The sequence below is a fragment of the Perissodus microlepis genome, chromosome 19 (assembly GCF_051167445.1).
Source record: "Perissodus microlepis isolate ML-2025 ecotype Zambia chromosome 19, ASM5116744v1, whole genome shotgun sequence".
In the NCBI taxonomy this organism is placed as follows: Eukaryota; Metazoa; Chordata; class Actinopteri; order Cichliformes; family Cichlidae; genus Perissodus; species Perissodus microlepis.
Window position 1 is genome coordinate 19,683,270 of NC_140479.1, and position 141,069 is coordinate 19,824,338.

Consider the following 141,069-nt stretch of genomic DNA (forward strand, 5'->3'; position numbering starts at 1 on the left):
CCAACTATTCTTTAAATGACAGTAACCAAGTGATTATACAGAGGTTATTAAGAACCTTTTCTGCACAATGCTGTATTGACAAATTGTGCAGATCACCCATGCAATACAAGCTGGAGGATATTGCTAAGTGTCAGTATTACTAACTGCCATCACCGAAGAGGCTTTAACAAATCATCAGACTGATTTTTGAATAAAAGTAGTAACTCAGATCAACTGTTAAACAAGTCAAACATGGCTCTTTTACTTCTAGCTTTAAACTTGCCCATTAGCTGACTCACACCTCACATGCTCACTACATTCACCCCCCAATATTAAAAGTAAAATTCTTTGAGATGGGATAAAACAGACTCATTCCATTTGATGTATGCTCACCGATGATTAGTGTTTCTACACTGAACAACAGTGTGCTGTCACATCTACACTACTGTGCAAGAGTTTTGAGACATCCTCCATTTCTTCATAATTTGTTTCTAAGGTGCTAGACTTTGTTTTTTAAGTGTTGTTGAGCACTAGTTTTCTGAAAGTCTGTCACAGTTTTGGGGGGTTTTTTGGACCTTGACTGTCTTTTCACTCATTTTCAGTCTAGTCCTTGTCCTTGAGCATTTTCAGAAGATTAAAGAAGATTTTGCTTGTTGTTGTAGTTTTTTAAAGTTACTTAACATTGACCTATGAATCATTTAAGCATAAAAAACAAGGGATGTTGTGCCTACACATAACAAACAACTTAACAAAGAATCCACGTTAAAGTGTATCTTTAGGTCCTTTGTTACTAGCAGCCTGTAACAACAAAGCCCTAGGCTGAATAAACGTACTGAGAATTGTACAAACTCTTGTTTTTGCCTCATGTCCTGCACTTTCATTTGCATTTCCATGCTTCAATGACCTGTTTCTCAATTTCCTAGAAAATATAATGACATGAGGGATAGTCCAATGACCCAAAAAACCCTGATAAGCCACTTCCAGAATCTCCCCTGTTGTATTTTTTTTCTCCTACGATACCATACAAGATACCCAAACTATTTATCATTTTAATGCCTTGTTAGGACTCCAGAGATTGTTTTGTGGTATTTAGAAGAGTTCGATCATGGACTTGCTAAGGGTATGCAGACTGGTTCTTTTTATCATGGCACACATTCTATTTCTTGAACTAGGCTGAGGTACATTGACCTCTTTCTGTGTTCAAAAGACTCAGAAAACAAAGGAGAGCATTATAAAAACTGGAAAGTCATTTAACAGGCGTCATCACACTTGCTAGAGAATTCTTTTCTTTCTTACTTGTGTCCAAACATATTGTTGTCCTTACACTTCTGTGAAACAATGCTCCTTTCTTCTTGGGACAGCTCTGTCGTCACACATACAGTTGTGGACAGCGGTTTACACACTCATCATGGGCACGAAGGTCAGCTTTGGGCTTTGAATGATTTCTTTGAACTGTTCTTTTTCCAGGGTGGACTAAGTGCATACCACAACAAGTTGCACCTCAACCAAAAACATTTGGGAACTATCAACAAGTTTCAAGATCGTCTAAAACAGCCCAGACAAAATTATTGTCAACCCTTACATGGGGTGACATGTGGACATTTCATTTCAAGCAGACAAGCACGAAAAAGACAAAAAAAAATAACCCCAAGCATGGTTAAAGTAAAGGCTTAAATAACCTCTGTCCCTGTGCTGACAGTTAAATTATCAGGAAGTATAAAGTCAACGAGTCCACAGCCACCTCAGCTAGAAATAAAAACAAAAAACTGTCCACAGGCTGAACAGAGGGAAACCTTCAAAACAAGATTCTCTAAGATTACAGTAATCCTGAGGAATTATAGAGAATGGACACATAAAGGAGCTCGACACCTCAAAAAGCATGCAGGGTTTTTTTCTGTTTTTTGTACAGATGTAACAAATGACATCCTTTTTTGATATGACATATCTTAGGATAACATAAAGACCCAGGGATTTATTTAAACTCAAAGCCTGCATCTAATAGCGCCAAAGAATAAAGAAAACAGCGGACCATTCTAACATGGGCCCTGATTTTAATCCATCTGAACGAACTGCAGGAAATGTTGTGGATTTCCTCTGCAGCTCACTCTCCTGAGTGTGTGTGTGTGTGTGTGTGTGTTTGTTTCGGGTTGTTGGATAAAAGATATGTTGTTGTTATTCTCGCTGAAGCGTGTTTCATCTGCGTAACTATTATCTAATTCCTGAAGCCGCTGTCCTGCCCCAGTCAAAGTTCAGTTTCACTTTGAGGAATGCGGCGTCCGACTAGTTGCCGTGTATGTCTGAACATGCGTAGTTATTGCCCCGCACAATATTTGCGGAGTGGAAAGTTGCAGTGTCATGTTGGTGTATATTCCTCCTCCCCCAACACCAGCACCACCACCAACACTACAGCCTTGGACGTCGGCCCTCAGCGACTCAGAGCACCGACGAAGTTCACAAGTGCACATTTGTCCCTTTGACGTGGAGGACGAGATATCAGCGGGTTTCCTGGTAGGACGGAGAGATCCGTGCAGAGAAACACCGGCGAACACTTATCGTGCTGATTAGGCAAGTCTTGCGTAACTTGTTTGAGTTGGCTTCTGTGTGAATGAGCCCCGTTCTCTTGCGACGAGGAGTTTTAGCGGCTGCCGACCAGGTGTTTTTGTAGGTAAGTGAATCTGCAGCTGTTAGAGAATAAAACCAGCGCGGACGCGCCCTTCGGTTGGGGGGAGAGGAAAGGGGGGTCGCTGTGACGTGTTTAAAGTCGGTTCTCGTGAGTTTGTGATCCTCCAGCAGCACTCGTGACATCACTATTCCGACATTAGCAACGTTCACGGACAGGCTGATCCCTCGGCTCGGGTAGTTTGTACGGTTCTTGTTGAGCAGTGGAGTTTATTTCCTCTCCTGGTGCGCAGACTCTTAAAGGGGAATTGAAACGTTTGCTCTTTGTCGCCTTTGCATGCGGAGCGCTGAATGCTGCTGCTGCTGTGCTTTTTATTTGTTTTTGGTTTTGCAGATAAAATCAAATATATTTTGACTAAATTTCAAAATTCAAATGGAATCCGGTGGAATTTTGTTTAGGCGGTTTGATTTAAAAAAGTTGTTTATTGTTCAGGATCAGTCAAACGTAGGGACATTTACTTGATATTAGTTCATTAGTTCTCTAAATCATTCTTTTGACGCAAGAAAATGTTAAAGCGGTCTCTATTGCTGTGCTTCTGCATTTTAAACGCAGATCCGGTGTACGTTTTCTTGATTAGTTTATTCAGAAAAAGCTAACAGTCCCCAGACCAGTTTTAAATCGTATAAAAAAATAAAAATGTTGTCGACCTTTAAAAAGGAAATTCCATAAAATGAATAAAAGTGGATACAACCTTTAAAGAAATAACTGTAGTTCAATTTCCCGTTGAGTAATTAATTGAATAAGGGAATGATAAATGCAAGTTTGTTGATTAATTTGCGAATCAGCGTAATTTTATAATATTAAGAAGAAGAAGAAGAAGAAGAAGGGGGGGAAAGGATACACAAGTCCCAAAAGAGCATGCTTTTTAGGATAACAAGCTATTTTCCTACACTTTCCACAACAGGCTTGATGTGTATTTATTGTTTCTGTCTCTGGTTGAATGGCACACACAAATAAACTGTAGCTCTTTTTCAAATATTTTAGGCTGTGTAGCACTTGGCCAGGGTTTCTGTTTATTGAACGTCCTTACAAGAAGCTTGGGAACTACTTATTTCCTAAATTTCACCAACTCCAGGGTGTCAACTGTTTTTCCTCTAAAGGGAGGGAATGTGATCAGTGCTTTCTGTTCGCCAGCAAGATTACACAAAATATCTTAGGCTGAATGTCATGACACTCGCTAAAGCGTGGGAGTGCGAGCAAAGGGAGAACCTGTTCAGTTTAGCTGGAGATCTGCATCCCTCTCAAATGTGAGAAATGAGGCACTGGTGTTGTCTGATTTTCTAAATTATGTCCATTAGACTCTTTAATAGGTCAAATACACATTAACACAGATATCTAATCCACCAATCAAATGCCAGAAGCTTGGTGCGTTCAGGCATCTAGACATGGTCAAAATGAAGTTTAAAGCGAGCATCAGATTGGGGGCGAAAAAGGTGATTTAAGTGACGTTGAACGTGGTGTGGTTATTGGTGGAGATAGGTTGGTCTGAGTATTTCAAAAACTCCTGATCTGCTGAGATTTTCCACTCAACCATCTTTAGGTTTTTCACAGAATGGTCAGAAAAAATGATGATGTCCAGTGAGCGTGAGTTTTCTCGGTGAAAATGCCTTGTTGATTCAAGAGGACAGAGGAGAATGGCCAGACTACTTCGAACTGATAGGAAAGCAACAGTAACTCAAATAAAAATAACATAGCAACTGTGTAGAGGTGTTATCTTATCCAGAGAGAGAGAGAGTACACATTAAATGAATGATCACATCTGGAAATAGGCCTACTTCCTTTGGTTTAGGTGAGGGTGCTCTGTGCAGAAAGCAGGATACATGGCATTCACTTCCTTGGACAGTTACCTGCGCTGTTCACACATAGGTGCAATTGGACATCGCACGGACATTGGTTAGACTTTGTATTATCACATGCACTGGTCTACAAAATTCAAGCTTGCACAGCGGAACATGCTTACGAGTGTTTGTTTTTTTTTTTTCTTCCTTGTTGGGCTGCTATGGCTGAGTTAACAGATGTTGCAATTCTTTAAAACACTACAATCATCCCGTGGCATTCAACTCCAGTCTTCCTCTTTTTTTCCTTTAATTTTTTTTCAGAAAATGTGCTTTTGTCATCACCAACATTTGACTCGAGAAAAGTCAATGGTGACACGAAAGATGACACAGCAGAGGCGCTTTTGTCACTACTGTTACAAAACATTTCAAAGGATGTGCACTCATTACAGCTCAGCAGTTTAGGACGATATTTATTTCAGTTTTAATCTGTTTAAAAAGGTAGTTTTGAAATAAGTAATTCAATAACATTTCTCAACAGGAAATTTGCCATAAGTGCTGACTGCACCAGTTACTCTACTGTTCTGGATGTACGGAAGCAATCTGTAAATGGTTAACTGTCTGCCCCATTTGTTTCTTCTCAGAAATTTTCCACTAAGAATGGCGTGTGATTTATGAAAAGCAAACTCATCAGTGGCTTCAATGCTTCTCTTTGTTTTTAGTGTCAAAAGTATGATATCATCTGACAAATTCCACAGAACTGCTTTTAAAGAAAAAGGAAGAAAGAAACTCCTTAAATCAAATTGAGGTATTTGATGACTAAATGCAACTAAACCAAACTGCACTCCAACCTGCGGTGCTACCGGTGAGGACCTTGGTCAAACAGAACCTTCATATCTAGCTAGAATCAATAAACTGGTCAGACCAAGTGTCATATCAGCGTTACTGTTTTACTCCCTCCTCGAGTGGACTTCTCCCTCTTATCCTTTTTTTCCATCATTTTACTGTCGTCAGTGTTTCTCTCTTACCCAAGGTGTGCTTCCCTGAAAATCTCATTTTTTTCTGCCCTACCCCCCTTTGTCTGACGCATTGGGTCATATGACCAGCAAGCAGGCTGACTAACTGTAGGCTGAGATGTGAGGTAGCTGGTGGCTGAGTAGATTTAATTGTGCAGCTCTGCAAATCCCCTTATCTCTAAACCACCTTTTGCTTTGACTTAAAAAAAAAATCTTCCAAAATGTGTGTGGCAATACTATTTTAATCATGCATGCGTGTTGCCAAAAAGCTGCAAATGGTGACATTTTGCATTTAATAGTCAAAAGGATCTTGCATGGTTTAGCCTTCAGCTGGGCCTTGATTTGTCCGCTTTAATGCTTACATGTTTAATGATTCCAAGGGTTCTCACACAGACAAATGCACTATATCTACCAGGCAAGATAACAAAAGTCCTTTCTTCATCTCCACCTCATGAGCTGATTTGTTTTGCTTCAAGCTGGAGCAGCAGCAACTGACGCTGGCATGCAGGAGATTTTACTGTTTGCTTGACAAGTAGCTGATCAAGGTGTGCTGTTCTGCATAAAGACGCGTGCTACAAAATAATTGTTTTTGTCTTTTATTTACTTGCATTTTTTTCATAATTTGACAGCTTAATGCATTAATTCTTCTAATTATCTTTAAACCTGTTACAGAAAACCTTTTGCATATCTCTTACATAAGAGGTAAATAAGTGTGTAAGTTGAGAGGACACCCCTGTAGCAAAAACAAAACTTTGGGCAAACAAATTGGCCTCCAGACAAATGGCAGTCACTCACACTTCCACCATTGCTTGGTCTTTAGTGTCAGTGATTTCAGTGAGGCAAATGCCTGATGTTGGAGCTTACTGACCAGACCTCGTCCAAGTTTCTGATTTTAGATTAATTCTGATAGGGTATGGCCACACCTAAGGCTTTTTCGCTATCTATTTGATAGGTTTATTTTGGTTTGTCAGGCTAATCAAAAAGATAGCGAACTTAAACATTACAACTTAAACATTTAAATCGCATATTGAGAGTTCCAGTGAAAGATGCGAAATACAAGTTCGATTTTTTGAGCCTCTCAAACAGGGAGCTATGTGTAAAAATGAACTATTCCTGAATAGTTAATGCAAAATCTTTGGTGAACGTCTTGAATTAAAGTCATATATCTGCACTTCAATCGAAGCTTAATGGTTTGATTTTAAGTTCACTTAAATAGTGGATAAAAAATACAAAACAAAATAAAATAAGCGTCATTCTCCGAACATGTATAAACCAATCTGGCAGGTCAGTATTATGCTAAAATAGCAAGATATACCACATACATCAAAATATGCAAGTTAAAAATTAGCATGTGCCCGATGACTCATTTGGATAGATCAAAGTTGCTTTTTTTCTTTTAATAGCTATATTTAATTATTATCTTCAGGTAGCATGATAAAAATCTATATATACTATAGGGGAAGCTGCATGTTTACTGGTGGTTCTAAACTGGTCATGGGTGTACCCCACCTCCTGCCCTGTGACAACAGTTTTAAAAAAAAAAAAGTTTAAGGACAATGATAACAATAGCTTGAAAGTCATTATCAGGTTGTGTAATTTCACTTCTCTTAAATATCAGTCCTAACAAATATTGTCCTAACAAATCTGTATTTAGCCAGATGTCACTCTGAGGATAAAATATTACATATAGTCATATGGAAGCCAAAAATTAAATAAAGCAATAGAAATTAAATAACACAAAAACAAAAAAGTACAAGGATAACTGGTTTATATGCAGACTGTTAACCTGCAGTTATGAAAATCTTAGAAGAAATCACAAACACAGTGATTATTTCCTCGGCTGAAAGCTGTGTCATAAAGCAGTTCGTCACAACACGTTTTTTTCGGATTCATTTGTAAGGAAGTGAAACCCACAGTGTGTCACAGTAACACACCCACATACGCATATGAAAAAAAATGCCATATCCGGAGATCTTGATTATATTTGCTTCTTTTTAAATCACTGAAAAACTCTCAGCTTTCCTAACACCCTCTCTCTCTGTTTTACCCTCTTCTCTCCAGGATAAGCTTCACATGAGTTGAAGAAGAATCCCTGCTATGATGCAACTGATTGCAGTTGCACACATGTGCCAACCACTTCCTTTTTTCATGTAAAAACGCTAAATGGCAGAAGACGTTGGAAAACGTCAGAATGGACTACTTTGAAAAACCTGAATTCTTTCAAATCCGGACCAAAAGTAATTTCATGATCGTTACTTTTGCTTTGGGAACTGTGTGACACAAATATTGTCAGTCATGTCAGATAGGGCAGGATACGTGGCTGAGCGAGCCGTATGTGGTTCACCGTCAGTTTACAAATATGGTTCCTTGCTGTATTTCTGCAGAGAAACGCATGACTTGAGCTTAATTTTTGCAGCATCTGGACATCTTACTTCGCCTGCTGGCTGTAGCAGTGATCACCGATGTAATCTACTATTACGCAGGGGGTTGTCGACATGCTAAAAGACTATTTTTGTGTTGAATGTTTTTTGGCAAAATGGAGGAACTGAGGATACTTGCACACTGTAGCCTTTACCTACTGATGAGTTGAAGACCAAAGGAACTTTCTCTGTTGAAAGTTTGAATCCAATGGGATAAGAACTAAAAACGTTTGACTGTAAAAGACTGTATCGCTGAAAAACTAGATCTGAAGTCCTTTCTCCCCATAATGCACTGCCCTAAAAAGAAGAAACGTCCAACATGCGACTCAGATTTCTCAGCTATTGTGGTTCCCTCTATCCGTGGGTCTGGGTATCTTGACTACACCGTCGAGAACCATGCTTCAAGGGCCCTGAAGGCCATGGATGAGTTCCGGCAGAACGAACTGCTGTGTGATCTGGTGCTGCATGTCACACACAAGGAGAGGACAGTCGACTTCAAGGTAATGGGTCGTGTTTGAAGTTTTAGAATCATAGTGTAGTTTGTGTTGTTGGGCTATTTTTTATGACAATTTAAATTTAATACAAAGGTCAGCATTTAAAAAGTGCTGCTGAAAAACAACACGCAATGACAGCAAGTTTTTCCATTTACATTTTAGAAACTTGCAAAGTGCACGCCAAATATAATAAAAGGCCCTCGGACAAGTTAAATATATAAGTGAATAATTATTCAAAATGATTCATATTAATGATGCTATTAATGTGAACCCATTTTTTTAAAGCGTAAATAAATTAAAAAAACAATTTGCAAATCTTATAAACCGCATTTTACTCACAATAGAACGCAGAAAACATCAAATGCTCAAACTGAGTAATTGGACCATTTGTAAGACGGTATTTTGAATTCGATGGCAGCAACATGTCTCAGGCATGGGCCGGTTTACCACAGTGTAGCATCACCTCTTCTTTTAACAACACTTATTAAGCCTCTGTGAGCTGAGGAGATCAGCTGCTGAACCTTTGGGAGATACGTTGTCCCATTCTTGTCTGATATAGATTCTACCTGCTCGTCAGTCTTGGGTCGTCTTTGTCATATTATCTCATTTCATGATGCTCCAAATGTTTTCAGCTGGTAAAAGGTTTTCAGTGCAGGCAGACCAGTGTAGCACCCAGACTCTTCTACTATGAAGCCATGCAGTTGGAATAGATTCGATATGCAATTTCGCGTTGTCTCGCTGAAATATGCAAGCCCTTCCTAAAAAAGACGTCATCAGAATGGGAGCATATGTAACCTCTATACATCTTCCAGCATTGATGGTCCCTTGCCAGATGTTTGATCTGGCTATTTCACAGGCACTAATGCACCCTGATATCATCAGAGATCCATTAAAATGAGCTTTGGTCAAACTGGATGTGTGTGGATCATGTTCACATATGGCGCCTTTGCACCATTTGTGGATGGGACAGTGAACACAATTCACATCCAACCCCCACCCCCAATACAAGAAGGTGTGGTACCGCCTCTCTGTTTAAAAATTGTGAGTCTCTGTTCCTATGAGTATTACCCAGTAGGCAGGGGAGGAGACATGCCCAGCTCTACCTGCTTCTCAGTCCTCCAAATGTCGTTCTTACTTCCTTTGAAAGCATCCTTGCCAGGGTGGCCCTCTGGTCAAGCCCTCTACCTTCAGCCATACCTGTTATCAGCAGCTCTCCTCTAAATCCATGCACTTCTTAGCCCAGTTAGTTAACATTTAGTGGTCTGGAAAAGTAGGCCCCAAGGATCTGTTAATTTTTAAGGCTAGAGTAACTTGTAAGAACCCCTTAAGCGATCTTATAATAATACACAGGTTTTAACCTTTACTTTTTCACAAGGGATTAAAAAGGAAATGTCCACAATTTAGACTTTTTTAATGCAGGATATTTAATTTACGCAATTTAGCAGTAGCAAAGCAAAAGCCAAATTAAATAAATTATACTTAATAATAATTACTTAAGTGATTTAATTAACAACGTTAATTGCATGTTTGACTTTATAATATAACACGGAAAAAATGAGAAGAGGAAAAGCCAAGAAATATAAAACCAATTCATGAGTCCAGAGTGTTCGGGCAGTGGTTGCTCCTCTGGCATTTCTTGCTGTAATTTCTAACTGTGGACTCCCAGGTCCAGATGTTTACTGCCTATCACAAAGAAACTAGAGCAAGAACAGCTTTGAATGTTCCTAGGAGCCCTCTTTTATCCTCTTTTGCTCTTTTTGGTGTCCACAATCTCCTTATTTTAAGTCACACCCTATTGTTTCTCACTCTCTCTGGGACATTTCACATACAAGATTTAAGGCCAAATTCAAACATCAAAACCACTCCATCACAATGGTTTCTTCTTTTCTATGTTGTACTTCAACGTGACCTATCATTAACTCCATCACGAATGAATATTCAGTCACATATGAATATACTTTCCTTCAAGTCTCATGCAGTTTATGCTATTTTACTTCAGTGGGATTTATCATTAGCTCAGTCACTGGAGACACTAATCTGCCAAGGTCGAAGCTGAATCACACTCACACACACAAAATCCACACATTAGAACAATTGTCATTACTCTAACTACGTTTCATTTTCAGCCTTTTGTTCTCCCAGCTCCAACTTTTTTTTTGTTGCTGCCGTCTAATTCAAAATGAGCTCATAATTTTTCTTGGATCGCTTGTCATTCAGTTGTTGAGCACATTTCCAGTGTTTCATTATCATCACAACCTTTTTCTTTCAGGTTCACAAAGTTGTGCTGGCCTCCTGTAGCTCCTACTTCAGAGCCATGTTTACCAGCAGCTTCAAGGAGTGTCACGCTTCGGAGGTCACCCTGCGTGATGTCTGCCCTGAGGTGGTCGGGAGACTTATTGACTTTGCCTACACCTCTCACATAACAGTGGGAGAAAAGTGTGTATTGCATGTGCTTTTGGCTGCTATGAGGTAAACATATTTTAGACCCAGACCACTGTGTTAAGTCATATTTTGAGGTGAAGACTATAATGCTCCTCTGCTTCTTTTACATCCTGCAAGGTGTCAGATTGAGGATGTGGCAAAGGCATGCTGCGATTATCTGATTAAACACCTAGAGCCAGCTAACGTCATTGGCATCTCCCGCTTCGCTGAGGAGATCGGTTGCACAGAACTGCATCAACAGAGTCGGGAGTACATCAATACACACTTCAGTGAGGTAACAGCACATGCAACAGCTTGGACGTGCAGTTATTATTATGAGAACGGTGTCTTTTATGTCAAATTATTCTCACGTAGCTAAAAAGAAGTTGAGCATTAAAAATGCTGAAGTGCAGTACTCATGGTTGTCTCAGGTTACTCTTATACACAACTGCACCCATGTGGCGGTTTATATGGTATCAGTGGAAGTGAACTTTGAAGATTAGAACCTGATTGTTGCCACCGTTGTTGGGGGCGGAACCTTTGTTTTTAAAAATTAGACTAGGGGAACGTCGCCTGATCTAGCAACATCACCAAAATGCGTGTCTGGGAATGGATAGGAGCAGAGGGCCTATTTGCACTTAGGCAAATAGATCCACTTCTGTACTTATCAGCTGAGCCTATATCTGAGCTGGGTGCAACAGCCATACTTGGGTGCATTAAAATGCCCCTCTTAACATCTATTTTCTCTCAGAGAGACATCTGAACAAAACCTTGTGAAACGGCACCTTTCCTATCTGTGAGCACTGGCATAGCAGGCCAAACTCCACCCAAGGGTGGAGAGCATGCGAACAAGTCCAATCTGGCAGCTAGCTAACTAGCTTTAGCTAGTTCAGCCAACTCAGTGGGGATGATTTTGTTAAGGCAAAGCACAAGAACTGAGAGATAACTATGGTGACAGGTGGATATATGTGGACATGTCTTAAGTATCTTCAGGCAGGCATGGGGCAGTCTTATCCCACAGAATCATCACTGTGTTTTACTTGTCCCCACATAATTATGCACAGTTTAGAGACCCACCTCACTGGCTCGTGTTCTGTTTTGTTTCTGAGCGCTTTACATAACCGAAGAACTTTGACTCAGTGTCAGAGTTTAATGCTTACCCAAAACCGAGCTGAATCGAGAACAAATCGAGCCACCCTGTCACTACCAAGCCTTTTATGTTCTTTTTGGCAATACTTATTCTGACTTCTCCTGTTGCCTTTTGGAATGGAATCTAACTTTTTAGTTTCTCCCGCTGCCGCATACCTGTCGACTCACATCAATGGAAGTAATTCTTAAAGTTGAAAAGTAAACTGAATAAAATCCAAATGCTGCATCTGTCTTGAAGGTGACCAAAGAAGAGGAATTCTTCAGTCTTACTCACTGCCAGCTGCTGGAGCTCATCAGTCAGGACAGTCTCAAGGTGCTCTGTGAGTCTGAGGTGTGTGACCTTAAAATAAAAATCTGAAATCTGATTGAGAGCCATACAACAGGCATTTCATTCACAAATGGTATTCATTCAAAAATATACTTAAATGATTCTCCTGTTAGATTCTCTATTAGACATAAATAACAATTTGTGCATTAATATATTTGAATAAAATCCACATCAGGTGTATAAAGCCTGCACAGACTGGGTACGCTGGGATATGGAGAGCAGAGCCCCCTATTTGCATGCCCTCTTGAATGCCGTTCACATCTATGCGTTGCCACCTAAGTTCCTGAAGAATCAGCTGCTGTCCTGTCCCATCCTCAGCAAGGTAAACCACAGCTGCACTTATAAAAACTAGTATGCTATTTTGGTATCAAAGTGTAAAAAAAAAAAAAAAGCCATATGACCCATTTTTTTCCCATATATTTTTTTATTTTGTGTCCTATCTTAATTTTAGGCTAATTCCTGTAAGGACTTCCTGTCCAAAATCTTCCAGGATATGACCCTGAGGAAGCTTCCTCCTGCTCCTAATCGGGGAACTCAGTTTATCTACGTGGCCGGCGGGTAGTTATCAAACACTGTGTATGCTCAGCAAACGTGTGACTGGCTGCAGCAAATATTTTGAGGTTCTGATTGTCATATATTAATCATTATTATCAGACAATACACTATCGTGGTAATGAGCTCAGGCTGTGTTTTATCAAGAATTCAGAAAGTGGCTCAGTCTGCCATCTGGTGACTGCAGAGCAGGTTACAGAGTCTGTCTTCCTTGCAGAGTAGCCCTGCTTTCTGGGCTCCTATCCATCATAGAAAAATCTGTTTTTCGACTTGGTGTTATCATAAGAGAAATCATCCTGTCTGCGTAAACTTCTAACTGATGATTGAGCTGTATTGACTTTTTTAATGAGCATGTTGTTCTGTTTTCATAGACCTGTTTTATGGGATGATGCTGTTGTGGAAACACAGACACAATCATAGCAATCAGTGCGTATTGACATAAGGAAGAGCAGATAATGACTGGAGTATTATTTTCACATTTCCTACTGATTAAGACTAAATTTTGAGACCAGCTTTGCATGCATACATGAATCACCATATTATGTCTTTGGTATTTGTGCCTCTATATAACAAGATCCTTTATATCCTTTTTAACCTTTATACAAATAACAAACAAAGGATTCAAAGTTATGTCACAAGCTCTCATGAAAAGCTGTTTATTTACTCTGGACATTCATCTTAGTAACTAGCCAGTCACTACTTTCTTTTGTCTGTTCAGATACCGGCAGCATTCTCTGGCATCCATGGAGGCCTACGATCCAAGGAGGAATATGTGGATAAAACTGGCTGACATGGGGACGCCATGCAGTGGTCTGGGAGCCTGCGCACTGTTTGGACTGCTCTACACTGTATGTTGCATCAGTTATCATACGGTCAATGAAATGAGCTTTAATTTGTGAACAACACACAGAGATCAGATACAATGCAGTAAACTCAGAGTTACTCTTGCTGGACTCTTTATTCAGTACACCTGCTCAAGTCCACATAAATTAAAATATGTAATGAGCCAATCACATGTCAGCAGCTCAATGCAGTTATGGAGATAAACATGGTCAAAACCACCTAATGAAATTCATATCAAGCATCAAAAAAAGTGTACTTAATGAAGTGGCCAGTGAGTGCGATTTCTGGGTTGTTTTTCTTTTCACTTTTCTCAACATAAACTTTTAAAGTGTTCTTAAACGCAGGTTGGAGGCAGAAACCTGTCACTTCAAACCAACACAGAGTCCAACGCCCTGAGCTGCTACAACCCCATGACCAACCAGTGGAGCCAGCGAGCCTCCCTCAACATCCCCAGGAACCGGGTCGGGGTGGGCGTGGTGGATGGCTGCATCTATGCTGTCGGAGGCTCCCAGGGCTCGATACACCACAACACGGTGGAAAAGTGAGACATCTCTGTGCTGTTATTTGAGGATTTATGTCTTTAACTCGACACTCGAAGTAATTTGACTTCATTAAAGTTGTGTTTAATAAGCTGAATGTGGAAGCACAGATTTTCTTTTTAAGATGCAGATTTTTAGAAGCGCAGTTACCTCGGCGCACGTATGGGGACTGCCACCAGAGAGATTAAATGAATGGCTGCTATTCAAGCTAAAGAGCAGTCAAGAATTTGCTGGTATTCCTCTTAGCCTAATTAGACATCATAACATCAAAAACATGAGGTCTTTCAAAACATGTACAGACAAACTTCTTAGGAATGTAGATCTGGTTGCGTATACTTTACCTCTCGTTGCTGCGAGAAGGCAATATAATGCTTTCATGTAGGTTAGATTACTAACAGAAAGTCTCGAGAATGGCACTTTCTATTGATATTATTAGCTTTCTACTTCAAATGTGACCTTAAACACTTTTTTTTTAATAGATTGAAACGTAAAAATGTCTTAAAGATGCTAGTCAGCAGAGAATTATTAGAGCTCATCAGAAACCAGTTGGAAATCTTCTGAGAAGCTGCTAAATATAATGAAAGCTGATAAAAGTATTGAGATGAAAACTGAAAGTGTAACACATCAAAGGAGACGAGAGCATTTATAGTAATCAGTGTTGGCAGTAACGGCTCTTCTCCCGAGGATGCTTCCCAAACGAATGCAAGCAACATGCCGGAGACTCGGCGGGGAGTCGTACCTCCTTGCTCCTAATTTGCCGCTGTTGCGCACCTCGCTGTAGATGCAGAAATTTTAGTGATCATAGTGCAGGGCCAATGTCACAATGTCAGAGCGAAGAGCGACTTGAATTTAGTGCTGCTTTTTTCAAAGGCGTGTTCTGAACATTAAAGGACAGGTGATGCAATATAAGCCACACTCCTATCAGCAGTTTTCAGCTGGAATACGACCAGTGCCAGCAACTGTGCCAACACGCTTTTAATCATTAACCAGTCAGAGTACAAGAAGTCCCGTCTGCTCATGTTGATTGTTTCTTGTTGTCATGCCTTCCATTATTTGCCTATGCAAAGAGTCCTGTGGGTTGTTATGCAAGAAATGTATAGAAATACATATATTATTTCTGCTGAGAGCTAGACATGAAGATTGATATAGCTCTTGCATCTTGTTGGTAAATTACTTTAGAGGTGCTGGTAGGCAGGGTTTTTGCTTTTTTTTTCCCCATCCTTGGATTGAGCAGCTGTTTCCTCCTGCTGCCACTCTTTATCCCAAACTGTTTTTATATTAATTCAGCCGGTTTTCTCCAAGGACACGACTGGACTTTCTTGTCTCTCTGTACGCTCACTGGTGTTGTGATAGCTTTGGCTTCAAGTACAGCTTCTTCATAGTTGCCAAACATGGTTGCCAGCTTAACCTAATCCACTTAAAGTTGACTGCTCGTGTAGACCGAGAGGGTTGCCGTGCGCAGCCGCTTCGCACCGAATCGGTTTAAAGTTTGCGGCGCTGATACATTCATTTAATTATGTCAATTCACTAATATGTAATATCATTAGGAGTTGTCAACAGATTATCATTGCACTAAGTGCTCTGCACAAATGCTGTTTGGTTTGCAGGTGGGATCCCGAGTCTAATCGCTGGACCTTTGTTTGTCCAATGTCGGTTGCTCGCCTGGGAGCCGGCGTGGCGGTGTGCGGGGGGGCCCTGTATGTAGTGGGGGGCTATGATGGACAGAACCGCTGGAACACAGCTGAGAAATATCAGCCTGACACTAACACCTGGCAACAGCTGGCTCCCATGAATACTATACGCAGCGGACTAGGTGAGTTTGTGGGCATTTCTGGCTCTTATGAGAAGCAGTGTTCACCATTTTCACGCTTATCTTTAGTACTCTCACATAGTCTTTACTTTTTCTGACCTTTGCCAAAATAAGGTTTCAGGCAGCTTAGTATAAAACAGGAAACAGAGGGGCAGCACTAACTTTGTGCTCTCCCAAGATAATAAAATCTGACCTACCAGCACCTCAAAAAGTCACTAAGTAACATGTTATTTTTCCACTGCACTTGCCTAACAAACAGCCCAATGTAAAACTGCAACCTGCTCTTTCTTCTTTCTTTTTTTACACGTCTGCCTTTGTACAGATTAAAATAATTCAGATTTCTGTTAAGATGACTGTAATCATGAGAGTTGTTTCAGTCTTCTCGTCTGATGTTCTCCAAGAAACTCTGTGCGGCATGTTTATGTTGCAAATTTCATTTTTTGTGTTGTTTGTGCTTGCAGGTTTGGTGTGTGTGAACTCTTACCTGTATGCTATAGGAGGCTATGATGGGCAGAGCCAGCTGGCCACTATGGAACGCTACAACATAGCCAGGAATACGTGGGAGCCGAGGGCCTCGATGCAGTACTCTCGCAGCGCACATGGAGTCACTGTCCACCAGGGACGCATCTTCGTCTTCGGTCAGTCGGGTTTCTAATGCTTGGTGTTAAGCACATTATACAACTTCATGAATCTGAAGTGCTGAGTGAAAAATGTTGCTCTTATCAGTGTCATTAATGTTTACAGGATAATATATCTGTAATAAACGCTTCCAAGATTTCTACTGAGTGTTGCAACACACACTTCTAAATACTGACTACTTAAGTAATTAAATCCCTCTCATTGACCGGTAGGCAGATCAGTAGATGCTGCTCTGTTACCCTAGAGTGAGCTGCACTCTGTTTTCTTCCTAATCTGGCTCATTGACTTAGTGTTATTTAATAAGATGAAGTTAAGCGTGGTTCCGATGCTTATAGTAAACTGATATGCAGCTGGCAAATTAAATATCACATTGGGAGGAACTCATAACTGCAATCTGTTTTTTTTTTTTTTTTTTTTAAGTTTTAAAAAAGAAAAGTTTTCTTTAAAAATTTGTTTTGTAAATTAGTTCTGAAATCGCAAATAAACCCCCTAAAGACAGAATAATTAATAATTATTTATTGATGCAAATGTTTGCTAATCATAATGTGTGTGTGTGTCCCACTTAGGAGGTTTTAACCAACACGGCTTTCTGTCCAGCGCTGAATGCTACTGTCCCGATAGAAATGAATGGACATGTGTCACAGACATGCCCGTTGGACGCAGCGGCATGGGCGTCGCTGTTACCATGGAGCCCTGTCCCGGGAGCCTGCCTGAGGAAGATGAAGAAGAGGGAGACGCGATGGGATGAGGATGGAATCTGTTGAAGTCTCAAGTGCTGAATACACTTCCAAGTGGTGCTGCTTTTCAACAGGGGGCTGTGCATTAAATGACAATATTTCCAAATAAAAACAGCTATCCCCCACCCGAACTGGTCTCGGTTGCACTGTGGAACACTGCAGATATTGACTATATGGGGACTTTAAAGAGGAAGGAATATATTTCTACCTCTGCTGGGGATCAAGTGATGCAGTCAGTATATGATAGCGGCCTTGCAATCAACAAGGTGCTACTGAATTAATTACTATTTAATTAAATATTGTTCTTCTTAACTTCTTTTTAACTCCTCAGTGTTTTGTTTAGAAGGCGAACTTATTTCTAGTTCCTCTCTACATTTGACTTCTTCATTTTGTGCCAATGTAGTTTCACCCAAAACTGCCTTTTTGTTTTTTAAAAATTTTTTTTTGCAATTAGTGCACTCTGTTTCTGAAAATAAATAAATCAAATGTGTAAATGACAAAAATAATCATTTGCATTTCCTCATTTGCCAATTTGTTTCACTTCTTGTGTTCTCATCGGGGAATCGTGCAGCTGCGGTAGGTAACAGCAGATGCACCACCACTAGATGGTGGAATAGGTCCAATAAAAACTGTGCACCGCAACAAAAATGTCTTCTCTGGATGGCCGTGCAAACGAACTCCTGTGACACTGACAGTTTAGATATGACAAAGGCTTTTTGGCTCTAAATCGACATACAGCCACCCACCCAGGACTAAGGTGTGCGAGCACAACCAGGAGTAATATCCCACTTTGATAAAGAGTATGTGTCCATGTTTTATGGCTCACAATAGTTAGAGCTAACCTGCAGAACCCTCACAAAGCCTTTATCCCAGCATTTCACAAGACAAGGCGCTGGAGTCTATACAGCATTAGTCATCGACCACAGACGTCACTTGCGTGTTTACCTATCTCTGCACTACTGTGCTCTATCTCCTCCATGGCTCACCTGCAATTATCCCAGCAGGTTACCAAAAAAAAAAAGACTATCCCAGACAGAGCTGTTATTCAAAAACAATAATCATGTTTTCTCATGAGATTTATGAAAAACCAACAAAGGGAAGAAATAAAATGTTCACATGTGTATTCTGTTGATTTCCTGAAATAACAAATGGACAGGTGATTATTGTTCTCATGTTTGTCTCCCTTTGAATGGACCTCAGATGTCAAACTCGCACGCGTTCATTATTGACAGAGCAACCTGTTGGGTAATGAACAGAGATGGAGTAGGGGCGGAGGGAAAGTGTTGCGCGTCCGGGCCTCAGATAGTGCGAGCGGAGACATATGAGGGGAGAAGAATGGCTCTTACTCACTACTTAAACCCTTGCACCACACCAAGTGAGTCACATGGCGAACGCATGACGTAGGAGCCTCATACACATTGGATACACACGTGTGTGTCCACACCACAAGCGCAATTCTTTTGCTTTATCTGTCACACACTCACATATGCGTGTGTGTGGACACTCATGCAAAACAAAGCTGGCTGTCTCTCATTCACAGGCTGTGGAAACAGATTTGCCTCAATGTGTTCATTGTCTCATGAGGGGAGGGGGAATAAAGAAAGAGATGTAGCACTGTACAGCAGGGAGATTTGTCTCCCATAGAGAGTCAGTGGAGGAAAATTAGTACGCACACAGATACAAGTCCGTCTTTTGCGCGCTCGCTGCACTAACGCCAAACAGTTGCACAACCCCAAGAGGAACTGCTAGGGGAGAGAATCTCGGTCTGATAAAACATGGGTGATGTGCTCACTGAAAAAGGCAGCTGCAAAGTGATAAGAACTGTAAAAACTGTTTTGCTCAATTATTATTTTGTCCTTCCCCACCACTAGCACCCATACCCAGAAAGAGCTGGTGAGCGGTGTCTTTATTATGCCAACAAAATCTACTTTGGCCATAAAAACATAGGTCCCAAGCCCTTTAAAAAAAAAAGGTCCAGAGTTAAGGAATTTAGCGTTGTGTTGAGAATGCAGATTCATTGTGAAGAACACCTGAACTGATCATCAGTCACTGCATAACATAGCTGGCAACTGCGCAGCATGCTGAAGGTCCGTGTTAGATTAAAGAGTCTACAGGAGCTTAGAAATGCTTCAAGTAATGTAACACAGAGCTGTTTTTTTTTTTTAAGTCTGTTCAGGGTGAAGGAAGCCTGAAGGGGCCGAAGCAGCCTGTTCCATCACTGAGTATTACAATAAGGCTTATCCTGTTGGATATGGCTTATTCGGCCTTATTCAGATCTGCACGCAGGCAGGAGGTAGAATCAAGGCTCTATAGGATCTGAAGAGGTGGGGGGCTTTAACGGCAGCGGGCCTGCTGCTAGATGTGTGTAGGTGTGACCTTGGGAAGTGATGACCTAATCAACATCCCTGCCTGCAAAGCTAATCTGTTACATTCTGAAGGATGCTCCTACGATGGAGCCATCCATGAAGGTGACATTGGTGAGCGGGCTGGTTGCGTGGAAGCGCACCTCTTAATGAGGCACGCGCAAACACATTCAAATGAGGACTACAAGTGCATGTGAGTGCTGTCCTCGTGCATGCAAACACTGCACGCATATTAGTCGTGCGAGAAAGATTCACGTAGACACACTCATAATGAAAGTTGTGATGTTAAAAACCATTCGGTTTACATCAGCTGATGGCCCAGATGCGTGCAGCAGGTGTTTTCAGCATGGTGGTGGTTAAAAGGTCACGCTGCTTTCTCTAATCTGACCCCAAATGCTGCAGATTTTCAGCTCTGAAACATGAAATCATCTAGTTCACTGCATTTTTTTTTTTACCTTTTTTGTCTTCATGAGAGGACTTTTTTATGGATGTGTTGCAGTTTTCCTTATTTTTTTTGGGGGGGGGCACCGCACCCAACCCCACCTCCAGCAGGTGTTTTGTTGTTGTTGCTGTTGGGCTTTTTTTTTCCAACCTGAGCTGCTGCAGACCTGGATTAAGTGTAAATTTAACAATGAGACCACCAGACATCCTCTGCATTGTCTGCATGAACAGCCTTGCCCTCTTCTCCGCGAAGCAGATGCCCTTAAGCAAGGCACGTCCTGCTGATGCAGTGGGGCTGATCAGTGAAGAACAACAACAGACTGACTGGCAAAGATGTTCGGACCGCTTGTGAACAAAATGAGTGGAAAGCTGAGCATATATACATATGTGCTGAGCCAATAACCCACTGCTTTTTGAGCAGTTGCACACTCTTGTTTTAAGACCACAAAGCAAACAGGTCTTTGAGTAGCACCAGCTGAGATTATTCTTCCACATTTACCATGCTGCGTGTTATTTTGCATTGTTTTTGTGCGCTGGCTTGATATGGGTGCACATGACCCCACAGCTACTATAGCTTCACCACCTGGATATTGAGCATCACCTGATGAAGATTAAAGAATCCACTGCATTCATGACATCTGCAGGTAAAATACCACATGATCAAACCATTAAAAGTGGGAAAACACCATTGTGTATGAGTATTTTCTGATAATCACATGAATTTATTTTTAAGAATTATTTTAACAGGATTAATTAGGTGGTTTCCAAACCAAAGTTGAGCTCATATGCTTTTCAAAAGCATTCTAGAATAACTTTAAAAAAATCTCATCAACGGGTGGTATATAGTTTTTCGGGATATATATGCATAGTGTTCAGTAAAGTGTTATAATAATTATATGCAGGTGGACTGCTGCTGTTGTTTTTCGTTAGTGATGGGAGCCTGCCTGTTGTGAGCATGTAGTGCGGCCGACTGGTCTGTGTGTTCCCTTCAACTGTGTTTCTCTCAGACTCGGAGGAAAGCATGATTGGACGGTTTCAAGCTCCCCTCTCGCTGAATTGATTCTACTATGGGTCCTCTAGAAACTCAGCGCCGAAACACAGGGGAGCTTGGCTCCGAGCAAGTCTTTGCGTTTACCTTTTATGACACTTTAAACAGTTCATTTTGAAAGGTTTAGACTTTATAATGTAGAGGTAATCATTTTTACCCAGGTCAAAACGTACGAACGTGCTCGCGACATCTGCTATCCTGAAAACGGACCTTTCCAGCTCCCCCCTGTACCCAAAGATGGTATATTCCACAATTTATTCCAGGGAAAGACTGACAGTTTTTTGGGTCATGAAGCAGCTGTTCAAGTCAGTGGCTCAGCCTCCCTCCGCAAGAATAAGGAATTAGTACATTTCAAATTAGATAACGACAAACGTTGGTGCAAGAAGAGAAAAAAGTATGACAATGTGTCGGCTGCACAGAAGAAACCATTTAAACCCGAGCAAAAACATGAATATTTTTTTATTTCTAAAGAAATTATTGCTATTATTATTATTATTATTTTAAAAACAGTTGGTTTTCACCACATTAATATGAACAGTGTTGTATGTATGTGTGTGCCTGTGTACATGTTGTTTATTTTACATTTGTGTTAGTGTAGAAGAACAAAAGAAAGCAAATACCATTAAAAATTCTTGTAATATTAAAGGTTGAGAAGTCTCTAACACACACAAACACACACACACTGTAACAGAGCTACACTAGAAAGTGGAGTTGAACGGTGCTGGAATGACTGTTGACCCCTCTTCAATAAATCCACTCAAGTTGAGCCTTCTATATAGACTGTAGGTTTAAATTAGAGTTTTCCTTCTGGCCCCTCTTACAGAGGCAGAGTATTCAGAGATTTGACCCAACTTGGCTGTAGTTTTTGTGAATTTCTTGATTAAAACATCTCAGCAGGACCCTTGAATCTGAGTATAGGTTAACGTGTAGACTGCGTGTTTCCATTTGTGAAATCACCTCAGTGCCTAACACTATACATGCATGCGTGTGTTTATGAGGAGTGGCTGCATTCTTGTGCTGCTGATTGTTTTTGTGCATGTGTGCGTGCGCATTCATCGTGGGTCAAGCCCCTTGGAAACAGCAGCAGAGGTCCTCTGCTTTTAAGTGGATTAAAAGTCCAGCACAATCCCCAGGGCCAGCAGGCATTGGACAGAACGGGTGTAGTTTAGATGAGGACTTAAGACTGATTATTTATGGTGCAGCTTTTGTTTGTGCAGCTACTATTGCGTATATGGGCAACACTGTACAGTACATGAGAATCTGTGTGCTTGTACATACTAGTGGTGAAACAGGTATTAGCTATAGCAGTGTGCACATCGTTGTGGTTGTATTCTCTCCATCTGTGTTGAATCTTTTGCTGAAAATCAGTCCAGCTGAACATGAGCTGTTACCAAGTTTGCTGTGCTGCCGCAGTGGAAAGATTCCTCAGTTCTGAAAGTATACCTGCAGATTGTTTATGTTTAGTCTGCCGCCATGCAGCCTGTCTTATCTATGCTTTAATATGAGAGCTGCTGTTATGGTTTCCTCTGGATCCAGTGTGTCAGTCCCATGCTTCTTGCAGTGTGTCAGCACCAATTAACCAGGTCAATATTTCTGTGCTCCAGTTGTTGCAACACTGATTCCGATCCTGAGTCCAGTTAAGAGTGAAATGTTTGTGAACCAGCATGTTTCTCTGGAGCTGAGTGTATTCTATAAATAACAAGTTTCATGCACTCCCTTTCCCTCTCCCTAAGGTTGAAATATGTTTGCGAGCCTGCTTACTGCAGTAGTAACCCTATGTTATTTAATTTTGATTGTTAGAGGTCCCTTTTTCTAAATGTTTTGTACAACATAAAGAACACTTCCATTAAGGCATGAATTAAGCAAAGCATTCTTAAGAATTCACTGGCTGCTTTCCTTATAATGACCAGTGTTGGGACTAACGCGTTATTAAGTAACGCGTTACAGTAACTACGTTATTATTGTGGTAACGAGCACGGTAACTAGTTATTATGCCAAAACCAGGAACGCGTTACTCGTTACTGGGATTCAAATAGGCTCGTTACTCGTTACTTCGTGTGGTGGCTATCGCGGAGCTTCCACAGATTCAATAACATTAGCAAGTGATGGAAGCCAGCAGGTGGATGAAGGAAAAGGGAGGCAAGAGGAGAGACCCGAAGCGGCCGCCGGTCCGAGAGCTCAGGTGAACTGAACTTCAGGTAAGAAGTTATGACCTGCAGTCCATCTGGGTCAGATATGAACCAAGTTTAGGTGGAGTTTATTTTCGTTATGCTGACTTTTTCGTACTGCGTGCTAGCTAGCATGAGGGGGTTTCTATACAGCTGGGTGGGTGCTATGTTACTGATGTTGAACTTTATTTTGTTCATAAGGTTAATTATTAGAGTTGCCAACCGTCCCGTAAAAAACGGAATCGTCTCGTATTCAGAGAAAATATTACGCGTTTCGTATTGAGGTGAAAAGGAACAGTTTGTCCCGGACTTCAGCTACAATGAAAAAGACACAAAGCTGGAGTTATTCTGTGTTTACGCTGCACAGCTGCCTCTTCTTCTCTCATCCTCTCACCCTCCCTCTGCTGTTTCTACTTCAGTCATGAAACTGATCAATGATCAGCTGATCGGCTTTTCTCTCTTGTTTATTTATTGCCCACTTTGCGCCAGAAAGAGGAAACCACCGGATGTCGCTGTAAACAACAGCAGCACTTTTAAGCTTGATCAGCTGTTGTTAGAATTTATTTAATATTACTTTCTACTATCAGCTGATGTTTGCTGAAGCCACAGCTGTAAAGCTGCTGGTCATGATGTCGGTTTGGATATGTGATGAGAGGGAAACATGAAGATGAAACCAGGAGATGTCCTTACTGAATCATCAGAGCTGAACAGGTGATGGAGAAACAGGTTTACCTTTTAGGTGACATGAATGAGTTGAAGGGAAGTTATGAACTGTTTCTGAGAGACAAATAACACCAGGATCCTTTTCTAAGTAGCTGACAGCTGATAACTGTGCAGGGGCGGGTCTAGCAAAGTGTTGCCAGGGGTCCATGTAGGGCATTAAAAGGGAAAGGGGGGCACAAGGAAATACTTTCTTATTCTCATTTAAAATGTCTCACTTTTAAAAAAATAATTATCTGAGTCTTGCAACAAACAATTGATAGATTGATACATATATACCATCAGAACAGTGTACATCACTGTCACAACAGTGTTTATTTTCATTCAAAGGCTTTATGATTTTTCCCATAATGGTGGGCCGGTCTCTAGTCAAAATGCCTGGGACGATTTTTTTGTCCCAGTCCAGCTGTGTATGCAGCTCATCTGCAGTCTGGTGTTACCTACATCTTCCTATTCAGAAGGCAGAATTTCCGAGTTCTGAGTACAATCAAAGCACCACGACTGCAGTTTTTGTGTTGGATGTAAAAAGCAGGCTAGGATAGAATCAGGCGTGGGATTTCTCTCGTGGAAATGTGCACATTATTTTTTCCTTTCTATTGGTAGGTGGCACAGTGCACTTGTGGCAAGTAAGCAAGCTAGAAGACTGGCAGTCTTGCTGGGTATCCAGTTACGGAAGCAACACATTGGGGCGACCGTGGCTCAGGGGGTTGGGAAGCGTATCTGTAACTGGAAGATCACCGGTTCGATCCCCGGGCTCTCTGTCCTGGTCGTTGTGTCCTTGGGCAATACACTTTACCCTACCGCCTACTGGTGTTGGCCAGAGGGGCCGATGGCGCGATATGGCAGCCTCGCTTCTGTCAGTCTGCCCCAGTAGCTTGCCTCCACCAGTGTGTGAATGCGAGAGTGAATGAATGAAAAGCGCTTTGGGTGCCTTGAAAAGCACTATATAAATCCAATCTATTATTATTAACAAGAGAATTCTGAGTAAAACCAAAGTTACTTTCCCTAGTAACTAGTTACTCTGAAAGTAACGAGTAACTTGAAGTAACTGAGTTACTTTTGATAGAAGTAACTAGTAATGTAACTAAGTTACTAATTTAAAGTAACTTACCCAACACTGATAATGACCTAACATGAGCTTCATAAGCTTTATAATCCTCTTAGATTGTATTAGTGCTTGAAACTATTGAAAAATACAAAATCATCCAGGTTTTATTTTATTCAGTGGGTGAAAATTAATGACACCGAAAGTGTAAAAAGGAAGTTACTACAAATCTGGTTTGTGGATCTGGCTTGTAAAATCACAAATGTCCTCCCTCCTCCCCTTTTGATGTCCACATATATGCAGTCAAGCAGAGATGGTATAAAACTAATGTTTATGAAGTAATGACACAGTAATGACTCTTAAACAGTGGTTTTCGCAGCCAAAAAGATAACACGCAGTAGGTGTTGTGCTACAGTTACCTGCCAACTCTGTGAACTTTATTCTCCCTTTGTAGCAGCCTAAATAGCCCTGAAGCTGCACCCATTGTCTGTACCGTGTGGGATAAAGTTTAAGCCGTGTACTTTTATGAGAGTGTTACAACTGAGTTCAAGGTTTTTTTTCTCACAATAAAATTACAAAATATACACTCACCGAACACTTTGTTGGGTACACCCGTTCATCTGCTCTTATTTACAGTTTACAGAGAATGGTCTGATCAAGATGAAGTACCCAGAGCAGCAGTTCTCTGGGAGAAAATGTCTTGTTTATGACATAGGGCAGCGGAGAACAGCCTTAAACTGATGGGTAGACAACAGTAACTCAAATAACTTGCTATAACCGAGGTATGCAGAAGAGAATCCTCAAACATACAACATCACAATCCCCAAAGCAGCAGAAGACCATGCCAAATGCCACTCCTGTCACGTATGAACAGGAAATTAGGCTAGTGCAGTTTGCGCAGGGTCAACAAAATTGGAAACACATTTCCTGGTCTGAAGAGTCGATTTCTGCTTTATCATAAAGAACATGTAAGCATGGATCCATCTTGCTTTCTATCGATGGTTCGGGCTGCTGCTGGTGGGGTAATGGTGTGAGTTTCATCATCCTGGCACACGTAGTACCAACTAAACATTGCTTTAATGCCACACCCTACCTAAGTATTGTTACTGACCCTTTATAACCGCTGTGCACCCATCTTCTGATGGCTGTTTCCAGGATAATGCACCATGCCACAAAGCTCAAATAATCTCCAACTGGTTTCTTGAACATGACAGTGGGATCATTATACTCAAATGGCCTCCACAGTCACCAGATATCAATCTAGTAGAGTACATTTGGGATGTGGTAGAACGGGAGATTTTCAGCTAGATGTGCAGCTGACAAATGCGTGGACCAAAACCTCTGAGGAATGTTTCCAACACCTTGTCGTTGCTGAATCACTGCCACAGAGTTCCAACAGTACCAGGATATACTAGCAAGGTATATCCAATAAAGTCTTCAGCGAGTGTATAATACTGTATAGTACTGACAGCTGTAAGTCTGGATAGTTTTGTATTTGATTTAAGCTTTTATTTATCCGCCTAGTTACACACAGACCAGAAAAGTAGAAAATGGATGGATGAATGGATTTGTAGTTGTCTGATACCAGTGTTTACTGGCAGCACAAAGTTCAGTATCCTATAGCAAACAGAAATACAACATAAGCTGTTAAGAATGAAAAGATGGTGTTTACAATCACTGTAAAAGTCAGTGACTAATACATTGGATTTCCTGTTTCTATATTTCACTAAATGAACATTTTTAATGCAAAGCGGTAGCAGTACGAAATGTCAAGTGCTCACTATCTTATTGCAGCACTGATAAGGTATTACAAGAAAGAGTAAATAATGAGGCTGATATCAAAGCAATAAAATTGGAAACAGTAAGTGTGTAGCATGCTGTATCAGCTGCTGTAAATCCGGTATAAGTGTGGAGAAGAATTTCAGTCCTGAGCAGGGGTTTTAAACTGCGCCACCAATGGTCGCAGTTACTGTGATACCAAAGCCAACATCCAAATCTCTTCTTTGGATCTTGGCTTCCTCTTATTGTGCTTCAGTAATGTTACCGAAGGTGTCTAGGGAGGCCAATCCATGACTGATGGTGTTCCATTGTGTGTATTTCTATCCAGGTGTGTTTTCACGGCATGGGCAGTGTGTTTTGGAATCACCGTTGTCCTGAAAAATAAAGCTATTGTCAATCAGATGCTTTCCAGATGGTATTGCAGAGTCAAAATCTACTTTTCAGCATTCGTAATTCTATCAGTCACGAATTCCAACACCACTGGCTGAAATGCAGCATCAAACATGACAGAGCCTCCACTGTATTTTTGCAGAGGGCTGTAGACACTCACTGTTGTACCTCTATCCTGACCTTCTCAGTATGTATTGACAATCATTTGAACCAGAAATTTCACATTTGGATTCCTCACTAAGACCTGTTGCCACTGATTTTCGGTCCACTTCTTGTGTAATTTGGCATACCTCAGCCTTTTCTTCCTGTTTCCTTTCTCTAAGAATGACTTTTTGACGACCACATGAGAATACCACAGCTGGATATTTTGTCCAAAAGATTTCTGAGTCCAAACAGAAAGGCCTACAGTGCATTGTGGTGCAGTGTATTGTAATTTGACACGAAGTCAAGAAATAAAATTTTAAAAAACTATCTTACTTAGATCCAAGCAGAAATAAAACCTGCAACACTGATGTAAGGATATGATACAGCATGGCACAAATGTGAAATACCAAAATCTAGACCTGTATTCCTTACAAAGGGTAGATCTGCTTGTATTTCCTGATGACTGCTAAGTCATTGAGAGGAATTTTGGATGCAAACTTAAATAAATATAAAATATATACAACTTCCCCTGCTAAAATATCATGGAGCATATGCAAAATGTAATGGAGTAATAAAATATTAGCAGCATTCTGCTGAAACATGGTGCAAACCTTCACCATACCTGTGATATCACATTATTGACACATCCTATATACTTTGGAGTCACCTTGTTTTTTTTAATCTACAGTATTAATATAGATTTATAATATAATATAATAATATAAAATGTAAGATTTCCTTAAATAATTCCATATATCCTAGAAAACAAACCCAATATTGAATAGTTCAACATTGGATACATAATTACAGATTTTAAGTACATTCAGAGGCAACTGCTATTGCCTATAGGGGGTTTAAGGGGGTTTAAAGCCGACACAAGCTTGCAACAAGTTATTGTTGGCTTTGACCAGAGTAATTCATGGCCACAAGTGCATGCTGTTATTAAGACAGTGATTCTTCTTGCACCGGTAGCACTTCTCAGTTATGAAAACTTAAACCAGTCTCTTACAGTTAGTTCCGTAATTTGTTGGACAAAGACTCAGTTTTTTAGTTTTGCCTCTGTATACCCTCACAGTGGATTTTATATCAAATATTCAAGATGTGACTGAAGTGCAAAATTCCTGCTTTAATTCAAGGGGTTTAAGAAAAGTAGTAGAAGTGATGGACATCACCAAATGCTGTGTTTCCTCCCTTGATGTGCTCATGTCAAATGGTGGAAGTAATTTTAGCTTGTTGTAAGTGATACTTCCTACTCACAATTCCAATTAAGGCAATGAGGCAAAACTGCCCTGAAACTCCTTTAAAAAATAGAGACAAGAGGCCAGCACGAGGGTTCAGCATAGCAGGATAGGCATAGAAAAGCAAGGGGAAAGCAACAAAATGGAGTTCACAAACAGACATTAAGGAAACCTGGGACTGGGAGGCCATGGAAGGCAGATCATGGAGTTGTTTCTTGGAACCAACATCAGACATGAAGGAGATACCACATCCAGCAGCAGGAGACTTGCAGTGAGTTACAGCTGACAAAAGATACACGAAAGAATCTACACCTACAATATGGCTGCAATAATTTTTTTAAGTATTTGTTTTAAAACTCTTGTAGCCATGGATGCCATATACTGTTGGACTGCTAGTTTGATTTCTGCAAATTTTACTGTTAATGCCCTGGTTTGTTTTCATAGTCTTTTATTGTTGGTTTTAGAGTACAGGAATTTTAGAGATTGGAAAGAAATTTAATTTTCTTAACCACTACCCTGATCCTGTTTACTCCTAGGTTACCATCCCCTTTTTTCAGCTGCTCTCCAGTTCACCTTCAGGTGCATGTTTGTAGGTGTCTTTGCATTTAGTTTTGTCTTCAATAACTGAAAAGCATGTTCCATCAGGTTTAAATCAAGTGACTTGGTCACTGATGAATATCCTATTTCTCTGCTTTGAGACACTCTTGGGTTGCGTTTGTAATATGCTTTAGATCATTATCCATATGCACTGTGAAAACCATACATATAGTCTTGTAGAATTTGGCTGAATCTGAGCAGAGAGTATACCCCTATAGTCTTCTGACTTTATCCTGCTGCTTCTTTCACATTGTGAATAAAACTAATCTGGCTCCACTGGCAGCCATACATGCCCATCTCATAACACTGCCTCCACCATGTTTGGCATACAGTGTGGAATGATTTGGACCATGAGCTTTTTCTCTCTTACTCCATAAATTTCTCTTCCCATCATTCTTGTACTAGTTAGTCTTGGTTTCATCTATCCAAAGAATTTTCACAAACAGTGCAGGTATTTTTATTAATATTTGCAAAGTCTGGCCTTCTTGTACTTGAGAGTAGCCAGGAGATACTCCCTGTATTTTCATTCATGAAGGCGTCTCCTGATTGTTGACTTTGACAAGATACACCTATCGCGTCAAGAGTATTCTTGACTTGGCTTGATGTTATGAAGTTGTTTTTCCCATAGACATAATTCTGTCATTACACACTTCAGTCGTCTTATGTGGTCTTTCAGGCCTTGTGTCTTTCATTTTACGAATGTCCGACATTGTTGATTTGGCCACTAAAGTTTTTTCTCTCTCTGAGAGGTTTATTTACTCTTTTTCTTTTTCAGCCCAATGATGGCCTTTCCTCACTTGCTCTGACATCTGTTTGGGCTTCATATTTAAAACTACAGAAAAAAAACTATAAAATACAAATGCAACACTTTAAATCAACTTCAGGTATTGTCTACTTTTTTTGTCATGAAGCAACAAGAGAGCAGGCCTCACTTAGCCATTAAATTGCTTGCCAGTCAATTGTCCAATAAATTTTCAGCCTCTGAAAAAGGGAGCTGTGTATAAAAATTGCTGCAATTCCTAAACAGCTAATAAAAATGTTTTGTAAACCCTTTTGATTTAAAGTTAAATCATCACTGTGTTGGTGTAGAGAGGGAAATCTACAAAAACTGTCTTTATCCAACAAATGTCTGAAGCTCTGAATTTGTCTTTCGGGCATTTCTCAGAGACCCATGTAAGAATGCAAATTCAATTCAATTCAATTTTATTTATATAGCGCCAAATCACAACAAAAGTCGCCTCAAGGCGCTTCAAATGTCCAGTGCAGTTAGATTGGACATTAGGTAGTCTTTAGTCCATGTGATATTGCATTGCAGCCCATGTGCAAATAGCACAGGGAATAAATACCCTGCTGCATTCAAAAGTAGTGAGTGAGCATCATGTGGACTGCCTCCTTCAGCTCTCTTTAAACCACCCGTAATACATTTCCTGTTGTGAGTACAAGTCTGAACCTGATTATCTCCTGTTGCAAGATACATGTGAAAAAGAGTGACTTTGGACATTTCCTAGACCTGATTTTACAAATAACCAAAGTTTGTCTGTGTCAACTGCTGCACATTCAGTCACCAGTCCCTGACATAATATCACCATTATTAATTATCATTTGCCACATGTTTTCTGATAATAATTAGATTAGAAGGTTTTCTTATCTTTTAACAACAAGATGAAGACAGCGTAGTGGCAGTAAAAGGTGGCGCGGAGTCAAATCAGAATACTTTCTTTGATATATAAAGACAGGATTTATTCCAGTTCATGGTGGGATTCTTGTTGAAGCAATTTCATTTGTAAGTAGAACCATATTGTGTTCACATAAATACCAATGCCTAGTGTGTCAACTTGTGTGTGTTTTATTATATGTGAGTAATAAATCTTGTAGAGCCAACTTGTACCAGAGGAAAATGCTTTCAATATCAATTATGTCAAGTTGAACATGTTATGTAGCATACGTGTTCTCTTCAGGATGCAACGTTAGTTTCATCTGTTGACTCTTGGTGCGTCTCCAATCATTGTTGTTATTTGAGATAGATAAATCTCCCTGGAGCAAGCTTAGTGTTGCAATCGTTTTAAAACACAGGCTAATCTAATCATAACTGCAGCAGCAAAAGGAATTTTCCCACTCTGAACTTGATAAAGTGCAAATAACCTGACCCTAACCCAACTCCAAATTTCTTTAGGAGCTATTGTAACACATCAACCAAGAAAACACAGTGCACAGTTGTGTTGAAATTTTTGGCAACAGTACGTAAGAATGAGCTCAGGTAGTCAATAGAAAGATTGTTTCAAATGGTTCAGTTCCACTGTCATTTTATCTGCTTGTCTGTCTCACCACAGAAACTAGTGAATAAATACTCATTCCACTGTTATATCTGCGGTCACCTGTTGATTTCTATGTGGCCCCTTGTGATGTATTCTATTGTATTTCTATTGTTCTGGAGAGTCTGGGTTTGTTCTTCGTCATTTTGTGGCTTTTTTGTAAACTTTGTTATGTTGCCACTGAAGCATCAGCCTCGTTAGCAAGCTGGTGAATGGCACTTTTACTATTCATTCTACCATATTTACTAAACCCAAGCCTCAAAACTCTCCTTTATGCGCACAACACATCTGGTTTCCTAGGACACTTGTGGTTGCCTAGGAATGATGTTAGGTTTTACATAGAAATGACATCACCCCCGGAACAAGGACAGTTTTCATGTTTGAGAACCTGCTTTTATTGCAATGAAAATGCTCACAAAAAATTCAGGAACCGATTCCAACATTGGCCCCTTGTTGGTGGAAAAGCCTCAGGGGTGAAATGGGATCGGGCCCCATAGAACCCCACAGTGCGTGTGTGCGTTCGGATGCACATGTACCTGTATGTGCACGCGAGCATGTGTGTATGTGTGTTTGAATGAAATTGTGTGTGCAGTGCAGATGAAAGTGCGTGTGTGGAGTGTATATGTGTGTATTTGTGTCTATTCCCGCCAGCCTTTAATGGGGATCATGTGTGGAGTCAGCAGCACAGACGTACAAAAACATGCTAACCCCCACCCCCCATGCACGGTCCGCATTAACACCCGTGCACACACGCAGACACACAGACACGTGCACACAAAAATGCACACAGAGCGTGCCTCAGTCAGCGAGTTAAGAACAACTCCTAGGGGAGGTAAAGCACCAGTTTTTGTGTGTGTGCGTCTGTGGGTGTGTGTGAGAGTGGCAGAACACACACTCTGTTTCAGAAGGATGGGGGATGGTGGGGGGGGTGGAAGGCTAAGGGGGAGGGGAGAGAATGGGGGGGGGGGGAGTCGTGCAGAGAGAAAGGAGAAAGATATGGGCAGCAAGCAAAGGCAAAAGGATGGAATGGGTGTGTGTTTATGTGGGTGCTTGTGTGTCTGCGCGCATGTGTGTGTGTGTGTCTGTGTGAGCAAGCAGCAAAAAAGAAGGAAAGGGTGTAGAGAGGGAAAGAAAGCTGAAGATGGACAGGGAGGATAGAGCGAATGGCTGAGAATATTTGAAAAAGAGAAAAGGCGAGAGGTTGAGGGGCCCGTTGCAGGGGGGAGAGGAGGGCCTGTAGTTTTGGCCAAGGGGCAAGACAGTCAACAACATATGCATCCAAACCTCCAGACAAACCTCTTCATCGAGGACAATAGCACAGAACAAGAGCTATGAATCTCATAAACCCGCTCTGCATGTGTGGAACAACTACAGCTTCCTCCAATGCTTATTTGTGTTCATTTGTGAGAGCGCTAATGCTGACTGTTGACCCTTAGCAGCTTTGGTGCTGTAGATGCAACCAATGGGAACATGAATACACCTTGAATGACAAGATTTATTTTTTAATGTCTTGCACGCCTGCAATGTCGATCAAAAATGTAAGAAAAATTATTTTTTAAAGTCATGATCAAGCTTACTTCGATTTTGACTGCAAGCGCAGGTTTGGGCAATAAAAAGAAAAAAAAAAAACCCTTTCACTTGTTTGCTTTTAATATTTTTACACCTTTTTCTGAGTATTATTTTATATATTTTAGTATTGAGTTTTTAAAGATCTCTTATTCAAAAAAGCTCAAAATGCACAATTAAGAACCCACCCATACATCCATCCACCCTCACGGTTTGTGGTTTTTTTCTTTTTTGTTTGTTTGTTTAAAGCCCCAAAACAGTCAGATGAAGTTTCAGACACACTACTTTACAACTGCTGTTGTAGTGTTCAGGACTTCAGTAGACATAAAGATTGGGCAACACATACAGTGGGGCAAAAAAGTATTTAGTCAGCCACCGATTGTGCACGTTCCCCCACCTAAAATGATGACAGAGGTCAGTAATTTGCACCAGAGGTACACTCCAACTGTGAGAGACAGAATGTGAAAAAAAAAAAAAATCCATGAATCCACATGGTAGGATTTGTAAAGAATTTATTCGTAAATCAGGGTGGAAAATAAGTATTTGGTCAATAACAAAAATACAACTCAATACTTTGTAACATAACCTTTGTTGGCAATAACAGAGGTCAAACGTTTACTATAGGTCTTTACCAGGTTTGCACACACAGTAGCTGGTATTTTGGCCCATTCCTCCATGCAGATCTTCTCGAGAGCAGTGATGTTTTGGGGCTGTCGCCGAGCAACACGGACTTTCAACTCCCGCCACAGATTTTCTATGGGGTTGAGGTCTGGAGACTGGCTAGGCCACTCCAGGACTTTCAAATGCTTCTTACGGAGCCACTCCTTTGTTGCCCGGGCGGTGTGTTTTGGATCATTGTCATGTTGGAAGACCCAGCCTCGTTTCATCTTCAAAGTTCTCACTGATGGAAGGAGGTTTTGGCTCAAAATCTCACGATACATGGCCCCATTCATTCTGTCCTTAACACGGATCAGTCGTCCTGTCCCCTTGGCAGAAAAACAGCCCCATAGCATGATGTTTCCACCCCCATGCTTCACAGTAGGTATGGTGTTCTTGGGATGCAACTCAGTATTCTTCTTCCTCCAAACACGACGAGTTGAGTTTATACCAAAAAGTTCTACTTTGGTTTCATCTGACCACATGACATTCTCCCAATCCTCTGCTGTATCATCCATGTGCTCTCTGGCAAACTTCAGACGGGCCTGGACATGCACTGGCTTCAGCAGCGGAACACGTCTGGCACTGCGGGATTTGATTCCCTGCCGTTGTAGTGTGTTACTGATGGTGGCCTTTGTTACTGTGGTCCCAGCTCTCTGCAGGTCATTCACCAGGTCCCCCGTGTGGTTCTGGGATCTTTGCTCACCGTTCTCATGATCATTTTGACCCCACGGGATGAGATCTTGCGTGGAGCCCCAGATCGAGGGAGATTATCAGTGGTCTTGTATGTCTTCCATTTTCTGATGATTGCTCCCACAGTTGATTTTTTCACACCAAGCTGCTTGCCTATTGTAGATTCACTCTTCCCAGTCTGGTGCAGGTCTACAATACTTTTCCTGGTGTCCTTCGAAAGCTCTTTGGTCTTGGCCATGGCAGAGTTTGGAGTCTGACTGTTTGAGGCTGTGGACAGGTGTCTTTTATACAGATGATGAGTTCACACAGGTGCCATTCATACAGGTAACGAATGGGGGACAGAAAAGCTTCTTACAGAAGACGTTACAGGTCTGTGAGAGCCAGAGATTTTCCTTGTTTGAGGTGACCAAATACTTATTTTCCACCCTGATTTACGAATAAATTCTTTACAAATCCTACCATGTGGATTCATGGATTTTTTTTTCACATTCTGTCTCTCACAGTTGGAGTGTACCTCTGGTGCAAATTACTGACCTCTGTCATCATTTTAAGTGGGGGAACTTGCACAATCGGTGGCTGACTAAATACTTTTTTGCCCCACTGTATCTCTTGTAGTCTCTATCCTATTTACTGACACTGAGTTCTGAGTTAAAGGTGAGCATATCAGACATATGATGAGAGAATATTCTTTGTTGTGATGCAACTAATGTTCATTGTTCAGTGCTAACTCATTTTATGGCAGTGTTGTCCAATTCAGAAATAAAACTTACTCTAGCTGGTAAATGCTCAACTGTGTTACAAGGTAATTGCTCTCATTTTGTCTCCAGTGCTGAACACAAAGTGTATATTTTGTTTATTAGAGCTCTTTTGCCGAAAACCTCAATCTTCCACCACTAAGATGTGAACTACACCCATACAAACCTCCCCCCCACCCCCCCCTCAAAAAAAATCATAAATGTAAATGTAACTGCAAACACTGACTATATATTAAACACATAATAGCTGTGATTAGACATTTACCTTAAACCTTTTAATACGTGCTGCTGAAGGTTCTACGGTGTCTTTTAGCAAGATCAAGACCTGTTAACTTCTCGTTAGTGATCACCATTAACTACAACTGATAGTTTCTGTTTTCATAAAAACGATCAGTTTGACAGCACTCATTGGATTGAATAATATGCATAACAATAGGAAAGCCCAAGTAATTGAAGGTCTAAGCAGGAGAATTGTAGATTTACACGTTCTAAAATACTGCAGATTCCAGTATCATCAGTTCAAACAACTGTACATAAGTACAAGTTATTCAAATGCATCATCACTTTGCCAGGGTCTAAAAGAAGACCCAAACTGTCACCGTCCGAGGAGAGAAAATTGGTTAGGATGTGCAGGAACCACCCAGAAACCATCACTGCTCAAGCATAGCCGTAATATATTGCTGTGTTCACCACTTAGAACAAATAGAGTGAAAAAATGTTGTTGGTGGAAAGCTGGTAAAATATTTAGATGTTCAGATTTGTTCATGTTTTAACTCTGTGTCCACTTTAAATAAATTCTGCAAATATGTCCTGTGTCAGTCAACAAAAATCTATACGTAATTTTATGACTTGGCTTTGCTTCATCACTAGTGTAACAGCAGTTGTGGTTCATGGTCATCAGTCTTTAGAGCACCAATCCGGTGGAATAAACATGACTTTTAATTTAAAATTCTCCTCTGTTTGTATTGCAGAAAGAAGATGAAAGAAGACAAAATAGCAGCAGTAGACCCGCCTAGCTTATGACTCAATTTGTTTATAAAATGAACAAATATTTGTAGTCATTGACCATAGACTGTATACACAAGATACAACAATGACAGCACCTATTGACTTGTGGGATAGCATTTTTTAAAAAAGGCCTGAATCAGAGAGCATCTCAATCAATGGATATTCTGACTGTAAGCCAGCAGATGAGGACACTGTACTGTACTTGAAGTGTCACAAGGATGCTTAATAAAGTCAGTAAACGGGATATCCTATCTTATGGCAAAAAAAGAAAAGCTGGACATCAATGAAACAACAAATTGTAAAGACAGTCGATTGATCCAGAGACCTGTTGTGATCCAGGGCCTTCTGCGTGGTCAAACTGCAAGGACTACAGCACCGACAGGTTGTTCAGTCAGTGAGAGATGTCCAAACTGTTACAGTATAAAACATGTGAACACCAATCTTACTACATTCAAAAGTGTTAAAATACGACTATATCATAAAATCGAGACCGTTCATATGCCATAACTTGTTTTGATCAGCCACTTATCCCACACAATTTTCTCCTGTGAAATATAATGAACTATTCACTGTATCAGTGTTTATCTTACTCTAAATTATCAGTATCTATGTCCGTATTTTGATTTGGGGTCATTGTTCATAAAAGTAATGTATTACATATTACTTGTTGCTGTTCCTACAAGTAATGCAGTATGTTAATTTCTCGCTGGAGAAAGTAATTTGTTATACTACTTGCTGAGTTACACTTGTGTTACTTCACAAAATGAACTGAATTGCACTGTCACATTATTACAAGTTAACGCCATAAAAACTGGGCTACAGTTCCACATGCAAGCAGAAATCCACAAATCACAAAATTATTTTAGTGTTTACACAAACACAACGACACAAACCAAAGTTGAAAACCAGCTCAGAGAGACATCAAAGCGATTGTCACAGTGATTCTACTAAAAAAAAGGTAAAGGTATAAATGGAGAGTACAATGACGCTTACCACTGACTTTGTTACCTGCTGATGTTGTGTGGGTTGGGATCGGCATACACTCAGCTTCAACAACACTCTGGATTTTTCGCTATATTTTGCTATAGTTTCATCTAATCTAATCTAATCTAATATTTGTGTTAGCATGCTAACACTAAGCTAACGCAAAGCTAGCCAAAGTATTGTTAACGCATAGCTGGTCAAAAGCTAGTAATGCAAACGTAACTCAGCAAGTAGTATAACATTGTAATGTAGCTGTTTCTGTCCTGAATGCAGTTTGCACTTCACTTCACTTCAAAAATAAAAGTAATGTCCATATTCCCATTCCTCAAATGCATTTACTTCCTCAAGCAAACTAGCATGAGTGCGCAAAAAGAAAAGGGTATGTTTGTTTGATTTTTATCAATCTGCCCAGAATGCAGGTAACACGAGTTGTGAATGTAAAGTTTTAACATCGGGATCTGTGGAGTTCTTTTAGTGTCGATTTGATGACATGCTTTTGACTTTTCGTCTTTGTCTTCGTTTTTAGCTGTGGAGGTTGCAGCTTGGCTGTGAAAACACAAGCAATTCATAAAAAGTGCTAAGCATCATCGTCGTCATCATGAAAACAACATCATACTTTTACAGTTACAGTTGTTAATATGTTAACAGCTTTTAAAGTCTAGTGACATCACAATGGTCAATTTTGAAATGAATGGAGAACACACATCCTCAATCTTAGAAGGTGACAGAGAAACAGTCTTTAGTTACTCTACTAGCTGAAGGAAAATAACATCTGTAGACTGTCTGTGCAGCCAATTATACCACCGCACACTCATGTTTGTCTCTGATAAAAAAAAAGAAGAAGAAAAAAGGTCTTGTAACTGTTCAAACGTTTTTGAGAGGACACACAATCTGGATCCAATTTGACATCCAGGGCAACATATGTTTCTGTCGCAAGCTTTCAGGTCAAATGTAAATAGAAGACTGTGAGCACTTCATGTTGTGAATTCTTCACACAACGGCAAAAGCAAAACGAAAATAGCCAAATCCATACCAAATGCATGACTTGTGCTTTTGTGGAATACTGAATGAAGCGATGTCCTCAACCGTAGGTGAAAAAGTTAAATGTTCTATGTTAAGGGAACTTAACATATAGCTCCAAGTGCTTTACCAAATTTACAATATGCTCATGTACTATCAGAGAAAAAATACATTTACAGCTGAAATCTTCACAAGTTATGTAAAGGTAATTAAAATGTTCCGCTGACATCATCCACAATACCAGCTGGTTCGTCACCACAATATCTGATTATCAGAAAAAACTCACCAACTCTCTGAGGACAATAGGCGCTGTATTTTGGAACATTTGACTCTAGAATAACTGCTGACAGCACAGGAAGGAACAGTTTTTCACACCACTTAAAATAAATCGGGAAAGAAACATACAAAACAATATGCATTTGACATATGTAAATATTTGTTGTTGTTTAAACTGCTCTGATCTTCCTGTTACATGGTGGCTTTCCTTCAATCAGTGTTGGGGGATTTCTGTGCTTAAGTACAGAGCAGATGGATAAAACCTAGACGTTTTGTTTTTTTTTTCTTTTTAGGTCCCCTGACCTTTTGGGCCGCTGTGTCAGTTTAGTAAGCCAGCTTTGACTATCTGCTGTCAACAAATAGGTTCGACGTATCTTTGAATTTCTTTATAGATACCACAGAATCTTTAACCAGCTCTATCCTTTCAGTTTTACTACACTGGATATTATGAAACACTCAAAAAATGACCAAATACTTTCCTTTCCAAAAGGTTATAAGAACTGATTTTAATAGCTGTAAGCATAACTGAACCTAGCATTTTTTTTCTTTTAGAGGAGCAGTAACAGTGGACTCCATTGTGGTAATTACAAAACACTGATCATGCTGCAAGCTGTGCTTGAACTTCAGAAAATGGTTTTATTGTTGGACCAAAGGTTGTGCCGGCATTTGTGATACTTGTCGTACTTGACCAGTTATAGAAATCTGTAAACCCACTCAAAACTGTTGTGAGTGGATTTGCTTATTTCAATGTAGTTTTAATTGTTTGTCAAGCCAAGCATTAGAATGGCGAAGAAAGGTGATTTAAGTGACTTTGAATGTGGTATGGTTATTGGTGCCAGATGGGCTGGTCTGAGCATTTCAGAAACTGCTGATCTGCTGAATTTTTTCCCACACAGCCATCTCAATGGTTTACAGAAAACAGCCCCCCCCCCCCCCCCAAATAAATAAATAAAATCCAGTGAGCGTCAGTTCTCCAGTTGAAAATATCTTTTTGATGCCATAAGTAAGAAGCAAGTGGCCAAAGTGCTTTGAGCTGATAGGAAGGCGAAAGTTACTTGGAAACCCACTTATTATGGCCAAATATTCAAAAGAGAATCTCTGAATGCCCATCAAACCCTGAAGAAGATGGGCTACACCAGCGGACGACTACACTCGGTACTACTACTGTAAGCTAAGAACTGAAAACAGGGTGGCGTTTGCACAGACTCAGCAACATTGGAAGCTAAATGGAAAAATGTTGCCTGTTGTGATTCAACGTGCTGGCAGGGTCAAAATTTAGCATAAACAACTAGAAATCATGGATCCAACCTGCCTTCTGTTTAAGGTTCAGGCTACCAGTGGTGGTGTAATGGTGTGGGGGATATTTTCTTGGCACACTTAGCCCCTTATTACAAAGGAATATTATTTAAACACTGCACCCTACTCTACCATGTCCATCTCTTTATGACCACATTGTGCCCGTCTTCTGATGGTTCCTTACAGCAGAAAAATGCACAAAACTCAAAATCGCCTCAAACTGGTTTCTTGAACATGACAATGAGTTCACTGTACTTACAATCACCAGATCTCAACCCAAAAGAGCACCTTTGGGATGTGTGATGCCATCATGTCAATATGGATCAAAATCTGAGATGAAAGTTACCTTTTTGAATATATACCAAGAAAAATTTAATCGGTTTTTAAGGACAAAGGGGCTCCAACCAGTGCTTGCAACATGTACATAATAATGTGGTAAAAGTAAATGTTTACAGGCACGTTGATCTAAGTTTTGCTGCTTATCTGAGTCTCATGTAGTTTAAGGTGCACTCAGTGAAAAGAAACCTCAAATTCTCACATTCAAGCCTGGTTGCATAAATGATTCACAAACAGTGCAAAATAATTTGAGGGTAATGGGTCGATTGTTGAACTTTGGGCAGAGCCTAGACTTGGTATTTCCTTCTGCTTTCCCATACTAAGCTAAGCTAAATACTTCCAGACATTAGCTCTACATCTAGACCCAAGAAATAAGGGACTATAAAATGGCACTGGTCTTCTAGTGCAACATACTTCCCAAAATGTTGCCCTTAAACCTTTGCTGTCGCATAGCAGGCGTTGTGCAGTCTCAGAGATAAAAGCTAACACCGTTTTTCTGAGAACGCATCTGCATCTGAATAAAGTGTAAGGTTATCAGCTTGCATGTTACTGGTTCCAGTGTGGCTTTTTCTCTGTGTGCATATTTTCACATGTCACTCCCTGAAGGCATGTTGCTGTCAACCATGGGAACTTGTGTGTCTAACTGTAAGTCCACAGTCCTGCTCTGTCAGAAATAGGCCGGGTTGGGTTAGAAAATGTTTCATAAGCTTAGACTGACCTCCTTCTTCTCTGTTTCTCACTCTCTGCCACCCCTCCCAGCCCTCCCAGTTTCTCTATCTTCTTCTCACCTAAACATTAAAACAGTCAATGCAAAAATAGTATCGTATACTTTCACCATATGCACCCCAACATCTAAAAAGCCTACTTTTCATAGCGATTTCATTTCACTGCTGCATATTCAAAGTTCTTCCTCTCTTTCTTCATTTTTAATCTCTCACAAAAGTCTCCGTTCTCATTAATATTTCCTGCATTCTGTTTTCTGATAGCTTTGTGCTCCACGAATAATAGTCTTCCTACTAAACTGACTGAGGGAGGTGACTGAAATACTTGAATTTATATGACACTACAGTATGTTCTTGTAAAAGTCTGCACGTTGGTGTGCGAAGGTGCGTGTGCGTCTGTGTGTCTTTACACAGATGTCTGCGAGAGTCTCTATCCATGCGTGCAGTTGCCAGTCTGGATATCCATTTGCGTGTGTGTGTGTGTGTATGACTGTGTGAGCATGTAATTGCATGCATGTGTCTCCGTGTTTGTCTCCATCTACCATTTGACTGCCATCTGAATCTGTGGCACGTATAGCAGGAGAGCTATGAAACAGCAGAGAGACAGACAGGCGGAAAAGAGAAAGGGAAAAGTGTACTTATGTGTGTGTGTGTGTTTTTCTTTTTTTCGGGGGGGTTGAAGGAGACAAGAAGTAGGGAACAAGTGAGGAGGAGAAGGATGAGAGATGAGGACAAGGAGCAGAGGAGAAAGAGAGACGGAGGAAAGATGTGAGCATGAGAGAGTAAGACAAATAGAGATACAGAGAGAGAGAGAAAGAGAGAGAGACAGGATCGGAGCAGGACGGGTGGGGGTGGGGAGGGGGGGGGGGGGGCATCAGCATACAGAGGCAGTCTGTGGTCTTCCAAGCAGCAGCAGCAGCAGAAGCAGTAAAAATAGGGGAGAGGAAAAACAACGATGGTTTGAAAGATTAAATTCCTGTTGGAATAGGAAGTGCAGAGAGAGGGAAGGGCAGATACCGAGGCAGGCAGTGGGGCTGCTGGGTAAAGGTACTGGTTTTGGCTTTAGTGCAGATATTTTTAAAGGAAAATTCCACTATAAAATACTCGCACAGCCCCATCTAGCATGCTGGATGCATGTTACAAAATGTAATTGCACTTAGTCCTTTGCGAGCACGGTTTAAAAACCCTTATTTGGACTGAAATTCCAGTGATTTTTTTTCCATGCAATTTTTACACAATTTAAAGTCTTTTAGTGTTTACTTTCCCCAAACAGCTAGCTAATGAACAGAGCTTATATATGTCTACCCTGAGCGTATAGAGGAGAGGCTGGGTGGATTTGTGTGGCCTTTCAGCCTCAGCTTGAACTCTTTTATTTATTGTGAAGTGATACGACTCTGGGTGGGGTAAAACATTATTACGCAACTTAAAACGCTCAAATTAGAGAGTGAATGAATTTGCATTTATTCATGCCCGCTCATGTTGCGGCAGTGCCAGTTAATTTTGGAGCTTGTCGCATAAAAATTCAATTCATACGTCACCGAAGAAAACAAGACCACAAACTTTTCCATTTTTTTGTTAACTAAGCATACCACATTTAAACCTGTGTCATGTTTATTTGTTTATTTGTATATTCTAATTCAATAATTCAAGTGGTCTAAGAAGCAACTAGCCTTGCCTGTCTCCTCTAGGATTTCAAGTTTTCTTTCTTTCTTTGTTTTTAAACCTGCAGCAGGTGAGCAGTACAAAAAATTATTAAAAGCAAAACCTCAGCAGTGACTTGTTTTTAGCGCAGAGGAAGCATGTGCATGTTTGTCTGTGAAGGGTCTCCGAGAGGAGAGGGGGGAGCTGCAGGAGGAGGGCTGTCTGTCACGTTCTCCATTACTTATTCATTCATTTATTTACTGCCTTTTCCTATATTTATGTGACAGTATCTAAATGAGAGACACATTTTAAAAAAGGACAACATCTTTGTATGTCTGTGAAGGGAGAAGTCAATTGTAGATGAAAAGCTGCGATAGCATAATTCAGTAACACAACTTTCTCTCTCTTTTTTGGTCTTATTTGATTACTGGCGCTCTTTTTTAGCTTGTCACGGGTCATTTATGTTGACATGTTGCGAAAATCGAGTAGAAAGTGTTTTTTTTCTGGAATCCTTTGACCAATTTCAGAGGCCTGCAAGTCTTATCTAGTTATTTACTAAACTAAAAAGAAAGGAGATAAAAACACACTTTCTGTTCTGTAAATCATCTCAAACCTCAGTCTTGTGCTACGTACATCTATTTCATTCATAAATAACACACTGATGACAGAAATCTGTTGAAAGGTTCAACAAACTGCTTAAATAAGCATCACGCATCCCTACATGGGTAACGTAAGGTTTAACTTACCTTCATCTAGTTTAATAGTTAATAGAGTCCCTGAAATGTCGACGGTGTTCTTACGTCTTCTCGTTATTTGCAACAATGGGTTGGATTCGTGACTTAAATTGATATCTCACAAGAAAATCTTTTTTTTTTTTCTGCATTAACTCACAAAGAAAAAGCCTGTTCTGACAAAAGAAAACAGTGGGGAGGGGGGAGGAAGGAAGTGATTGCTAAGTGTTGGAAGGAGTCCCATATCTCTCTTAGAAGCCAATGAGCTCTGATAGACAAATTCCAACAAACCGACTGATTGGCACCGCAAAGGATGCCATTCAATTAGAAATGAACATGTGAATGGAATGCTTCTGAGAGGGATCTGGAGTGATGAAAAATACAGGTTTGGCATGATTGAGCTCAAACCTGTTTGGGGATTGCACGTGTGTGTATGTGTGTGTGTGCAATCTCCCTGATAGGATAGGGGCTTCGTTAGGGTAATTACAGCTTTGCTATGTAAATAAGCCTGTCATAGAGGAGAAAGACACACCCACCTCTTTTTCAGACCCAATTAACCTAACTCCCCTGGAGTTTACATACCTAGCGCTCTCCAGAACACACACGCGTATACACACAGATAAAATCCATTCCAACACTACTGCGTGCACACTTGTCTACACTTATGTTAAGGGCGAATATAGTTATCGGCGAAGTCTTCCGTGCTCCAAACTTTTCCATTTCACACAGAGCCAGTCCTAGACACCAGGCAACGCAGTATGTGCGTGCGTAAACTTGAGAGCATTTGTGTGTATTCGATCCTGGGCGAAGCAGTAGACTACAGCTAGCCAGGTGATATCTGTATGCATAAGGCATCACCCCAGGCTAACTGGCTGCTGGAGCTGTGGTGAGCAGCATCTATCATCTCAGGCCGCTGATGAATGTCTGTCCTGAATGGCTCTGTGGCGTAGTGAGGGGAGCAGAAAGAGAGAGCACAATATGACTCATGGTGGAAGGAGAAAGGAGGGAGGTGAGGGCTGGTGGTGGTGGGGAAGGGGGGGGGACAAGGTGGAAAGATGAGGGAGAAGGGCAGAGGGGGAGGAAAAAGGGGAGGAAGACAAAGACGAGGAAAGAGTGGGAGCGATGAAGAACAAGAAGGCAAAAAACACAAAGACAGAGAGGGAAAAGAAAGTGAAAATGCTCAGTGAGACTGCACAAGAATGTAGGGATGCAGATGCATCGGAGGAGGGGGGGGGGGAAAGTAGAGGAAGTGGCAGAAGAAGGTGAGGGGCGAGGAAGACGCGGAAGGAAGAAGAAGCAGAAGAAGGAACAGAAATAGGAGATGGAATGGAAGGAGGGTGGAGAAGCATGAACAGGAAGAAGTGAAATGGAGGAAGAACAGGAAGGGGGGAGGAGAACGCGAGAGAGACAGAGATAGAGATGAAGGATATGGGTGCATGGGGAAGAACAGAGGGAGATAGTGGCAAGAAGGCATTAAAGTGGGTCAGAGGAGAGCAGGATGATGTGGAAGAGAAGGAAAGACAGAGAGGAAGATAAAGAGAGAGAGAGAGCATGTTGGGAGAAGCAAGAAAGTGATGGAGAAAGGATGGAGTGGAAAGAAAGGGAGGATAATGGTAGTTCAGATGACAGCAAACCCAATAATGCACCAAATAAAGATTGACATATGTTGTATGGTGCGTGGACTAAATGCAAAAACACATAAATGAACCCATCTCTGCCAAACAGAAGAAAACTAGTCAAACCAGAAAAAAAAGTTGTTAAATACAGCTGATCCGTAACAGTAACTGTTTTTATTAAATTTCAGCTGCGATGTGATCGGACAATTTATATTTACCATTTTCTGTAAAACATTGCACACCATTGTTGATGCAAGATGTAACATCAGCTTGGTTCCAAATCACCCTGATTTCATTTCATCCAATATTATTGGATAAATTATCATATATAGAGGGAAAGCACGACGACAAAAGCCCAACAGCCTTATCTGCATTTGAAACGGAGAGACAGACACACAATACGCAGTGACGCTGCTTGTGTTTATTCTCTGCAAAAGAGGAAGAGCCAGTGTTCCCGGGGATCATTGGGTTCTTGGATCAATATTGGTGCTATGATGAGACAGTGATAGAGTTTGTGGTCTAGAGCTTAAAAGATACCTACACCATCACTTTCTCACTTTCCCCTTCTCTCTCAGAGTTCGTCAGCACTCAGCTGGCTAAATTTGAAAATGCATATTCTTCTTCCTCTTTCGGCTCTCTGTCCACACTTTGACACCCGTCTTTTATAAAGTCATTACCAGAGTAGAAGAATCTGAAAACAACATCTCATTTCAAAGTAGTAGTGCTGAGTAATACAAACTTTGGTATTGATCCAAGTACTGCCAATACCAATACTGATACCGGTACCGATATTTTTAACATGTTACGGTAGCTTATGTAGGGGAAAGCAATGTACTGCGATTCACGAGATGAATCGTCATCAATTTAATGACCATTTTAATGACACATTTTAATGACCACCGTGATTTACGTGTTCTACAATAATTAGTTAAAACAACAAAACACACCTTTTAGCTTTTCTTGTATTTTGAAACTGTTTCTTTTTTGGAGACCTGGAATGTAAATGTTGTTCTGTTGTTTAACGGTGCAATAGGCCATAAATCATATTTGGATGCGACAATTATTTAACACAATTCAGTGGACTACACGCTGAACGTAGTATCGATGCTATCATACTAGTATCGATCTGATACCAATACCAGCGTTGGTATCAGTAGTGTCGATATTTGGAATGACTCTAGGAGAAGGAAACTTTTTGAAGACCTTCCCGTGTTTGCACATGAAAGCAGTCTTTAGCTGCTTTATTGCAAACATTACACTGCATGCAAATATGAAACCATTAAGCTTAAGACAAATAGCAGTCCACAGCTAAGTGTCCATAGGTGTCCAGTCATATTTGAGTGAGTTTAAATAGGCTGCAAATAAATGTATTCTTATTGTCACAGTATACTGTATGTCCCTTGGAAAAATCCCAACACTCTTATGTCTGTTGCATCACTCAGTGTTTCTTTGTTGCTATGTTACATTCACTAGTTCACCGAGGAAAAATGTTTTGGTCATCCATAAAAATGATGCTCCTCGCTAGTGTTTTTTATCTGTTGTTCCTCTGTTCTTTCATATAATGTCTGCTCATCATGAGGTACATGCTCATGTAGAAAAAAAAAAGGCTTACCACACATACAGAAATATTTCTCTCTCTCTCCCACCCTTTTCTCTCTCTCTCTCTAACTCTCACGCACACAGAAATTCGTGCGCCTGCCTCCGCGCATACACACTGCGCCGTGCGCGCAGGCGTGCACGCCCGCAGACAGTCAGCTGTGTCCTTCCCACAGCTAGTAGCACGAAAACAGAACACACTGCCTGTCCCTGCCTTACACACATATATACACACAGACCCATGTGCACACACAAACTCTGAAACAGCCCTCTACACACTCTTAAAGGGACATGACACAAACTAACGCATTATATATCAAGCGCCAGCCCCGTACCTGGATAATCAATTATTTTTATTAGTATTAATATTATATTAAATTGAAACAAAGCTTGTGTGTCTACAAGCATAAAACAAATATAACTTGGAGCTAGTGAACAGTGATAATTCCTTAATGCTGTCATCCCTGTGTCTTCATAAGATGGTCACTTTTTAATTATTTTATTTTTACTGTATAAACTATAAGCATGTTGATACAAGATCACAGAGATGATCAAATTTTACATTGTGCAAAAAATGTTTCATTAGTGAAATAGTAAGAGTCCTTTGAAACTGAGACAACACGTGTTGCCCTGAATATTCTTTAAATATATAAGAAACTTTTTTTGGCCTTATGATAAGGTTTGTGAATAAAGAGAGATAAAACTGGAAAAAGACTAAACAGATTAGGATAATTTTATCATCTGTATATACAGTGGGTGTATTTGTCTGCTAGTGACGCTAAAACTACTTCTTTATCTTCCAGAACACATAAAATTGATAATATTTTATACCTCGGGACACTTTAGACACACAATGAGTGACTTATGTGCTTTAAGCAGCTGACCGTACTGATTGCACAACAAAACAAAATTAAAAAGATTAAATTATAGCAGAATAAGAGTTTTCTTCAATTACTTGTGTTCCTACTCCTCCTCCTTTAAGGGCCGTTGAGGTCAGAGAACACTAGTTTGGGAGGCAATAGAGAAGTATTGCATGGAAAATAAAATACAATAAAATAAAAACACTAAAGGCTTCTGATTTGCACTTATATGTCAGAATGATAGCATCGATGAGTGGTGTACGCCGACTGTCCGAAGGCTCAGCAGTCAAAGGTAATAACAGACATCTTTTTCTGTGCGCACAGGACTGGGGTGTCTGGTTGCCCTATACGGTGTCACTGCATGACTGGTGCTATGACTGGCCACAGGGATAATTTAGAGGTACACAGGCCAACAAGGGTGGGTATTTGGGACTATCAAGCCCCCATCTGCTGTGGCAAAATGAAGCCCTGAATCTTTAACAGGATACATATTGACATATAATTGCTTAGAAAATGTTTCAAAACACCAAAAGCATTCGATCTGAATAATCTTGTGCTGTATATGAACTCACATGTAATGTAAGGCCTGAATTTGAAGGCCATCAAAAAGAACTTGAACTTCAGCGAAGTCGACAAAAACTGAGTCACTATGCCTTTAAGAAGCCCCCACCGTCTCGCAACAGGGGGGGCGTGAGCTGAATCCAGGAACAGCGATTGAAAAAAAAAAAAAAACGCTCCACCAGCGGACTGTTTCAAGTTACCCCCGGCTGAAACCCTGCCTGATTTGTGGGCAATGTTGGGGATGTAGAAAAAAAGGAAACCGGAGCAAAGAGAGCGCAAGGGAGAGATAGGGAGACAACACTAACTAGGTAGCTATGGAGATAGTAGGTTTTCCTGGTAGCTTTCTTTGACAGGTGTCGAGTGGGATAAAATAAAGTATCAGAACAGCCTCCAAGATGTACGGCAAAGGAAAAGGAGCTGTTGTCCCCTCCGATAGCCAAGCAAGAGAAAAGTAAGTACAATATTGCACTGTCACAACTGAAATCCAGCAAAGAAGTGTGCTAAGGTGGCTCAACTTGCTAACTGATGTGGAGCAGTTCAGTCACTCCAGCAGAGTCACGCATGTTACTGGAGCTCTTTTCTAAAATTTACCGGCTACTTCAAGTGAAAGCTGTGCTACTTTATTCTTCGTGTTTGCCACTTTGTTTGTACTCGTGCCTCTACCTTTCTTCTTATGCATCCTCCCAACTACAGGCATGGCTGCTAAGTTAGCCCAAGTGGCTAGCTGCACTGCCAATTTCACTCTTGTCTTTCTTGTTTTCTCTAAAGTACAAAAAAAAGGAAAAAGAGAGAGAAGCGGCAGTTTGAGCAACTAAAGTTGCTCCACTTTTACCTGCAGGGAGTGTTTTCTGCACGTGCTTCCAGCGATAATGTCTGAACGTGCACTAGGGAGCATTGATGGGGATCCCACGTCCATCTCTTTGCCCCTCGCCCCACAGTGTGAGGAACAATGCATTTGGAGCGACGCCGTGCATTGTAGCTAGCATGCTTTGTGTCGCCTCGCTGAAGCAGCAGGTATAAATAGAATACAGCTGTTTGGGGCTTTGTTACAAACTAGCAGCGGAACGTGGTCGAGAACTGTTCCAAAAACCCAGACTGGTTACGTTGTAGCGATGCCCGTGTTCGGCCAGCGAACAGCCGCTTGCGGTCTCCGCGTAAAGGGGAGCTGCGCCTCCTCTTTAACTTTTGTGGCCCGTGGAGATTTTCTGCAGTCATCCCGAGTTGTGCGAAGCGCCGGCGGGGACAAAGTGCTCACAAAAATGCCGCCGCTTTTTTTTTTAAACCGTAGGAGTTCCACATGGGCCTTTTATAGTGGTTGGTTTTTGTTTTGTTGGGAAACTTAGATGGCGTTAGCTGTAGCCCTCCAATCCCTTTGTCTGTGTGCCTCTGCCTCGGTGCCTTGTTGTTCGCTCTGAAGATACGTGCCGCACGTTTAGCAACACTCCTGTGAGCTTCGGAGCTTTCACGTTAGTCTCAAAAAGATTTGTAAAAACCCCATGTGCACTGGTTCCGAAATAGAAGACACGCTTCTCTGCAGTGAACTTCCTTTCCTAAAAGTCACAGCTAGCAAAGCGCATTGGGACATTTATTAAGATTCGTTAAACTTTTGTCAGATTTAACAGTTTGGGAGTGTTGTGCTTTGCAAATGGTCCAAAGTGGGGTCGGATTCACTACGGTTAAATATCCTGCTGAAGAAAAAGGAAGAGCTTTCACACAGGTCAATGCTTATCGATTCGTCCTTAGAGCGGATGAGTTGGACACATCAGCTCTGACTTGCCGGACCGGTCTGAGCTGAAGTGGGACCAAATTGTGAGACTCGCGTGCATGTTTGCACGAAGATCAGCAGGCGCCACGTTACCCCACACCTTCTATTCTGTCATTTGTGAAGCCATCTGCTTTATTCTTTTCCTCTGTGCGTGGCTTTTACACCGTCTTTTCTCCATCTGCCTCCCAACTCTCACTTCCCCATCCACTGCTGCTCCTCAGTCTCTTCATCCCTCACTTCAGTGTTGAATTATTGAGACAGACTGAAGCAGCTGCTCTCAGCTTTGCGTCAGAGTTGAGAGAGACAGAAGAGAAAGAAGGAGACAGAAGAGAGGGAGATATGGTGGGCAGGCTCATCCATGTTTAAAGAGGGGGTTTTGTCGGGAGCCTCAGGCAGGATGTCAGGTGTGCCGACCGTGTACATCAGGGAGATTTCTCTCTCTGTGAAAGTGAGTTTATGTACGCGCAGATGTCCCATCTTTAAATGTATAAGAGCGTAGTGGGCAGGGAGGTCAAAGGGCACCTCACGTAAAGTGGAAGAAGGAAGAAAATTTTTCTTAAAGCAGGAGAGAGAATACCAACCAAGAAGCGTATGAGTCAAGCTATGTGGAGGCCACACAACCTTAACAATTGGCAGAAAAAGGGTTGCTTCAGTTTTTTTAACCTCCCCTGATGAATATAATATCACACACTGCTACTTGACTGCTTCTCTAATCTCCTGTACCACCTGCTGTTCCCTCCACTGTAATACTGGGCATGTTCCCGTTTTTGTTCCAGTCAAAGCCATTTTTTCGTCTCTCCCTTCACTCCACCAACCGCTAGTGGCTCCTCACCTTAAACTTCTCTTTCTTTTTCTATGTGCAAGCTTCTGAGCTTTAATAATGCAGTAGGCCAGGTGCACACACAAGCCGCCCCTTCTTGCAGCCCACATACAAAAAACCCCACACACATACACACCACACATAAAAAATTCATTGAAGGCCTCTTGGGGGGCATCTGCATCGTGAACCTCCCATCCCCAGACGTAAGACCAAGTCCTTACCCGTTTCCTTCCAGTCAAAACTCCTGTGTAAGGATGCACATGTATCGAGGAAGCCTGTAAGCCTGCAGTGTGCAGGGACATGCAGACAGTATCAATATTTGAAGCACTTGCTGTATCCTAAAGCTTCCTGTGAGCTTTTTCCAGGCATTTCAAAAATATTTAAAACTGGTTTTAAATCCAAGGAATCTGCGGGTGTTGAGGTGCAGAGGTAGAAAGCTCGGTGATGCATAGCATGTGTGTGTGCGTTGTAGGTGCTTGTGTGTGGCTCAATGCTAGACTGACCTGCAAGTGGCAGTGACTTACACTCTACACCAGCGGTCACAGAGAGCTCTGTGACCTACAAATTGCTAGGAGCCTCAGAAAGTGGTCAGATTCCCCTGGCTAAAGTGGTCAAGTGTTCGCGTGTGTTTGTGTTTCAGCAGAAGTGCAGCCTTTAGCCTCATAAGAGCATTGGTTATTTGTACAACAACTAATCTGCCACGCTGTCTGTTTTGAATTAAGTGGTTGCACTCGGGATGGTTTCTTCCTTTTGAAATACCAGTGCACTATGAGAGATTTATTTATCATGGAATATAATAAAAAATATGAATTCTTCTGCGAAGAAGTCAAGGCCAGTTGTGCTTTGTTTGTTTGTTCATCGATATGTCTGCCTGTTCATTTATGCGCTCTTATCTCTGTGACTATCTGCAACAGGGAAACACCCTCAGTTATTTATTACCTTCCAAGCAGGTCAGCCCACTGTACATACGCAGAGAAAGCAGCACTTTGAAACTGTTATCTCTTTCCGCATGAAGTGCAGGACTACTAATGATACATGTTCAACCTGGACTGACCCATTGATAGTTTAGTCTTATGTAACACATGTGTCATTATTGTTGACTGAAAACCGTGTCTGCAGCTGGGATGTGTGTTTACAAAGAAACTTTCAGTTTCTGTTCTCTCTTGGTCTCATTCTCGCACTCTTAACTTTTAAGACAAGTTGGGTAGTTGCAAAATGTTTCTTCTATTGAAATTCCCGCCTAGACAGATCACTTAAATCTATTCAAAGTAGCAACCAATAGGAATGTACCAGTTTATTGTCGGCTAATGTTACTGCCATTGGTTAGACTCCATTTATAGTTTTCTGTATCTGGGATCCAGGTTTATTAGTTACAAACACAATTTGAGCTCATTCAAAATCGGTTGAAAACTTTATGATTAATACGCAGATCTTTGCTTACCTGACACAAAGGGTACAGTGGAAAATTACAAAAACAAATCGGTTTCCACTACTGTCTAAATTATTTCAATCATTAGTTCTGGCCCAGAATTTCCAACTTGTTGCAGCGCTAGTATACAGTGCATATTATATTATTAAGCTCAGGTCAAGAGGACAGAAGGTTGTGCACCTCATGTCGACCCACTCGAATGCCAACGACGCATAGCGGCATGCAGGACTCTAAGGTGGCTTACAGTCTCTATAGGCTTATACATACATTGTGTGAGCAGTCTTGGAAGTTTGCAGGTTTTGAGTCCAACAATGTTGGTGAACGGGTGTATTGATGGTTATATACATGTGTATATATGTATGAAATATATGAATGACACTCAGAGCTGGTCATGGATGATGATGAATTTGCCACCTTCAGTTTGATATCTTGTGTTAAATCATACACATAATGTGTTCTGCTTAACTTTTAAGAAACATGCATTAAAATCCGCTCACTAGCCCCGTAAATGTCTTCTGCCTGTTTTCTCTCGTGAAGGACAAGGTTTGAGCATGTAGGGACTAACATCACTGCTGTTACTGTCTATTTGCCTATTCATATCTTTCACAGACTACATTTGCATACTAACAATGCATATTTTAAACATTTGCATACCGTTTGTAGTAAGAGCAGGTCAGTCACAGATCATATCTCTTAACGTAACCCATGGCAGTTTTTTTTCCATTTCTGTTATTAAGCCTTGAACCTCACAGAGAATTTGTTCATTGCTTTACTATCTGGACGTTTATTTTAAGCGCATTTATTTATTTTTTTTCCTTCAGTACAGGCTATTAGTTTAAAGAACAATGCTCTACATCAGGGGTGTCAAACTCAAATACACAGTGGGCCAAAATTCAAAACTGGAACAAAGTCGCAGGCTAACGTTAATATTTATTGGAAAAAAAAAATCTTCCTCTAGATATAAGAATGAATCTTTTCTTATGGACTCAAACAAGTTTTGCTGAAAAACTGAATATGGAACAAGCAAAGCTTAATACTAAACAATATATATACTAGCTGTTTAATACCAGTAGGCCAGCTCTAATAGTAATTTGGTATGGCTTCGCGGGCCAAATATAATTAGGCTGCGGGCCAAATTTGGCCCGCGGGCCAGAGTTTGACACCTATGCTCTACATGATTGTGTTTATAGCCTGGGATGATTTGCAAAACATACTCCTAAAAGAGACAAGAATAAGGGAACAAGTGCAGTTTAACATCCCCATAGCTAACACTGGATAATTCTGAATACTAGCACAATGGCAGTTGAACCAACTTCATACTTTTATTGAGCTTCTAAACATTTTTTTGAAATCAAGTTGGATGATTTTGATATTTAAAATGGAAAAACTAAATGTAAACAGGGTTGTAAAAACCTACAGTTTTCCGAGGGATGTCCACGAGGGCAGTCGCATGCCCTGGAACGGGACTGGGGCGAGGCCCTCTGTCATCTCCAGACACAAGCAGCTGGAGGCAACTGCTAGTGATCCTTCCACAGGTTCACCTAAGGAAGTCTTGTTACAGCAAGTAATTCTTTTACTTTTAAGTAAGAACAGTAATCTGGGGGTTTGACAAAACATGTACAGGAGCTCAAGTTAGTTGCTTCAAGCTGTTTCTAGAAGTCCTTGCTTAAACCTTTTTGCATGTCTATCTGCAGCGTCAGACAGCAGGTGAGACACTTGCACACATTTAGACATGTAGTACAGGCAGCTGTGCTACATGTAAATTTATAGTAAATAGTTGGACAGGATCAGTTAGCAAATATTTGTTACTTCACTTAAAACAGGTGAGCTGTCACATAAAATTGACCTTTATCCCAATGACAGAAATTTGGATTTAATTGTTATACTTGTTTTGACTGTTAATCTAAAGATTTCAGATTGACTTCAATTAAAAAAACAAACAAACAAATTTGATAAAAATAATATTATGTTGATGGAGTGAAGTTTAAAACAAGCCAGCACTTGACTAATGTACAGCATGCACTCATCAGCTTTATTGACTGGTTAATAGAAAATCAGAAAACTGTGATATAAACCCACCATAACTATCCCCAAATCACAGGGTTGCGCCATCAGGCGTCCTGATTAGTCAGAATAAATTTTACATTTACCAGATTGTGACCAAGAGATGACACGTCAAGCCTAAACATTTGAGAACATTTGACAAATGATTTCTGAGCCTCCAGTCGATGGTCCTAATAATAGTGGTGGATTAATTTTCTTTTTATAGACACACCCCAAGGTTTAATCTTAGTCCATATGCACTTCAGGACCACAGCTATGCACAAACCTAAGGGTAATTTGAGTATTTGCAACCTCGGCGGTTATTAAACTGTCTTTATCTATTTTATTTTCATTGCATGCTGATAGAACTTCCTCTTTAGCATCTTCTTAAGAGACTTAAATGCATTAAATGTGTTTTAATAGATATTTCATCTTATGAAGAAGTAACTTTGGAAACGAAGACAGAATTGGAAAAAAAAAGCTGTCAGTGGTTGAAAACAAACTGAACAACATCCTAATTATCTCAAAATCATGTGTCATTGATCAGTTCATCGACTAATGATAGGGACTATGACACTAAGCTACTGTCCTTCTCATTAGGACCTTATTGGGCTGTCAGAGGACTGTCTGCTCTGGGCACACGGGGCACTGTCATATCCACACTGCTGGTCGATTGATGGTCCATTAACAGCCTATTAAACATGACTAAGTGAAGGAGTTAGGAGTACAATGTTGGGCCAATGGGGGTTTCCCACTCCACAGCGTGGATGTCTGTCTGTTAATAGACCCTGGTGGATTGCCATTTTCAAGTGTTGCTGGCCTGTTATAATAGCAGCGATTTTGAAAAGTTTGACAAGAGCTTTTAAAATATTGTTGGAATGATTGGGAATGCCTGTCATGTGCAGCTATTTCTGCTGGTATGTGGTGCTTTGAATAGAAGCGTATTCTTCAAAGAGTCTGACTGTCTTTAGGTTTTGTTGTGATTAAAGGAGTTTGGATAATTAGGCTTAATAAAATGCACAGAAGCAGTAAAGTATAGCAAACTATACAGACCACCTGGAGTCCCAGAATGTTTAAGTGAGATTTATGGTCTAGGAGAACAGAGGCGCTGTAGAGCTTCAGTCACAGGAGCTTTTGTTTTTCTTCAGTGACTTTACAGCCATCCTGAAATAAAGTGAAGATAACAATACGGAGGAGCTCCAAGTCTCCGGAACTTTGAGCTCAAGGAACTAATGTCCAGGAAGTGTTTAAGGAACTGAAGGTTCATTTTGCCCCTTTTGTTTTTACTGTAGTGTAAAGACCCATAAAGACGAATCAAATTAATCACTAAGTGAGGAGGTGATGAGGTTATGACAAAATGTCCAGATGCTTTAGCAAGGCCATATGCATTACTTTAAAAAAAATCACTACTATATGGAAAAAGTTTTTATTATTTATTTAATAATTAAAATAAATCCAAATAAAAGAGTCAAATCCACCTAAGTTAAATTGTAAATGTACAGCAGTGTTATGAGTATGCATGTATGCATAGTATGGAGTGTAATACTGGGATATTTACTTGTATTAATAGAACTATTCATTGTAATGAAAAGAACTATAATAACACAAGAAAAATCTTAGGTTGGTCATTGTTAGTCCAGTCTTCTGTTGCTGCATGATGTTATAGGTTAGCCTGATGGCTGAACGTTTGAACCTTTGTCTGAACTTTCAGAAAGTACTTCCTGTTTAACCCTAACAGTATCTGACTGACATTTAGTTAACCCAACTTCTCTGTTGATTGAGGAAAGTTCTAAACGACTTCACCCTCCCTGACTCTTTTTATTTTTCCCACTCTTGCCACTTCCTGATAATAGTTTGTTCCTTCTTCACAGTTGAACAGTCGTTGATCTGTTGATACATAATCTTCATTCTTTTTGTCTAATTTGTTAAAAATGCAAGACGAAGAAAGAGGAGTTTGACATTAATGTTGAAAAATATCACTAATTTTTCTTTTTCTTTTACATTTCAGGTTAGCGTTATATGTGTACGAATACCTGCTACATGTGGGAGCACAGAAATCAGCACAGACCTTCCTGTCTGAGGTAAGACGGCAGCCATGACATTAGGGCTGCCACAAACGATTATTTTGATAGTCGACTAGTCACCGATTATTTTTGCGATTAGTCGACTAATCAGATCATCATCCATTGGACGTAAAACGTACAGCTTATTGCACCAGCAGCATCTGCTCTTATATAACTATCATTAGCTTACAGCTTTAGGTGTTTAAGGTCTGTGCTAACTAAAAATAAAGACAAGATGGTAGTTTATTAAATTTTAATGAAATTTGCAGATTGTTTCAGTGAAGTTTAATAAACTCCTTGCTATCTAAAATATAACAGGACACCGGAGTAAATTCTCGAGCATCTCACACTTCTGATGATCAGTTGTCTGCTTGACGTTTATTCAGCTGTGTAAAAACTATAACTTTAATCTCAGCCAAACCGATTTACTCAGGAACAAATAAAATACTAAAAAAAAGCCAAACATTTAAGTTATCTAAGTGACTTATATATGTTTAACCTGAGTAGCGAAAGACGGCGGTGGGTTTGAAAACGATTTGCCGGGAGTCCGGGGTGAGCTTTGCCCCCGGCTAGCTATCGAGCTAGTGGGTAACAGACGTCTCCGAAAACGTCAGAGCGCTTTTGAAAATCTGTGGTGTCTTGATAAACTGAGCAGATATTTGAGGTTTACGCAGCTACATTCGCACCTGAAAATATGTTAAACGTTTATTTTGTGACCCAGAAAGAATAATAAGAGTAATATTAAAACTAACTAGCTGCCGCCATTGTTGGAAACTGAGCTGGGCCGCACTATGAATTCTGGGACACAGCTTCTTCTTCGGGGTTTAACGGCAGCTGGCGTCCTTGTACATGCAGTGCTGCCATCTTCTGTTTCAGTCCGTTATTACACTCTTAAATCCTACTACTTATTCCTGCGTCTTTTGGGATCTTACAAAGCTTCAAACGACGCGTCGACTATTAAGTCAGTCGTCGACGATTTTGATAGTCGACGTAATCGTGACTAGTCGACTAATCGTGGCAGCCCTACATGACATCGACTTTTTTATGCTGTACTGAGCCCGGTCGGTTTAGAAATGCCTTCATTCTTTGCATCATTCCTGAAAATCACCCTTATAGTTTAACCTTACCAACTCCTGTTCAAGTACATGCTACCAGAAACATTGGCCTTGGTTACTAATGAATGGAAAACGGCTTCCTGCATTACCAAGCTTTACACGATAGATCCCTCCTGTAGCTCGTGTTATAGCAGCTTGTACCCTCTCAGGCATACATCGTCAGTGCAAACATGCTAAACATGATTACAGGGTGCAAGGTGTTGCATAAATTTTTCATAAGGAAATCCTATAACGTTACACCGGATCATGCTCACTGTCCAACCAGGGGATCTTAGTGAAGCGGTGAAGTAATGTTATTTCTAGCCGTTTATAGGCAGTGTATTGTAAACTGCATTGTCTCAAGTCTGCTGACAGCCCATTTGGGTGTAAGGAAGTAAATAAGTAAATTAATAAGCTATACTCTAGATGATGATTGCACTTTACATTCAAAAAGAGGAACAGTACAGGGGCTAATAGAAGAAAGATAGTCGGGAAGAGGGTGATGCACAGAGCCAGAAGGATGCCGATCTTCACATTCGATACCAGTGACAGTTTGAAACTAACTGATTATGTGTTCTTAACCTCGGACCTGCAGACATAATCCTCCCTCTCTAGTGGCCATAAGTGACCTCTTTTCTTCTGGCTTCCTTTTCCTTTCCCTTTTTCTTTTCCTTCTCTCAGATTCGATGGGAGAAGAATATTACATTAGGGGAGCCCCCCGGATTCCTCCATTCATGGTGGTGGTAAGTGATCTATTCAGTTGTTCTGTTATTAGCAGAGCCTTTTTGCTTTTTATTCTTGTTTATTTTGAGTGAGTATGTGGATTTTTACTTGCGTAAACACATTTTACAGTGTACGTCTTAAACTGTATCCCCCCCCCCTCCAATAAATTACTACTGTTATGTGAACAAACAGCTGTAATCCAGGTTTGAGAATAATAAACTCAACACATAAATCAGTACATGCAACCATTCAAAAGTTAAGGTGCTTGGGAAATGCCACTTTTTAATTTAATTAAGGGTACTTGCCCATATTCATGGTTTAAAGTGACTCTCAGAGGTGGGAGGTCTGACAGAGTCTCACCCTTGGGGTTGACCAGACTCACCGAGGGCGTGACCCCCTCCCTTCCTGTCTTCTCGCCTCTCCCCTCCTCCAGCTCTCCAACCTTCACCCCCGATTCTGAAACAATAGATCCAGATGGTTAGGGAATGGACCCCCCCCCCCCCCCCCTTCCCCCTCCTCACCCTCTCGTCAACCTTTGTAGCCCCCCCACCTCCCACTTTTTCCCCCTTTGTTCACATGGGAGAGGGATTCTTGGTAGATTAACCCTTTGCATTCCAGCTTCCTTTGTGTACAGCCTCCCCCCACCCCTACCTCCACCCCCCAATCAGTTCTCCCCAGGGCTAAGATTTAACCTTTAGGGTCAATACCTTACGAACTGATCAGCAGTTTCACTTGTTTTGAGGGATTGCCCTCATCCTGTGGTTCACATTTACGGGTAGAACCATGTTTGTTTTACTGTAAAACCCACATTTAACAGCATTTTTTTTCTTTCTTTCTACCACATATTTAAACTTGGATGGAAATATTTAAGCCTGTTATTGGTATGTGGGTTTCCTGTGGATGCAGAGTCCCCTCCATTGTGTCCGTTTGTAGTTAAGACTACTGAGAATTGAGTCAAGCCGTTCGAGGCTACACTTAAATAGATCTTAAGCTTATGTAGCTAAAAAGAAACCGAGCACAAGCTAAATCGTTGAAAATCTAAGCTGAAAATTAAGCTGCTGAATTGTCTTAATACACTGAAACAGTAGCAGACAAGGAGTATTTTATTTTTCTAAAAGTCAGCACACCTAATGACCAAAACCACAGAAGAATACAATTTATTTTAATTTTTTTCATACTTCTTCACATTCTTGGCATATGAAACCATTTAGCTTTTACTTAAGACTTTGAAATCTGTTCAGTATAAGCTTTTAAATGATTCCTGGAAATGATTGGAGAATAGTTAAAATCATGCGTTTTAATGGGGATTTAAAATATGAGAGGACTTGGCAAGTGTTTGGAGGAGTACTGACTAGTAGCTGAATCACGTCTTTTAACGGGAAGATGTTATTTTCTTACCTCCTCTTAATAAAAGTTTAGCTTAGAGAGTGAATAACAGTGTTATAAGAGTGAGTTATTGAGCACTGATGCTATTGAACCAGCTGTAAAAACAGCACACACACAGCTGAGTAGCTGATGCTTGGTTTGGACAGAACCACACCAAGAAGTTGATAAAAATGATGAGCAATACCTGGTGATGTCACCACTCAGGAAGCTCTTGTATTGACTTCACAGGTGGCCAAAAGTTTATTTGGATGAATGGGAAGTTTTATCGTCTCCTTGTGTTTAACAAGGAGAATTCATAGCTGTGGACAGTTCATCCTCATCAAAGGAGGAATTTCAAGAATTGATCAAGGTCACCAGAACAGCTAGCAGTGTCATCCGACATCATGACGACTGTTTACACTCAGTGGTTGTTGTGAGATACAACAAAAATAAATCAGAATAGGTGTTCAAAATGACAAACCCCCTATACCCCCCAGGGTGTAGTTTACATATGAAAATGTTGACAATTGTGAACATCCCGAACATTTAAAAAGAAAAACAATATTCAGTGCAGGGCCACACAAAGAACAAAGCAACATATTAAAAAAATTCTGAAAATGTCAAAGTACAGCATTTGCCAACCTTTCATACAAAGGCGACTCTGCTCAGTGAATCTTTGTAGAGCCTATGACGTAACCTACGTGGCCAACGCCATTGCCAGCATTCATGCTTTTGCGCGGTGTTAATTGTGTTGTGTCCCAGCGTTTTATGCGGTGCCAGCCACGATACAAACAAATAAAATCCTGAGGCTTTTCCCCTCCTGCCTACCCGGTCTTTGGTGTGGTCAGTTTTTGTTGTCGTTGGTTTTGTTTTTTTTTTTTTTTCAGAAGCAAACATATTTGGCCCTCAGATTTTTCCACTTCTTCGTACATTCCCTCATGTCCGTTCCGATAGATTCAGCAAGCTCCCTGCTGCAATTTGCTGACTTCTGTGAGTCCTCAAATTGAGGCTATGATTATGACTCCCCATATTTAGGTGATAATTGTTATTCTCTCACTGATGCATTAAAAACTGGTACTGATCAGGCCAATCACAATAGCTGCAGACTATTTATCTGCATTTATAACTACATGGCATTTATGTGCCATGTAGACGTTTGTGGCGCCATCAACAATAAGAGTCCAAGGACGTGTTGTAATAAGAAGCAAATGAAAGTAGAGAATAATAATTTGAAAGCATGCAAGGCAGTATGAATCTAAAGAAAAAGTTAGATTTGTTATTTAGTTAAAAACTTTGTTTCAGAAGGTTCTGAAAGGTGTAATAAAATAAGCATGATGCTGTGTTATGTAAACATTCAAGAAGTGCATCTTCTTGAGATCAATTTTTTTTATTTTTAGTTTTATTGCACACTTGAGCTTTAAACTTTGGTCAATAGTGCTGCTAGGTGCATTTTTTTCCCAACTTTTACCGGCACTTGCTTCTTCCACAGTAAGCTGATACAGGTACCGCAATGCCCACAAAAACCTGCCTCCTCTCAGTCAGACTCATGCACTGCAGCTGAATAATACAGGCTTATTTTTATTTTTTAATACAAATCAGACATCTTATGCCCTCAGTGTTGCGGCGACTTGTCCGCCCCTGGTATTGAAAATAGTGTGGAATAATTATATTTTCTAAGGCATTCAAAGTTATGAATTCCAGTGTATTGGAAGGAATTTCCCCACTTTTGGGATTATTAGAGTATATCTTAAACGAATCAGGTTTTTGGGGTTGTTTTTTTTTTTTTTTTTTAAGAAGAATGTCTTTCTCCTCCTCTGAGTTCATCTTGTCATTGTTTAAGCTGTTAGTAAAATAATCAGAGCAAATGAAAAAACATATGTGCTGCTTTGTAGCTTACGTGATCATTCTGACCTTCTAAAGATAGGCCACTAAGTTAGGATAAGCCAGCTTTTGGGATCAACATAATCTACTCCATTCTACTCATTTTGCTCAAATACAGGAGCTCATTATTGAACAATCCAAAACCTTCATAAATGTCTCATATGAAGTGCAAGACTGTATGAAACGCACAAAAAAATCAGCTTGGAAGTCTTAGATTAGTCTTAGATGGGTAGCACACAGGCTGTTTGCATTCCCTGTTCTACTTATCATGCCCAAACACACTGACAAAGAAACTTTATGAATAGTTGGGTCCACTCTTGGTACGTGTCAGCCGAGTCAGTGGAACAGTTACAGTGTGGGGACAGGAAATGGATGGAGGTAAAGAGGTCTGCACAAGTATGGTAATGCAAGTGTGTGCGTATGTGTGTATTCTGAGTGAGTGAGAGGTTGATTGAGGAGGCGACACTGGCATTGTGTCCCTCTTCCAATGATGCTCAAGTGTGTAAGAGGTGGTTTAAGAGCGCCAGGGAGATAGTGAGAGTGTGTGAATGGGTTATGAATAGCTGTTACACATTGGCTTGTATTGCTCTGTTTGCTAACCTTTGAACTGCACCCCCCCTCCCGCTTTCATTTCAGCGTATTCTGGGATTTGTATTGTGCAGCTCCAGACCGAAGAGAGACGTGTGAACACTCCAGTGAGGCAAAGGCCTTCCACGACTATGTAAGTGACAGACTGGCTTTTCTAACACTTAAAAGGAAACAATTAACAATTACTGTTAATCTTTTTTTTTTTTTTTTTTGTCTGTTCTTTTATGTATGTCTGCCAAGACAAACACTATATTTCAGTCACAAGTTCAAGTTTCTAGAGGAGTCTTAAAGTGGAAAACAGGGGGTATATATATATATAATGTATTTTTTAAGATTAATTGGACTGAAAATATTATAATTAAGTATAATGAAAATGTTTCTCGAACAACAGCGAATACTGGCTGACTAGATTAAAAAGAAAAAAAAAACCGTGGTCCATATGAGACACTTCTGCTAACCAGCAGTAAAGTTCTAACTAATGGTCGTTTAACAATTCATTGATACATTCTTTTCTTGATTAGTTGATGTTTGGCCTATAAAGTACAAGGACATGGGGAATGTCTGTCCTTATATTTAAGGTGGAAATTCTCAAATTCCTTTTGTTGTCTGATCTAACACACAAACACCCAAACATTCTGATAATTTCAAAGGCTGAAACTATTCAATATTTGTCCTTTGGCTTCAAGAACAACTTAAAGATTCCCTCACACAAATTGTAAAAAAGTTTAATTGAAAATGCTTTTTCCCCCTATGTTCTGTCTTGTGTGTGTGTGTATGTATACCGTTACAGTGCTAGATACTCATTTAAAGTATTTCAAAGACTTCTTCAAACTTCAAAATTGTTCTTGACTAGTTTCATATGTCAGTTACAGTTGATGTACTTAAAATGGTCATGTCAACAACCCCAACCATGTGCTGTGTAGACCTCCTGTTTACAAGAGGCAGGCATTTTAGACTAAAGTTAGCTGAAAGCAAGAAGGAAAGGTAGCTGCAAAAAGGCACCAGTGTAAGACAAAGGTTATTTTAAACTGAATCATACAAACCAATTTCAGTAGAGCTCAAGAATAAAACCGTGGAGCCAGAAATAAGTTTATAGGTCTCCTTTTAACTGCTTAAAGCCATGTAATTAAAATAAAATGAATAAAAAAATGCAGTGTTCAACTCAGAAGTCGTCAAGAAGATCAATTTATGTGCACCAGGCTTCTTGAGTTTTGCTGTCACACATGCTGAATGGCATGCATGGACATGTGTTAGACCCAAGTATGATTGAGCAGGGAAAATTTCCATACCAAACCTGTGGTTCCTCATTTCTTAAGGTGCATCAATAATTGACAGAAAACTTCAGAGGAGCAGAAAAATAAAAACAATTTGAGAAACAGCAAGAGGAAAGAACTGAGGGAATATTATGGAAATCCAAAGGGTCTCATTCTGTGGTGTTGCTGATTGAACGATGAAACTGAAAATGACATTATGTAGGTAGATTGCAAGTTGGTGTTTCTCTTTGTTACAATGTATAATGTTGTTACAATGCACCACTTGAAACGACACCACACAGTGTAATATCCTTGCAGTGCCATGAAAACCCTGCTTCTAAAAGTGTGTTCTTGTTACCAACTTATATTAATCATGTCTTTAGCTTTACTTAACATAGAATCGCAATTCAGCAACTCACTTTTTTAAATTGTTTTTCTGAACTTCATAGGTGAGAATGGCTTGAATTCTTTTCAAAGGTCGGGGTCAGCTGTGGTTTCCATAGTTTGTAAGGATTCAGTGTCTCATTTGAAATCAGTTCATTTGGATGGCCTTCTAATTGTTATTCCTGATTTTCCATCTTGCTGAGGAATTCCTCAAACAGCAACTCCAGATTTCTGCAGCAATAATGCAAAGTGTTGTTTTTATTCCAGCATGAGGAGAAACTGTAACTCTATTCTCATGTCTGTAAAAGTCATCTGCTCTGATTGACACTGTGTCTGTCTTCAGCGTGTCCGCTTTGGCCAAGACAGTGTGGCATTGTGTGTGTGTGTGTGTGTGTGTGTGTGTGTGTGCGTGCGTGCATGCGCTGTATAGTGTGAGGAGATAATGGAATAGAGTTCTAATCCGGTAATCCCAGCACTGGGCCGAGGCTAAGCCAGGGATTTGTGTGTATGTGTGAGTGTGTATGTGTGTGTTTGGATGGGCGGGGGGCATCTTTGGCAGCCAGCCCATAATAGGAGGGTGGATGGGCTCATACCCTCCTTCCAGTTAACCCTGTGTATAAATGTAGATGGGTGAACTGCATGTCTGCTCCTAGCAGCGATAAAGCAAAGGAGATGGGACTGGTTTAATTTTGGCTCTTGTCCCCCGAGGCTGGTCTCTGAGCACAGGTCCTTTTCTAGTGGTTTCAAAAGAACGAGCCAGTTAGAGGCACCGAAGAAAAAGGCATTTCACCTTACGTTAAAACAGTTTCTTACTCTTTTGAGGATTGCAGGAGTGCACGCCAGCGTTTAAGGAACATTATTACACTTCTGTCCGCTGGGTGCAGAGACACAAATGAGGTCTGGCTAGTTTTTGGATGCGGGTTATAAAAGTACTACAGGGGTTATAATATAGTTTTTTTTTTCAATAGAAAATTACCTGTAATATTCATAGATCTCTTTGTATAGGTTTTTAATTCATGCTTAAATAGCTTTATAAATTTCAAACACAATTTCTGAAATACAGTCACATCTTTAAAGTGATGTGTTTAATGTGGCAATATTTAGCTGAAGTGCAGTAAACATGAGAAAAACAGAAGCCAAGGCAAACACTATGTATATGTACGTATAATTTAATCAGGGCTTGTCAATAAGACCAAGACCAGGGATTCTTGTCATGGGCTGTGTTGTATTACTTGGTAATCTTCTATTAAGTGAATTTTTGTCATTCAGCTTTCAGCAACATCTTTTAACTTTTTGCAAGTATTTGCTTACTAGGTAATTTAGCACTGCTAGCTTGATCACTTATGTTAATGAGTGATAGTATAAAGTGTTTCATAAATAGTATTTCTGCTAAATTATTGTTTTTTTTAATGGATTTATTTGAAATTGTGTTTTGAATGAGCTTGGGGATGTATTCACCTGGGACGAGGGGTCACGAGTGCTCATTGCTTGGCTATAGAGGCCCTTGAGTCTTATTTATTTATTTATTTAATTTTTCTGCTTTTGAGGCTTCTTCAGGAAGCTCTTCTGCCATTTTCTGTTACCTTCTCAAACTCCTTCCCCGTCTTCTTCTCATACACTCTGTGCAGCTCTGTCCTATTCACGTCATATTTTTGCAGCGTTGAGTACCTCTGTAACACCCCCACATCCGCATCTGTCTTCTGTCCCCATTCATTCCAAAAACTTTTTTTAACCTCTCTTCCTTGTTAACTATACCTCTTACTCTTTCTTAGATCTAACAAACCAGTCCACCCCCTCTCCTCTCACTTTGCTTATCACTCGCTCCGTCTCTGAGTCTCCTTCTCTTGTTGCACCCACCACCCCCACCCCTACAACCCCTTTTCTCGAGACAAGATTGATTGACTAATCTAGCTGTTTACCCACAATGCCTACTAGCACTGAAGAGAAGAGGGCAGTGTTGATAGTATAAAGACACAACCGAGAGACAATTGAGGTATTTGAAAATGGAGTTCAGTGAACATACCAAATGGATAGAGAAGGAAATTAAAGATAGAGCTACTTTTCTTATTATTTTAAATAGAGCAACTGTAATTTCCAACTATGTGTAAATCAGTAACACTATTAAAAAAAAAACTACAGGAAATTTGAAAACAGCATGTATTTAAAGTTATAGTATATCCGTACTGGTGTGTGTTTTGGTGCTTTTCAGCACTTTCTGATGCCTTGGAGGACAGTAGCAGCGTAATAATATTTGTACCATTTCCTTTAATGCCATAAAGTGTTTAAACCTAATGAAGCATTAGTGACAGAAAGCAGCTCTTTGTTATACAGCAATTTCTCCTGAAAAAAATCCATTAAAACCAGCTGACATTATGCAGCATATTAAACAACCTGCAATATGTTTTCACTGTGAATAGTTTAAGGAGAAAGCCTCTTAGATGCAATTGAATAAAAAAAAAAAAAAACTATTCTGCCAAATTGCTGCCTGCTGTGTAACTGCTGCTTTCTTCCTCTTTTGACCACATTAAACAGAAATCTGTCTCTAAATTCCTGAAATTTCATATAAGTCGCATTACCACAGTGATCTTTAAAAATGTCTATAATCCTGTTAAAACAGTATTTGTATGTATGTACAAATTCCTCTATTAAAAGCAAAGAGACATAAAACACAAGCATGTTTTATTTCAATCTATATTTTTGTCACTGGCTGACTCCAGATCAGCTAAATGGAGAACTTTCTGCTTTTTGCATTGCAGAATAAAGTATGTAAGAGAGAAAGAAGTGTGTTTTTATATATATTAGTGATTTGTTACTGTATTACTTAGAATACTAGTAATAATACTAAAACATTCATAATAATTTCAGTTCTTCCTTCTCCTTGATTTGAATCTATACTGTTATTCACTGCTGTTCTCATTCCACCCATAGTCTTGTCTTTTGGACGCTCTGCCATCTCTCTGGAGCGTTGGCTAAGTGGATGTTGTGTCTGCAGCATGTATTAGTGCTGTCATCCGGTGTGTGCGCACAAGTCCGCCTGTCTGGTTCAGTACTGCTACCTTGGCAGCAGCGTTTGGGGAAGTGCGTGTGTGTTTAGCGTGCACGTTGTGCCAGTTTTGAGGACCAGCTGGGTTTTCAGAGACTGTGTGTGTGCACGCCTGTTTGTCAGACGTGACGGTGAGAGGAGCAGCCATATCCTGTTGCTCCAGAGTGAAACATACTGTTTGGTCTGGGCTGATAAATTAGCCAGATCACCACAGTCAGCTATTTTTTTCCCTCCCATCTCCATATACTCTGTCTCGCATCCTCACTCCTTTGCCTTTCTACCCCCCCTCTTCTCTCCCTTACTCTGTTCGCTAAGGACAGCAGGTCAAGGAGACAGAGATGAGGTACATATCAGTGTGAACCAGAATGTAGATTAGTACCTCTCCAGGCAGGGACACACATAAATACAGACACAAGCACACACATACAGATGCATCTGCTGTCTCTTCCTACCTCACGCCCTTCTTTCCATCCAGTGTTTATATCTCTGTCTTTATCCCTGTGAAAGGTATCAGGCGGAGGTCAATAATGTGTTGAGCACTATTGATCTGTCCGGTAGGTCCTATGGGTGAGAGTGGGGAGAGGGAAATGGAGAGGGAAGGATCAATGCTATTTTGTATAGGCTATCTACATACTGTACTATACGAGCCAATCAGAATCATTAGTGTCTTGTTCTTTGATAGATTATTCATCAACACTATGAGTTTGTGCTGAAAAGGAAAAGCAGTCTCAACTCTGGATTAAGGTGTCAGAGCTCGAAATATTTTGCCACCCTGGTAGCGAGGCAGAGGGTGGAATACGTCTGAGTTCATCCTGATTTCCACAGGCTAAACTACTTAAACTCATCTCACTCCAACCAGGAGGAAGCGGCTTCAATAAAGTCAGGTCATTGAAGAGTTTGGTACAGTCAGCTTACTGAAAGCTGCCTCAAGTGTAAAATTATTTTCATGGAACAAACAAATGCACATCAAAGGTTTTACAGAGCCCAAGACACCATCTTCACTCTTTGCTTGGTAACTAATGTCTTCATATGTTAGAAAATTGAATCAATGGGATTGAATGAATATTATTATTGTTGCTGGTACGTGAGTGGGAGGTATTTTTGCCTCACTGGATAGTGTATAATCCAGAAATAACAGGAAAAGATGAAGGGTGACTTGTCACAGAAATCATCATCCAGGCTCAAATCAGGAAAGGTGTGATAAGAGTACAAACATCAGTCTATTAAGAAGACTTTTTTTTGGCCTTTTGTCCAAGTGTGCAATAGAGAGAAACAGGAAGCATGGGAAGACAGTCGGATGATATGCACCAAGGCTCTCTGACTGTCAGTGTACCCAATTAATGCTTCGTTTGAGGTGTCTGTCAGAGTCTTAATAAACTGTGGATGTACTCATCAGAGAGTGGGCTACAGGCGGGCCCACTCTCTGAATGATTCAAATTTATCTTCAGTATATTTTGCTAGCTGTAAATATATTTTGTGCGAATAATGGAGATTTGAATTTCTGAGTAGAATATCATGAATAGAATGGAAACACTTGTGTGGCAATCATAGCCTGTACAGGTTAGGGTGATAAATGTTACTGAAGCCTTTCTTGTTTAATAGTTAAAGAAAGATCAACACTATGTGACTATGTAAGTCCAGAGGTCGCTACGCTCTCCTGCCAAGTTGTGAACGCGTATGAAGTGGCTGAGAAATGAAAACCCTAAAAAGGTAAAGTTGTTGGTGGAAGGAAAGAATACATAATGTAAGTTTAACGCTAATAATTGAATATTTTTCATTAGGAAAGTGTAAATCCATTATTTTTCAATGTTGATACTTGTGCTGTTGTTTCAGCTGCGACCCTTTGTCAGCTCAGTATGTTGTAAACATAAAACCCAATTGAATTGAATGGATGATCTCCATAAGCCATAGTCCACCTGTTGTCACCAAAATCGTACACACAAAATCATAATTCATGAAGGTGCTCCCAGTTGAATTTGAGTTTTTAAAAGATAATGTTGTGTTTTTTTTCTTTATATAGCACAGGTACAGATCAGGTCTCTGGCCCAGATTCCGTGTTGTTGATAGCCAGGTAACATAAAAAACTCACCTGATATTGTTTTTGAGCAGATGCTGCATCAGGATGCTTTGACACAGTGTTTGTGCAGCGCTGCCGCGGAAGGCCATTAAAATATAGTTTACAGTTTAAACAGTGTAAATATTCCCAGGCATTTGAAAATGCGTCCCGTGGGTTTTGTTGAACTTTTCTGCCGGCTTCTATGAAAGAGACACATTCTTCTTTCTGCTGCATGTCAGACATTAAAGAGTTTGTGTTGCCACCAGGTGCTTCTTTCATGCACTCCTTATTTTGTAGACTTTTCCATGCTTCTGCCTGGAAATGAATAATTCAACTCAACTCCACGTTGCTATTATATCAGCTAATTAGTGCAGTACTAATATCTGCTGTGGATTGTTATGTCTTCTTGAACTTGTTTCTTTTCATAAGTTTACACACTTGTCGCCCCTGTACACGCATGTTCTTTGTGAATTAGCATTTAACGTTTACCTTCACAAATGTCAACCCGTTCTTGGAGATCTGATTTGTCGTAAATCACATTATTGTGATAAAACGCGATGGGGGCAGGATTTTCTGACTGTCTTCCACTTCAGAGGTAGAAATGGGGAGGTGGATATAAACACTACTGTACGTGCCACCACAAACACACAGAAAAAAGGCACTGCTGGATTCTTTTGTATTTCCCCAGGCCAGTTGATTTTAATAAAGTCCAACTGCATATTAAATCTACCTTCATTTTTGCTCGTGGCAACTGCGCTCAGTCTACACGCTTTCAGTCTGCATTCATTTTCAATCAGCAAATTAGGGAATGTGTGAGGAGATAACTGGCCATTAATAGTCCATAAAAATAATGTGACTGAGTGATTGATTGTGAGCAGAAAGCATTTTTTGGTGCATGTTCTTTGTTTTTCTCCCTTCATGTTTTTTTTTTTCTTCCTTCTTTTTATCTCCTTCTGTCTCACTCTTGTATCTTCTAACTCACTCTCCAATCTCACTCTCCTGCATCTTCTTATTCTCTCTCTCTCTCTCTCTGTCTCTGTGCTCCTGGAGCGGGGGATGCCAGGGGGACAGAGTGCAGATAGGACCTGTCTCCATAGCAACAGCTTCTGCAAGCTGCTGACACCCTACTGGGGGGACTGAGGGGAGGAGAGGTTGTGGATGGGGAGGGATAGTACAAGGGTTGGGGCACAGGGATATGTGTGTGCCCGTGTGTGTGTGTTTGTGCATGTGTGTGCACCAGTGCCAAGACAAATGAGTGTGGGGGTCACGAATAGGAGAAAAGATGGAGAGAAAAGTGTTCTGAAGAAAAAGAGGAAGGATGGAGAAGGAGAGAAAGAGGCAGCCTACCCTGCTTCTTCCCCAGGGACTCGGTGGCCTGCTCATGTTCACTAGCAGAATTAGCATAAAGATGGGGGGAGGTGTGTGTGCGTGCGTTTGTGATATTTCAGTTTGTGTGCTTTGGTTTCAGATGGGAGAAGGAGGACGGCGAGCGTGTTTGTGTACATCTGTGTAACTGGTGGTATGTGTTGTCCATGCATGCAGCGTGTGTCATATGGATATAGTGTGTTTGTCAGTTGTGCGTGCTGGAGGATCTGTAGATGTGCAAAAGTGTGTGTCTGTGTATTTGTTAGAGCAACTCCCTCCCCTGGGTCTTAAACCCCCTCTCTGTTCTGTCCTGTAGCCTGCGGTTCTCCCCTGTCTGCTTTTCTGTACTGAAGGGCTGCACTTTATGAGGCTGTGATGCAAGCCTTTGTGTGTCTGTGCGATTGCGCGTTCATGTGGTTGCGTGCACATGTGTTTGTTCCGGCTTGCTTATGTAAGCACTCTGAACATGCGTCTCCTTCTATGTGTGTTGACAAGAATACAGTTATATCATATTTAACTCCCGGGCTGAATCATTCTGCCCCCCTTTTCCTATTCTAGATTCTAATTTTATTCTCCCATATTGTTTGACTGACGTAAAGGGGACTGGAGACAGTACTGGTGTTACATCTGATTTGTTTTAGATGAGTGGTTGCTTAGATTAGATTTAAGTGGTATGCTTTCTGTGTTTGTCCTTAAGATAACAATAACATAATTACTCACTGATTTTATAAATTTCAATTAAACGAGAAATGTAGCATTTGTAATTAAAAATCCTTACAGTTGTAGAGTAAATGGAATACTATTAAAGACACTGTGTTTGTCCTATAGGGAATGTTAGCCCAAAAATCTAATGGACAATTGCTTTGGAGTTAAATGTTATTCAGAAAAACTGAAGAAAAAAAAAAGATTCAGGGGCTGTACAGTGGCCTTCTCACAAACAACAGCTTTAAGAGTCTTTAAGTGTCTCAAATATCTTGATTGCTTCATTTTCTAAAAATTAGCAAGAACTCTGTAAGATGTAGTACAAAATCAACATATTTGCAGAAGACTTGTTACTATATTTAACCTCTGTCAGTACTCATTAGGTACTTATGAACGCTTGTAATGAAGATAAGTTTTGAGTAATTTAATTGTTTACAGTAAATTAATGTAAGTTGGTTTGGTGCTGAACTGTATTTCATAACCATTTTTTTATATGTAGCTCATGAAACATGAGATGATACTTGTCTCTGTTGTGATCTGACCAGGAAGTAATCACTATACTTCAAATCAATCAAAATGTCTCTTAAGACATGAAATATGAAGATTTTTCCTGAATTCATTAAAATTAGTTGAATTTTGAAATAAATTAAATGTAACAAATTGTGTATTTTGTGTCAGATTCTTAAACTGCATCCAAATATGCCATTACTGACACTTGGCTTTTTTGTAATGAGAAAGGACCTGTGAAATAGTCGTTGAGAACTTCAAAAAACAAATTGGCAAAATTTTTCAACTTTACTAGCTGACCTATGGAGCATCTGTTAGGATGTTGAAGTGCAGTTTCAGGGAGATTAGTTCCATATGAGTACATTCAAGCTACAAACTCCTACGTATGCAGTGTTCCTAGATCACTCAGCAAATCAGCTGCACGTTATTATAGAGTCAGTGTTGTTTTCATTTATCTCCAAGAAATGAAAATGAAGTTTTCTAATATTAGCTGTTATATTTCTGTTGTTTGTGACAGAGACAAAAAAGCTTTTTAATGAAAGAAGCATAAAAGTATGTACTCATTATCATCAGTGCAGATAAATAACTGCTGTGTTGGTCAGGACATTATTCCTGGGTGTATGATAGAATAGATCAGAGTACAGGCACAGGTCTCTTTACAGCTTTGTGTCACTGACATTTTACGATTGTTCCTCTTCTGAAGTGTTTGAATATTTTTGCAATGTTTCTCCCTGAAGTCTTTCTTTTCATTGCTGGCCTTGCCTAAAGAAAGAGATGGGGGGTTAATGCATCTCTCTTCTATCTAACATTTAAACTTTAAATGGAGTTTTTTTTTTGGGGGGGGCGCAAATGCAGGTGCAGCCACTGCTCACTGTTGTCGTTTGTTGGCCAATGCAGCATCATGCACGTATACATTAGGGTAGAGCAGTGAAGGATGCATGTACACGTTGAACACCATATTGAATTCATCTGTTTGTGTTTTCCAGAGCGCAGCGGCAGCGCCAAGCCCAGTGATGGGCAACATGCCACCCAATGATGCCATGCCAGGTGGTCCCATGCCCCCAGGCTTCTTCCAGGTATGACCCCACTCTTGTGTCATCACCAAACCCACTTCTCATTTTACCCCATCTGCCATTCATCCATTTCTGACTTCCCCAAAACAAATAATCTATATTTAGTCTACTCTTTGACTTCCTTGTCCGATGTTCACTTATTTCTGTAGAGCAATAAACTAGCAATTTCTTATTTTATTGTTAGCACATTTTATAGTAGTTGCACTAAACGTGGACATTTCCCAGTTGAGAAATTATTCAGGTTTCTTTTTAAATTTTCATTCATGTTATTATTCTGACAGTAATTACAGTCTTCTCTGTACAGAAGCTGACTTTTATTTTATGAAAACTTTTTTTAAGTAGCAAATAAAAGCAGCCTTGTTTGCACCTTAATTACTGAGCAATATTTGATTAGCCCAGTTGGTGGTTTATTTACACACAGGAACATTTTCTTAACCTAAAGTTTATCTAAAGAAAAAGGCATGGCTTTGTTGCTAATTGAAAATATCTGTTATATTTATAAACAGTAAAGGAGGGTTTTTCTCAGTTATTAGACTTCTTAAGATACTGATCAGATACTCGTTTTCTTAAGCCTTTAATTTGACTTCCGATATCAGTCAGGTTCTACTAATTAAGACTTTCACAGTAAAATCTATATGGAGTTTAATCAGATGACAGCATAGTTGCAGTTTGGGTTGCAGTTTTGTTTTTTTTTCCCCTCCACATTTTTCCAAATACTGTTTATTCCACTCTAGATATTTACACCCACCAGAGCCTCTGAAGCTCATACTGTTCATTCATCTGTGGCTCTGCGCTCGCTGGGCTGCTGTTCAGCCGATTTGTGATTCAGCCATCCCGTATTCATCCTCTCTCCACTCCTCCATCTCCATCTCGTCTGTCTCTGACCTGTCCCGGGTCTGTGAAGGGAAAGGTTTTAGTGTGGGAGATGGCTGTCTGAAGAGTGACGAGAACGAGACATGCAAACGCGCACACAGTATACAAACACGTGCAAGCATGCGAGCACACATTCACAAACAAAAACACTGTGAGGCAGTGGTGTGATGGACAGCACTGGCATTTGGCAGGAGGCACGATAAGGTGATGGCGAAGAGTAGGAGCGAAAAAGCGAGTGACACATTAAGGGAGAGAGAAGGATGGAGAGGAAGAGGGTTGAGTGGAAGAGTAAGAAGAGAGGGAAATGTGAAAGATCAGTGCCACCAGGATTGTGGCCCACTGTTTGTTTCTGTGGCTACGTCCCACCCTATTGTTTGCTGGCTGAGAGTGAGGGTGGTGGTGCTGATGGTGGTGGGGGGGCTAGTGAGAGTATGACTGTGAATAAGCAAGGGAAAGGGTAGGGGGGAGAGGGGGTGACGAGACATGCATGGAAGTGCTATTTATAACATTGGTGGAGGAGTAAGATTGGACGATGGCTTGTGTGTCTGTGTTTGTGTGCACATTGTGTTCAAGCGACCTTACTGTAACAGAAAGCTTCAGTTGTTCACTGCAAATGTGGCTCACGCAGGCAGAGCGTTGTTTGAAATCCTGTTAAGAACGTCAGACCTGACACCTAAACAATACCTCCTCTGATATTTGACTTTTAAGAAATGTTAAACTCTTGCTTTTACCATATCTTTTTTTTTTTTTTTCCAGCTAAAGCAGTCACAAATTTAAATGCTCTTAACATACAACGCAAGCAGCTATGCAGAAATCTGTCAAGGACATACGAGATCCAAGCAGCAGCTGCTGATGACTTTCATAACCAGTCGATATGTTTTTCTTGTTTTTGAGTTGTTATTTTGTCTACAGTATGTCAGATAAGACATGACAGCTTCAAGATATGACTTAAAATTTACGAGCAAGAGTTCAAAATAAAAACAAACAGTTCAATTTTCCATCATTCTGCAAAAAGACAGCAAATCTTCGCAGCTGAGATGTTTGACATTTTTGTGTTTAAAAATAATTCACTAATAGATTATCATAGTTGTTGGTTGTTCAAATTTTCTTCTGAGATGCTGACCTCATATTAATTGGGTCAAGTGGTTTCTTTTCTTTTTTTTATTACAAAGTTTCAAGTTTTTTCTCTCTCCATGAATTGCATTCATTAAGAGCTTTTTATCAAGGCCGCCCTTCTGACAGATCTGCTGCCCCAGACAGATATTGGGCCGTACAATAAAGTAGACTCCATCCAATCTTGTTGTTGTTTGTTGTTAATTAGTACACCTATTTCTTACTCAAGCAAGCAGTTGGTCTGTTGTCTGTCCAGCAAACACAAGCAGTTGTATGGAATTGATGTGTCTGTCTCTATGCATTTGACTTTTGGTAGTCAGTTGTACAAAGCGATTGGTTCAGATTCTGTTGGTCAGCTGATTTCTTCATTTCATCTGAAAAATTATAATATTGAACTGACTGTTTAGCACTTATGAACATTTTTTTAAATTTAACCCTTACATTTTAAAGCATTAGAAGTAGTTGGGACGTAAACTACTAAGCAGGTGCGGCCAGCTCCCCCCCCCCCCGCTTGATTAAGTAAGGTCTGGAGTTGAATGTGCATTTGGTAGCTGCTCACTGGGACTTTCAGCATGAGGTCCAAAGAGATTTCGATGCAAGTGAAGAAGGCTGTCATTCAGCTGAAAAAACATAACAAAGATGGTGGAAACTTTAGGAGTGGTCTAATCAACAATATGGTGCATTCTTAAAAAGAAGGAATGCGCTGGAGAGCTTAGCAACATCAAAAGGCCTGTAAGCCCACACCACATCTAACTTCTGCTAAAATGATGGGAAGCATATGGAGAAGAAAAGGAAACACTTACGATCTTAAGCATGCCACATCATCCGTCAAACATGGTTGAGGCAATGGTATGGACATATATGGCTGCCAGTGGAACGAGGTCACTTGTGTTTATTGCTGATGTGATTGCTGATAGCAGTAGCAGGATGAGTTGTGAAGTGTACATGGCTATAGCCCCTGCACCGAGGCAGCCTGCTGCTAAACTGGCCAGATGGCTCTTCACAGTCGGACTCTAAAATGACCCAAAATGTACAACGGAAGTAACACAAGAGCTTCCTAATCAAAGAAATGTAATGTTGCTAAATGGTTGGGTCAGTCACCGGACATCAACCCAACCCAGCATGTTTCTCATTTAGTGACGACAACTGAAGGCAGACTGACCCACAAACAAGCAGCGACTTAATGAGGCTGCAGTAAAAGGCTGGCAAAGCATTTCATGGGAGGAAACCTAACCTTTGGTCATGTCAATGCATTTGAGACTTTAGGCAGTCACTGACTGCAAGAGTTTGGTGTATCAGGTATTTAAAATCATGCCGTTTGGTATGATTTTTTTTGAGAGTTTGTGTAGTTACTTTTGAGCCGATGATACTGTTTTGTTTTGTTTTTTAAAACAATTGCAATAATTTATTTCAACTGTAGTATTTTTGCTGAACTCCCTAGGATTATGCCAAAAGTCTACACTGAATTGCTTTGTTTTAGATCCATTATTGGGGGGTGTGCAGAGGTAAATTCACAAAAAATGTTGTCACTGTCCAAGTACTTATGGCCCTGACTGGAAACTACCAGACTCACTGAGGTAATCGGTGTGCTGTCTTTGTGTGTGTCCGGATGCCTAGGAGGGATACATGGAACATTCCATTTACCATTAAATCAGCCAGCTTTTGTTTTCTTCGGACAACTGGAAAAGGAAAAAAACCAAAGCACTGAAGGCACTAACAGTGATGGAGCAGAAACAAGACTGTTGCATAATGACTTCTTTATTAGAGGCCGTTAACCTCGTGTCTCTGGGTGAGAAGTGGGCAATAACGATGCAGTGTTTTAGAGGAGCAGAGGGGTCCCTCACAGGATCACGCTTTTTACTTTGAAGTAGGCTGACGATAAGCAGGGAAAAACTTCCCTGTTCTTGTTTTTGCCAGTATCATCTTTCTGGTTTGAAGTTACCTCTTGTGCCTGTCCTGCTGCTGCCTGTCCTGTTGCAGTGAGCCTTGGGCAATACTGCCCCCATGTGGATTTAGGGAATACATTTAATCCTCCAACAAGAAGGACCAAAGTATCAGAGAGATGGTTATGCTTTAAGATTTCTGTCAGCTTGTTTGAACTCAAACTCACATTGAAACTATTCCTATAGGACTTTTCATTTTATGGGTTTTTAAGGAGTAACTCTTAACTCCACGTTAAGATGCAGCTTTTCCCACTTTTCTGCTTCCTTCTACCTCAAATTAAAGACTCCCCACTGACCCCCCCTTCCCAACCCTCCCCATCATCTTCCTCTCATAACTTTGATTGGGTAATTCCTCCAGGTGTAAACCCACATTTTGCCCCTCCCCTTTCTGATATCGCTCTTCTTTTTTAAAGGGACCACCCGGCTCTCAGCAGTCCCCCCATGCACAGCCCCCCCCACACAACCCCAGCAACCCCATGATGGGACCCCATGGCCAGGTAAGAAGCAAATGCTTTCTCTCAAACACCCCTCTTTTTTTCCATTCCCTCTAAATCTCCCCTCTACCCCTCACCCACACACTACCTCTTTCTTCCCATTCACTGCTCACACACCTTCTTCTTCCTCTCCCACCCTTGAGCCCTGTGAGCTCCAGTTTTGTTCAGGGTAACTCCCCGTAGATGTCGGCCCCCTTTTTATGAAAGCCGAGCTTCCAGAGGCAACAACGCAAGCTCCTCTTCAAGGCCCAGAATCAGCTGTCCCCGTGTGGGATGAATAATTCACTCCTTGCTCCTCCCCTGGAGCAGCTTGTGGGGGGTTGCACACTTATCTTCTCCGTCACTCTTAGCACACACACATGCTCATACCTCTCCCCTCCCCCCTGCTTACTTGTTTTAACACCTTATAAATAAAACAGGGGACAGGCATTATAAACACGTCACATATACGTACAAAACACATGGGTATACTGATGCACGTAGAACAACCAGAGGCTTGGGTTGCTACAGCCTGCCAGTTGACAAACACGTATCCAGTCTTTAAAAACTTCAATCCTCAGTCATTCAGCAGTTATCCAGAACAGTAGCTACAGATGCCACTCTGGAGGTAAAGCTAGCCTTTACCCATTAACTGCGGCAGCTCAGCTCTTCATTCTTGTGGTTTCTGGTTTCCGTCTTATGTGCGAGAGAGTGTGGACACGCTTCCGCTAAGGTTTTGAACGGTGTTGTTGGCCTGAGGTGTCTCTAACTACGCCAGGCAGACCACAGGCCGAATCAGCTTACACCACAGTGAGAGCACGCGGGCTGTGCAGGGAGCTGTGTGAGCGCTGCTGTTAAGCACACACAAATGTGCATGTTGTTACCATAAGCGGGAGATTTGAAAAATCAGAAAATAGGCTCTTATGCCAGTGTATTTTGTTGGTTTCCAAGGTATTATGTTGATGAATCTGCACTTTTTTCACTGTCATCTCTCATTCTCCAACACCACTGCGTTCATCTGTGTCCTCACCATCACCCCTGTTTGAGTGCATTTGAATTTATCAATAATAGAATCTGTGTTTTCTCTGTGTCCTCCTTTGCCCTATAATTCCCACCCTCCTTTCCCTCTGTTTTTCTTTCTTCCCCTGTTTCTTACTGCAGCCTTTCATGTCACCGCGGTATCCAGGTGGACCGCGCCCCTCACTCCGAATGCCAAATCAGGTACTGAGCAGCATTTTGAATTGTTTATCTATTTTTTTAACACCACTGAGAATCTGTGATGCCAACATATGCCAGTGTGTTGATCAGTTTGCTCTTTTCTCAGCCTCCTGGTGGTATCCCAGGATCTCAGCCTCTCCTGCCAAACAGTTTGGACCCAACAAGACCGCAAGGTAAGGCTGGTCGTAGTTACAGGTCAGAGCAGATGATAGGTCTGTAACTGAAGTTTTAGTTTGGATTTTCTTGAATCTACTTTAAAAGTGGTGATATTTTAAAATACCTTAAAAGATTTGGTCGGTAATCAAGAAGTTAAAAAAAACAAACAAAACTCTGCATTGTCTTCATACTAGGGCTTTGGGGGATTTTGTATAAATGCAGATTGTGTGACTATTTCTTCCTGAATAGATTGAATATGTGGGGGTGTGTGTGGCTCAAGAAGGGGTCTGTGCTGATTTTAACTGCAGATTATAGCTTCAGAGGCCCGAGTGTTGCTACCAGAGGGCTTAGAATGAACCATTCTAAGTGGCTGTGGCATTTCTTAATTCCTGTGTTGCTTTCAGTGTGTGACTCTGGGGGTCTTTTCTTGCAGGTCATCCTAACATGGGTGGACCAATGAGAATGAACCCTCCCAGAGGAATGGCCATGGGCCCACAGGTATGACAAATAGGCTGCGCAGAGGGCACAAAACTCTGATGGGAGTTAGTTTCTACATCTAGTAAATGTAATAGTGAATGAGACAGCTGTGCACTTAGGCTTGCTTTTAATGGTTATATAACTGTATGGAAGCGCCTCTTACAGGGTGAAATGTAACTTTTCTTGAATTTGTTGCTATAATTGTCATTACTCACTTATGGTAAAGATTTTTGTCTTTTATTATCTGCCTTTGACAGTCCAGTCATGTTTTGTGCATGATGTGTGAATATAAAACAAAACACTGAAACCTGTGCACTCAATAAAATCAAATCTTTTTAAAGTTCTTGTAACTTTGCTTTGAAGCTCTAACTGTGTGTTGGATTTTTTTTTTAAACATCTTGTCTCTCAGAATTATGGAGGTATGAGGCCTCCTCCCAACTCAATGGGTGGTCCAATGCCAGGAATGAACATGTAAGTCCCATTTGCTTCATCTTCAACATGCTGTTCATTCGCAAGTAGTTTTAGTAGCAAGCAGAATCCAAAAAAAGGACATCAGTAGTTAAATGTTCTTCATTAATTCCGAGGAGCTGTTGGAAAAAGGTGTCCAGAGTTTATCCTTGGATGTAGTAAACTTAAATAACTCTCATATTTCCTTTATATTCCCAGTTCCCTTTATTGTTGGTTTGCTTTCTAAACTTTTTTTTTTTCCCCTCAGGGGTCCCGGAGGAAGAGGGCCTTGGCCAGGTCCTAATGCTAACTCTGTGAGTTTGAAGCCCTCTGCACATACACAATAGGTGGCAGGCAGACTTATAGCAACAAGAATAGCAATAACTTGGCAATATTCAAACTCAATGCATTGTATAATAACTTGATAATGAACTCGTCTAGTTTTCCTAAACAGATTTAAAGTGTTTAACATGTTTAAACAATGTTGGAGATCATTTTGAACACTGCTAATGTGTTGCATCAGTCAGTGCCGGCAAGTTTGTCCCCTAAAACCAGGTTCATCAAGTACATTTGGAGATGACTAAAGTTTAAGCAACACCAATTAAACCTCTGAGAAGAATGTGCTTTCTCATTGTTGTTCTGTGATACTAAACCAAAGTCATGCTTCTCCTTTGTTAAATACCCAAAGATAATAAACGGGTAGCTCTTGCACAAAAATCAAGGAAAAGGAAGCAGGAAAAAAGCATTTTCACCAGCTGAAGAAAATCTCCCTGACAGACTCGCCGTTTACTGCAGGATTGTTGCATTAGTTTTAATTTTCTTGTCTAGATGAACATCTCTATCTTTCAACCTTCAGAGCTGACTCTTTATTTCTTCCTCCCGCTTGCAGATAGCCTACTCCTCCTCATCTCCAGGAAACTATGTGGTGAGTTGTTATATAAAAGCATGTCTGCTGACTAGGATGCAGTGTAGGCTTTTTTTTTTTTTTTGTATTAAAGAATGCTTCATTTATGCTCCGATGAGTATAATTTTACAGTTTTCATTTTTCCTTCCTCAGGGTCCTCCAGGCGGAGGAGGTCCACCTGGAACTCCCATCATGCCAAGCCCAGGTGGTGCGTCACCTAACTATGTCCCCAGCACTAACACTTGTGCATTAGAAATAGAAGTGTCTCCCATTTTCCCCTTCACCTAAAAAAAAACAAAAAACAAACAAACCACGAGTGTGTCCACTCACCGAGTGCTGTCAGTCTGAGTGCTCTCATTATTTCATGTCTGCTTTCCTGTTTTCATATTTGATTCAGAGGTTTTATATCAACCTCCTGATATCCCAAAACTGAACGTTTTGTTCTCTTTTTTCTTAGATTCAACTAATTCCAGTGAAAACATCTATACAATGATGAATCCAATTGGACCTGGAGGCAACAGACCCAATGTGAGTCTCCCATAACTTTTCTTTTTTAACAGTAATACTATACTGTTCTCTTAGAAGTTTAACTTTGCAGCCTCGCTTAATTTTTCAGATATTGCACATTGATTCTTGGCTAAAATAATGGATGCTATTGTAATGATTAAAATTACACAGTCTTGACCTCAAAATATAATCCAGTTCTAATAGGGCTTATAAACACATCACTGGGCACCAGTACAATCCAGCATTAGAGAAACCAAATGCTGCCACAGTGAGCTCAATAAGAATTGACTGGGAATGAAGTAGGGAGAATAAATTGAACAATCTCAACTTCACCTCGGGCTGAAAACATCACAATTATATCAGAGAGGTCACGGATGGAGAATCGTGTTAGCGGTTACTCATTAGATTTGTTCCACACCTTTTCACCAGTTCCCTATGGGACCTGGGCCTGATGGGCCAATGGGAGCTATGGGAGCCATGGAGCCACACCACATGAATGGATCACTAGGTGGGTTTGAACACTGATGGTTTGGTATGTATACAAACAGAAACTGCTTACAAAAACAATTGACCTGTTTATCTCCTTTTACTTCCTCAGGGTCTGGGGATATGGATGGGTTGCCAAAGGTATGTCGACATCAGATTTTCTATAAACGCTTCTTATTTGGGTATTTTTGTGAACTGAAGCTCTTTTTTAGAATCTCTGCCTTCTGCACTTCAACTGTGTTGCCAATAAGAAACAATTTTCCAGTTTAACATTGATTTTTACCCTCCGTTTCTGCCTCTAGAGTTCTCCCAATAACATGGGGGGCATGAACAACCCTCCAGGGACGCCGAGAGATGACGGCGAAATGGGCGGCAACTTTTTGAACCCATTCCAAAGCGAAAGTGTAAGTAGAGCGAATGAATGACATCTCATGACCCCTTAACAGTTCTCCTTGACATCTTGACATGAACCAGTGGAAGAATGCAAGCAGAGGGTGCACCTGGTTTTTTAGAATTAATCTCAGACTGTTGAAATGTTTTGGTAATATTTATGAAATTTGGTCCCACTTCAGTTTATTAATTGACTTTAGCTGAATTGGTTAGTCTAAACACATCTTAGTATTGGAGCAGTAAGGTAGCAGTGTTGCTTTTCAATGGATGCCATTAAAGAAAGTCTTGTGACACATGCAAGTGTTAAAAAGCACTTTAAAGTAAAAGTTCTTTACTCGTCCAGATTCATGACTAGCTCATGGCAAACCTGCCCAAACCAGTGACCGTCAGACCACAACTAAATAGACACATACGGACAAGAAGAGGGTATCACTAACATGGGAGAAGCATGACATAGTAGGAATGAACAATCATTCACAGACAAAAATAACAGCAGTTCACGCCAAAACTAATTTTAATACCATGACTCTGCTCACACGCAAAGGAGGCCTGTGGCCACAAAACAGAGCCTGAAAAGACCCAGCTCAATTTCTAGTTCACGTTTTGGTAACAAGGAAGCAAGCAGACCTTTTGAAATAACTAGTTTTAGGCTTGTTTTTAAGTGCAGCTTTATTTCGTATTTAGTCTTTATACTTTTAAAGAGCTTCTTTTATGCTCCATATTTTCTTCTTAGACTTGAGTAGAGTAGCTTTGCATGTTTCACAAATCAGAATAATCCCAGTTTGTCTAAAACTGGGCTTTGTGCTTCATTTCACCTGCTGTCTGATACATGCTGTTTTAGCTCACTTCCCTCACACTTTAAGCCACCTTTCTTCTGATTGGCTGCCCCTCGCAAACAGTAGGTTCGTGTGTTCACAGCCCAAGCTGTTCAGTTATGATGACTATATCTAACTAATCATAGAGAGGCAAGAATTTCAAAAAATGTCTAAAGGTGAGTATTTAGAGCTTGGACTTGGACTGACTTTTTTTTTTAGGAAAAAGTTGTTTTTCGTCTTTAGGTTTAATTATATATTATGATATACTTTGTAATTTGGGACACAGCCTGATAAACCTGAAAAGCAAAACCTGCTACACTGAATACGACTTTCAATGTCCAAAAAAGAGGGGAAAAAAAAAATATATAGTGGATTAATAACTTGTGTTCTGCTTGCATTGTAGCCGCTTACTAATCACTTAAAAGCTCATACAGTTCCCTCTGTATCAGTGATGTGATTGCAGTTGATTGACATAAATGTTTGCTGTGCTTGAGTATATGATAAATACCTGGATTTATTTCATTTTAAAAATTTACTAAATGACTAGAAGTGGCAGTATCTGTAAACCTTGTGTTTGGCACAGAGCAGGTGGAGGGGGGTACTGCTCCTTGTATTGCATAAACAACTGTAATGCTCTCTTACCTTTGGCCTGAAGAGCCACGGGGTGCACAGACTAGAACTCGAGCCAAGCCTTAATCACTCGATTCAGCTAATCAGTATCGGGGCTGGGTATCATCTGAGTTAAACAGCTGCTGGATAAATGATCATTAAAACTGCTAAATATCTGTTTGAAAGCTAGGATTCATTTCAGTCCATACAAATCATATATGTACCGTTCCCAGCCCTTATTAGACATACAGCAGAAAGTTCTGATTGCCCGAGTCTCCTGAGTTAAAGCTTGGCTTCAACCATAGTCTGAGCTTCCTCTAGCTTTGCAGGGCGGGGTTTGAGCGCCCTCTGGTGTTTAAATGTTGTCAGTGACATATCCACTCATCTTTGCCCTCCTCCCCCTTCCCTCTCTCTCTTTTCAGTATTCACCCAACATGACGATGAGTGTGTGATTTTATTTTCCTTTTTTTTGTATTTTCATTTATTTCTTTCCCCCTCTTTATTTTTTGTAACCCTACACCTGATTTTTTTATTTTTATTTTTATTTTTTTAACTGAATCCTTACTTCACCTTGGACTGGATCACTTCCCTTCCTCCGCCCACACACACCCTCTGTCCCCTCCTCAAACGGGGACCCACTACTACCCAACCCACCACCCTGTTTTTGTTTTTTTTAATTTTCCCCTCTTCTCACTCGGGAACTCTACGGCCACAGCCTTCTGGGACAGCCCTTGAGCATGCTGGGACTCTAATTAAGACGGGCCCTCCCGGCGCATGTAAGCTGGCTGCGGGTGTGAATAGGAAGCAGTCACAGAGCAACAGGAAGAGCCTCCTCTCTGACTCCGGCCCCAGCCTCCCTGGCTTCCTGTCAGGGTCTAGACAATGAGCGAGGGAAGGAGGACAAATGGAGAGAAAGGGGGAGAAAGGAGACTTGAAACACAGCCCTCCCCCTAATGACACAGTGTCAGGTCTCTCAGCAGCTGCCTGGAAGCGTCTCAACCACGACTTTGGATTTTTTGTTTTGTTTTTTTTAATCATCGTCTTTTGATTTGTTGCTGTTCCTGATGGGGTTATCGGTGGGTCGGGAAGAAACGACCTTCGTGCCCCCCCACATTGTTCTCCTTGTGTGTACATTTGTAACAGAGGTGTTGTGATGATCAGTGAACAGGATTTTCCTTTTTTGTGTATGTATTGTATCATTGCTATTTTTATTATTGTTATTAATGATTATTGGTATGATCATTTTAAGATTAGGTTCTAATTTTCTGTTGTTTGTAAGGGCACATTTATTATGATGAAGACAGTATACGTGCACACAAATCTGCAATTATTTGCTGTGTAACATGAGGCTCCGTGTGAGCACACTGCCCCCTGCAGGTAAGATTTTATTCCTCACGGTACTAATTGGTTCTTTGTTTTTGTTTTGTTTTGTTTTTTGGGAGGTTGGCAACTTCCTTTTATAAGATCTAAAATTTTAACTTGTTGCTCAGTAACTCATACCCGAAGAAGAGTCTCCTAGGTTCCCTGCAGTAAAATGCACAGCTCTATTTATTTATGTACTTTTAATTTGTCTTATGAATCATTGTTCCTTTTTTTTAAGTGTTATCCCTGTTTTTTTATTATTATTATTTCTTTCTCAACTGCAGAACTAGTAGCAACTGTGTAAATATGCAGATCCACTCAGCAGCATCTCCTTATCTCCATCATTAGACCCCCCTCCATCCATCCCGAAAGGTGCTGACGTTATCACGAGTCCACAGTTTGACCACACTCACACCGCTCCCACTAATGCTTCCCACTGTTCACTCTGTCGTGTACATACGTAACATGTTAGTCTGTCTGCTGACCTGTAGTGAACACTTGGATCGTTTTCATTTGCCGATGAGGTCCCCCACACACTGTGATGTCCGTCTGCACTTTGCGGGCGCTTGCTTTCACACACCGCTCATTTTAGCTTGCAGGTGTTTTCGTTCGAATATGTGCTGTCCTTCCTCTTTTTTACGGTTGCTTGTGGTGAAATGGCTTCTGGCCATCTGCTGATCGGATCAACGGTGTTTTTCTTTATTTTGGAGAACGGCAGGTTAGGAAGCAGCAATGGCATTGCTCTGTTGACTGTAGCGAGTGGCCTCCCTTCCATTTGCTTCCCTATTCTCACCTCTCTAATAGGCCAGCATTGACACACAGACACTCAGTCACACACCACCCCTCTCTGATATTTTTTTTTTTTTTTTTTTTTTTTTGGTACAACTCTCCATGTTTTAATTTTAAATTTTTTTTTGTAAATACTGTAAAATGCATTTTGATATCATTGACATGTTTTGATATTTCAAATCACGACTTTAACAGTTGATCAGAAACGAGCTGATTTGGGCAACTGTGTATTTGTTCAGAGAAGGCCTGTCTTTTACTCAGAAATATGAATGACGAGAGAAACAGAAACTGGAGCTGCTAAAGACTATTATGCTATTTCACCTCATCACAGACGAACGTGGGGCTTTTACTGTGCATCGGCGCTGTTGTGTCAAGGGGTCCAGCGGGACAAGGGAGGAAAAACCTTTTGTAGTCGAGCTAATTCACTGTCACACACATGTACCTGAAAAACTCAGCTTCAGATGAGATATAAGTCTTCTTCCTCTGCCTCTTTTATTGGAAATTTATTGGGGGGGACAACCTACCTCTGTTTTTGACCATGAATTTGCAAAAACAGAGGTAAAGAGGACATTTTTATAATTAAACTTGTGGTCTCTTGACACAACTGAATCGCAAAGGAGGGGTACAAAGGACACTGGCTCTCAATCCAAAGCACCAGGGACCAGAGTTCATGCTTTACTATGAAGGAATTTTTTAATCTATTTAAAAATGAGGCAAGAGAAATGTTTGGGAAAGTAAAAATGGGGAAAAACAATAACACGTGGGACAGATTTGTTGCTAAGAAGCGGTGGAGGTGGTGCAGGAAGAGGCGTTTTCCTCCCCTGTACTTTGAAATGCTGTTGTATAAAATGCAGTCCGACTTCTTTCTGTCCTGTAAGTAAAGCCGTCACAACGTTGATCATTTCTGTATTTCTATTGTGCTGATGTATAATACTGTAACATTCAGGGGTGGGGAGGGTTAAGAGAGGACTTTTGGGGGAGGGGGTGGGGAGTAAAGATTTTTTTGTTTGTTTGTTTGTTTTTTGTTTTTTTTCCTGTTCAGTTCCTCATTTTTCCTCTTGATGACAAAGCAGTATTGAATATGAGGCAGTCTGTCCTTGGGGAGTTGCTTTGTATCTCATGTTAGGGTAGTTTCAGATCCTAAATGTCTTGTGTAGTAAAATAAGAGGTTCCTTCGTATGTTTCTTTATATTGTAAAGTTTCTTTAGACGAAAAAAAATGTTGCTTATTGGGAAAAAAAGGTGGGAATCTGCATTGATAATGTATTTTTTTTTTGTTTTGTTTTGTTTTAATTTTCATCAAGTTGTCAGTCGTTTTTTGCCTGTGTCCCCCTTGTTGTAGATACATATTAAAAATAAATAAAATGACTTCACTCCTTTTGCCATGAATATAAATTTTTGCCTCCAACATAAATGCAAAAGTTGATGAACAGGAGTCAGTTTTCAGCTTTCTAAATATTTATTTCATACAGTTTATATCTCCATTGTGTTCAATATAGAATCAACAAGAGGGCTGCAGCCAGGGATTAATTTATAATTCATTATTTACACAGTTTTGCAGAAATTAAAAGCAGAAACCTTAAGTTACTTAATTCTAAGAACAATCCACTTTCCCATTGTTAGTGTGTTTGAGTTATTTGTTGATTGACTATTCAATTTCTTATCATATCAGCCTTCTTTTTCATTGCATGTCTTTGTTCTGCTGGTTCACGTTGTACTTCTGTGACAAAACACTAGTGTTTTAACCCAGATATTTGTGAATGGTTTCCACAGCTAGCTTTGAGTTGATTGCTTGCTCATTTTGAATGAGAATTAAAGCAAGTATCCTCTAAAGTTAAATTAGTTAATAAACCGTACTCCATCTCAGAATCACAAGTCCGAGTATACAGCATATCTGGATTGGGGGTGGAAGCTGGGGTATCTGAAGAACATTAATGCACTTAAAACATGTCTTATTGGGTTACGATCAGATAACTGACTTGGCGATTGAAGAATATCCCATTTTCTTTCATTATCCAAGTGTTGTAGCCCTGCACACTTCAGAATTTATCCTGTGACTTCTATCAAAAGTCACACCATCAATAAAAACTCCTTGTTCCACTGGCAGACACATGTGTCTATACCATTGCCTTGACCATGTTTGATGGATGATGTGCGGTGCTTAAGATAGATCGTAAGGATTTCCTTTTCTTATCATCATGCAGTATGCTTCAAATCCTCTGTTCTGTTCCTTCTCCAAACTTTTCTCTTCTCATGATTATACAGTAGAGCACAGGTGTCGAACTCCAGGCCTCAAGGGCCAGTGTCCTGCAGGTTTTAGATGTGTCCTTGATCCAACACAGCTGATTCAAATGGCTAAATTACCTCCTCAACATGTCTTGAAGTTCTCCAGAAGCCTGGTAATGAACTAATCATTTCATTCAGGTGTCTTGACCTAGGGTGATATCTAAAACCTGCAGGACACCGGCCCTCGAGGCCTGGAGTTTGACACCCCTGCAGTAGAGACTAAAACTAGTCCAAGTACTGGCGAACCTAACTTGTAAAAATGACGCTGGGACCATTATCCTTCAAATATAATATGGTCTCACATGTCTAAATAGTTCATCCGTGTTCCTCCTTTTAGCTGTTCAAGCTGCACCGAGTGACGACGCAGTGACCTCCTGTTTCTCTCGTTGTAGCAGGAGGCAGAAAGAGGAACCAGCGAGGTGACGGAGGAAGCTGAGGGCAGTGGAGGGAGTAGAGCTGGCCTCACTGATGCTCTAGGGGGAGGAGAGGAGCAGGGTGGGTGAGGCAGAAACACCATGGTTCTGCTTTTGGCTGGTGAAATCTGGGTTGGAACCTGGAGGTGAGATGTGGATTGGCTTCCCAAAGGAGGGAGGTGAAGCAGAGGAGGGTCGACTGTGACAGAGGGGAGGGTATTCCTGCGGAGCTGGGAGTGAGGGGGCAGGCAGGTGGGGAGCTTTTTGTCTGAGAGTGACCCTGCAGGAGTGACACATCGTTTGAGGACCACGCTGCCGGGCGTTGCATGAGTAGAGCTCATCTCAGTGAGCGAGACGACTAAATGAGAAGCCTTCAAAGAGAAATCCTCATGGCTGCGGCTGTAATTCTCTCCTCCATATCCGTTATCTCTCCTTTGAACCTTGCCTCTTCTCCTCTCTTCCACTCTGGACTGATCAAAATGGGACTCCTTTTCTTCTTCCTCCTTTTCCTCACCCTTACTCCTTCCTCTCTCCCCTCTCAAATCCTCTCTGTCTCTCTCCTCCTGTGGGCTCCTCTCCCTCCTGCCCTCCTCATAAGCTCTGTTCAGACAGGCCAGGTTGTGAATCGTTAGCCAGGGTTCAGATGATATTCTCTGTCTGAGAGGGGGAGAGCTGCACCGGCTCAGTGGTTCACAGGAGGGACGTCTGCTGCTAATGCTGCTGCTACTTCCTCGTTGGCCTGGTGGAAGACAATAAGTCAGTTTTAGGGGTTAAAATCATAGATGTAGAAGCTGTTGAGAAGAGGCATCCTTTCTCTGTTGCTGTAATGTTTCTTCATATTTGTCATAAAGCTGTCTCCCTGTTGGATACATACAAGGCTTTTAATCTACCAATACAGTGTCTTAAAAAAGGTGAACATCTATGATAAAAGTCACTGATAATGTCTTGTTTAGAAGATATAAGCTGCAGTAGTCGTCACATTGTGAGACGATATCTCTGTCCCTGTGATTTACATCTGCCCACTTTGAACACCTCTCACAGTGCCACGCAGGAAGCCATGGCAATCCATCCTATTTCAGTCCAGAATAAAGCGAGGCAAAGCTACACATTCATATAAATATGTTGTGCATAGCGTGTGATATAAATTCTAAAAATATTCAGCCAGGTTTTCCCCAGTTCATCACTTACCCTCACATGACACATCTTTCCCATAACAACCATCTGTCTTTATTCATTCTGCTTCTATGGTACAAATCGAGTTCATGGTCGGGACCTGTAGCTTCCTTCATTACAAGCTTCACTCACCCTAGCAAAACATGTTCATTTTCTCTCCTCGGGAATGAGCGTGCAGCTAATGATTTCAACCACAAGGCATTTATTCTCATCTGTCTAGACTTGTTTTTGTTCAGTGCTGATCTGCTATTATCCAGGAGAGGCAAGTGTCTGCATATAGAGATTGCAGTATTGATCTGTTTTAAGGTGTTCAGAGCCGGTTAGGGAATCCGTTATGCTGTGGGGGAGTGTTTTGTTGACATGGATCAGGTCCGCTAATCCTTTAAAGAGAAGCGTCTCTGAAAATCAGAACTCATCCTGTGATGAAATGTTTCTGTTCAGATGGAAAATGCCGTGAGGGCTGCAGTAGCAGTTATGACTGGTTTGGTGTGGTCAGAAGTGCAGCTTTGTTGGACCTTTAACTAAAACCAACAGTCGTGTCAGTGTCTTTAAATACAGTTGCGGTCAGAAGTTTACATGGAGTCATCATGGGCATGGCTGTCAAGATCATGTTTGGCTTTTAATGATTTCCTTTGAATTCTGCTTTTTCCAGGGTGGAATGATTATACAGCAGACATCTTTATTGAATTTAAAAAACAAGAATTGGATGCACAAGTTTTTTTCAAGTATACAAGGAACTCACTGAAGATCTAAGAAATAGAACTGAAGATTCAAACAAACTGGTAATGTCTCTCTGAGCCATTTCTAAACAACTGCATATTCCAATATCATCAGTTCAAACGGTTGTAAGTACAAGTTATTCAGATATGTCTTAATAACTTGGGGATTAGAGAAAGTCCAAAATAAATTCAAATGTATGCACCCAGTTCTTTTTATTTAAGAAATTTCAGTGTACAGCCTGCTGGTGTGGGATACACCATAATTCAATTAAACCAAGGCATTTTCCTTTAAACAAAGCTCATTACTCACTTGTTGCTCTGAAGTTGAAGATGTTTTCGCCCTCGGGTGAGTTTGGCGAGCCTGTCTTCAGGACGATGTCAGATGGGGACATGCAGGACACTGGTGAGGTGTTTGGGGATGGGAGAACATTCAGATAGCGTCTGGTCACAGGGCCTCCATGCACACCCACCTCTGTGGCAATGATGATGATGTCACGACCTCTGACCTGACATGCATCCATCAATACCTGAAGTACAAGAATGCTGGTAAAGTAACTTTACAGGTCTTGTGGAGGTGTTGAAATCTCCTTCTTTTGGAGTTCTATTACATCCTGGTAGTTTTAACGATAATCATTTAAAATGAACTAAATTATATCAATTAATTGAAATGAACTCCATCTTAGGATGGTATAGGGTTAAAACCCTAACTTATAAACAATGCAAAACCTCATAATATCCTCTTCCATCCTTTAAATGTATTGATTCACACTGTATTTCATTTTTTTCTTTGCTCCTTACTAACCTTCAGAGTAGGCTGATGCTGCACGTTGATGGCGTAGACCAAAGCTGAGGCTCCAGAGTAATCCTCCATGCTTGGGTCGGCTCCTGCAGCAAGGAGTGTGGCTGCGACCTGAGCTCCCGCACGCTCCATACAGGCGTACATCAGCGCAGTACGCCCCGCCCGGTCTTGTGCATTAGGATCTGACTGATCGGTGCAAAAGATCCAATTGAGTGATTAATTCAGTGATAAATGATTATCCCAGAAGAGACATGGTCCGGTGTTAGGAGTCACACAAGTGTATATTTTATAGAAACCAAATTTAACAGAACTCTGTGCAATTTGGCTAATTCTCTCTTAATTAGAACTGATCTGGCACTGTTGCTTTTGTGTTGTGGCTCTCAACTGTGACTCACAGTGTGTTACATTCAGTTCTCTGGTGCCAGCATGTTCAGGAACACCCTTTTAGTTGGATGGGGTACACAAGCAGAGCTGGATAGATCACAAGCCTGTTTACTATGCATTAAAAGTTCTCCTCTCTCAGAGCAAGTACAGTTTTTTATGCATTAAAAATACACCTAAGTCAATAAACTGCTGAACTTGTATGCACATGTTTACATTCAAGTGTCTGTATTTAATGGTGACTATTTGTCACTGCGGACTGACCTTGTTCTGGAGGAGGTATGTGAGGAGCTTAATTGTCTCTGGCCCAGCAGGCTCCCCTCTCAGGGCCTTGCAGGCAGCCAGCAGAGCTGTCTCTCCTTTAGGGTTGCGCCCATTTACCTCTGCTCCACCGTCTACCAGCAGACGGACCAGACGGAGCTTCCCAGAGGATGCTGCACTGATGAGCAGGCTACAGTCTGACAGAGGGTCCAACATCACCGCTGTAGGGCATTCAGTCATTTATCATTCTGATACTAATAATATCATATCATATATATAGATGCAGAAATGCCTCAATCCTGTAATCAGAGCACTAATTGGATTACTATGACATGCACATGCACTATATTGCCAAAAGTATTCACTCATATGTCCAAATAATTGAATTCAGGTGTTCCAATAACTTCCATGGCCACAGGTGTTTAAAATTAAGTCCCCAACTTTCTGCAGAGTCAATCTCTACAGACCTGCAAACTTCATATGTTCACCTGATTAGTTCAAGAAGCGTGCATAGAGAATGTCCTAGCAGCCAGATGGAGTGGTGTGAAGCATGCCACTGCTGGACTCTAAAGCAGTGGAGAACTATTCCAGTGAGAGGAACTCTTAATGCTTCAGCATAGAAAAACATTTTAGACAATTTCATGCTCCCAGATTTGTGGGAATGTTTTAGTGATGACCCCTTCCTGTTCCCACATGACTGTGCACCAGTGCACTAACCAAGTAACATAAAGACACGGATGAGCGAGTTTGGTGTGGAAGAACTAGACTGGCCTGCACAGAGTCCTGACTTCAACTAGACAGAACACATTTGAGATAAATTAGAGCAGAGACTGCGAGCCAGGCCTTCTCATCCAACATCAGTGTCTGACCTCACAAATATGCTTCTGCAAGAATGATCAAAAATTCCCATAAACACTCCTAAACCTTGTGGAAAGCCTACCCAGAAGAGTTGAAGCTACTTTAGCTACAAAGTGGGCCGACATCATATTAAATCCTTGGATAAGGATGGGTTGTCATATGTGCATGAAGGCAGATGAGTGAATGCTTTTGGCTATTTAGTGTCTGTGTCAGCAGTCGTCCTCTCATGCACCTGTCGCTCATTCAGATGTGCAGAAATTCTACATCAGAGTTGTGCATGCAACAGAGATACTTATAAAAAGTAAATTTAAAGAAGACTGGGGAAAGATTTTAGATTTTCTTCCTTATGTCATTTTAAAATTTTCTTCTAATATCAGTGAAATTTTTAATGGATGAGCAGAGTATCTACAAAGTACCTACATTCAACATCATTCTTACCTTAATTTTTCTGTTCAGTCTGTCTTCTTCAACAAAACACAAAGACAGCAGTCATCTTCAAGTTATCCAGATACGATGCAAAAAAAAAAACCTACTACCCTGCTCCGAATTTTATCCTGATTCTTTACTAGCTTGGTTTTCTGCATGAAGCGTCCTCGTGTCGCTGGCCTGCAGCAATCAGCCGAACATGAAGTGATAGGATACTAACTTTCATGTACTCCCTCGGTCTCTGTCTCCCTCCGTCCTGATCTGTCCTCTCCTTACCTGCTGGGTCAAAGGGAGGTTCAGCTCACGGCTACTGTTCAAAGTCATAAATGGTTTTAAGCCCAAAATGTCACCTGTTGCAAACACTACACTTCAAAAGAGCCAGAGGGCCTTTGATATGAGTCAGCTTTGAACAGTTCTCATCTGCTTTGAGACCATCTGTGTTCAAACACTGGCAGGGAGACATAGATGAGAAACAGAACTAAGGCTAAGCAGGCTCACACATTAAACTCATGGCAGCTCATTTGTATCTGAACATTTTTGACGCACTTCTGTTGTTTGTATTTTAATCTTTTGTTCTTTCAGAGCACTAAGCGGCTGTTAATATACAGTCATGGTAAAAAGAAGTACACCTATACAGTTCTTATCGGGATAAATTAGGTAAATACAACCTCAAAAGAACAACGCATTAGAATATAATGTGACATTATTCATTTAACAAAACCTAAGCCAAAATGCAGAACAGTGTGTGAAAAACTAAGTACACCCCATGTTCATTGACCTACTTAATGGTTGCACCAGTGAACAATTAAGTGAATTATCCTGGTGGAGGACCATTTTTCAAACCTAAGCCGTGCTGCCATGTTCTTTTTTACAAAAAAGAGGCTTTCGCTTCTTCTAAACAAATCATACCTTTTCAGTCTTTTTTCTAACTGTGCTGTCGTGAACTTCAATATTTAAGATGCTAACTGAGGCCTGTAGAGTCTGAGATGTAGTTCTTTGTATTTTTGCAGTTTCTTTGAGTATTACACAATCTGTCCTCAAGGTCAATTCGGTCAGGTCGGGACATTCCCTCTCAGGGTGATAGACAGTTATCTTGAATATTTTGTGAATAATCTTTCAAATGTAAAACTTTGTAACCTTTCCCAGACTGACAGGCAGCAACAACTGCTTCTTCAAAGCAATGACTTCTGCTTTTTTTTAGAGACACTCACAACCTACCCTCTTAATTCCTATAGAAGCAGTAAAGTTGTACTATATTTTTATATTTTACATGTAAAATAAAATGTAATTTGTTGTTCATACGAGATTGTATTTAGCTAATTTTAAGATATGTTGATATATAAAACCTCAAATATGAAGGAGAGTGTATGAAAATGCAGATGAGTGTAATACTGCTTCCAATACTGAACTTTTGATTGAAAAACAAATGAATTCAGTTAATCAAACTGTGTCAAATATAACTGGTGAGAGCTAAGACTATAAATCAGAAAGAATCTGGATATAATAGAGGTGCTCACACTTACTGATGATCGGATAATCGAGTGCATTTGATTAGCAGCACCTGGCTGGTGTTTACATTTAGTTTTTGTATACTGCTCCTGCAAAGTGGCTGAATTTTTGTTAAATATATAATTACTTGTTGTGTTATGTAGTTGATCCGACCTTCTGAAGGTAAAATTGTATTTTTATGTCCCGACACATAAAATGTTATGAATGAAAGTGTGTGTACTTTCATTTTCGTGTACATACTTTTGATTTGAATGAATTCAAAGTGAGAGAGAAAGAAGGAGGAAGAGACAGTAGATAAACATTTCAGCAAACCACACACTGGTTGTGTACTTGGGCCAAACCACAATTAGGTCAAGCAAACAGATTTAGCCCGGAGCAAAAGCAGCATGTATAACATGTTTATAAGGCAGTGTGTCTTATGGTATTTACATTATTTTTAGTATTGAGGGCTAAAAGCTTTACTACACAGTAGTGCCTCAAAAAGCAGCAATCATCTCCCTTTTTGAAAAGGTTATCTCAGCATGCAAAGTCCTTAAAGATCTTGTCTTCTATCTACAGAGATGTAATAGAGCAACAGGCTGATTTTGAACTGTATGCAAACGTATTATCTGTCAAAGTTTTTTGGGGTGCTATCTATAGTAAATGTCAGCTGGCTCACTTTCCCAAAGGTGCATATGTTAAACGAAAGCTTCATCTGTGTGTCTGACAAGCTGTGTGCAAAACAATGTGAAATATCAGCTTGAGCATTTAATATCCATTTAGATGTTGACATATATATGCAGTCCAAAATGCAGTGTTATTGAGTCATTGCATCGCCTGACACACCCCATTCCTCCTGCTGGGAATGACTTCAACACTCACTCATGCTGCCGCATTCTGAAGAGACACATTTTGAATGAGTACTGCCCTAGTAACATCATTTTGTCATGGTTACACCAATGTGAAATGACAACCACCTCCTAAATAAGCCCTTCAAGGGAAATTCCAGTGATACATGTCCACCACATCTAACTAAAATAGGCAAAATTAAATCGTTAAGATTGTAATTATTAACACCTAAAAAATACAACATTATCTTGTTAAAATTTGCTGGGAAGCATTTGGTTTCTGGCATTGTTTCACTGGGTCTCTCACAGCTGGAAAAAGACAAACACAGAAGACTAAATTATCTCTATATGTGTGACTCAGCAGCGACAAAATCCACCAGGAAGAGCTGAGAATGTAGATTCCCTCAGAGCCACTCTGCATTATATTTCAGTACGTGTTGAACTGTCACATGGTGCCACATTTATATCTTGATGTTACTAGTCAAAAAATTTAAATGCATCACTTAGAGTTGTAATTGTGAGCATTGTAGCAGTGATTCAGCCCAAAAAAATTGCACAAATTCTGTTTCGCAACAGGCAGCTAGAGACGTGTGTCTAAAGATATAATGTAAAATTGGTTCTTTGCTAAGATGTCTGTTACGTGTCATCACAACAGCAGTCCGTCCCTTGAGTTAGGTGCCTTTTTTTATACTTGAATGATTCACAGGTCAGTGTTAAGCAGCTTAACAAACAAGAACAAACACAAACATTCATCAGAAAATGATCAGGTGCAAGGAATGTCAGTTAGTCAAATTGTACTCAAATTGTAATGTAGTTTAAAAGAAAAGGTGGTTAGAGAAAACCTACTTCCTCTCTATAGCTGTGCACAAACGTGCTAACCAGACTGGTATAACTTCTAGATCACAAATAATGTTGCATAACTTCCTCATTTCTAAACACATTGTTTATTCTGTATGCATAGCAATCATTGCTTAAAATATTAGGTTTGTCTTGCTCACACCCTTTTATTCTTGACATATAAAAAAGTACCCAAAAAATCAGCGTAAATTAAAAATACTTGTATCTCAGTATTTCGCTCAGATAAATCTCCTTCTAGCCGTTTATAAATCGCTGAAAACGAATCGAAACGAAATCACCTGTGTCCTCGCACTCACTGTGCAAAGTACCCTCATCATGCCAAAGAAAGAGAATTAGCATAGTGAGAGGGGAAGTAGAAAAAAACAGTAGAGGTGGTTACGTAAAGCCCTACGTAACGGTTTATTTATGTCGGTGGGCCAATAAAATGTGCTCTGACTTCAACCGTCATGACGTAATGCGATCTACTCCAGAATAGCGCGCGGCGGAGGAGCAGCCACACGGTGCCGTTCAGCTCTTTCTCTCTCCGGACCGTCTGGCCAATGTTTGTTTATTTATGTGGGATTCGTGCGGTCCGGAATAAGGCTGGCAGGGCGGGATTTGCGGCGACATGTCGGCATTAAAGGAGAACCAGTGTTACGGGCTGTCCAGCGGCAAACTGAGCCGCGGCGGTAACGTCTCCGTTTTTCATGTAAAACTCACTGACAGCGCGGCAACAGCCATTAATACCTTCCAAAACGGCAAGGTGGGTCATTTTCTAAAGTATTTTCTCTTCAAATAATTACTAGTTAAGTACACTGGCATTTAAATTTAACGTACCACTTTGTCAAAGGAACAATTTTTGGGTTTTTTAACAAAGGAAAAGACGAAGTGATACTAAACGCGGGTTTGTTTTTTGTGTGTGCTTTAAATTTCGGCCGAAGTTCACCACTACCTTCCCTGGTTGTTGACTCCTACAAGCTCCCCCCTTTTCAAGCTATGAAATGGAAATACATGTTGCATAATACAACGCATAAACGTTTCCCTGTGTGCTGATGTTTGTAACGAGCTGCTGGCCCACTGCTCACAAGCTGCTGGCAAAGTACTAGGAATGCTAATCAGTGCCGGGGTCGAGGAGAGGAGAAAGGAAAAAGGAGGACAGGCTGTGTGTGTAGGGGGGAGGAAGGGAGGTTAGTTGTGGGAGGATATTCTGAATTGGATTTAAAGACATGGAGTACTTGTGTGATTTATTTTTCTTTTTTTAATTTGCTGAATATCATAAAGATCAGAAGACAGATGGACGAACTCAGGCAAACATTTGACCCAGTTAATCATAAATGAATCAGACGCTGCAGGAAGTGTAAAGCAGAGAACAGTCATGTACACTTCCTCAATGCACTAATTCCTCCTAATACAGATAGGAAACTCCTCAGTGAAGAAATGACAGCTACAAGCTTTTCTGATGAAAGGTGGAAACCACGCTGCTCATGTCATGTCCTCGCTTTCAGCGTAATACAGCTGTGATGAGATTGAGGGGGGGAAAACACCTGATGAGGAGCAGGCTGTAATATGCATATGTCAGTGTTTCTGAGCATTCATTTAGGTTCTTTATTTAGCTTTAAGCACGTCTATTCAAATCCTACTTGGCTGGATCACAGATACCAAAAAAGAAAAACCCAAAAAACACCTCCACACCTTACTCTGTACTAGCAGCCACCTCACTTTCTCTGCACTCTTCAACAGGTGGACTTATGCAAAGGTCAGAATTGAGTCATCACATACTTTCCATCCCTGCTGCAAACGTGTCATTTTGGCTAGTTCGCTCCCTGTGAGAGATGATGCTATGTTTCATCATATTTTTATCTGTGGAGCTGCTTATTGACCTTAGCCAGTGCAAGGGGATGGAGGAGCAGCAGGACCTGGAGCAGACAATGGTGCATGTACCCATCTGTTTAAATGGGAACTGAGCACTCAAATAATACCTGACATACTTGGTTAATATCCTGAGTTTATTAATAGGACTGGGTTTGTTCTTGATATGAACGCAATGGGTGTAGGGTTTCTTTTTCTCTTTTGGATTCCTAAGTAGGAGGGGGAAGTAGCTTCTGGGTGGTGAAAGTGAAGCTTAGTACAGAGCTTAACAGTGACTTAAACCTGCATTCATTTTAATGGCCAGCAGGAGGTGACTTTTCTAGTTTCAGGAAGAAGCCCAGTTGTAGAAGTCTATTGGAAAATTACCCTGCTGCTCACTTGATCTGTACCCTTATTATATGGTTGTCTGATAACTTTATGGTTTCAGTTACTAGTTTCACAGCTTATTCAATACAGCACGATTCAATAAGTGTCCAGAGGGACAGTAAAGTGGCAAATCTCCCTTGTTTTTCCATCATATCCCTCGCTGTTTAGGTGCAGTTTCTAGACAGCAAGAGAGGGATGGGCCTGGCTAACCAATGGATGATGTCACAACAGCATTGTCTTATATCTTTTATATACAGTTTGTGTGCACTATGCAGGTTAAGAGCTAATTAGGAAAGCTCACATCTTTCTAAATCGATAACCCTGTTCAAAAATAAATAAATAAATGAATACATAAATAATCTTCCAACTGTAGCACTTGAGACCTGTAATCAGACCCTTACTGGGCCGCTGCAAAAGAAGGGATGCTACCTTCACATGCAAGCTGGTGTGGGGTGGTGAGAAAAAAAGATGTTGGAAAATTCTCTGAAATGCTGTTCACAATTACGAAGAACAACAGTACACAAAACAAAATGAAAATGGGCTACTAGCAGCCAGAAAACCACAGTGAAGGTGGAGCCAGAAGCATTCAGATGAATAGTGCAGACCACAAAACATCCTCTGCTGCCCTGCTCTATATGTATATGTGTGGGCTTGTTTTACTATACTTGTGGCATCTGCTAACCTTGTGGAAACTATTATAACTGGACTCCACAAGTTTAAAGTTAAGCATTTGTTTGATGTTGTCAACGTTAGCAAATGAAGCACTCATACAAAGGGGGGGTGTGAGAAAACGAGTCGGTATGTTAATTCTTGTGGGGTTTTAAAGATCCACACACATCTAATGTTTTCTCTCTTTTTTTTTTTTTTTTTCCCCACCACAGGGCTGGTCGGCCCAACCCACCATCTGTTTTAGTGGAAATGAAGGGGTAAGAAGGATGTCTTACTGCTGACACAAAGTGATCCTAACACATTTTAAAGCTGATAAATCTCAATCTTTCAATCTCAATCTGCTCTTTTTTTCTTTCCCTATTCATATTACAGAGAATCACCATCCCTTGTTCAGAAAATAGAGATGAAGTCAGGAATTTCACCTTTGGTGTGACTAATGTTGCCCGTGATAATCCCCACGGAAGCTTTGACTGCATCAAACAGCTCAGCACCAGGTAAAGACAGCAAAAAGCATCAGTTTCGATATAGGAAGGGTTTTCAGATTAAAATAGAGTTGTAAGGCTTTAACTGTATTGTTTTGTCTGAGGTGGTTATATGATTATATGTTTACTTAGTATTATAGATGTGGAAATAACTGACTGCCTCAATGAGTATTAATCTTTTCAAATGTCTCTGCCCCCTGCTGCTGTGTGAAAGTTACCCTGCTGCTAACGTTTCTCTGCCTTTAAATGCCAGAGAAAACTCAGGGTTCCTGACTGCATAAGCATAGAAATGCACTGAAGTGGATTTAAATGTCATGTATTGGCGAGGCAGACAAGTAGTCCAGCATACATCTAACTGAACACTACCTAAAGCAACTGCGTCCTGAGAAACAATCTTTTATTTGACACGGATAACCTTTGCAAGGAGTCGTTAAAGCACTGTCAGGTTGCTGTCTGTACACGCTGTCTTCCCTCCTCCTCTCAGTGCCGCCGAGGAGCTGTCATGTCTCGGGGTGATTCAGAAGAAGATGACAGTCAAAGCCACAGATGAGTCGTACGATAAAGCTCGTCAGAGCATGGCCCAAGCAGAGGAGGAGACGCGCAGCCGAGGGGCCATTGTCATCAAACACGGAAGCCGCTACCAGGGTATGAAGTATAGGAAACACTTGCACGTCCACAGAGCGTACTCGGTTATACAACAGATAACTCCAGCTAAGCGAGAAGATTGGCCTGAAGAAAAATTTGTTCTGTGCTTATAAGCACAGACAGCCATATTGCATTGGTTGCCTTGGCAACATGTGTAGTAACCAGTGACATAGTAACGGCCTGTCTTGTTTTCTCCTGCATGTTTTGTCCTTTTGTGTAGCTATCTGTAAACTTTCTATATGTGATACAGTGGTTTTAAAGAATACATGGTCTCTATGCACATACAGAAACTGCGTTCTGCACATGTTCCTCAAACATGAATGTGCACGATGAAACCAATGATTTAGCTTTTTTTTTTTTTTCTTTACAAACCACCAAACCATTTCCGTATGAACTGATATATTATAGCCTGAGTCTCAACTGCTTTCACCGAAAGGGCACATAAATATACACGTATATATGTAGATGGGTTTTGTTGATTCTGTCATTTCAGAGGAAGCCTTAAAAAGAAAAAAAAACTTCCTTACAACAGGCTTGTGCAACCATGTGGTTACTTCTTAAATTAGACAGCAGGCTTTGCTCACTGAGATGCGTGTGCATGCAGCTTCGTAACCTAAATGTGGGTTTCTGAAAGGTGAAATGAGGTCTTGTCTTTGTGTTTATCCACATCTCTGCTTTTGGAGAAAGTTCAGGAAGAAAGTCCTTTTCCCCCTCAGTATCTGATTTTGCTTCTCTGTCTGGAAATAGCAATACATGTTAGGAAATGTAGCGCAAGGTTATTTTTGATGATTGAAATCTCAGAAAGTGCTCCCCTGATGTCATTGATGTTAAAAAAAAAAAAAAAAAAAAAAAAAAAAAAAAAATTTCCTGTTTCTTTGAAGGCAAGAAGGTAACAGTGCGAGCCCCAGCCCCTGCTCTGGCCAGACTCACCAAGCCAAAACACTCGTCTCTTCTCAGCAACATTAAGAAGGGAGTCGGTGCGTCCAAGCCGAAGAAAGATGCCTGTGCATCAAACAGGAGAAGCAGTTGTGATTTGCAAGAGAAGCCCCTCAGGGAGAGAGTAATGCACCTGCTGGCTCTAAGGCCATACAGGAGGCCCGAGTTGATCCTGAGGCTGCAGAAAGACGGGCTGACAGCAGGAGACAAAAACATGCTGGACTCTGTACTAATGGAGGTATTTCTGTTCCGGTTTTATACAAACATAACATGCAAGCATTAGACTGTGTTAAAACTGCCTTTATGCACGTGACCCTTGGTTTCCTTAATATCAAGATTATGTTTTTGCAACCTTTGACAAATCTGTAAAGAATATGAACACACATGGATCAGTTTGGGAATCAAACTCTTAAGTCAACTCCTCAAAAACAGTTGTCTTAAGTCTTTTCTCCCCTGTTTTTGTGCATGCTTGTGTTCAGGTCGCTCAGCTTAATAGTAGAGACAGCACATATGTTCTGAAGGACAGTCTGTATAAGGAGCTGCAGAAGGACTGGCCCGGCTACACCTCTGGAGACCAGCAGCTCCTCAAGCGCATCCTTGTCAGGTAACTTAGATAAGGATGTACCTGCTGCTGTTTTCATACTTTATGACTCCTACGTTTCTTCATTATAATTTGTTAAGCTTAAGGAATGGAAATAACTGTCATTTTAGTTCATTTTCATCACTTTGAAAATTTTGCCACTTTAGTGATTTACAGAGTTCAGTGATTATGTCTAAGTGTTTTTGAGGGTTACAGGTTGCTTTTCTGCAGTGATGTAATTTCTCAAATTTGTGTTTCTGTAAATAGAGTCAGTTTCAAAAAAATCTTTTTGCATGTTTATGTAAAACAACCGTTACACTGGCAGCAACAGTTCAGACCTGCATATGTAGGTTTTTTTTCTTTTCTTTTTTTTAAGCTGCTGCCTACAGTACCAGGGAAAATTTGGACATGTCATAATTCGAGAGTATGAAATGACATATTTGGACAGGAGATGCAGCGATTGTGAAATTCTGAACCAAAATGAAAGTTTACCGTAACAGTTTGGCTGATGATAATGATCGACATTTAAAAAAATAAAAAATCAGTTCCCTTTTTTTGTGCCAAGCCATTCATGATCATCCTTGATACCAGCTTCATATCATCTTGGTTGAATTGTGCCGAGATGGTGTTAGTATTCAGCAAACATCCCTATTCAACTGTTGTAGTTACTCATAATACAGAAGGAAGCACTCAGGCAGCATAAACCAGTCTTAGTTTGAAATTCTCTTCAAATGCAGTTGCACAGCGATCGAAGGCTCTGATGAAACTTATTCTCACAGCGAGTGCTCTGGTGCTGCGGATAAATTCAGTTAGCAAGAGGCCACATCTTAGAGTTTAATTATCTGATCTGTGTCACCGTCAGCCGTTCGGAGGAGACTGCATGAATTAGGCCTGTATGGTTGAAGCAGAAGGTGAACGGATGGTATTTGCATATGTGGGTCCCACTATGTAGCATGGAGGAGGAGGTGTGATGGTGTTGGCGACTTATTCAGGATTCAGTGCAACATTTAAACAACATATTTGGCAGCAACACGTCATCCCATCTGGTTTGTTTAGTGGGACATTTATTTATTTAAATAACAGGACAATGAGCCACTGGACACCACCAGGCTCTGTAAAGGCTATTTAACCAAGAAGAAGAGTTAGGGGAATTATGGGATATGTTTGATCACAGAGTGAAATAAAGACAGCCTCTAAAAGCATAGCATTGTGGTGCTTTTAATTTAGACTATTTAACACTTGCATCATTTATTTTTTTTTACCATATTATTATGTGTTTATCTGGAGGGCTCTGCTGTTGCATTGCACTATACAGCACATGCAAGAAAGAAGAATGGATTCCAGGGAAATGCTAATTAAAGCCGATGCCCTGTGTTTTCTGTGCAGGCGACTGTTTCAACCGCAACAGAACCTTCTCGCTGTCCCTGAGGCCCAGGTCAGCCCACTGCGAGACACGCCCAACTCTTCGCCAGCACACCGTCCAAAGCATTCCCTGCCAGAGGAATACACTGACCCTTTGGCCTCCAAGAAGCCCAGGATATCCCATTTTTCCAGCAAAGCAGCCAGTGACAAGTCAAAAACGAGGCCTTCTAAACAAGCTCACGAGGACGTCACAGCAGATGACAAGCAAAGAGTATCGCTTGATCCTCAGAGACTTATTGACTCCTTGTCAGCAGTCTGTCAGCAGGAAGAAAAGGTGGCTAAAAGGTTAGAACCACCTCACGCTCCCCCGAAAGAACCCGAAATTCCACAAGATCACCCTCAGGATAACTCAGATCGCCCCCCGTCCCTTCTAACGATGCCAGATCTTACCAAACATGCAATAAAAAAGAAGAAGAGCAAACACAAACACAGAGACCATGTGAGAAACTGCTCCTTATTTGTCTTTTAATAGTTATTCCATTTGACGTGACACATTGCTAATTTGGATTTGTATTCATTTGTCAAGGAGAAAGATAAGAAGAGAGACAGGATGGAGAAAAGAAAAAGACCCAGCTCAGAGCATCCAAACAGCAAAGCCTCTCTGGACTGCACAAGTGAGGCCTAATGGCTGCTGACTCATCAGCACATGTGCTGCTTGTTTAGTTTTTCACTTAGCTGACATGTTTCTGTTTTTCTTTCAGAGCCAGCTGACATTTTTTTTGACTCTAATGCACTTCGAGTGGACAGTGACACACCAGACTATTTATTGTAAGCATCATTCATTTGAACAAGTATTTGCAATGGTCAAAAGGGTTTGTTTACTTGTCTTAATGCACTTTATTTAATAATTTCCTTTTCTTCTTTTTTCCCGCCCTCTTCACAGGAAGTACACAGTGATTTGTAGCCACGAGCAGAGACAAAGTTACAAACAGGACTTTAACAAGGAGTACAATGAGTATCGAGATTTACACGCTCGCATTGACAGCGTGACGCAGCAGTTCATGGATTTGGACACACAACTCAAGCAACTCCACCATGAATCACATAAATATAAGGTAGATGTACAGAAAGTCTTTTGTCTTTATTTTTCTTTTCTTTTTTTTAATGGTGGAAGTTTGCATAAACATCCTCTCATCTTTCTTTGCGGTCTGTAGTTAGTCATTAGACACATACTGTCCACTTTATTAGGTACACCTTACTTGTACTAGGTTGGACCCCCTTTGGTCTTAAGAACTGCCTTGGTTCTTCATGGCATAGTTTCATTCTTCAGAGATTTTGGTCCGTGTTGGATTGCATCACACAGTTACTGCAGATTTATCGGTTGCACATCCATGATGTTAATCTGCCGTTCCACCATATCCCAAAGGTGCTTCATTGGATTGAAATCTGGTGACCGGAAGCAGAATTAAGTGCAGTGACAACTGAAACCAGTTTGATAATGTTTGAGCTCTGTGACATAATGTTTGAGCTCTCCAGAAAGCAGCCATCAGAAGATGGTACACTGTGGTCATAAAGGGAGGGACATGGTTAGTAACAATACTCAAATAGGCTGTATTGTTTAAATGATGCTCAGTTGTTCCTAGGACGTCCAAAATGTATCAAGAAAATATCCCCCACACCATAATACGACCTGTTGCCTAAATTTGTTTAACTTACGCAAATTGTAGCCTCAGTTTCCTGTAGTGGCAACAAGTTAGGTCTTCTGCTTCTATAACCCATGTGCCTCAAGGCTGGACACGTGCATTCAGCAATGCTCTTCTTTATACTTGTTGACCCGAAGCAATTGGGCCTGTAAAGTCATTACTTTGGGAATCCCCAAAGTAGCAACCTCTAACATCAGTAAGACATTTTCACCTACAGAATTGCCACTATGGGTGAAGGATTTATTTTTGGCTTATTAGACTGAGCAGATGAACAGGTGCACTTATTAAAGTGAGCAGTGACGTGTATATGTGGCAAATTCAGTCATATTTTTCCTATATCAAACTTTCACACACAATGGGGCCCCTGTACCAGCATTTGGGGGGTGAAATTGTTAGGTCATGGTTCCTGAAGCCTAATAAACAAAACCATGAAGACAAACAGTGATGTATTATAGTTTTTCTGTGATCTTATAGTCACATAAGGATTATATTGCAACTTTTCACAGACTTGATTTAAATTAATCTTTATTTCTGTATTTTTCCCTGGCAGACGGTTAGAAATCAAATTCTTCAAGAGTATCGGAAAATTAAAAAGGTAATGACTTTCTTAAAACTCCCCACTTTTTTTTTTTTTTTTTTTTTTTTTAAACCACCGCTTTTAAATAATCAAGTTTTCCTTTCCTCACTACAGTCCAACCCAAACTACAATCAGGACAAGGCTCGCTGTGAATACTTGCACAACAAACTGGCACACATCAAGAAGCTCATATCAGAGTACGACCAGCAGCAGCTCCGTGTGGAGCATGCCGCTCTGAACTGAAGAACCTAACTCGGAATGACGAGTGAACTTCACGAGTACGACAAAGATCCCCAGCCAAAGGGGATTCATGCTGCTGAGCTCAGTGCCATCATGCTTAGATCTGTGGTCTTAATGGCTAAATATAGTATCATTAGATCTACTGCGATTGTTGGCGAGGTTAAGTCTTTTGTGAGGAGCTGGAGTGATCGGACGGCAAGATGAGGGATTTCCTTTGAAAGTGGTCAAAGTGATGCTACTGCAGCAACACGGGAGTAACAGTAGTTTTGCTCTAAAAGCTAGAGCTAGGGTCTTACTCTTCAAAATGCAAACACACGAGGAAATGAGGTGAAAAGCCTTAAAAACATTTGGAGATTCTCATCCCTATTACACCTTTTAGTCGTTGATTTGGGTTTTTTGTGTGAATTGAATCAATTTGAGTATTTACTAACATGTTCTGTCAAACACATCAGTGTTGAGGTTTAAACTATAAACATGAAAAAAATAATAAACTACACGCTGTACCCACCCAGACAGCTCATACAAATGGCAGGCGAAGGTTAATGTCTGATGGCAGCTGGGACACAGATGTGTCTTGAGAAGAATCCGTCCTGTTCTTCGGGTTTGGTGAGATTACGAGTCTTGCCAGTTGGCTGTGACTGCTGAGTTTTGCCTTGCGCTCCAACTGGACTCGATTCATAGTATTCCACTGGTACTGTGCTTCAGGTGATTTTCCTGGATCACTGAAGACTGTTATGTTGAATGTCATGTGAACTTTAAGTTGTAATCAGGGAATGTGTTCCGCACGAGCTTCAGTAAAAGTGTAAATTTAAAATAGGTTTTAATTGTCTGGAAGGAAGTTATTATACTGTTTCTGGGAAGGAATCGAAATATGAAAAGACGTAGTTGCATGCTGTGTACTTTACAGAATGCATGATGCATTACTCAAGATTTTGTCTGAGATTCAAATAAATCTGTTTGTACTCATTTTGTGTGATACTTCTCCTTATTTACTGTAATTTTACTCTAAATATCAAATAAAAGAGTAATGAATGATGTAAGATGAAAAGGACACTGTATTTGGTAATCATCATTTTGATGCAGAAATACTACTTTATGCCTGTAAAATGTTGTCTTTGACATCTTTTCAGATCAACTAAAAAGGGGGGAAACAAATGTGCTTTTGCCATAAGCTTGCAACAAAGATGTGTGGTTCATCCCTTGAGTTGTCTGGGTTTTTTTTTTTTTTTTTTTTTTTTTTTTTTTTTATGCTCCAGAGTTTTATAGATTAGTTTTAGATTCATAAGTATATTAATTTGGTCCTGTTCTAAATTAATCAATAAATGAAAAAGGTCTGTAATTAATTATTTTCTCTCTAAACCTCGATTCACAGCTTGATTATTCAGTCATCACTCTGTTTAATAATAAAAGGCTCCCACCCATAGGCTAATATCCATTGCGTCAATCTGAAAAGATGCTTCTGATTGGTCCGTTTTCCTCTCTGCTTTTTTTCTTACTGTCAACTTCAGTAAGCAGCTTCATGCACTTGCTAGCAAGCTAAAAACACGGGATGTGCCATGTTTATGTAACTGAACTGCCCTTGAACTTTGTGACTTTCATGATGCGAAAAAAAGGCACACATTGCTAAATGAACGCTTCTGGTGAGTAAATGAAGCCGTTATTCGGAAATATCGGAAAGGAGCGTGCTAAGCAAAGTAGCTAAGCTAACTGAAGTTGCAGCTGCTTCAGGTGGTGATATTTGCAAGAAGAAAACATGCAAAGAGGGTAATAAGATGCATTGCTGCTGGGAAGTAAGCGTATTTGCTGCAAAACACATGTAAAAAGACAGCTTTAGTTAGTGCACTTACTAAAGCTGTTCATATCTTAGGTCTCTTATACCTCATATCTTCCATCTCCTATTGCTGTTTGTGTTTATGAATGGATGCAGAAAGAGATGCAACGAATTGCCACCAATGTAGAGTTTAATCAAGGTTGGCTTTTTATTTCTGCGTCTTTGAAGCAAAGAAAATGCAGTTAACTTCTAGCTAACAATCCTAACATTGCAGATGACTAGAGACAAAATAACTAGAAGCTTTCAACTCCACTACAAGATAAAAATGCTTTTAAAAATATCCAACTCTTCTTGTTGTCCCACCTGTTTTCTGCAGCTTGTGTTGCCGCCTGTCTCTACAGTCATGGCAGGACTTTTCCAAAGAGCACTAAGGCTAAGGACAGCTCTGAGATGTCTGTACGACTTCAACACGCTCTCACGATCTACAGCCACTCTTTCACCTGTTGACTTTCACAGTCCTTTTCTGACCTGCAGCTCAGAGCAGGTTTTGGCCTCCACTCGTAAGCTACATGCTGGGGCAGACGGGTCTAAAGTATCTCCTTCTGCAGCACCAGAGAGGTTGCCTTTCTGCAGAGTAACTGAGGAAGATCTGGCCTTTTTCAGGAAGATCCTAGCAGGCAGAACCATTGTTGACCCTGATCTGGTGGAGCCTAGTAATGTGGATTGGCTAAAGTCTGTGAGAGGTGAAGGCTACAATTGAATCCTTAATATAGTTCATAATAATAATCTACTGGTGTTGATGGCTCATTTTTCTGTTATATGTCCTGCAGGTTCTAGTGAAGTGTTGCTTAGACCTCAGACAACAGAGGAAGTATCACAAATTCTAAGGTAGATGGTAACCAAATCAACAGAAAGGTGTTTATCTAGTCATCAGACTTTTTCACATGTTTTGTTTTTCTCCTATAGCTACTGTAACAGTCGTAATCTGGCGGTGAACCCTCAAGGAGGAAACACTGGGCTGGTTGGTGGCAGCGTGCCAGTTTATGATGAGATAATTCTCTCTACCTCTCTAATGAACAAAGTCCTTAACTTTGACAGTATCTCTGGTAAGTTTAAAAGTTGAATTCAAAAGAATTCAACTTTGTCGCCATAGGCTGACAAATACCTGACAAATGTGTTTTTGATTTATGGTTACTTGTGCTGAAAATTCTCAAAGATCACTTTGTTTCCCTCTCAGGTGTTCTGACCTGTCAGGCAGGCTGTGTCTTGGAGAACTTGTCTTTCTACCTCGAGGAGAGAGACTATATAATGCCACTGGATCTTGGGGCAAAAGGCAGTTGCCAAATTGGCGGCAATGTAGCAACCAATGCAGGTGGTCTCCGGCTGCTGCGGTATGGGTCCCTACACGGGACTGTGTTGGGTCTGGAATTGGTGAGTGCTGGACTTTTGATACTCTCCCCCCCCCCAAAAAAAATAAAGCTTATTTTCAAATCCGTAACACATGTAGGTATTGGCAGACGGGCAGGTGTTGGACTGCTTATCCACCCTGAGGAAAGATAATACAGGATATGACCTCAAACAGCTCTTCATAGGGTCAGAAGGCACTTTAGGAGTCATTACTGCAGTGTCCATCCTTTGTCCACGGAAACCCAAATCTGTTAATGTTGTTTTCCTGGGTAGGATTTTCTATTTGCTTCTCAGATATACCTTTGTAAAAGATGATAGAGAAAGTTTTGTAAACCATTAAACGCATTGCTTTTCTTGGAGATTAGCAACAAAACTCATGTGTCTATCTCTGCTGTTAGGTTGTGAGACCTTTGAGCAGCTGCTGAAAACATTTCAGCTCTGCAAAGGCATGCTGGGAGAAATTCTGTCCGCCTTCGAGTTCCTGGACAGTGAATGTATGAGGCTGCTGAATACGCATCTCAAACTACCCAATCCTATATCTGGTATGAGCACGTTCTCTCTCTCACACACACACACATCTGTAACGATCCTATAAAACGAGTGAGCACACGCAGACCTTTCCCTTTGCTGTGCAGACTGTCCATTCTACATCGTCATTGAAACTTCGGGATCTGACCCGACCCACGATGCGCAGAAACTCCACAACTTTCTTGAGGAGGCAATGACATCATCGCTGGTCAGTGATGGAACGGTAGCAACTGAGGAAGCAAAAATAAAGGTCGGTGGACATGATTGGGAAAAAATATGCTTCTGTTGCATACAGTGAAGAAACTTAAGTATTCCAAGATTGATCCAAGATCATTTTATGTAATTGCATAGGTAAATATAATGCCAAATGATAAAAACATTTTCTGCTCCCGTTTTCTCAGGCTCTGTGGTCACTGCGTGAACGTGTCACTGAGGCACTGACTCACGATGGCTTCACCTACAAGTATGACATCTCCCTTCCAGTGGAACGGATCTACCAGCTGGTGACAGACATGAGGAAGCATCTGGGAAACCGGGCCAAAAGTGTGGTGGGATACGGACACGTAGGTAAGACGACTTGATAAAATGATCTGCACATACTCTATACACATACTACTGTCAGCTATCATCCAATTCTCTCTTACTTATCCTGTAGGTGATGGTAACCTCCACCTGAACGTCACTTCTCCATCTAAAGACCCTGCTCTCCTGGCTGCCATTGAGCCATTTGTTTATGAATGGACAGCCAGCTGTCGTGGGAGCATTAGTGCAGAGCATGGACTGGGCCTGAAAAAGAGGAACTACATTTACTACAGTAAACAGAGCCAGGCTGTGGCACTGATGGGTAACATCAAGGCTATGCTGGACCCCAAAGGCATCCTCAACCCGTACAAGACTTTACCAGACAACCTGAAGCAGTGATGTACGCAGACGTCATGCTCGAGTTAAACTTTAGTTACAACCTCACCGCTATATGGCGTGTGTGGCAGTTAGGGTGCTTTTCACACATTTGGTGCAGAGCTGACAGTTTACTCAAGAAACACTATTTGTCACACAAGCCACAAAACCCAGTCTTGCAAAAAAGAAAAGACAAAGTAGTTTCATTTTCTAGAAAGCATTACTTTCAGACAGATATCTTCTTTAGCAAGCTGCTTAAGTGAAGTTCCAGTTTAAATATTTTAACTACCCTTGTTACTTGCACTGATAGAGTAGCCTTAGTCTGATGCACTCCATATACTACAGAATATTCAGCGGGTTTTAGAGCTTGAAAAGAAAAAAAATTCCACTTTCTCAGAGGAAACAAATGAACAATGGCTGTCCTTCATATGGTGTTTGAGTGCCACTAGAGGGCAGGTGGGTATAACAGTGTGGGTAAAATGTTGTCTGGATAAACTGATGTTTGATACATTTATGCAGTGAATGCCACAGCTTGTAATTGGTAGCCAGCTGTTTTCCTGTCAAAATCCAGATGTTCTGGGTTTGGATGTAGCCATTGTAGGTGTCGGCAGCTGACTGTGTACATGTACTGAATGTATAATCATGCAGTAGCAGATTAAAGCTTTCCAATTTTGTTTGTAGAAATCAGAGCACATACTGCCCATTCATTAGGCAAGAGTGCAGTAAATGTTTTTATTACATATAAAAAGGCAAAACAACTTTCCCCCCCAAAAAACAAAGCCAGCATTTGAAAACAAAATCCTTCATACACCTGCAACTTTAAATTTAAAGTCTTCAATAAACATTTCCAAATGAAGACGGAGTGTTTGTTTTTCCATTATTCAGGCAACTTGTACATAACTAGATTTCACCTCTAGTCTCTTAAAATAAAATGCACATTAGAACACAAATAAACCTTTTGTGATTCCTCCTTGCCTGAGCAGAAGACTTTTTCAGAATCAGCCACAGTGAGTTTATAAAGTATGCCACACAGAGGATCAGGTCATTTCCTATCCCTATCACAAGTTACACACTACTTCCTATTGGCAGGTACTTGCTGCTTCTCTAGTCCACAAACCATCAGAATAAACATGTTTGTAGTGTTTTGATCTTCTTCCCTACCCTTGTCCACTATTTCTCAAAAAATCATTTCCTATCCAAATAATGATGACGTGTAGAGGAAGTCCAGTAGAGTAAATGCCTATATATGTATGCAGTCAGTTTCACACACCCATTGCACATTAATCTGTATCTTCAGTAGTGTGTTAGCAATGGCGATTCAATACATAAATAACATACTAGTGTTTTTTTTTCTTTAAGAAAAAGGTTTAAAAACAATTTTGATTCGATTGGCTCTTTCTTCCTTTTATAAGTGAACATTGTGTTTCTGTGGTGATGGCTGATAGTAATAAATGGGTGACAGATTTCTGATCGTCTCTGAGCAGAATGCCAAAAGGCTGGAGATCAGAAATTTGAATAGACAGTCTTGTAGTGTTTGTACTGGAAGGCAAAACCCAGTGTAGTCCCGCATGGGCATTAAAGCATTGGGATGGGGTTACTATAATATACCAGCCAGTCACACTCAGTAACAGTCCATAGTTCAAGTTGGTGGAAACACACTGGCAACTGGTTTGCTTCATATCAAAGGCTGGCTTATTCAGAAACGACAGGTCCAAATGTCTGTGTGGGCTTCAAGTCAAACATGTTGGTGGAAGGCATCCGCAGGGAAAGTGAGAGAAGGATGAGGCTGAATGACTCTTGGAACACCTCTTTCCTCTAGTCCTCTTTCCATCTGCTGCCTAATCTCCCTCTCTCTTTTTAACAAAACACTGGGAGTCTTGTTGAAGCCAATCCCTGACACCAGGCAGCTGCCTCTGAAACATGGCACCCTCTCACGACTCCTTGCCCTTTTCCAGAGAGCTGTGAATCTTGTCTAGGGTCTTCTTGATGCGCAGTGCTGTAAGCCTGGCAGAGGGGTTCTGGTACCAACATTCCTTCATTAGTTTCACCAGAGCAGAGAGAGTCTGGGGAAGAAAGAATGAATAAAAACATCATACACTGATGAATCCATTCTGAAAAGAATCAATGTGACTGCAAGCACTTTCAGATGTTGGCCCATCACCAGATAATGATCACATATGTAGGCACTCATGAGTCATGGATAAAATAAGAGCAAGAGTAGTTGGTTTGTCATCATATACAGGTGCTATTAAGGAACTGCAGAAAAAACAAACAAACCACAATATACTAGATGGACTATTTCACAGCTGTATGCCTCTAGTTAACTATTAGACCCATAATACATAATGAAGACTGAAGAAATTTAGTATAAGCAAAGTATAATTGTCTGTCTAGTAAAGCTGAGAGTAGACAAAATGTCAGATATTTTGTACAACTGCTTGTTAATGCAATCTGCCAATCTAATCTGCCAATCATGTGGCAGGAACTGAGTGCATTACATCCAGACATGTTCAAGATTTCATGTTGAAGGTCAAACTGAGCGTCAGAATTAGAAGAAAGGTGACTTAGGAGACTCTGAACATGATTACTGGTACCAAATGCACTGGTAACAACAACTTGCATAGCCATCTCTATGGTTTAAAGAGAAAAATGAAATATCAACAGTCACTCAAATAACCGGCTGTTAAAACCAAGGTATATAAAAGAGCACGTCAGAACATATCAACATTTGCAGCAGATGGGCTACAACAGCAGAAGACCGCACCATACGGCACTAAAAGAACAGGCTCACCAAAATTGAAAAACAAAAGACTCGAAAAAGGTTGCCTCAACTGACGAGTCTCAATTTCTGCAGTTCTACTCGTTTCACTGAACTCAAATGGCCTCCACAGACACCAGATCTCAATCCAACTGAGCACATATGGTGTGTGGCGCTATCATTTCAACATGGACCAAAATCTCTGGGCCATTAATCTGTGCTACAAAGATCTCAGGGAATTCTGTTCAAAGGGGTCCAATTCGATATAAATGGACAGTAAGTGTAGATGTTACTGCAAATAAAGTGTCTCATGTCAGTATTTGTCATAAACATTGCAGAAGGTCTATATAATTACCACATGGCCAAAATCTGCCTTTTTGAACGCCTTCATCCTATTGACAAATGTTTTGACATTTAACACCCGTCTGTCTCTCTTGACAAAAAGATTCTTACTCACAGGATCAGAGAACCATCGATTAGGAATGAAAGGCCTCTGCTGTTCCACACACACCACTTTCCTCATATCCTCAAAGCTGGGATCGTTTGGCACCTGATCGTAAAACGGAGGTTTGTACTCTTCAACAATGCCTGGAAAGTGGAATTTGAATGGGAAAAATTAGTGAAAATTTAAGGACAAGTTAAACAACAAGGAATGAAGAGACAACCAGAGGGCCTGGCACAGATCACCACACTGCATCATACTATTTGACTGTATTACAAGCAGCAGGAATTTTATGTATGAAGCAGTGCATTGTGATCACATTAGCGTGCCACTCTCTGTAACGTCCACAGCAGTGCACTATGTGCATGACACTCACCATTGCTGTACGTGCGTCTCGCTATCTCCCACAGCACCAGTCCAAAGGCCCATATGTCCACTCGCTTGTAAGCATCGAAGCAGTCTGTCTGAATGGTTTCTTCCAACACTTCAGGTGCCATGTAGCGCTTGGTGCCAACCTTTGGATTGTTGCCCACATCCAGCAGATTGTCTGCCTGGGAGTGGGTCACGGCCAGCCCTGTAACATGCAGTTACACACAGTGTTATAACAGGACCTGAAATTGATGTCTCCTGAAATGAGCGTATGATTTTGGAAAAAAGGTTTGACAGGTGCGGAGACACCAAGTAATACAACAATACAACCCTGCAATCCATTGTAGATAATGCAAGATTCAAAGCATTGAATTTCACATTACGTATTCATTAAGGATACATAGCATAGCTGTGTGAGAGGGCTGCAGCTATTGATTATTTTAGTAATCGAATAATCTATTGATTATTCCATTGATTAATCGAGTAATCGGATAAGAAATATTTTTGTCTGATTAATCAGCATCAATAAATATTCATAAAAGAAAAAACAGGTCTTTCAGAATGAAGTGCTCATTGGTTTCGATTTTAGAAATTGCAATGTTTTAAAGTTTAACTGCATACAACATCTGTCAAAAAAACTCAACTAAACCCTTTGAAATGTAATGTATAGAAAACATTATATTAAATGCAAAAATATATAAATAGTCTCAAGTACAGTCAAAGATTAAAGTATATTAAAATAATATAAATGCAATCTAAACTAAGGCATAAAAAATATCTTTATTCTGTCTTCTTGGAAGGCTTTCTGACATTAACAGGAGGCAAGTTTTTGTGCTGCTGAAAACAAGTTATGATGGTGTGCCTTCAGCAAGCTGTATAATTTAAACATCGTATCGGACTAAGTTAACAGTTAATCTGCAGATTTTCATACAACTTCTGGAGGTTTACTGCAGATTTTCCGCTGTGTAAAACAGCTGTGGATGGAGCAGTGACAAAGTATGTTTTTCTTCACGTTGGAGTTTGTTGATCAGGTGCTTTGATAAAGGACTCGATGCCTTTTTTGGGATGCTAGAAACACGTTTTTTGGGGGTTTTTCCATTTAACCTCACCATCCCGGTAAAGGCTCCGCCTCTTTGGTCATCCTGGTGTGTGTGTTAACAGAACAGCTCCACGTTAAACTGTGGTAGCGTCATCATTACTGATATTGTTGTGTTATCAGTGTTTTTGTTTAAAACTGGGGGCTGTGTGGGCTTAGTGTTGTCAAAAGTTTTATTCATACGCTGCTCCTAAATATGAAATGCTCACAATTACATTGTTTAAAACAGCAGCGAGCTACAGAGCCGTGCATTAAACAAGGGATCGAAGCAAATTATTCAGTGAATCGTTGCAGCCCTAAATCCCACAGTATACCAACAAAAATGTATAGTTATTTAATTATTTTTTCCTGGAAATAATTAACCTCAAGAATATTTATTACTAAGCAAAACATTGGATAATGCTGATAATACTATTATTACTTAATTTTTTAAAAACAAGCCAACTGTAAATATGCTGTCTGGACTAAATAAAGCTTTTAGTATCTAATTAATTTATGTTTACTCTTTTGAGCAGGTAGCACTGGTAAATCACATGCCTACAGTTTATCTGAATCCCTGAAATAGGTGAAAATCCCAACAGTTCGGAGGAGACAAAAAGCAGAAAAGTGACTGACCAAGGTCTGCGATGCAGCACCGCAGCTCCTTGGTCACCAAGATATTTTTACTCTTCAGGTCCCGGTGTGCGATGGCTGGTTTCCCCTCTGTGCCAAAGATCTCCGTGTGCAGGTGCACCAGGCCGCACGCTATCGATGCAGCCATTGCCAGACCTTCTGATGTCTCCACTGCGACTCGCTGCAAGTAGTCATAAAGCGAACCATTTTCATGGTAATGGGTGATGAGCCACAGTTGAGTGCTGGAGTTTCGAGAAGTCATATCGGATGCCATGAACCCTGAGGGACAGAAAGGTGAAAGGTAATATCATGAAATTGTGTATTATTGATTCAGACGTAAGTCAAGTTCCTCTGGCATCAATCACACTTATTACTGTTGCATTTTGCTGAATCCTTTTGTATTATCTTTCACAGATCATCTTGTACTTCCTGGTCCCTTTATGGGGTCACCACAGCGACTCCTCTGCCTCCATCTCACTCTGTGCCTAGGATCCTTTTCTGTCATACCAACCCTCTGCATGTCCTCCTCTTCTGCATTCATGAATCTTCGTGGTTTTACACTTTTCCTCAAGCCTGGCAGCTCCATATTCAAGATCCCTTTGTTTAATATATCCACTATCCCAGTAGCTCTAACCTGAGCCGTCCCTCTGATATCATGATTTCCATGACTTAGTGCTTTAAAATAAACTGAGAGAGTCTCCAGTTTAGGGAAGCTGAGGTTAAAATTCAGAGCTGCCATTACTATGCAAGGAAATACACATGTTAGTAGGGCTGCACGATTTTGCATAAAATGAGAATCACGATTTTTTTGCTTAGAATTGAGATCATGATTCTCTCACGATTTTCTTTTCCAATATAAATATTTTTTGCACTTATTAACTGCACATCAACTTCGTAACAGTTAAGACTGAACATAAAAACAATAAATAAACATAAAAACAATAAATGTCTCACATTTTGTCGTTGCCGCAAAACCTTGTACTGCTTGAAATTCCGTCTCCACTGTTGCTCGACACTGCCTGTATAGAGCAGGTAGTGCAACATTTTTAAAATAGTTGCGGGACGGCACTGTGTAGCGTTTGTCTAGGATGTTGATCATCCTCCTAAATCCCTCGTTTTGCACAGTGTTGATGGGAGCCATATCTTTGGTCAGGTGATAAGTGATGGCCTCCGTAATTTCTTTGTGCCTGCGGGAGGTCGACGGGTATAGGGAAGCGCTGTATAACGTTCCCATTATTAATGTTTGGGTGGTTGACGGGGACGGATTTTCTCCTGTCACTTTCTTGGCCTTTACAGCTTTGTCATATTGCACTTTATGGTGACGTTTGAGGTGGTTATACAGATTTGTAGTGTTACCTTGCGGTGCTGCTACTATGGCAAAACACAGCTTGCAAATGATATTTTTTTTGACTCTCATCGTCTTCTTTGAAGGCAAAAAACTTCCACACGGAGGAATGAGAACCTTTTCTTGGAAGTAATTTTACAGTGGGGTTGTGTCTGTGAAGGTTCTCAGTCATCCAGGTCATCGTAGTCAAAGGAGCTTGCAAAGAAAAGCATCTGGACTTCTTTAAGTTACTTGAAGACGTTTCACCTCTCATCCGAGAAGCTTCTTCAGTTCTAAGGTCAAATGGTGGAGAGTCCCAGATATAAACCTAGTGGGAGTATCCCCCCACAGAGGGACAAAAGGACCCCCTGATGATCCTCTAATCGCCTGAGCCAAGGTGTGAAACTGGGTGTGGGTCCCAATCAGCCACTGCTGAGTCTTGTCCTGTGGAGGTGGCTCTTCTGTGTTGTGCCATGCGCTTGTGAAGTGGCTGTTTGGTCTCTCCAATGTAGAGGTCTGGGCATTTCTCGCTGCACTGTACAGCATAGACCACATTGTTAAGTCTGTGTTTTGGCGTTTTGTCACCTCCACAGGACAAGACTCAGCAGTCCATCTGCATCTTAAGGATAAAGGACACTCTTTCGAGGATGCCAATGTTCACATTTTGGACAGAGAGGACAGATGGTTTGAAAGAGGAGTGAAAGAAGCCATCTATGTCCACTGTGAGCGACCATCTTTGAACAGAGGCGGGGGTTTACGACACCAACTCTCTGCCATCTATAATCCAGTTTTGAGATCCCTTCCCAGACGCCTTAACGCCCACTCACATCCTGGGCCATCTGACCTCAGGAATTCGCATGATAAGGTGGGGCCAGGTTTCACAATGAACACACCCGAAACTCTGGCTGATTGGGACCCACACCCAGTTTCACACCTTGGCTCAGGCGATTAGAGGATCATCAGGGGGTCCTTTTGTCCCTCTGTGGGGGGATACTCCCACTAGGTTTATATCTGGGACTCTCCACCATTTGACCTTAGAACTGAAGAAGCTTCTCGGATGAGAGGTGAAACGTCTTCAAGCAACTTAAAGAAGTCCAGACGCTTTTCTTTGCAAGCTCCTTTGACAGTGGGGTTGTCATTCTCACCGCCATCAGGAAACGTTTCCTCTGCGCTCATTGTGTTTTCTCCCCTCGGGCAGTTTCACGTGCTCTCCATTGTTTTTTCCCTGCCAGATGGCTTCTGTATCATGTGGTATAAGGCTCCGCCCTTGTCATTTGTTGAGCAGGAAGCGTCAGCGCTTGTTTTCATGCAGATTATGTCCCGGATCAAAATGCGGTACAATCGTCATCTTTTTTTTTTTTTTTTTTTAAATCGTTGTCATTTGGAAATGAGATCGCACATAAGTATGAATCGAGATCACGATTTTCTAACGATTAATCGTGCAGCCCTACATGTTAGCCTAACCAAATTTGGGGACAGTCAGCAAGACCAAAACATTAAGCGTAACAGACTCACCCAGTATGTTTTCATGCCTCAGCAGCACTGTATTGTAGATCTCTGTCTCTCTGAACCAAGACTTCTCATCTCTCGAGGAAAAGATTTTCACAGCCACATTCTCGCCCTGCCACTGTCCTCGCCACACCTCTCCATATCGTCCTTTGCCTGGCGGAAAAAATATATATGTATAATAAAGAGAACACAAGAGGAGAGGAGACAAGAAACAGGAAGTCAGAAAAGAAAAAAATACAGATGCATGCATTTTAAAAAGACAATCACTGTCTACTTTTTAAAATTTGAGGGGTGAATTTTTACTCTATTCCATTGCTACAGCAGTGAGATTCTTTTGGCACAGATTTGATGTTTCCACATCAAAAGCTCAACTGTGCACAAAGCACACAGTGCACAAAGCCACAAACTTGAAAACCAAACTCTTACAAGCTGTAGTTCATGATACTGTGGTATATAAAAAGGACCCCAAGACAAGTAACCTACATACTTTTATTTGAAAGCTACATCAAAATCTGTCAGATTTTATAGTGCTTTTTACAGTGACATTATCTTTATCTTTAACTTCAGACAGGTGATAGTTTTGAACATGGTCAACAACTCACACAAATAAAAAAGGAACTGATAAAATGTTTTGACAGTTTCTTGAATCACAGATGATTTGACCTCCCGTCTCTTTGACATCACTCATATTCCACGGATATGTACAGTCATGACTGTAGTCAGGATCACCTGTGGCGTTAATTATAAGCATGCTCGCTTCTGGGAAACTAACTAATGTGTGAATATATCCCTTTCCTCCTGATTAATGATAAGAATTTGTTATTTTCGTGATGAATAACTTATGTGTCATGACTTTGGATTTTTTTTCATGTCATCTGAACAATTTGCTTTTCAGTAGAACTCTTATCAGATCTGCCAGTTAAACAGATTTGAATCTGAAATGTTACGTGTTATACCTACCTACGCACTCCATCAGACTAATCTGTCGGGCCACAGTTCTTTGAACAAGGAAGGGAAGACCTGAACCACTGCCTGACGTACATGAGTGATCCAACAGGTCCTGCAGATAGACAGATTTGATTTTAGCTTTGTTTGCAAAGATTTTTAAAAAAGAACATAAATCTTTACATGTCAAATGTAACTAGCATGTAGAGTCATATACAGGTGTATGCTTAATATGCTTGCTGAAAGCTACAGTTGTGATCAGAAGTTTACATACACTCATCAGTGTATGTAAATCATGAACTTTATGCCAATTTTGGACTTTTAATGACTTCTTCAAGAATTGGGTTCACAAGTTTCAATTTAATTGGATTTTCTAAAAGCCGCATGGGGTGAAAAGTATATCTGTGAAGGTTCTCATTCATCCAGGTCATCGTAGTCTAAGGAGCTTGGAAAGAAAAGCGTCTGGACTTTTTTAAGTTGCTTGAAGATGTTTCACCTCTCATCCAAGAAGCTTCTTCAGTTCTAGGGTCAAATGATGGAGAGCCCCAGATTTAAGCCCCAAGTTACATCTAGACCAGAATCTTTTGGTAGTCATTTACATGTTTCTGGCAAGATGTCTCACCATTTTTTCTGCAGAACTGGCACAGTTGGCAGGTAGTCATTGTCCTCCATTCTTCCATCCACTTTGTGCAATGTACCAATACTATAGGCAACAAGACAGCTCCAGGGTATGATACTACCACTGCCATGCTGGGCAGTTGTCACAGTGTTTTTAGGTTTGAAAGGCTCACTTTTACTACACTTCACTACACTTTTTTACTTTTGACTGTGTATTTTAGAGAAACTCCCAAAATAAGTTCAGACTTGTGCACCTAGTTCTTGTTCTTTAAAGTCATTAAATGCCTATGTTGTACAATTATTCCACCCTGGAGAAAGAACAGTCCCAAGGAATCATTAAAAGCCAAGATTACCATAAAGTTAATACCCATAGGTGTATGTACACTTCTGACAATAACTGTAAATTGAAGGTGAAAAATATCCCAATACTCAGAGGCTGGAAGAGAACAAAGCGTGAGATGGGCCTTCTTCTTGCTTTGGCCAAATCCCTTTTCATGGTTATCTCTGTTACTCTTACCGCTAAAGTGCTGTCTCCGACATTGGAAGTGATGAGACCGTCTATGGCTCCCTGCTCAGCGTCAAACTCCTGCAGTCTCTGCAGACGTCCATGATGGAGCCTTCTGCAAGCCAGCACAGATACTACAGACAGCAGAGCCAGAACGACCACTGGGCCAAGTACGAAGAGAGCTAATGTCTCCACACGATATCGAACTGGCTCACCTTCTGGGGCTGTGGGTATATGTAAAAAAGAGATACGTATAGTTTGAAATTGGGGAAAAACATTTATAGTAAGGAAAAGAGCTACAGGACAGTCCAATTTCCTTGTAGACATAAAGCACCTGATGGTAGCAGAGACATCAGATATTCCCTGGTGGTATTGCTGTTGCACCTGTCCTGGGAGCAGCATTGAATAGCCTGGTGGTAGGACGTAGCTGTGAAGCACTGGAGAAGGATTTGGTCCGCGTCGTCCAAACAGCCACGCTCAAAAAAAACTCCACTCTTACTAACTTTGACCGAAGAGAAGCACTGGGTACCTTGGCACCGGGTGGGGTGGAGGCATTTAGGACCTTCACATGCACACTGCAGCTGTCCATCTGTAAATAACAGGATACAATATTAACTTTGAATTAAAGGTAACAGGTTCTAATAAAGCAAAAGACATAATAAAAGACAGGTAATAGACTCTCAGTGTGTTCAAGATAGAAGGTAGGTGGGCATCACCAGACACCCCGTGATACAATATTTTCACAATACTTTAAACCCACAATATATTATTGGGTTTTTAATTATTGGGTTGCTGAGTGTTACAGTGATAATCAGCTTACATCTTAATTTCTTTGTTTTTTTTTTCCAAATCCAGAGTACATCACTTGTAAATTTTATTTATTTATTTTTTTTGTCGTATATCACACATAAAAGTAAAGACCATACCTGTTCCGGGTATTATTTTTCTACTACAAATAAACAATCTCCAGCAATTTAATATTCAGGTTTGAGCACAAAGCAGCGAGAAACAGTCTCACAAACAATAAATGAAAAAGCACATGAGTACAATACCTGGACCCTCAGCTGATATCGACAGAGTCTGCAGCGAGAGCAGCAGCAGGACATGGACACTGCAACGACCCATGTTTCAGTGCACTAAGAGTGGGGAGAAGATGCAAGATGAGCCTAAGAGTTCAGAGGAGTACACTCATAATTACATTTAGCCTCTTTATGTTATCTGACGAGCCTCATAAGGCTCCATACAGAAATGAAACAACAAATTATAAAGGCTGAATGAGTTCAGTTTGTCTTAGAAAGCATTACTTAGTATACATTAGTGCAATGGATTAAACAGAAGAATTAAACAGTCACCATGAATTACTTCCAAATGTATAAATGTCTTCACCTGAATATAATATAATCGTGTGGTTCGTTCTTAAGTGGTTGACTAATAGACTAATTGCTTTATATATAAGACTTGATGTACTATAACTGTTCCTCCGCAGGCTAGCATGCACAAACATACACTAAAGTCAGCCTCTGGTTTTGACCTAACATTCAGAAACAACCAAAGCTATCAGCAAATCCTTCTTTAAAAGGAAAAAAAAGATAGGGGACCTAGTTGTTTGCTGTGGCCATTAACAGGCGACCTCATTGGCCGCTCACAGGCGCCCCGGAGGCGCCAGGATGCCTGGTGCTGCTGCCCTGTAAACTAAGCTAAGCTAAGCTAAGCTAAGCTAAATTAAGCTAGCCACACAGCACAAAGCGCAGACTGACAGCCGAACGAGGACAGCCAAAACAGAGCATTAAAACAACACCCACCTACCTGGCGCACACGCAGCGCAGTTTCTAACTCATGCTGTTAAGCCTGCACATTCGTACACGAGTATTAAATAATCGTATCGGCGTGGTTTTCGATGTAAAACCGCTAAAAGAAGGGACCACAGCCCAGCCCACCCACTGGCTGTTTTCGCTTCCAGCTACACTTGACGTCACCAAAACATTAACATCAAGTTGCATTGTGGGGCAGAGAAGTCCGCCAACTTAAAATCAGTGTAACGCCAGTGATATTAATGTGTATTTGAAGTGTTAATAACGTCAGCCATTATTGTATGATAATTAAATGAGAAGAGACTATTGTGTGTTAACCTCTGTGGTCAGTAAATGCTGCTCAATGGGCCCTAAGCTGCAATCATTACACGTCTGTGTAAGCACTTATTGAATTTAAGTGCATTTTTTAGCATGATGCTGGTTTCTAATAGTGAAAGATTCGCTTTTTACTTCACAACATACCCTTGTTAATTCTCAGATCAATGTTTAGAATATTATGTATTGTTATAGATTAAATGACGCAAAGATGCATTGAGCTATTAAAGTTTGCCCCACGGTGACCAGCTACAGTATTAAACCTGCTTAAATCCTCTTACATTGATAAAAAAAAAAAATCCAGCAGTGATAATTTTACACTGAAAGAGTGTGCATTGTATTAAATCACTTATTTACATAAGCTGAATTTCAATAAATACATTTTTAAAAGGTCACATATGCATCTATATCAAATCTGGATCAAATCTGGATACCAGACAGCTGATCCTGAACACATCTAAAACTATTTTTGGCTTTATAAAGAAGGCATTTCAACATCTCTTTCTCTATCAACGGGCCGGTTGTTGAGAGGCTACATGTGCCTATACAAGTCTTCATCATGGGACTTAAACACTGTTTCACATTGTTAGTAAAGCGCACCTGGGGCTCTATTTCCTCCAACCAAGGAAATACAGGGTTAGTTGGGAAAGTATAATTCATTTGTATAGAACTGTTATGGATTAATTTCTCCATCCTGACTTGGTATAGTAACACAACCAATCAGGGCAAACAATTGCTTGAAAAAGTAGTAAGTAGAGCCTCCAAGGTCATTGGTTGAGGGCTATCTTCCATAGCTTCACACTATGGCACCAGAATCACCAGGAAGGCTGGAAGCATCATCACTGACCCCTCCAACCCTGCACATCACCTATTCAATCTTCTCACATCAGGAAAAAGACACATGAGCAAAGCATCACATATTAGGGATAGCACCAACCTCTAAACTATTGAACTAAGCACTGAACCTCCTGTTACCTATATCAGATTGTAATCAAAAAATCTGAAACCATCGAAACCTATATTTATGTATCATGTCATCATATTCAAGTTAAAGACACTGGCAAATATCTGTTTTTGTCTCACTTGAGTAGACTAAATTTAGACTTAGTAGAGGACTAGTGTCAGAGCACAGGCTTTCCAAATACAAACTATGACTCACAGCAACAACCCAGAGGAAAAGTTATGAACTCACCTTTAATTTTAGCTCAAAAAAATCTTACAGTTCGCTTATACTTTGGTCTGTGTGGGGGAGACTTTCTTGCTATTATTACAGCTGTTATTGCTGCTATTATACACAGACATAGAAACAAGACTAAAAATAACCAGTGACTTCCATTAGGAGCAATATTCAGACATGATGCAATCTTTGTTTCCCAGTTAAGAAATTTGTGCAAAAACTGCTGATTATTTTATTTGATAAAAGTTGGTGAACTTCACATTACAAGTCAAGTCAAGTCAACTTTATTTGTCAATTCTACCACATGTACAGGACATACAGAGAATAGAAATTTCGTTACTCTCAAACCCTAGGTGAAATAGCAAATGAACATTTAAATATAAGAGAGTGATTAAAAAATGCAAATAAAATAATTAAAAATAAAAATTTAAATAAATACAATACAATTTTACGTATAACAAGAAAGCTATGCAATATACAATATACAATATTCAAGTAAGGATAAATGACATTGAGTGTAAACCAGGCAGAGTAGTGCAAATAAGCAAATAGTGCAAATGGAGATTTAGTAATATACGGTAAGAGATAGTATAACAACAAAGTCTTATGAGATAATGGCAGTCCAATGCTCCACAAAGTGACTGGTAACTGGTGCAGGCCAGTGAGTGAAGTCAGAGAGTGTGTGTGTGTGAGTGTGTGTGACAGAGTTCAGTGAGACCGTGAAGGAGAAGAGGGGAGAGGGGGCAGAATCGGAAGGGAGTTAAGCTTCCTGACAGCCTGATGGATGAAGCTGTCCTTCAGTCTGCTGGTCCTGGCCTGGAGACTCCGCAGTCTCCTCCCTGACGGCAGCAGCTTGAAGAAGCTTTGCATTGGGTGCGTGGGATCAGCCGCTATGCAAAGGGCTTTTTTAGTGAGACGGGTGCTGTAAATGTCCTGGAGGGACACTGTTATTTTCTGGGAAAAAGTTGGCAATGACTACATTTAGATGAGTTTGATTCTCTTCAATTATGAACCAGTTATCAAATGATTTGCTGCTTAATTATTCAGAGTGATACACTGCAATAAGGTCAGGTCTAACTTCTTGCTGTGACACACTTTTTATGCATGTCAGGGTTTTTGTTTCTGTACCTCTTTAAAACTGATAAAGAAATGCTTCTTAATTAACATTCAGTAGTGATCCATCCCGGTGGGTCACATTTCTATTTCAGTTTTAAGACATCTGTCTCCTGCAACTCCTGCATATAGTACAGAGTAGGTCACATTCCTCCTGAATGTGCTGAGCAAGATATTGACCTCAAAATTGCTATTGTTCTCAATTGCAAGGCAAATATCATTCCATCTCTAGTAATTATTTTGCCAATGCAGCTTTGATGTGGAAAGGCAAAAGCGGGACGAGGAGCAGCAAGACTCCCTCTTGGAACAGCAGAGACAACAAACATTAAATTAAGTATGAATGGAGCAGCTGGTTGCAAAACAACTTGCAGATTGCAGAGGTCCATCTAAACAGGTTATCAGGCTTTATGCAGGCAGAAGCAACATAAATAACATGTCTGTATAAGATAAGACAGGCATTGGCTGAGCCTTCAGCAGGTGTTAAGGTCACCTGATCTGCCAGGTTTCTGTTGGCTGAACTTGACTCAGTAGAGCCATTGCTACGCTAGCATTAGCCTTACAGAGCATTTTGAATTGATCTGTCTTTTTGCCTATGTTTTCATGCTGTCTTCATCCTCGCATCCTAGCATTTACAGTGATGGTGATCAATGGTGGTTTTAAAACGCGTCTTAAAACCCATTTTTACTCCTTGGCATATGACACTGTATGACCCTGATTTTATTGATTTTATTGTTTTTAATCTATTGTGCTCATTTTATTGTTTTTAATTCTAATTATCATTTTATACTTTTTTGTGCTATTTGTGCTTATTTTATTATTTTAAGTTTTTATTTATTTTATTTATTTATTTTGGGTAAATCTTTTTTTTTTTTTTGTATCATTTGACATGCCAAGTGTACAGCACTTTGTGTTCAGCTGTGTTGTTCCCAAAGTGCTATATAAATACATTGCTTGCTTGCTTGCAAGGTAAATAAATTAATAGAAAAAAGGAAAAATAGCACAGTTATTGATATGAACCAAATGATTAAAGATAAAGATCTGAATATTTCAGAAGCTCATCTAAACAAGTTCTTTTGGGAAAACCCTATTTTCTCTCACTAATTTCTCAAAACTCCACATTTAATCACCAGTATTATGTGAGTGCTAGACTTCAAAAGTCCTTCTGTGCTCCCTGTCCCTTCACTGAAGTGTGCAGAAGATCAGATCTCCCAACTTTCCTCTTCCTGAAAAGTTTCATGAAAACCAATAGGACTCTTCATGCCCTGAGCTCTCATGCAGATCTATTATTACATAATACTGCACCTAAAATATGGACTCAATGATATATTAATTTCACTTTTCACCTCTGAAGACTCCTTCAATTATTGATTGGCACAGTAGATGTCAAGAAAAATGGCAGTGAGTTTCTGTGTGTGTGTGTTTGTGTGTACGCGTGTGGATGTGTTATTATGTGCGTGCAGAGCAGAGAGCGAAAAGGAGAATTGTATCAAGTATCCAATACGTTTTCCCTCCACAGGGTCCGTTGGCCATGAACAATGGCCAGTGCTGTTTGTTCCTGCTTACCTGAGGCTTAGGTCTCCAGTGAGTCAGAGCAAGACCCAGCCAGTATCTATTCTCCAGGAACAGAGCTCCAGCACAGAGACACATTATCCGCAGCTTTCTTTAATTAAAGACCCCCGGTCGACACTCTGTGCCAGGTGACCTGAACTGCTCCGAGCCTGCATGTTTCTACCACTATCCACTCCACTAGGGATAAGTCTCAGTGGATAATTAGAGAGGGAAATGCTATACTGCTGTCATGAGATGGAGGAAGGATTATCTGCTAGGACTTTCAACTGAAGAGGCGGGGAAAGAGGAATAATGTGATGGTTTCTTCTACAGTCAGCCTACCTATCTCTTTCTCTTACCTTTCACCCTCTCTCTGCCTAAGACCAAATAATAAGCGAGGGAAGGGACAAACAAGTGACTTTTCTTAATGTATTCCACCTGTTCCTCATCTCAGCTGTGTTAGCGAGTTAGTCCCAAGCAGGTTTCCCTCCAGAGCTGACATGGAGTATCCAGGGAGAAGACTGCTTTCAGCGTTCCTGCTTTTTCTGCCTCTTCTGTATGTCAGATGTCTCTCCAATCAAAAAACTACAGGTATCAATTTAATACTGTTGGATAGTCAGATTAACCTCCTAAGACCCGAACTCTTCCATGGCATGCATTTTTAATTTCTCTTTGCTATTTGGGCTGATTTGGACCTGATGAATGTAAAAACAAAGAATTACGTGATTTTTTTTTTTTTACCTTATTTTTGTTTCTGAGAAAAATGAGATTCACATATGAGGACATTCACATTAAATTTCGATAGAACAGTGGCAGTGTAACGTCCTCGTAAGTGGATATCAGGCCCTTGTAGAGCAAAATTTGGTATTTTGGTCTAGACAACCCAAAATATGTAGTCAGCATATGTGGACGCCAGGTCCTAGGAGGTTAATGCTAAACACATCAGTGATCAAATCCTGCTTGTTTGTATATTTAAAGGGAGGCTTTAGTGGCAGAACTGCATGAGTTGTGGAATTTGAGGTCTAACTGTTTAAAGTTTGCACATGTGTAATTTGCAACTTGTCCCTACTGTGTTTGAAAAGTCTCCTGGTGTGTGCTGTCTGATGCTGAGGAGCAGAAGTGTCTGGATTTGGCCGGAAACGCTACAGCCCGAAATCTAAAAGGAACACTGCAGTGTGTCCGTGGCTTAAACACCAGGGACTGTATGGAAAAAATCAAGGTACACAAAGAACAACTGATGGGGAAAGTAGATTCTTACCAAAAAATTGTCTTACATTTCATTTCATTTATTTTATTTAATTAATTTTTATATCAGCTCTGTCAGATGCATGGCAGTTGAAATTTCTTAACATTAATAGGAACTGTTATATCTAAAAAGTGACTACAAAAGAAAATAGAAAGTATCTGTGAGACATAAAATGTGAAATATAAAAATATGAATATATATTTTGCTCAGAATGGAACTGCAGATGCAGCCTCCATGTTTGGAGATGACATCTATGCTGCTGGTTTCTGCCATGGCCTGGAGCTTGCTGCAGGAGAGTCCTACAATGGTGTAGGTAAGTCACATGTTTAAGGTCTGCAGCAGGTGACACAGGAAGGCACTGAAGTCTCTGCAGCTTATGTCAAAATGCAGATACTGTGCACACAAAATACTTTCTTGCACCCACTGCTTAATCCCAATTTGAAAATTGATTCCTTTTATTTATTTTTCATTTTTGGTCTCTTCTGTAGATGGTATCAGCTACTATGTGGTGGCAATGGCGCGCCGCTCCTCCTCAGACCTGTCCCTGCTCGAGATGCATGAGCGCAGCTCTTGTCACCCCGGCATTCGAACCACAGTGGGGTGGACTGTTCCCATTGGCTATTTGGTCAACACATCCCAAATCAGTGTAGGAGAGCAGTGCAACTTCCCGAGAGGTGAGTCAGAGGGGACAGGGTGATATAAGTGTAGGTGTGCTTTGGTGGAAGGTGTATGAAATGTTCAATGCAAGGAGGGGAAACTGGGAAAGCAGTGAAGGGGAACAAAGAGGTGAAGAAATGAGGCAGGCTGGAGATGCAAGGAGAGGAGACAGTCACACAACAGGTGAGGTGGATAAGGGGATAAAAGGGGAAACGCAATAAAAAATCAGAAGGAAAGATAAACAGGAAAAATGCTGTCTCTTAAAGTTTATTATTATGGTGCTCTGGACACATGGTTCCCAACCATCAAGAATTTAGTGTGGTCTTTTTTTCTATAAAAATCCAGCATCCAAATCTTGTAGAGACTGGTCTTAAAATACATTTTTGGCTGAGCATAACTTGCACGTGAGGTCCCAAACAGTGAAGAGGCTCATACTTATTTAATTTTAAATCAGTAGGTAAATTTAAACTGCACAAAAAAAGATAAATCTGACTTTTAAAGTCTTGTGATATTGATAGCAAACTATAAAATTCAACAGTGGGAAGATGAAAAAGAAAGACAAGTGGACCTGAGTTATTTACTTTGACAGGGACCCTTTATGGTCATTTCCAGTACTATATTTTTATTCTTGGACTCTCTTAACTCTTGGAATTGAGTAGTTGGGCATGACTCACAGTTCATCCTGTCTGAGATTTCTTCTGTGATCACAGTAGTGTGAGCTTAAGATGACCACAATAAGGATATCCCCTCTCAATTACATCATACTAACCCAACAATAGCAGAAGGAACTGAGTTTAGAGCGTTCTGTAGCCTTGTATGGTCCATATGCTAACCATGCAATAGTTTATAAACAGGACAAAAACCTTAAGCATGAAAGTGCAGAAGACTTTTCAAGTATTCTTTGGTGTCTGTGTCTTTTTATTGTTAGTGGTGGGGAACTTCTTCGGCTATAGCTGCGTGCCGGGGATTAAGGATCCCCAGCACGATCCCAGAGGCAACAATCCAAAGAACCTCTGCGAGGCCTGTATAGGAGACGAGAACGACAGACACATCTGTGCCAACAACCACAGAGAGCGGCATTACGGAGAATCAGGAGCTCTGAGGTACACTGACGTTAGTAACATGGGAAATAATACAACAACAGCACCCAGAGGTGAAGTAGATGTTATGACTGCTGCCTTTGTGTCTGCCCTCAATTTATATCCATCCCAGCGTGCTGCCTCCATAAAGAAAATAATAGTGGAACTCTAGTGTATGCCTTATCTGAAGGTATGCAGTAGAGATAATAACAATACAGTGACAAATTACTGTGTGTGTGTGTATATATATATATATATATATATATATATATATATATATGTATATATATAGTGAACAGATGGAACACACAACCAGATTAAAATAAGAGAACAGAAAATAATAAATCTAACAGTTCCTGTGATTGTGTCGCATAATTTGTTTAAAAAATCATGTATGTATTAAAATATAAATATATAATACTGTTTGTGCTGTGCAGTACTGCCGTCTGTGCAGAACAGTCTTTGGCACAGTACTGAATGTACTTCAGAGGAGAACAAAAGAACTACAGGGGGTGATTTCTTAAAGTGCCACAGTAAGTGGCAGAGGGAGTTTACTTATGGTCTCCAGAGTGTGTTAACAGTAGCACGCTGGCAACTGTGCTGATTTCATTCATATTTCAATCTATTTATAGACTGAATGTGTCTTGCTGTTTGTGTGTTTTCGTTCAGGTGCGTGGCTGAGAACCTCGGCGACGTGGCTTTTGTCAAACACACAACAGTCTTTGACAATTTGGATGGTCAGTGTGCAAAATATTGTTTATTTTAGAGACTATGATAGCCGTTGTTGTGTGATAGAATTTTTATAATGTCTCAATTTGTGATTACATTGCTTGGAATATGCAGAGGGTGCAACTCCCTGTTAAGACATAGGATGTCAGTGTTTCATAATGCATTTGTGCTTTTTACAGAAAGTGGAATACAGTGATCGGATTGCACTGTAATTATGATGTCATATGATAATATGTGGGAATGTGAGGCGGAGAGAAAAGTAAGCAATCTGAAAACAAGAGAAGATAAGAGTGAGAATGAAAAAGAAACAGATATCACACACAAACGCACACACAGGATAGTCACAGAGTTGCAGACATTTTGTCCAGCAGTGAAGTGCCCTAATTCTCTGTTTGCTGCATCTGCTCCTCTGCTTTGGGCAACATCCAAAATTAATGGCGATCATTATCGCCGTCACGCTACACAGGCTCTGCTGGTATAGCCGAGAAGGAGCAGTTTGACGCCAGCTCCACAAAATGCTGTCGCTGCTTAACGAAGCATGTTTTATCATATGGTTCAGAAATGTCCAGAGTCAGAACGATTAACAGAGGTCAGGAAAACACAGAAGGTCTGGGCTGTTGTCTGAGAACACTGTAGGCTTCAAGGTGGTTTACCCTTTTTTCACACAGTTGTTTGTTTTGTTAAACAGGGTTTTGTTTCCCTTTTTAAAATTCTCAGGGGACCGACCAAATCTGACAAAAATGGCATATAAAATATTGGTAAATTAGTCAGAAGTCAGGATTGCACTGTTTGATAAATGTGTCATCATAAACAAATTAATGAATGCACAAAAGAAAATAAAAAACTAAAGTAGTTCTTAGTTAATGTAAATAGCTTATTCAGTGTATGAGGAAAAATCACATACTAAACATTACAGCTTTCAAATGGTTTTAGATGAGGTCAATGCATATGATGTTACTTTCCTTAGACTTAACTCAGAGGGAGACCGTGCAATTATATGGACAACTATGCCTTGGTATACTTACTGTAAACTTTTTTTAAATATTATTTTCGTGGCATTTTAGCCTTTATTGGACAGAGACAGTGTAGACAGACAGGAAAGGGAGAGAGGGAAAGACATGCAGCAAAGGGCTGCAGTTCAGACTCTAACTGAGGCTGCTACTTTCTTTCACATGGTCGCCTGCTCACCCACTGAGCTAAACGGGCAACCCACAACTTACTGTAATCTTATCATCATGATGAGGACCCAGGATATCTCTACAGCTGGCCAAGAAATACACTAGTTTCTCTAAACCACAGTAAAACCATGTTAAAGAAAGTGCATATTCATTACTGGCTTTTAGAGGCGTTGGCATGTGGACTTTGCTCTGTGATAGTCAGAGATACCTAATCCCTTAATAGTCAGGCTAACTGTTTGTAGTCTTAATGTAGCTGAGCTTTACATTTAACAGACAGATTGGTTCCAGTTGTCTTATGTAACGCTGTGAAAGAAATCAAATGTGCATTTCCCAAAATCCCAATCTCCTGTTTATATATCTCCTCTCTTGCCCAGGTAAGAACCAAGAGTCCTGGGCCCTGGATCTGGAGGTGGAGGACCTGAAGCTGCTGTGTCCTGATGGAACGGATGCCGGTCTGGAGGAGTATGAACGATGCCACATTGCCGCAGTCCCTGCCGACGCTGTGGTGGTGCGTATGGAGGACAAGTGCCGTGTCTGGAAGTACCTGGAACGCTTACAGGTGGGTGTGGGCATAAGCTGCATGTGCTTTGCTTTTGTGTGTGTGAGAGTGTGTGTGTGTGTATGCACGTTTTTCCACAGATCTGTGTGTGGATCTCTGGAGCCTGTGCTATTTATCTGCACATCTTAGTACGCAGGTATCTGCTAAACTGTCACCCTTCCTCCGTACTCAGTGTGTGGGAGACTCCAGGATGATTGATACGTCCTGTGCTGATCCGCCCAGCCTGCACTTACACACAATCTGAAAGACACTCATGTACACAGAACACCAACGCACATCCATGCATGCCCTCATGCATTAAGCGCAGTCACACACTTCCTCTCTCCTGCAGAATGTGTTTGGCAATGCCACGGAGGGCTTCAGCCTGTTCAGCTCAGCAGGCTATGGCCAATCCGATCTGCTGTTCAGTGATGCCACCCACCACCTGCAGAGAGTTCTGGGTAGCTACTCCTCTTGGCTGGGCCCCACTTATACCACTGTGCTGCAAGCCTTCGAGTGTGAGGGTAAGAGTGATGACGTGTGCCTATTTGCCTGTGTGTAAAAATGTGTTTATGTGGAATTGCTGATGAAGAGTGGGTGGCTAAGTGGCTGGAGGAGTGTTTTTTGCTTTGTGTGTGTGTGTGTATCTGTGAGCGCATCCACTGCAGCTGTTCTCATTATTGCACTCTCCCACCACCAGGCTTCTGCTGATGGAAGAGGAGGAAGACATCCAGCACATCATCTTCCACCCCATCCCGCTTTCTCCATCCTCCCTCCCTGCCATCTGTGTCCCCCGTCTCACCATATTTTCTTCTTTTAGCTTTGCTTTATTAATGTTTTTTCCCCCCCTGCATTTCACCACCCAATCTTTAATATTATATCCTTGCCCTCCTCCAAACTTTTATGTCTTTTAATATGCTTGCTGGCAGGTTATGACAAGGTTAAAGAGTGGCTAGTTGGCTGTTAAAACATAACTAAAATTGAACATGTTTTTTAAAGGACGCTGGGGGGGGAAAGTGTAGAAAAGAAAGGGATAGGACAAAAAAAGTTAATGATTGTTGTGGTTTTTCTTTTGTGTTTGATTAACACATACCAAAAAAAATTCTCTTAACATTTGCTGCCCTGTATATTTGTTGGGAAACTGCAGCCTTCTTGGCTTGTTTCATTAGACTAAGCTTCGGTACCACCCTTCCACCTCACTCCCACAGGGTCTGTCTCTGGCACTGAACAACTGGGTGCTATTAACTTTTTGCTTAGAAGTCTCAGTTACTGTATGTGTGTGTGTGTGTGCGTGTGTGTGTGTGAGAGAGAGAGAGAGACACAGAGAGGGAGAGAAATAGAGTATACACTTTTGTTTCCCACAGCCATTAATGCCCTAATTGGTGCTCTGGCATACTATACTGTTTGTGCATGTGTGTGAGTGCATATGTGCATTAGTGTTGATAGCATTCCTGCTTTCCCATGCCTTGTATAGCTTACTCCTTTGGATCACTGCTTTCTCACGTCCGGTATGGTGATCCAGGCTGTGTCAGCTCACAGTGTATTTTAACACCTTACGATTAGAAAAGGGGGAGGACTTTGAGTTGAGTTGCCTTCAATGACCCTTGAGGGAGTCTTAAAAAAATGATAATTTTCTCATCTGTGACAACATTTGCGTCACCCAGATTCCTCAAGATTTGCAGCCTCTCCCACACTCCTGTCTTTATACACATGTGGGGGGGTTTTCCTATAATATGTCATTTATAATTTAACATTACCACCAGTAGTGAGATGATGATAATGATAATGTGTAAGAGTTACTAACAGCAGGATGTTTAATTAGTCAGTTTTGAATTTAATCTTATTAAAAAAACTGTCCTGGGGAATTACTAAAGAAATTATCTGTGAAGAAATTGTAACTGCAATTGACAAAAAGAAAAACAAAACAGCATCTTTAAGCATTTATAAGGCTCTATAATTAAAGAGACGCAACCAGTTTGACCTTACTTGACCTACTGAATCGTGTACTGTAATTGTGGGCTTTTCACCTCATGTCCTTCTCATGTTATTCCACATAGCGCATCACTGAGCTTGGCAATCAACTGATAAGCCGGATGAAGTTCTCCTCATCAAACTGTGGTCTTTAGACCTCGTCATGCATGAAGAATCCACAGCTGGTACAACAGATAATTTGCAGAAATTTGGTGGCAGATTTTTTTGTGTGTGCATTTCTGTTGTATTTCTTCAACTCTGGTTTTGGTGCTGTTTGTTGCTACTTTTGTCCAACAGGCTTAAAAGAGGCTTGATGTAAATACTCGTCTCTTTGTGAATGTGTAGTGCTGCAAACCTTCTTTATTTTCAACCAATTAAACGAATGACGATAAAGAGAATAATCCTCTCTTCTTTTCATGCTGGCTTCTAATTATCCCGAAACAGCTATATATCTGTGTGGAAATGAATTAGATTTGATATCAGCTCTTTTGCTTCATCACCCACTCTCTGGCTGCCTCTTGCACACACATTTACTCAAAAATAGTTACTTTGCTCCCTCTCAGTCATTTGGAGAGGGACACAAGAGGATAAAAAGAAGCAGTAAAGCACAAAGGCTCAGGTGTTCACTCGGTTAGCGAGAAGCACCTCCCAGGTGGACAGGTGAATCAGAGACACACTATCTTCATAGGTGGTCTACATGTGCAAACAGAGCTCCATTCAGGGTAGGCTAAATGCACCTGCTGGCAAAGCTACCAGATTTACAATGCCAGCGGCTTAGAGAAAGCCCATGTTTTTGATGGAGCAGTATCATTTAGAAGTGAGCAGATACTATAGATTGAACTGCATTGCAGCAGAGTGCTGCAATCATTCTCAATCCTCAGCTCTCTTGCTGCCCATTTTGCTGCGATGCACAAATAAAAACAACTAATTCAATTCAGTCCTCTGAAACTTGAGTGTGAGTATATAAGAGAAGGGAGCATGTCAGTGCAAGTGTTGGAAAGTGATAATTAGTCATTTAGAAATGGAGCGTTTTTTTGCACTTATAGCAAAGCATACTGTAGCTGTTTGCATCTATATTTGTGCACTGATGTGTCTGCATTGCTTTGCCAACATAATAGAAACTTTTGCTGGATTTATTGTCTTGCTTTGGCTTTGTGTATGTCTTTGATTACAAAGAGAGAGGGATTATGGGAATTCTACCTATACAGAGGCTTTGTGCACAACTAGAAAGGCCATTACACCTCCAATAAGATTATTAGACTATCTAACAAGAAGCCTTATGTATAACCAGAGGTCCAGATAGCAGGAGATCTTAAGCATTTAGATGTTATTTTGTGCAGTAGCCCAAACAGGTCAACAGCAGTTGTGCATGGGCTGAGTGATGAATGTGTATAAAAAGATGCTTGAACAGGAAAAGGAGCAAAAAGTTCACACACAAAAAGAACACATAGCGAGCACAAACATTGGCTCCAGTGTGCAGATGTCATTGTTTTTAACACTTTACTACAAAGACGTGTATTATGTAGTTTGTCTATTATGACTGGATTGAGGGTTTGCAGACACATCAACACTCACCATGTGGCATTCATGTGTCCAACACTTTGAATCTGTGATAATTAATCCTGATAATAAAGTATCAAGAAAACAAGTCACCAGATACACATGCTTACAAGCCAATCCATAACCATCTGGCAATGACCAGGTGAGGTGTTCCCCAGTTGTCAAGCGATTGCTGGAAGTTGACAGCGGTCACCAGAAAATCAGTTGCTAAAGCCCCAGTCATACTGGCCTAGAGACCAATTTGTGACACACTGGCAACCACGAGTCACAAGTGGAAAATGTGTATTCCCTGACAGTCTGGCATAAAACTCCTTGATTTGATTGCCAGCAGATTGTATGTGATCACCTCTAGTTTGCATGGAACGTGAAGACTTGTCAACAAGCACTCACAAGCTACTTCAGAGAATTACTGAAACTGGGAAATGTGCAGCACAAACTCAGAAAGTCAGAGAAGACCCACCAAACCCCAAATTCATGATCCAAGATAGCAGAAGTGCACACAAACAGCAGTAAAACTGTAACGTTTTTAATGTGTGCGCACTACCGCGTATTTCTAAGTCGCTAAATAAGTGATATGCAGCACACGGACAAGCTCCTATCCATGAACATGCTGCAGAGGCAAAATGAGTAAACAGCACATTTAGCATAGGAAAAATCCTGGCTATTGCATTAACATTGTGAAGAAGCTAGATAAAATGAAAGCTTAATAAATTTCATTTCGGTTACTATACATTCATCAAACTACTGTGTTTACACCTCAGCAAAGTTGTGGTCTGTTGCTGCAAGTGGTAAGATTTCTGTGAAGGTGTACGTCAGGCCACAGGCTGTGGCTGTAACACAACTATAAATCAGCCTGAACACTTTGGAGCCATTTATAAAAGAACCACTTCAGTTGCTAATGTTATTTTGCTAGCCTTAGCTAATAATACTCGCAGTTTAAACTTTTAACGTAAATGAAACCTCTGGATGTTTTTCCTATTGTTTTTAATACAATAATGCCTACAAAAGTTGTGTTTAGTGTCATCTTGCGTGTTTGTGGGTGTCTTCATCTGCGCTGACACGGGTGATGGCGCGAATGGTTTGACCGGAGGTTGCCAGGCGAGAGCGCCAAAGATGAAGGGGATGACAGTGATGGAGGGGGAGAGGGGAGAGGAGTGACAGGTAATCCATCAGAGGCGTTACTGTCATTATTCAATTACCACCCATCCTTAGCACTCTTGATAACCCTAAAACACACACACAGGCTACAAGTGTGTGCATGCAGTTGGAAGCTGCAATGGGTTAGCAGATCCTCTTACACACAGTGGGTTTGTGCTGTGTGGGTGGTGAGGTGAGTCAGGACACAGAACTTGGCACTAGTTCTTTATATGCTTTTAGTGCAGTAGACCCTTAAATCTCCACCTCTTCCTCTCTAATGTCCTCTGTTCCCTTCTCACAGCTCTCATCGCTCACGTTTTTCTCCCCTCACCTCTCTTTATCGACCTCACCCTCAACCTAACCCTCTTGCTCCTCACTTCTCCCTCTCCATTCCATAGTTCCCACCATACCCCCCGCCTCCTCCTCCTCTTCCGCCTATCTCTCTCCTCTGTTCCGTCTCCTGAGCCCAGAGCTGATAAGGAACACAGAGTATGATTAGACGCCAGTGACACCAGGCTTATCGTTCTGCTTCCACAATGCTCCCAAGATCACTTGCCCAATAACAGCCAAGCATGGCAAGCATGAACACACACATGCACACACACATGTTGCATCCATAATACGGCCCAAACTGGGTGAAAAATGACCACAAGCAGCAGATTGTTTAAATGTGAAGTGGTGGGGAGGAGGACGTTTATGCAGTGTAGAGTGCATAGGTGTAAGGAGCGTGACAGAAGATGCACGCTCAGGGTTTTAAATTTAAAACACTAGATGGCACTGTCCACTCAGCAGTGTTCGTGTATTCATTAATGCTTTTTCCAATAAAACCATTATAATGCCAGAGGGCATACACATTGCTGACGCTCCTCAGGGTGTTTCAGCATCCTCTCTTTTCCAGTTTTCCTCTCACTTTCCTCTCACTTTCCTCTTCTCATTTCATTTTAATTTTCTCCCTTCTTTCGCATTTACACTTCTCTTTTTTTGCTCTCTTCTGTCCTTGTGTCTACCTTTCTGCTCGCCCTTTTCTTCCCTGTGTCCAGTCCCTTTCTCTTTTCTCCTCTCTGATGTTCTACTCATCAGTTTTTGTTTTCGTGTCTTGTGTCCTCTATTTCTTGCCATCTTTCCTCTCTCCCCTTCTTCTAAATCTTCCCTGCACCCCCAAATTTCCTTCCCACGCTTACCTCTGCTCCACCTTAGTCTCTTCTCTCTCATCTCTTTTCTCCTTCACCTTTCCTTTTCTGTCATGTTTTTTCACTTCCCCCCTCTGTTTCCAATTTACCCTTTTTCTTTAAGTGTTTCACCTCCTTCATTTTCCCCTTTTCTTCTTCTCCTCCTCTTCTTTCATATATTCTTCTTTTCTGGCACTTCTTGTTCTCTGCCCTTTTTTCTCTTCTTCTCCACTCACACACTTTTTCACTCTCCTCTCTCGTCCATGGGGCAGTAGCTCTGTAATGTTGTTAGGACATGCTCTCATTAATAACCTACACTTTGAGAGTCTTTGCTAGTGGAGCGTGAATCTCCCGTTCGTTTGGGGACGAATAGAGGGTGTTTCACCGTGTGTGCTTGTGTGTGTGTGTGTGTGTGTGTGTGTGTGAGCATAAAAGAGAGAGAGAAGACAGACAACGAGAGAAAAGCCAATGGGTGAGTGTAATGCACAAAAAGCATGTTGTTTCCTCACATTGTTTAATGGTGCTCGATCAGCTTGCAGTCTGCTGGTCCAGTATGTTTTATGTGTGTGTGCGTACTGTAGGTGGGCGTGTGGAACCGTGCCAGACGTCCTTGAGTCTGACCCTGTTAAGGAACCTTGCCTTTGGGCATCCCATGGCTCAGTGCTCATTACTGCCATAGTCGCACGCATGCACGTACACCTTTTCGAGCTCAACCACATGCCAATTGATCGACTCGGGAGCCAACACCCACCTCCAATTACAGGTAAATTTACAGGTCTGTTCTTCAAGGTGTGTGTGTGTGTGTGCATGCATGCACACTACAGTATATTCACTACCTTATAAATTCTAGGTGAAAGACTAATTTGTGACCAGCCCTTTCTCAAACCACATTACGAAAAGTGTTTTTTAAGTGTCACCATTAAGCGTGAAAGTTAAGGTAATGGCGGCACTCAGGCAATTAGCGGTGACAGGAGAAGTTAAAGGAAGTTAGAGAGTGAGTTTGAGTCAAACACAAGTATAACAAGGATGTGTGAAGGTGTGTTTGCATGCCGTACGTGCGAGTGTGTGTTAGATTTATGTTCCGCATGCCTGTTCCTGTTCCTGCGCTCCATAACGAGCCGACAGGTGTACGAGCCAGCAGGCTGGACACTGACTGATGCAGCGCTAATGCTCACAAACTCCTCCCTCCCGCCCCTCACCACCTCTCCCACCACACACACACATGCACACGAATAACATACTGTACAATAGGTGTTGTCTTACCTCAGCAGTACACTGAGCTTTGGCAGAGAGGCAAAAACAGAGAGGAGCAGGCGGGGGGTGAGAGAGAGGGTGATTAAATAGTCTAGTTAGTCCACAGAGTGGTTGAGAACATTAAGAGCTTGGCCATTCATCAGAATAACACACACACAAAACACTACGTATACACGCACCCACTCATATTGATTGTACAAGTTAAAAATGTCTCTGCTTGGTGAGCCAGTGAATTCTCATAGGAAAACAGCACTCAGACACAGAGACACACACGCAAAATCCCCCCAAAAACTCCCATATGCACATCCGCACACACACACACTTACTTCCTGTCTCTCTAAAACAGATTAATTTTCCATCACTTACCCCTCCTGTCACAAGTGTGAGCACCGACTCATTAAAACTCTTGAAACTCCCTCCCACACCTCCCCATCAGTCTCTCTCTCTCATAAATGGACAGGGCTCCTTTACTGCTATGGAGGTGGGGATATAGAGCGAGAAAGAGAAATACACAGACACACACACACATACAATGAGAGTCTGGGAGGATGAGGAGGAAAAGCAGGTGGGCTGTCAGACAAGAGAAGATGAGGAAAGAGAAGAAGGGGGAAAAAAAACAGGTGGATTGTCAGAGAATAAGCAGGCAAAATGAGGAAGGAGGAGGGAGGATTTCTACAAATAGGATGAAGAATGAGCAGACGGGGGAAAGGACAAACAGTCCGGAAAAGGGAGGATAAGCTGTTGGGATGTTAAATAAGAAGGACACAGAAATAGAAGGACTGAAGAGGAGGAATTAGGAGGGTTAACGAGGAAAGCAAAAAAAATAAAATAAATTAAGGACAAAATAGGGAGAAAAACTGTGTGGCAAAAGGAGGAGCATTCACAAAGAAAGCTCAAGATGGTGAATATGGAGAAGAGATAAAGAAATGATGTGAAGCAAACAAAATGAAGCATTTACTTGGTGATTAGTAAACGGGATGAAAGGTAAAGGAGAAGAGGCAAGGACATCATGAGAGAGAGGGAGCAGACAGGGAGCAGCAGAGCAGCAATTTCTCCTCCTGCTCTCCCAAATATGAAGTCCCTTGTTATCACTGTTAAGTTTTAATCTTCAGCCTAACAGTCATTTTCATTATCAGGATAATGCCAGTTATTACCTCTTCATTGCCAGGAATATTATGATGGATGTTTTCCAATCAGCCCCAGCATTAATACGATCAGCACAGACATTAGCACAATCAGTCAGCACGCTGCTGATAATAACTCATGATTGTTGTGATTTAGTCCCAATGCCACGACAGCTGGAGCTGCGTTTAAGCACCATTAATTACAGAGAGATGGGGTGAGTGAAGAAAATAGAAAGGAAGGAAAAAGGGGTGGGAAAGGATGTGACAGAAGATGCAAGGAGCAAGGAAGGAAGGGAAAAAATGAGGGTGAATGTGAAACAAAGACAACAGCAGGCAGAAAACATATTTTCCCTGCATTCACAAGCATGTTTGGATTCAGCACGTAAAGTGTTTGTTGCTTTAAAGTGATTCATTCAGGTGACAAAATTGAGCACCAAACTCAGGCGGTACCAAACAACTGCAATGAGATGAGATGCAGGTGTAGGTGGTTGTCCACGAGGAAGAGCACCTCTTTGTTTCGGGTGAGAAAAAGAATCAAATTTGACTGTTGAACCGTGCCCGTGTGCTTGTGTGCAGCTCCACTTCTGACTGATATGAGAACTCCAGTGTCTTCTGCTGGTCTACTACTTTGTAATTTTTCCTCTTCATCTCGGAACCTTTATAAAGTAGATTCCCAAAGCCCCGGACTGAGTGCGCACTTTAAAAGTTAAAACCTTTAGACTTTGAGCAGAACAAAATCATCACATTTGTTAATACAACCCATTAGAAATCCTCGACCTTGTGCTACTTTTGTAGACAGTGGCGCCACACTGTGAGAAATTTCCCTTTTGTATAGCAGAAAACTACTGGCAGCTAAACTTCCCACCATTAAACTATTACTTTACATTGTGTAATTGATCGTACATTGTATATTTATAAATCTTAAAACGTATCTCCACTACTTGAATGTTGGAAACCACACACAAAGCATAACTGAACTAACTAATCCCAGCACTCCTATATGAACATGTACGTTATACATTATATAGTAATATACACATTTTTGCTCCCATTTTAGTCCATAGGTCATTATAGCAGCTGACTAAAAACAATTGTTGTGAAAATGATTGTCTTCAGTGGTTCAGGGGTCTAGATCTGACCTCCATACGTCGTTGTTGCTCAGATTCGGCCCATTTAAGAACCGACCTCTCACTGGTAGCAAGCACTCTTCTGAAACACCCACTGGTCCTCACCTGTTATTAAAAGAAGTCATTCCTCTCACCTGTACTCACCTGCCTGCCCACTCTCCATTGCTCTTGGACTCTCCATACTCTTTGACAGTTTTCCTTCCAAAGAAAACCTCAAACTCTCCTGTAGTGTAATCCTGTTAATTTCATTAATTCATTCAATTTCCAAGCAAAACAAACAGTATTTTTCAAAAACAAGGAAACAAGTGTGTAGGCAGAAGTAACAGCTTATACGTGCCTACCTCTCATAAATAATACAATGTTTAGCTAAACACAAACTGAGGCTGCAACAGAAGACAGTATTTCATAATTACAATAATTTCAAAGAAATCAAACATCTATATATTTATTAATTTATGTTTCTTTGATAGAAGTGCCATGTAACTTCAATACATCACTGGCATTCATTTACTCCAGTCAAAGAAAAACTGGTTTGTTTTTTTTCTTTAACATTAGTTTATATCTCAGGTTTCCTCTTAATTCATAATTGGTTGTTCTCAGCTGGAACAAATCCTGGACACCTGGAGATAACTGGTGTTTTTTTTTTTGCAGATTTTTGTACATAATCTGCATAATGTTGAAACCTCTTAATTCATGAATTTTTAATGTATTCAACAGAATGATTGGTGGGGTAGTGGAACTGTAATAATTTGCTCTGCACACTATTCATATTACTTCCGTTTGTGATAGAAATATATATGAGTTGGTGATATATATTTGTATGTATTTTCCCATCCTTCCACCTCCATCAGTCAAATATGAAGCTATGAGGGAGCAGTACAGCATGTAGAGAGAATCTGGATTTACAAGTTCTTTGGCGTTGTGTAGTAATACAATTGTCTAAGAATTTTTTCTTGTGTTGTTTAATGTGAGGTTTC

The 141,069-nt window shown here is 40.7% G+C and overlaps 7 protein-coding genes across 13 annotated transcripts in view; 5 read left to right on the plus strand and 2 right to left on the minus strand.

The window, feature by feature from the left end:
• Positions 1-2,242: 2,242 nt before the first annotated feature.
• On the plus strand, positions 2,243-18,237 carry keap1a (kelch-like ECH-associated protein 1a). Of its 2 annotated transcripts, none has more exons than XM_084914963.1 (12): positions 2,243-2,644; positions 7,512-8,370; positions 10,634-10,833; positions 10,924-11,080; positions 12,173-12,265; positions 12,438-12,584; positions 12,714-12,820; positions 13,533-13,662; positions 14,002-14,198; positions 15,804-16,009; positions 16,468-16,644; positions 17,212-18,237. In XM_084914963.1, the coding sequence occupies exons 2-12, from the start codon at positions 8,158-8,160 to the stop codon at positions 17,391-17,393; spliced, it is 1,809 nt and encodes a 602-aa protein (XP_084771089.1). In that variant the 5' UTR covers positions 2,243-2,644; positions 7,512-8,157; the 3' UTR covers positions 17,394-18,237. The 2 variants fall into 2 exon arrangements, with proteins under 2 accessions (XP_084771089.1, XP_084771090.1); XM_084914964.1 differs by having other exon boundaries at positions 2,243-2,544.
• Positions 18,238-48,129: 29,892 nt separating this feature from the next.
• On the plus strand, positions 48,130-86,041 carry LOC146365887 (single-stranded DNA-binding protein 3). 4 transcript variants are annotated; one of them, XM_084914387.1, is made up of 18 exons: positions 48,130-48,396; positions 56,011-56,083; positions 57,841-57,902; positions 61,765-61,849; positions 72,013-72,102; positions 76,442-76,525; positions 77,663-77,722; positions 77,826-77,892; positions 78,309-78,373; positions 78,762-78,823; positions 79,068-79,113; positions 79,689-79,724; positions 79,857-79,911; positions 80,161-80,231; positions 80,640-80,718; positions 80,809-80,837; positions 80,999-81,100; positions 83,226-86,041. In XM_084914387.1, the coding sequence occupies exons 1-18, from the start codon at positions 48,341-48,343 to the stop codon at positions 83,394-83,396; spliced, it is 1,293 nt and encodes a 430-aa protein (XP_084770513.1). In that variant the 5' UTR covers positions 48,130-48,340; the 3' UTR covers positions 83,397-86,041. The 4 variants fall into 4 exon arrangements, with proteins under 4 accessions (XP_084770513.1, XP_084770511.1, XP_084770510.1 ...); XM_084914385.1 differs by lacking the exon at positions 83,226-86,041 and adding an exon at positions 82,933-83,164 and having other exon boundaries at positions 48,131-48,396; positions 79,857-79,908; XM_084914384.1 differs by lacking the exon at positions 83,226-86,041 and adding an exon at positions 82,933-83,164 and having other exon boundaries at positions 48,132-48,396.
• Positions 86,042-86,127: 86 nt separating this feature from the next.
• On the minus strand, positions 86,128-90,908 carry LOC146365888 (uncharacterized). The gene is made up of 4 exons (XM_084914388.1): positions 90,696-90,908; positions 90,054-90,236; positions 89,562-89,778; positions 86,128-88,098 (listed from the first exon to the last, which is right to left on the minus strand). The coding sequence occupies exons 1-4, from the start codon at positions 90,906-90,908 to the stop codon at positions 87,245-87,247; spliced, it is 1,467 nt and encodes a 488-aa protein (XP_084770514.1). The 3' UTR covers positions 86,128-87,244.
• Positions 90,909-95,624: 4,716 nt separating this feature from the next.
• LOC146365889 (RNA polymerase II elongation factor ELL-like) lies at positions 95,625-105,544 on the plus strand. The gene is made up of 12 exons (XM_084914275.1): positions 95,625-95,912; positions 98,266-98,310; positions 98,426-98,547; positions 99,020-99,180; positions 100,062-100,354; positions 100,596-100,720; positions 102,083-102,557; positions 102,645-102,732; positions 102,820-102,886; positions 103,002-103,173; positions 104,312-104,356; positions 104,453-105,544. The coding sequence occupies exons 1-12, from the start codon at positions 95,778-95,780 to the stop codon at positions 104,579-104,581; spliced, it is 1,857 nt and encodes a 618-aa protein (XP_084770401.1). The 5' UTR covers positions 95,625-95,777; the 3' UTR covers positions 104,582-105,544.
• Positions 105,545-106,017: 473 nt separating this feature from the next.
• Positions 106,018-110,037, plus strand: d2hgdh (D-2-hydroxyglutarate dehydrogenase). The gene is made up of 10 exons (XM_084914276.1): positions 106,018-106,218; positions 106,726-107,092; positions 107,180-107,237; positions 107,316-107,455; positions 107,587-107,780; positions 107,857-108,025; positions 108,155-108,298; positions 108,392-108,534; positions 108,686-108,851; positions 108,940-110,037. The coding sequence occupies exons 2-10, from the start codon at positions 106,753-106,755 to the stop codon at positions 109,203-109,205; spliced, it is 1,620 nt and encodes a 539-aa protein (XP_084770402.1). The 5' UTR covers positions 106,018-106,218; positions 106,726-106,752; the 3' UTR covers positions 109,206-110,037.
• On the minus strand, positions 109,885-121,325 carry acvr1l (activin A receptor, type 1 like). 2 transcript variants are annotated; one of them, XM_084914277.1, is made up of 10 exons: positions 121,166-121,325; positions 120,412-120,495; positions 119,694-119,948; positions 119,372-119,583; positions 118,252-118,351; positions 117,298-117,444; positions 114,462-114,737; positions 112,758-112,955; positions 112,397-112,527; positions 109,885-111,244 (listed from the first exon to the last, which is right to left on the minus strand). In XM_084914277.1, exons 2-10 carry the CDS (start codon positions 120,482-120,484, stop codon positions 111,113-111,115), a joined length of 1,524 nt encoding a protein of 507 aa, XP_084770403.1. In that variant the 5' UTR covers positions 120,485-120,495; positions 121,166-121,325; the 3' UTR covers positions 109,885-111,112. The 2 variants fall into 2 exon arrangements, with proteins under 2 accessions (XP_084770403.1, XP_084770404.1); XM_084914278.1 differs by having other exon boundaries at positions 121,162-121,325.
• A 4,182-nt stretch (positions 121,326-125,507) lies between these two features.
• otomp (otolith matrix protein) overlaps positions 125,508-141,069 on the plus strand; it is an 18,804-nt gene continuing 3,242 nt past the window's right edge. The window contains exons 1-10 of one of the 2 annotated variants that reach the window (XR_014798642.1): positions 125,508-125,914; positions 126,406-126,542; positions 126,780-126,882; positions 127,058-127,243; positions 128,155-128,329; positions 128,975-129,042; positions 130,587-130,771; positions 131,103-131,274; positions 131,451-137,059; positions 137,169-141,069. The exon at positions 137,169-141,069 is cut by the window's right edge and continues 3,242 nt beyond it. Coding sequence is in view for 1 of the 2 variants with exons in the window: in XM_084915238.1 (XP_084771364.1) it covers positions 125,824-125,914; positions 126,406-126,542; positions 126,780-126,882; positions 127,058-127,243; positions 128,155-128,329; positions 128,975-129,042; positions 130,587-130,771; positions 131,103-131,274; positions 131,451-131,461 (1,128 nt within the window). In the remaining variant the exon portion in view is untranslated. Of the gene's footprint in view, positions 125,915-126,405; positions 126,543-126,779; positions 126,883-127,057; positions 127,244-128,154; positions 128,330-128,974; positions 129,043-130,586; positions 130,772-131,102; positions 131,275-131,450 lie in introns of both variants that reach the window. The other variant, XM_084915238.1, reaches the window with a different exon arrangement.

Excerpts from the sequence above, each read along its gene's own strand:
- keap1a (XM_084914963.1), top strand. The coding sequence starts at position 8,158 with ATGCACTGCCCTAAAAAGAAGAAACGTCCAACATGCGACTCAGATTTC. Across the intron at positions 8,371-10,633 it reads AGAGGACAGTCGACTTCAAG|GTTCACAAAGTTGTGCTGGC; the intron begins GTAATGGGTCGT and ends TTTTTCTTTCAG. Across the intron at positions 12,821-13,532 it reads TTTATCTACGTGGCCGGCGG|ATACCGGCAGCATTCTCTGG; the intron begins GTAGTTATCAAA and ends TTGTCTGTTCAG.
- LOC146365887 (XM_084914387.1), top strand. The coding sequence starts at position 48,341 with ATGTACGGCAAAGGAAAAGGAGCTGTTGTCCCCTCCGATAGCCAAGCA. Across the intron at positions 78,824-79,067 it reads CCAATGCCAGGAATGAACAT|GGGTCCCGGAGGAAGAGGGC; the intron begins GTAAGTCCCATT and ends TTTTCCCCTCAG. Across the intron at positions 80,719-80,808 it reads CCACATGAATGGATCACTAG|GGTCTGGGGATATGGATGGG; the intron begins GTGGGTTTGAAC and ends TTACTTCCTCAG.
- LOC146365888 (XM_084914388.1), bottom strand. The coding sequence starts at position 90,908 with ATGTTGGACCCTCTGTCAGACTGTAGCCTGCTCATCAGTGCAGCATCC. Across the intron at positions 90,237-90,695 it reads CATACCTCCTCCAGAACAAG|TCAGATCCTAATGCACAAGA; the intron begins GTCAGTCCGCAG and ends TGCACCGATCAG. Across the intron at positions 89,779-90,053 it reads AGCATCAGCCTACTCTGAAG|GTATTGATGGATGCATGTCA; the intron begins GTTAGTAAGGAG and ends CTTGTACTTCAG.
- LOC146365889 (XM_084914275.1), top strand. The coding sequence starts at position 95,778 with ATGTCGGCATTAAAGGAGAACCAGTGTTACGGGCTGTCCAGCGGCAAA. Across the intron at positions 100,721-102,082 it reads CTCAAGCGCATCCTTGTCAG|GCGACTGTTTCAACCGCAAC; the intron begins GTAACTTAGATA and ends TTTTCTGTGCAG. Across the intron at positions 104,357-104,452 it reads AGTATCGGAAAATTAAAAAG|TCCAACCCAAACTACAATCA; the intron begins GTAATGACTTTC and ends TCCTCACTACAG.
- d2hgdh (XM_084914276.1), top strand. The coding sequence starts at position 106,753 with ATGGCAGGACTTTTCCAAAGAGCACTAAGGCTAAGGACAGCTCTGAGA. Across the intron at positions 107,456-107,586 it reads TAACTTTGACAGTATCTCTG|GTGTTCTGACCTGTCAGGCA; the intron begins GTAAGTTTAAAA and ends TTTCCCTCTCAG. Across the intron at positions 107,781-107,856 it reads CTGTGTTGGGTCTGGAATTG|GTATTGGCAGACGGGCAGGT; the intron begins GTGAGTGCTGGA and ends TAACACATGTAG.
- acvr1l (XM_084914277.1), bottom strand. The coding sequence starts at position 120,484 with ATGGGTCGTTGCAGTGTCCATGTCCTGCTGCTGCTCTCGCTGCAGACT. Across the intron at positions 119,584-119,693 it reads GATGTCTCTGCTACCATCAG|CCCCAGAAGGTGAGCCAGTT; the intron begins GTGCTTTATGTC and ends ATATACCCACAG. Across the intron at positions 117,445-118,251 it reads TAGTCTGATGGAGTGCGTAG|GCAAAGGACGATATGGAGAG; the intron begins GTAGGTATAACA and ends TTTTTCCGCCAG.